Below are 144,179 nucleotides of genomic sequence, written 5' to 3' on the forward strand. Positions count from 1 at the left end.
TGGCCAAATTAATGAAGCTTCAGCTTCAGCTTTAGCATCAGTCCTTCCAATGGATAATCAGGATTGATTTCCTTTAGGATTGACTGGCTTGATCTCCTTGCTGTCCAAGGGACACTAAAGAGTCTTCTTCAACACCACAGTTCAAAAGCATCAATTCCTCACTGCTCAGTCTTCTTTATGGTCCAACTCTTACATCCGTACATGGCTACTGGAAAAACCATAGTTTTGACTACATAGACATTTGTTGACATAGTAATGTTCCTGCTTTTTAATATGCTGTCTAGGTTTGTCATAGCTTTTCTTCCAAGGAACAAGTATCTTCTAATTTCATGGCTGCAGTCACCATCTATAGTGATTTTGGAGCCCAAGAAAATAAAGTCTATCACTGTTTCCATTGTTTCCCCATCTATTTGCAATGAAGTGATGGGACTGGATGTCATGATCTTCATTTTTTAATGTTGAGTTTTAAGCTAGGTTTTTCCACTATCCTCTTTCAGTTTCATCAGAAGCTCTTTAGTTTCTCTTTGCTTTCTCTCATAAGGGTGGTGTCATCTACATATCTGAGGTTATTGATATTTCTTCCAGCAATCTTGATTCCAGCTTGTGCTTCATCCAACCTGGTATTTTGCATGATGTACCCTGCATAGAAGTTAAATAAGCAGACTGACAATATGCAGCCTTGACATACTCCTTCCCAATTTTGAACCAGTCTGTTGTTCCATGTCCAGTTCTAACTACTGCTTCTTGACCTGCATACAGGTTTCTCAGGAGGCAGGTAATGTGGCCTGGTATTCCCATCTCTTGAAGAATTTTCCACAGTTTGTTGTGATCCACACAGTCAAAGGCTTTTGTATAGTCAATGAAGCAGAAATAGATGTTTTTCTGGAATTCTCTTGCTTTTACTATGATCCAGTGGTTACTGGCAATCTGACCAATCTGACCAGAGGTCAGCTTGAGCATCTGGAAGTTCTCAGTTCATGTACTGTTGAAGCCTAGCTTGGAGAATTGTGATCATCGCTTTGCTAGCATGTGGAATGAGTGCAATTGTGTGGTAGTTTTAACATTCTTTGACATTGCCCTTCTTTGGGATTGGAATGAAAACTGACCTTTTCTAGCCCTGTGGCTACTGCTAAGTTCTACTCTCAGCAACTTTCTAAGTTGCTGAGATCTACTCTTGCTGCTGCTGCTACTGCTGCTCAGTTGTGTCCGACTCTGTGCGACCCCATGGACGGCAGCCCACTCTTAGCAGCTTTCAAATATGCAATATAGTATTGTTACCAAGTCATCATGTTGCTTCTTACAGTCTCAGAACTTAATTTATCTTATAACTAAAAAAGTTTGTACTTTTTCATCACTTTCACTTAACACCCCTATCCCTTCCTCTGGTAACCACCAAAAACAGAACAACCTGTTCTGGTTTCTTTCCCTTTTTTTTTTTTTTTTTTTGAGTCTTTTTTCCTTTATAAAATTCCACATATGAGTGAGTTCATAAACTATTTTTCTTTTTCTGACTTATTTTACTTAAGGCATTATGGTAAGTGTCCTGATTCTTAATTTTATATGGCATATGACTCTTTGTTTAAAAACTTATTTGTTTTTAAAGTAAGATTTGAAGGTCCTACCCTCGTAAGTGTAAGAATGATTTTTTAATGGTAACTCCATGTCCTTTATGGAGAAGGAAATGGCAAGCTTTTCTAGTATGCCTGCCTGGAGAATCCCATGGACAGAGGAGTCTGGTGAGCTACAATCCATGGGGTTGCAAACAGTCAGACATGACCTAGTGGTTAAACAACAACAACAACAACAACAACAATAAGGAATTAGTGGCATAGTGACTGAATTAATACTGACCGTGAGGAGGGTCTTGAAGCAACTTGGCTTATAGAAAATCCAGAGAAGGAGAAATTACAGACCCAAGTGACCCCACCTCTGTGAATCTGCTTATTACTTTGTTTTTAGGTGAGGGCCAACTGCAAAGAACCCAGAAAGGCATAACAGATATGTCTCGCTGATCAAAACATGCCAGAAAGTCCAAGCCTAGTGCTTCATACATAGTTGGTGCTTGACTATTCTATGAGGCTTTAGTAAGCACCCATTCTACCTAGCACTTTACTAGGCACGAGGCATAACAGTGAGAGAAACAGTTCTGATTCTTAACTTTATATGACATATCATATATCTGATCCTGATACACTTTTTGATTCAGTGATAGAAAGCAACTCATAAGCGACAAAAGCACAATGAGAAAAACGCTGTCCTAATATAATTTTGCACAAAGAACTATAGGGGCAAATAAAAAAGAGTAACTAATTTCCTAACTGGGAGTGAGGTAAATGATGCTGCTCTAGAAAACGTAAGGTAGCATTTATAACCAGATAATAGTCAGTACAGAATAAATAGGTAAGGGGATTAAAAATGTTTTTTGATGACTAGTGAGGCAGAATTAAAAACACTGTATTTATAAAAGGGGTCTTTCATACTTTCAGAGGAGACAGTCTCATTTTGGAGGAATGCATGCCCCCACTCCTCAGGGGGTGCTGTCTTCAGGCATAGGAGAGATGGCTTCACGGAGGGTTGATCTTAAGAGCACAGTCAGGGCAGATCTATGGCAAGTCCAGGATTTTCAAACCCAGCTCTTGACCTTTCAAGAGATTTTATAGGAAGACTTGCTGCTATGGTGTAGAAATTTCAATGACGCAGGACAGAAATTAGAGGTGACAAGGCCTTGGAAGAAGTATGGTCTTCCCACCTAGATTCTCTGAAGTCTGTAAAGCTAGATGTTACTGTAGAGGAGTTCCTTGAAAGTTACCTACCCCTTCTCAGTACAAGGGAAAGGAAATCACTCCCTTAAGTAAGAAGACAGAATTAAGGGATGAGCAGAGAAGCATTTTTGTTTTAATACAAAATACTTTAGTAGAAAAATGCACAGGACCAGAGTCTTTAACTCTCCCTAGCACCACCCAAGGCAACAATATAGCAAGTATGTCCCAATAGCATGAAACCAGAAAAACTCCCTGAACGCCCTGGGGAAGGATTGTTTCCTTAAAGGAGACCTAGTAGAAGTAGATATAGATATTATTTTCTTTTTTAGTCTTTTTTTCTTTTTTCTTTTTTTTTTTTGTGAAATGAGTGATTAAACAAATCTCTGAACTACTTCTGACTACTGGTGCTGTTGGTTTTGTTCTAATTCTTCTTTATGGTACTATCCAGAAAGTGCCATGGTGTGTGACAGCAAAGAGTATCTTTATGGTTCTCAATCCAAAAAAAGTATGGCTCTTTTTGACCAATTTATTATTCTTCATATTGATTAGAGAGAAACTGACTCCATAAAGAGAACCAGCAGCTGAGAGAATGGACTAGCACAGTCAGATTATAGAGAGGTGAGAGTTGTTCGCAATTTATAGCCCTGGCTAGCACTATGACGGAGAAAGCAATGGCACCCCACTCCAATACTCTTGCCTGGAAAATCCCATGGACAGAGGAGCCTGTTGGGCTGAAGTCCATGGGGTCACTAAGAGTTGGACACGACTGAGCGACTTCACTTTCACTTTTCACTTTCAGGTACTGGAGAAGGAAATGGCAACCTACTCTGGTGTTCTTGCCTGGAGAATCCCAGGGATGGGGGAGCCTGGTGGGCTGCCATCTATGGGGTCGCACAGAGTCGGACACGACTGAAGTGACTTAGCAGCAGCACTCTGAAGATATTGGATGGAAGCAAAGGCTCTAGTATAAACCAAATAATAAAGACTGAAATTCTGAGGACTAAATCGGTGATTTCAAGGCTTATTAATCAAAAAAAAAAAATAACACACATCTCATCTTTCTCAAAGGTTCTGATATACTTTTCTTCCTTACCACCGACTATTCTTATCTTGCTGGGAAGATTTTGTCCAAGTTTTATTTTCTGTAGGTTGTATTATGAAAGTAATAGAGATTAAATTTTTTTCAAACATAAAATACTCACATTAATATGCTTTAAAGAAGTCTGCTGCCCTACCCTGAAAATTTGGATGTGTTTTTTAAAAAATCATGCCCATCTTCCCTGACCTCTTATATACTCAAAAAATTGAAAATACTTGGACCAAAGTTTGAAATGTATGGAGACAAAGTTGACAATTTTTGCAGTGAAGATGTTGAAGCAAGATATGCACAGCTCATTACAGGACAGATTGCACAGGACAGACTTGAGGTTGAATGCATCAAGAACACATACTGTTCTTTATAAAAAGGGTTGATGGATTAAGAAATGTTTCTGCAGATAGCTCTGCACAGGGCATCCTCGGCCTCATTACTCCTCAGGGTGTACACCACAAGGTTCAGTAGGGGCGTGATGACAGTGTAGGTCACTGAGATCAGCTGATCCTCATCCTTGCTGTTCTCTGACTTGGGCTTGAGGTAGGCAATGGAAGCACAGCCATAGTGGACAATGACCACAGTGAGGTGGGAGGCGCAGGTGGCAAAGGCCAACTTCTGGCCTTTGGTTGAGGTGATCTAGAGGATGGTGGAGATGATGAGAATATAGGAGGTGAAGCCCAGGCCCATGATAACCAGGATCACAGACACACTGACAACAAAATCGATGATCTCATTCTCTCTATACAGGAGAATTTTATGACAGGGAGAGTGTCACAGAAGAAATGACCAACCACCCTGTGATGGAAGGGTAAAGTAAATATGGATATTGGACAGCTGCCATGGCCAAGCCAATGCTGTAGTCTCCACTCATCAGTTGGATGCACACCATCCAACTGATCTTGCTCATGATGAGTGTGTATCTCAAAGGGTTGCAGATGGCCACGTAGTGGTCATACCCCTTCCCCATGAGCAGAAAGCAGTTGTTGATGGTTAAGGTAAGAAAGAAGAATATTTGAATGGTACAGCCTGCCAGGGAGATTGGTGGGTTCTGGGCTATGAGGTCAGAGAGCATGCGTGGAATTGTGACCAGTGTGTATATGGCCTTTGAACTGGCCAGCATTCTTAGGAAGAAGTGCCTGAGAGTGTGGAGGTGATGATCAATGTGGATGATGCTCACAATGATGGCATTGCCAGCCAAGGGTATTGTACAGGATGAGAAAAACCATGAAGAGGGTAATCTGCTGTTCATGGAATGTGGAGAATCCTAGGAAAATGAACTCTGTCACTTCTGTGAGGTTTTTTTCTCTGCATTCTTCAGTTTCAGTGTCTGAGAACAATGCAGGGAGTCAACATCGAGAAATTCCCATTGTGGTGTGGACTTTAGAACAGGGATAGAGAGAAGAGTGTAGAGGACAGACAGATACGCACACGTGAGTCGATTTCCTCACTGTATGATCAATAGGTAGGGTGCTGGCACAGCATTATGGCTTCTTTAGCCCCCTCCCTTTTCCCAGTTTTTGCTATCTCCTTTACCTTTTGTTAAGCCTCTAAGGAATGACCAATATGTGAGACTACTGCACACATTCTTTCAAGTTCTTATCCTGAATATGTTGTTTTTGTAGAGAGTGGATGAAACACTGTTTTGTTTTAATGATGTGTAAGTCGCAAAGAGTCAGACACGACTGAGCAACTGATCTGATCTGAAGCCACAGTACCCTTGAGTGTACACATCCTAGCTTTGCCTTTCTCTTCTAGGGAAAGTATGAGAAGTTGGGAAAACAAAATGATGATGAGAGAGTTAGACTTACTGAATTAAAAATCACTGGTGCCACTTAGGAGAAATTTCTGAGAACAGTGTACAGAATTAATCTCAGGAGAGCTGGTCTTTAGGGACACGTTAGCAAGAGTGAAGATGAAGGATTTGGGGCTCAGCCCAGACGGTCTAGGTGAGACAAACCATTGGCAAAGTTGCTTTGTTGTGAAAGTAACAACAGGGATTTGAGGGTTTAGGGGTGGGTAAACTAAGGAGAAGGCAATGGCAACCCACACCAGTACTCTTGCCTGGAAAATCCCATGGGCGCAGGAGCCTGGTAGGCTGCAGTCCGTGGGGTTGCGAAGAATCAGACACGACTGAGTGACTTCACTTTCACTTTTCACTTCCATGCACTGGAGAAGGAAATGGCAACCCACTCCAGTGTTCTTGCCTGGAGAATCCCAGGGACGGGGGAGCGTGATGGGCTGCCGTCTATGGGGTCGCACAGAGTCGGACACAACTGAAGTGACTTAGCAGCAAACTAAGGAGAAAAGGGGAAATTGTTGGAAAAGAGAGGAGGATCAGCAACATGTCAGAAGGCTGGACCTTGAATGAAAGAAATAGCAGTTTCTTTTTGGCAGAGGGACTTAAAAATAAAAACATTGTAATAATCGATTTAAAATTGCTTGCTAACTTATATTTTTGTTGCTCAGTTGCTAAGTTTTGTCTGACTCTGTGACCCCATGGACTGCAGCATGTCAGGCTTCCTGGTCCTCTGCTATCTCCTCGAGTTTGCTCAATTTCATATCCATTGACTTGGTGATGCTACCTAATCATCTCATCTTCTGCCACCCTCCTCTCCTTTTGCTAAACAATGTTGTGTTGTAAAGTTTCCCAAGAGCCCCAAACCTTCGTTTAGAGTTGTCATGTGTACAGTCTTGAGTTAGTGGTATTTGGAAAGTGCAGACAGGTGGGTGATGGCCATGCAGAAAAAGGGTGCCATGTGCAAGAGGTGAAATCCAGAGACAGGAAGAAAAACTTCTTGCTGGTAATGACTGGAAGGAACACAAGGACCTCTCTTGTTCTGTTCTACTTTGCAAGCACACACAGGATTTCCTGGAAATTTGGTGAGGGACTCTGGGATTGGCACCATATTTCAAATGGTAGTTTGAACCACTTTCCACAAGGAACAAGGTCATACGAGCAAGCTGGAGGATTTGGGAAAATCTAGAAAACTTCCACTAGCAATCTAGGAATCTATATTCTTAGTGAATCTTTCCTGGGAATCTAGGGAGCACAATACAGAAAATGTGGATATTCTGGAAAGTACTCCATCACGGAAAATAAGGAGGCAGACATTTAGAGTAGAAATGAGGGGGACTTCCTTGGTGATCCAATGCTTAGGTGATTCAATGCAGAGGACTTGGGTTTGTTCCCTGATCTGGGAACTTAAGATCCCACATGCTGTGCGACAACTAAGTCTGTGAGCTGCAACAAAGAGCCTGTTTGCTGATACCACATGCCACAATGCTGATCCCACGTGCTGCAACTAAGACCCAACACAGTCAAAAATAAATATTAACAAAATAAAGTAGAAATGAGTGTGCCACTAAATAAAGTAACTTGTATTAAAAAGGCTGCTGAGATACCAATTGGATAGATAGAGATGAAAGAGAGTGTCAGTGCAACTCTAAGCTTTTCAGGAAGAATGAGAGTTATACAGCTATGGCTCCTTAAAGGAAAAATTCAGTTCATCAGTCATGGTAGCCACATTTCAAGTACGAAAAAGGAACATGTGACTAGTGGCTACTCTGTTGGGCAGCACGCATATCAAACATTTCCTTCCTTGGTGAAAGTTGTGATGAACACTGCTGCTCTGGTGCATTACCATAGACAGACATGTGGAATGCATGAAAAGCAAAAAAAAAAAAAAGCTATTTAAAGAACAATAACATGGTGTGCTGCCATATGGTTAAAAATGTGTGTGTGTGTCTGTGTGTGTCTGTGTGTGTGTGAATGCATATTTTTATATATGCAAGATGTCTGAAAGAATATATAGCTGATATTATGGGTTAACCATTATGTTCGAGTAGGGATGAGATTATATGAAACTTTTTTAATGGCTGTATTGACAATGAAGATTATGGGCCTTATTTTAAATTATTTTAACTCTGAGTATAAAACTATAGCTCATAGTATGGAGAAGGTAAAGGAGGATAACAGCTGAAAACAGATATTAAATCGAGTAAGAAAGAGGTCACTGGTGATGTACTGGCCAATTTCAGTAGAGTCTTGGATTGGAAAGCCAGGTTACAGGGAGGTAACAGAACTTTTAACATGTCATAGATAACAACATCAGATCTTACGTGCTTTCCTCCTTTCCTGATGAACCTATTGCAATGAGTTACAAAAAATAGCTAAGGAGGTATTGAGCCGGCAAAGCTGCAGGCGTATTTGGAGCCAGAGAAGAAAACAACAATAGTAAGCTGAATTGAGTTGAAAGAGAAAGAGAAGAGAAAAGAAAAAAAAAAATCCCAGGACTCTTTAGGGCCTGAAAAGCACTGCTTTCACCCCAAATCAGCCAGATTTGTTGTTAAGCATGCCTCAGGTAATTATAAAGTTACCTTCTTCAAAGAAGTTATAAAGTTATAAAGAGGATGGCTGATGACCAGGGAATGTGGCCCAGGTATATAAGCCCAGGAGAAAAAAGAGAGGGGAGAAATAAGTTTATTGCCTTTGGTGCACATTTGAATTGGATTGCACAGACAATGAAAGACTATCTTAAGGCAGGATATTCTTAGAATGTGGCAAAAAAATGCAAAAAGAAGGCCAGATCAAGACGTGTGGGAGTATATAATGCAAATGTTCAATGCAAATGTTCAAAGCAGTGTTCTTTCCATGTTGCATTTATTTAGAGGCAAGGTGCACAGTAGGCAGGGAAGAGTGAAGCCCTGTCACTAGAGGGAGCTGTCACTTCTGCTGCCTAGTAACTCAAGTACAGCCCAAGCCTCAACATTCCCTTCAGACAAGATGAACAAATAGTGCTGCAGTAACTGGGATTCACCCTCCATAAAGTGCAGGCTTCTCTGTGACTCAAACAGTAAAGAATGTGGCTGCAGTGAGGGAGACCCGGGTTCAGTCTCTGCGTTGGGAAGATCTCCTGTAGGACGGCATGGCAACCCAACTTCAGTATTCTTGCCTGGAGAATCCCCTTGGACAGAGGAGCCTGGTGGGCTACAGTCCATGGGGTCACAAAGAGTTGGACACAACTGAGCGACTGAGCACAGCAGTGGCTTCCCTGTTGGCTCAGACAGTAAAGAATCTGCCTGCAATGTAGGAGACCTGGGTTCAATCCCTGGGTCGGAAAGATCCCATAGAGAAGGAAATGGCAACCTACTCCAGTATTCTTGCCTGGGGAATTCCATGGACAGAAGCTACAGTCCACGGGATCGTAAAGAGTCAGACATGACTGAGCGACTGAGCACAGTGTACTTTGGTGACTGGCTGTGCTTCCTAGGCTGGGTGTCATATGCTCATCACACTTGGAATGTTTTTCCAAGCGTTCTTCCCAATGATTGTTCTCCATTTCAGGAGTTCTAGGGTGTGGTCACTCCATCTTGTCACATCTTCAGGGGTGTTGTAGCATGAAGGAATGAAATGGAAGATGAAGGGCAGTTGCTTCCTATCTCATTTTTAACCTGTCTTTTTAAAAAGCACAATCCAAAATTGTTACTGTAAAGATAGGTGTTGTTGAAATAACCAGCAGAGGGCTGATAACTGCCTCTGGAGGTGAGGGAGGCCCCAGTGAAGGAGATGGGGAAGTATGGGACGTGGGAGTAAATCACATTGCATTCTTACCTGGAGTCAATTCAGTGAACAATCCCCAGTGTTTGCCTTGGGAGGGGAGAAGTTGCAGAGGGCACCATGGTGCTGAAGTGGTGTGTGGAATGGGGGCATTGATTATACCAGTGGAGAATGGCTGGGTTGCATTCTCAGCAGTTGGAACAGGTGTCAGTGAACTTAAGGATACTTTTAGCACCAGATGATCATCCCCTTTCTTCGTCCTGGTTACTCTTGTGAGCCAGCCCAGCCAGAGTGACTGCAGCTGGGCACTGGAGCAGCAGCCCTTCTACCATCCAAATCTGGGTCCTCTCTGCGCCTGAACCCTAGGGGCATTTCTGTGTAAGTGACACGCTAGCAGACAATCTCAAAAGCACAGTATAGAACATAAAGAAGCTTTCAAAATGATTTAAACACTCCAGAAGGACAAAAACCCTGTGGGGGAGTAAGGATACTGAAATGTGCTCATGCATCAAAATTTTAGTCATGAAGCCGAAATTCTGACTAGAGGAAAAAGAAAAATAAGATAGAGGGGAAAAGCACAATTTGAGGGTGTAAAGGAAATACCATTTGCAAAGGGAAGAAATTATGACAAAACCCATGGATTCTTAAAAATATCTAGATCTTTATAAGCAAAGTCTGTGCCTAGAAACCGAATCTGTGTTTAAAAAAATAAACTATGCAAGGTAGGCTAAGTCTCTATAATTGTATTTTGAGTTAAAAGGAGTCGTGCTGCTAAAAAAAAAAAAAATGATGTTGTCTTTTGCCAGGCTTTCCATCTTGTCCTGTCCTTTCTTTTCCTTTCATTAAAGAAAATAGATGTAAGGTGCCAGGAATGGAGGAGCTGATTTCTTAAGAAACTGATGATTATGTGAACTATTTGAATAAACAAGAGAGTGATGACTTTTCTTTGGGACAGAAGCCTTCCCATACCCAGAAGAATCCGCCCCCTTGCCTTCTTGAGTCTGTAGAATCTGCCTGTGCTCTTTTCTGGTTATAGGACATAGCAGGCAATTATGACTTATTTACAAGAAGTCACTGCAATGCCAAGAAAACTGATTGTCATTTTTTGCTAGAATAAATAATACAACCAGGGTCTCCTGCATTTCTGGCAGATTCTTTACCACCTGAGCTACCAAGGAAGCCCTAGTAGAATCTTAATGTCATACAAAACTCAGCCTTATTAGGGTCTAGGTCAGCCTTACTACATTATTAGATCACTCACAGTAAATTGCACTTTGGCTGAAGCATAAGGTGACACATTCGCACTGAGCAAATCTGACCTTCAAGGAGCAGTCCCTTTAAAGTCTGATTTGACGGGGACTCTCAGGAGGATTCCTGTTGTCTAGCTCTTGTCTCCTGGGTTTATTTGCCAAGAGACTTACTGTGTATCCCATGGGTCTGAATGGAGTCAGAATCCTGAAATAAGTCCAGATATCTCATACAATTGGATCATGCCGGGAACACTGGGCAGGCTCTGGTCTCACATGGCCTGACTTTTTCTTTTTCTCCTGGAGAAAAATTGCTCACCTCAGACAAAGATGTGTTGAATGTCACATGGCACTATCTTCTGTTCTTTTGAATCTACGTTAGTGTGTTGCTCCTGCTTAGTTACTCTCAATGAAAATGTACTTGTATAAAAGTCAGATGTGATGACCCTCAATGTCTATGTGAAGAGCTTTACCCTATTTCTGCTACTAACAGGGGACGTACATGGGTTTGGTTAGGTAAGGGGTAGGTTTGGGAGCAGAGGCTGAAAACAGAGAATGAACTTTTCTGTTTGTAGGAATATACCAAGAAGTTAAGGCAGATGATTTAAAGATTTAGGTAGTAAGTCTCAGTTTCTTTTACGTCATAGGTGACACTTAGCACTTGTTGTTCAGTTGCTATATTGTGTCCGACTCTTTGTGACCCCATGAACTGCAGTGTGCCAGGCTTCCTTGTCTTTCACTATCTCCTGGAGTTTGCTCACATTCATGTCCACTGAGTTGGTGATGCTATCTAACCAATCTCATCCTCTGTTGCCCTCTTCTTTTGCCTTCAATCTTTCCCAGCATCAGGGTCTTTTCCAATGAGTCAGCTCTTTGCATCAGGGGGCCAAAGGATTGGAGTATCACCATCAGCCCTTACAATGTATGTTCAGGAAATCTTTAAGACTGACTGGTTTGATCTCCCTGCTGTCCAAAGGACTCTCTCAAGAGTCTTCTCCAAGCACCACAATTTGAAAGCATCAATTCTTTGGCACTTACCCTTCTTTATGGTCCACCTCTCACGTCCATACATGACTGCTGGAAAAAACCATAGCTTTGACTAGAGGGACTTCTGTTGGCACAGTGATGTCTTTGCTTTTTAATACACTGTCTAGGTTTGTCATAGCTTTCTGCACTTCCATGGTGCTGGAACATGTACTGAGTAGGTGTTGTGTTATCAATTCTGATCCTCACAAGAACACCATGAGGTTACCATGAGAAGTTGGTGTAGCAGCTAGAGCTCTGGATGAAATATTTGCCTTTGCCTCCTTGCTCCAGACACAGTTGGATCAGCCCCTTGTAGACTATGGACCTTAGTGTAACTTACCAGTAACATTAGATGAGTTTTGCTTTGGATCCTGTGGTTGGATGTGCATGATGTGTGTGCTTGACTACTGTCCCAGTGTATGATGGAATCCCTGAGCATCTCCCGTATTGAACTCACAGAAGAATGGTTACAGCGAGAAAAAACCTAGATGGAAAATTCTGGAACACAAATGCAGTCTAGTTTATAAGTTAATCAGCTATTTAGTCATATTCCCAGGTGGTACTAGTGGTAAAGAACTCATATGCAAATGCAGGAGATGTTACGAGCAAGGGCTAGATCCCTGGGTTGGGAAGATCCCCTGGAGGAAGGCATGGGAACCCACTCTAGTATTTTTGCCAGAAGAATCCCATAGACAGAGGAGCCTGGTGAATGACGGTCCATAGGGCTGCAAAGTCGGACAAGACTGAATCGACTTAGCATGACAACATGGTAAGAATTAAAGGTGACTGAGATCATGTTTCAGCTTTCCTTCTCTTCTTTGAGTGTTCTTGGACACCTGTTCTTTCTAAATAAGAAGAAGTACCATGAATGCCTAGAAAGTCTCCATGTTGCTTTTCTAAGGTGACTACATACTGATGCTTTCTAGCGAAGAAAAGAGAAAATCTTTTCTTAAAATCCTCACTCTGAGCTAAGGCATATCCGAAGCCCAAGCAGACCTCATTGCTTTAACCTTAGAGCTCTCCATGAAGTTTCCCATATAAAACATAGAGAAAGTTGCAAACACTCTCATTAAGGAAAACTCCTTTATAGAGTCTTCCGGTTATGACCAGCCCTGGGGCCGTGTTGTTGAAAGCTCCAGCCTACTTTATTGTGTCTGTGCCTGCCTCTTTGTCCATCCTGGGTGAATGGACACCAGTTAGAAGTAATCACTTGGGAAAAAAGAAAAGTGAAAAAAAAGAAGCAATCACTTGGTTATTCTGAAGCTCTACTGGATGCTGTCTTTCTGACTTCCCTTCGCTTCATGCTCTGTTATCTGTGGGCAAAGCCTGCCTTATTTCTCATATGCAGCCAAACTTTCTTTGGAGTCCTTGCTTCTCTGAGAAGGGAATTCATATCTGTTGAGGATATGCCAAACACTCTGCTCCATAGTTTTAATAATAATGAAGATAACTACTAATAATAGCATCTGATAATTATTTTGTAGTGTTGTAATTGGGATGCCTGTTGCTGTGCTAAGAGTTGTATCTTAAAGAGATAAGCTGAGACCAGTTAATGGGGGGTATGTCAAAGGGTTTAAGTTACATCCTGTGTGAAGTGGGGATCCATGGAAGGATTTTCAACTGGGAATTCATGTGAGCAAGATTCTTGATGACTTCAGGACAGTTTTATGGAAATCAGTCATTGTATGGTACCATTGGAATTTTTGAGGGGGGAAAAAAAAAGGCAGGCTTGCCTTTACCCAAAATGATCCAGACTCTTAAACATTTTTAGTTTTCATTTCTGCTGGTTCTAATTTTTTTTCCCCATCTCATTACTTGCTATCAAGTTCTCAACTGTTGCTTGCTTGCTTATCTCATTATAGTTGTCTTCTTGGCAGAAGCTCAGACCTCTTTTTGATTTTGTAGCTGGAAAACCAAATAGAAAGATTTCTGTTGCAACTCCACATGAATTTCAAATTGTTAATGCAATGATTATTAGTAGCATGTAAGTGTTGCTACTGACCATACTCATTGAGTGCTCTGACATATCTTTTTAGTTACTTAAAGATTTCCCTCCTCATAACTTGCAGGCTGATTTTTCTGGTTAATTAAACAATTTTCAAATAAGTAGATATAAGAGAAAATGTTTGGGACTATGACAAGCACTAAACAAATGCAGGTGGCATAATACATTTTTTAATTAGGCATACTTGTAGATGGGAAATTCAAAGAAGAAAGAGCTACAGATCTACAATTTAGCGTCCAGTTGCTTTAAGCAGAACTCTTGGGTATTGGTTGTTTCATTTTCAAGTGCTTTCATTGATTCCAGACCTCAGCCCCACACCATGGGCTTGACAATAACATAGCCTTTGATTTCATATTTCAAAGCCTGCCAGTCCAGGATGGTGGGACTGATGGACGAGGAACCCTGGTACACAAGTAAGATTTCTTCCGGCGACAGGACAGAGTCCCACATGTATAAATCCCCAATCTCTCCCATAAAGGACTGGTTCTTATCAAACCCTCCTCCATAGGAATCCTGCTCTTGTCCCAAGACAATCTTGGGGTGAGCTCCCACAGCATAACCCTGTTTCAGGCCCCTTTTCACCAGTGGCCTCCCGTTGATCCAGAATTCAGCAATGCCTGTGGAAGACTCCCAGCTGGTACAGATGTGCACTGGGCTGGGGAACTTCTCGGTAGCTCTAACAGTAACTTTGGTTTTTCCAATGTATAGACTGTACTCTCCAATTCCGTTTTTAAAAACCAGTAGCTCGTTATCCTTGCTGTGGATGTTGTAGGAGAAGAGGCTGTAGCCCCGGGAGAGATCACTATAGGCTCGGAGACACAAGGTCAAGTTCTTCAGAGGTTTCTCCAGCTTTGTGATCAGGGTCACATGGTCAGTGGAAGATTCTCTAGGAAACACAAATACCTTCCCTCTGAGGTCTGTGGACAGACAGGGAGAAACAGAGTGACCTTTACTATAAATGCAGGAGAAGAAGAACATTCAATCTTTTCTCATCTCATGTTCCTGAATCATACCCTGACCACCCTACCTGTCTGAGCAAAGGCTTCTGGGAGGATGATGAGGACAGAGACCCAAGACATCAGCTTGTTCATGTTCTTGGCCTGGGGCTGGTATAGCAGCAGCAATGACCAGGATGAGGGTACAGAGAGCACGGTGGTTGTTCACCCAGTTTCTGAGCTTCACATTATTAGATCTCAGGCATGTCAGGGTTTATATGCACCTCCAGGTAAGGATGGGGGTGGAGAGCACCAATAATGTGTGAGTGATTTTCCAGGCCTGCCCTGTGATGCCAACAGTCAGACCTATTGGTGGGGAAGGAAGAGCTGGAAAATCAATTGGGAGTTACTTATTAGATATGGGGGATGGCCAGAGCTCCACCCCACTGTGACCCAGATTCTGGTGCTGGGAGAGAGTGGGGTGGAGAGTAGTGTTGTGGAAGAGATGAGAGGCCATGCTAGGCATGTCAGGAGGGCCTGACTTCACTCTTCAGGTGTCCCTCAGTCTGATGGCCCTGTGTCTTCTGTTTGTGGATATTCTGGGGTTCTGATTTCTACTGAAGATCTTGGAATCTCTTCATCTTTGGTTAATTCCATATTTACTGCTAAGGGGAGTGAGAGCATTAGAGTATCTGTATTTTCTGTCTCCCTGAAGATTAGTCCTTTTAGTCTCTGTCACTCAGCTCTGTTTCTTTTTTTGATTATCATGGTGTTTCTTTCTTTTTTTTTAAATTAAGTTTTATTGGAGTATATTTGATTCACAATGTTGTGTGAATTTCTGCTTTACAGCCAAGTGAGTCAGTTATAGATATACGTATATTCACTCTTTTTTAGATTTTATTCCCATATAGGTTATTACAATGTATTGAGTAGAGTTCCCTGTGCTATATGGTAGGTTCTTATTAGTTATCTGTTTTATATATAGTAGTATGTATACTTCTATCCCAATCCCCCAGTTTATCTCCCCAACTCCTTCCCTCTTGGAAACTATAAGTCTGTTTTCCACAACTGTGACTTATATCTGTTCTGCAAATAAGTTCATCTGTACCATTGTTTTAGATTCCACATATAAGTGGAGTGATATTGATTCCACTTATATGATATTTGTTTTTCTCTGACTTGCTTCACTCAGTACGATCGTCTCTAGGTCCATCCGTGTCACTGTAAATGGTATTATTTCCTTATTTTTGATGGCTGACCAATATTCCACTGAGTATGTGTACTGTGTCTTCTTTACCCGTCCCTCTATCAGTGGACACTCAGGTTGCTTCTGGGTCCTGGCTATTGTGTGTAATGCTGCAGTGAACACTGGGGTGCACGTGTCTTTTCAAACTGTGGTTGTCTCCAGATATTTGCCCAGAAGTGGGATTGTTGGATCATATGGCAGTCCTACTTTTAGTTTCAAAAAATGTGTTTACTTATTAAGTGATTTTTTGGACTGTGGTAGGTCTTTGTTGCTGCCCACGGCTTTCTCTAGTTGCAGCTAGTGGGGGCTACTCTGTTTCAGTGTGTGGGTCTCTCACTGCTGTGGATTCTTGCGGCGAGTGAGCTCCGCCCGTGGCAAAGGTCATGAGGAAGGAGGCTTGGCATACGCAAAGGCGGTATCAAGCCTCAGGAGTCTCCCTGGAAATTCTTGAGCATCTACCCCCAAAACCAGAGTCTGCCTACTTTCTGCTTTGTGCTTTCACCTACACCTCAGACTTTACGGGGGGCTGTCCCCCACTACCTCTCTCTGAAACAAGAGTTAGCTTACAGCTCCAGTTAATAATTCCTGGGTGTGACAGTGTTTAACCTACAAACTCCTTTGGAAATCCTCTAGCCTGCCTGAATAGGTTTTTCCGGCCACATGTGATTGCTCAGAGCCTCCCAACTGTGAGAGGCATGAGATGTTCTAAACTGTCTAAATACAGATTCCTTTGAGCAGTTAAAAGATTGATTAGAAATTGTATTGGTGAAGGGTTTTTCACTTGTTGGGCCAATGTTTGCTGCTAAGTCTCCATATCCCTTACCTGCTGTGTCCCTGGCAGTGTATTGATTAATATAATTGGTGTAAATAGTAGCTTTAATGTTTGTAACCTGGGACCCTTGAGTTAATTCTTTTTCTTGTTATAGCCCACCACACCTTTGCTCTGTAGGAATGCAACTTTATCTAATGCTTTTGGAGGGTGGCGCTTGACTTATCACCTTTAGAGAAAAATAAGTTTTCTGAAGAAAGGGTCTTAAAATGTTAACAGGCCTCCGGGCCAGAAGATGATGCAAATCACCTAAACTTTTGCATATGATAAGTTTGCAGGAGGAAAGCCTGGCTTACTGCATGACTGTACCCCTTCCCCCGTTATCCTCTATGCATAACTTAAGGTATAAAAACTACTTTGGAAAATAAAGTGTGGACCTTGTTCACCGAAACTTGGTCTCCCCATGTCGCTCTCTCTCCCAAATTCTGGCTGAGTCTCCATCTGGAGCGCAGAACCCGCCATGCTTACTAGTTATGCCTGGGCTTCTAAGATCTGACCCGGGAGGCCTCAGTGTCTCCTCTCCTTCGGGAGAACGGAAGGACGTCTGCGGCCTACGTAAGTGGTGCAAGCTTCTTGTCTTGAAGTTTTATTGGTCTCCCGCGTAAACCAAGCTACTCAGCCTCTTTTCTGCACTGAATTTTCCTACTGAGCTATCCTCATCCTATTACTCTTTATATCTTTGATAAAATATTTAAATAAATAGGTCGCCGACGCCGTCCCCGCTTCGAATACCCTGGATCAGCCGGGGCTGGTCCCCGGCAGATTCTCTTGTTGCAGAGCACAGGCTCCTGGTGCTCAGCCTTCAGTAGTTGTAGTACGTGGGCTCAGTAGTTGTGGCTTGCAGGCTCTAGAGTGCAGGCTCACAAGCTGTGGCCCACAGCTAAGGCCTGTGGGATCTTCCCGGACCAGGGATCGAGCCAGTGTCCTTTGCATCGCAAGGTGGATTCTTCACCACTGGACCACCAGGGAAAACCTATTTTTAGTTTTTTAAGGAATCTCCACACTTTTCTCCTAGTGGCTGTATCAATTTACATTCCTGCCTACTGTGTAGGAGGGTTCCCTTCTCTCCACCCCTGATCAGCATTTGTTGTTTATAGACTTTTTAATGATAGCCATTCTGACTGGTATGAGGTGAGGCCTCCTTGTGGTTTTGATTTGCATTTCTTTAATGGTTAGTGGTGTCGAGCATCTTTCCATGTGCCTCTTGGCCATTAGTATGTCTTCTTTGGAGAAATGTCTACGTAGATCTTCTGACCAGTTTTTGACTGGGTTGTATGTTGTTTCAACACTGTGCTGCATGAGCTGTTTTTATATTTTGGAGACTAATCCTTCATTGATCGCTTTGTTTGCAAATATTTTTTCCCATTTTGTGGGATGTCTTTTCATTTTGTTTATGGTTTCCTTTGTTGTGTGAAAGCTTTTAAATTTAGTGACAGCTGGGCATGGACCTGAAAGTCTAGTACTGTCCAATTTTAGGGCTAGTTAATTCAGCAGGTGAGCATTTCATACTCCTAGCATATTCCAACTGCCATGGCCATGGTCATGTTTATCATGGTGTTTCTTTATGCCAGAGTTTTCCATTCCTCTTTGTAACTGATTTTTCTTGTAACCTGTTTACTATTTGCAGAGATGTCAGCATCTCATTTGGTTTTCCTCTCTTCCTCTTTGGGTCCCTGGCCATTGAAGGTTCATTTATGTTAATCTTTGGTGATAACCCCAATAATACATTACACTTACATTTAGTATTAATGCCCAGGCACTACACTAGTCCTGGAGGTTGAGTGGTGACCTACCCTGGCACAACCCCAGTGACCTCTATCTTCATCCCCTCTGCTGTTACTTAAACTCTTATGCTACTGGCCACCACTCAAACCTGCTCTGCCTCTAAGATATCAAACTAAAGCTTTCCTTTCTCGCTGCATTATCTTCCTTTTTTCCTGTCCCTAAATTCTATGGAATCTTCGTGTTCATCCTCTTGTGCAGTCTCTTGTTCATTTCCTCTTCTCTCAGCTTATGGCAGACCTCTGGTCAGCCTTTTTAATGACATAAAAATTGCCACCAAAAACGCTCTCTACCATTGTTCAAATTATCCTTCTACTGCTCAGCTATAGACAGTTTCCACTCTCTCCTTTTTTCTAAGCTAAATCCCAGGTGGGAAAACATTATATGGCTTGTGGCACAGTAACGGTTAGTTGGAGTTTGGATTATACACCTTATTGTCTCAATTAAATGCAGATCCTTCAGCTTGAAAGCCAGTGCCTTTCACAGTTTGGCTCCATCCTAGGCTTAATCTCTTAATCAAACACTGTTTTCTGGTCAAATACCTCTAATTGCTGTTTTTTATACATACCTGATTTTCCTGATTTCTTTCTTTCTTTCTTTTTTTTTTGCTTTCATTTTGTCTTGAATTTTCTTTATCTATCTCTGTTTCGTAAAATCCTAACTACTGTTCAAAATCAGCCTCTAAAGTGATTCATTTCATGAAGATATCCTTGATGTCTCAATTAAACATTATTTTGCCTCTTTCCAACTCCCCATGAGGTTAGGACCAAAGACTTTGGAGTAAAATTTGCTAGTGGTTGACTATTGTGAAAGCTACTCAACCTCTCTGAACCTTCCTTTCCTTTTCTGCAAAACAAAGATAAACCTTTCCACCTCACAGTGTAATTGTGAGCATAAATGAGATATTATAATATGCATAAAGTTCATGGAATGGCGTCTGGATGATTATTGTAATTTTGAAGCTTTTATGGATGTCACTGTGTCTTCCCCATATTTATGGATGTTGGTGTATTTATCTCTTGTGCTTAGTCTCTCAGTCATGTCTGACTCAGCAAAACCAGGACTGTAGCCCATTAGGCTCCTTTGTCCACAGAGTGGACATGCCCTTCTCCAGGGGATCGTCCCAACCCAGGGTCTGAACCCAGGTCTCCCGCATTTCAGGCAGGATTCTTTACCATCTGAGCCAACAGGGAAGCCCATATTTATCTCTTATCCTCTCTTAATTGAAGCTGAGTATTACGTCTTATTTCTAGTTCACCTGTTTTACTTAACCATTATTTATGAACATGGAAGGAACCCAATATAAATTAATATTTGTGGAATCGTATGATTCGAGCAGGGAGAGGAATTTTTACATAAAACAGTTTAGTAGCAACCAAAACCACGAATCCACTTGAGTAACATAAGAAGATCTGCTGGAAATAGGAAATGGGATGCAACTTTTACTGGGAATCCAGGTACTAGGCTCTTCCCCTTCCCATATGTTAGTTAATGTATGCCATGAAATTTAGAGAATATAGCGTTTACCAACTGCTTCTAGTTTTCATCAGAAATTATGAAATATCATTCTGTCAACCAAAGATGGTTTGGAGGTCAATGTGGAAGAGTCCCCTCTAATGGGAGATGTGGGTGTGGAGCTGCCCTAGGAATATTGCTACTGGGGTCGAGTGCCAGAGTTTGTAGCTGGGTGTGAAAATAGTATGTTCAATCCCTGTGAAGAGACCAGCAGGGCTAGAAAGTAGGTTTCAGTGTAGAACGGGAAAACAGAAGGAGAGGTGGGGCCTGATTCTGTTCTTTAATTTCCTTCTCTGGAATATGTTTCCTAGGCCTTGGAAGAAAACAGCCTGGGCTTCAGTAGTAGTCAAAGTGGAAACTCTGGGTTCTTTCTGTTGCAGGAAGGAAGGTCCTCATGTCAGAATATAGGACAATTAATTCTGAGTCTTTAGAACCGGGTCGGGTTTTCAAGGTGAACCAATCCCTGTGGTTGCTGAGAGGCTTTTGGGTGCCTTCCTGCCAGTGAAAGTTTAGGTGAGAGATGCTGGTTTCTGTCTGGGTAGCTCTGGAAAGGCTGAGGATAGGGGAGTAAAGATGGAAAGCACTGGAAAGAGGCAGGTCACTGGTGTGCCTCAAGTAGTATTGCCCTGATGCCCTCAGCTGGCACACAATAAAACGTGTCTTCAGAGAGGATGGGAGAATAGAGCACTGGCAGTGCCACAGAAAGGGCATGGCACAAACTCAGATCTGGAAAAAGGCAGAGATGTGGCATGGAACTGAAGGTCATGTGTTGTGTGTTCATTGCTCAGTTTTGTTTGATTCTTTGCAACCCCATGAACTGTAGCCCGCCAGGCTCCTCTGGGTTACCAAGGGATTAAAAAATACTTGAAAGATACCTTCTAAGGCCTGGGGTATTTATAGAAGACATAAAGTCGCAGTAACCCCTGGGAAAGACTGGAAAGGAAGAGACTGATGGGAGAAAAAACACGAGGTTGGAGAAGAGTACAGATTTTGGTGTGAATAAAGAATTATTTACATGTGTTCTGTTGGCTGTAAGGAAACTTAAGGGCATGCATTTGTAGTAGATGAAAACAGACAGTGGAGACATTAAGAGCAACTGATTATCATCCTGAGAAGTGATTGAATAAAATCAAAGGTAAACAATTTCAGACTGGTGGCAGGGTCTTACGGTATAAGTAAAAGGGCAAACCTGAGATTAAAAAAAAAAAAAAAAGATAAATAGAATATGGAACTGAATTAGGTTTTACTCTAAATTTTTGATTGCACATAATTTGGAAAAACAGAGTCCTTTTAATGCAGATAGAACAATTGCAAGGACATTCATTTGGAAGAGGTGCAGGGTAAATGATAAGTTTGGTTCCTAAAATGCTAAATTTGAAATGATAGTATGATATACATATAGAACAGGCCAGTGGAAAATTTGATATATGTGAGTGCCACTTGGGATTAGAAATACAAGCTTCAGAGGAATCAACACATAAGTGATGATGAAACGAAAATAGATGATCTCTTTCAGTGGAAGGGAGAGGAGAGCAAAGGTCAGGGAACCAAGCACTGATGTGGGGGAGCATTTGCTTTTATGGAGTTGGAAGCAAGAGAAGAGTCAGGGAGAGAGACAAAAAAACACTGTTTGACAGAGAGAAGGATGGTGTGTATAGTGTCATGGAAACCAAGCCAGTGCAAGTTTCTAGGAGGCAGTGTCCACTGGTATTAAATGCATCAGATCTAAGTAGAAGGGATGCTGGATTTAGCAATAAAAACATCATCGGTGACCTTTGAAAGAGCAATTTCCTTAAAGTGAATGTGGCAGAAGCCAGGTTGCAGGGGATGATGGACGGAGGAAGGGAGGTCTTCCTTCCCTTAGGAACCTGTGCAGTAATTCTGACAAGGAACAAAAGGAAAGAAGCAAGATTTCTATAGGGGACTTAGGATCCATTGTGTGTTTCCCATGCAGATTATAGAGTGTCTGTTTTTGACAGAGAGGCTATTGTGTTTCTGCTTCTCACCCCATAACATTTCATCCAATGACAGAGAAAAATCGGTGTTCACCTGAGATTATGACTGACCTTTCCACCAAAGAAGCTATTTCAGACTCTAAATGCCAGGCTCCAGGCAGCTGTTGGCTGACTCCTGCCTCCCCTTCCCAATTCTGGCAGCCTCACAAACCCACCTCTTCCTTTCCAGGTCTTGCTGATTTACAGGAGTCTTCCCTTGATCTAAGTTCTCTGTTCCTAGTTTCAGGGTTTGCTGGTAAAATAAGCTGCCTGATAAATTTGTCATCTCCTATCTACTTTTGGGTTCAGCCCTCTGTCTAGATCAGCCTCCCTCAAGGAAATCTCATGTCTGAATTCAGATTTCAACTGTCATGCCCCTCCAGAATGTCACAGTATTCATTTCTCGGCCTTTGTCCTTTACACCCCTGAATTATCACTCATTTATTTGGAATCACTCATCTTCATTCTCATATTTATAAAAATACACCTTGATTGATGAAGTGGATTTTTTGATCCATTAGAATTATTTTCTTTCTATTCCTTATAACCCGTTGGCCATGAGCATCTCCTTGCTGTTTGTTCATCATCCCTTTGTGAGTATAGCATCTTGGGGAGGTGCTATGAAAAGAGGAAAAAAAATAATGGCAGGAACTCAGTGTAACTAAGTCCTAAGTCTGTTGAAGAGAAGACTCTCTCTGTGAGTGAGTGAAGTCGCTCAGTCGTGTCCGACTCTTTGCAACCCTGTGGATGGTAGCCCACCAGGCTCCTCTGTCCATAGGATTCTACAGGCAAGAATACTGGAGTGGGTTGCCATTGCCTTCTCCAGGGGATCTTCCCAACCCAGGGACCAAACCCAGGTCTCCTGCATTGCACGCTTTAACTTCTGAGCCACCTATATAGGAATATATTTCTTAGTCTACAGTTTTACAGAGAACACACACATTGAGAAAACAGGGGCAGATGTCTCAGGTGGGCGCTGAAAGAGGTCTTAGCTAGAGCTGTCTTGTTCTACTCTTGTCATCTTGTTCTGCCCTAAGCCATGTTTCTGCCTAGGACCTAGAGTCCATGTCAGGACAAGAGAATTTGCCCATGTTCAGCCATTTAATTCACATCTGTAAAACGGCAGAATGCAGAGAAAGAGCCTCACAGAAGCTGACAGAGCTCACCTGGCTGGACATCTCCAGCTTTGTGAGTGTTGTTGTGCAGTATCTTCACTTCATCAGGGAACAGCACTGTCCTGGCTCTAACCACATTAGCTATGTCCTTCTGTTTTTGTCTTTGTCAGCGCCACCAGCTGTTGTGTGGTCATGTGAAAATCCCTGAGATGTAGAGTCTGTGAACAAGAGGGTGTGTGCCTTGTTGGTGTGTGTTTTATTTAGTATTGGCCCAGGTGTAGTAGTTATCTAGATATCATCTGGGCTCCATTTATATTTCTGTGATGCTAAAGTATATTAAACTTTCCTTTATTGCCACTCCTATCCATGGCATAAACCATTTATTTCCCACACCTACATTCAGGTGTTCATGGGCTTGCATCAACGCCCTCATCACTTCCACTATGCTTTGGATTGCTTCAGCTCAGGGCTTTGCCTCCTGTGCCTCCCACCTCACCGGGGTCATTGTCTGGTGTGGTTGTGCCTCTGTCACTTAACTCGAGCCTGAACTGGTCAATTCAGTAGAAAACAGACCATCTCAGAGGTCTACACCATTGTCATGTGCTGTTGGACCTTGCTGTTTACAGTGTTGGGTACATGGAGGTCAAGGATACCATGTACAGAGTTGTGGACACAAGCATTTCTCAACAGATTGACTCATTTCATCAGGAGACCTTTAGTCCTGGCCAGTGTTTTTCCCTGCTTACAGACATTTCACAGCTCACGAGTAGACCAAATAGAAAGCTGTGTTGTGAGCTGGTTCACAGACTTAGCCTGCTCTTCTACTTATACTCTATAAAGAAGGCAGGAGCCAGGCTTTCTGATCAGGGTGCACATGACTACAGGGACCGTAATGCTCCAGGAGAACTTTGATGACTTCTTTTTATGGAGGAGCATGTTAATTGAAAATCCTCCTGGCTTCCACTTCACTTGACCATTTGCTGCTTGGCTTTTGTCCATGCATGGCACAGACCTAGTGACAGTAACAGCAGTGACTTCAGTTAAAGAACCCCATGGACCACCTGAGACTTACCCCGCTTCCATGATCTCAGTTATATGATCCTTAATAGGTATTTCAAAAAGACTTTCCTTAACCATCCCTGGTTTGGGAAGATCCCCTGGAGAAAGGAATGGCAACCCACTCTATTATTCTTGCCTGGAGAATCCCATGGACAGAGGAGAGCCTGGTGGACTATAGTCCATGGGGTCACAAAGAGTTGGATACAATTGAGTGACTTTCACTCACTCACTCACTCACTTCCTTAACCATTTGCTGATTGAAAAACAGTTGCAACAAGAGAGATCCTTCTTTCCATGAATTCATCCCAACTTAAAGTGTGTATTTAGGTGGAGTATCCTTTAGTTTTATAGGAGGAAAAGTCCCTTTAAAGTGACATTATTATTATAGCCTTGGGAATGGCACAGGGAGAACAGGGCGGGGGGTGTCTCTTCTCAAGGAATGATGTCTTCATTTAGAACGCTTTTAAAAAAGTTTGTCTTCTTGTTCCTCTAAAGCCTTTGAGAATTGTTAATTCCATAGTGGCTATGTGGTAGCTATTTGGAGTTCAGTTCAGTTCAGTTGCTCAGTCGTGTCCGACTCTTTGTGACTCCATGAATCGCAGTACGCCAGGTCTCCCTGTCCATCACCAACTCCCGGAGTTCACTCAAACTCACGTCCATCGGGTAGGTGATGCCATCCAGCCATCTCATCCTCTGTCGTCCCCTTCTCCTCCTGCCCCCAATCCCTCCCAGCATCAGAGTCTTTTCAGGGACTCTCAAGAGTCTTCTCCAACACCACAGTTCAAAAGCATAAATTCTTCGGCACTCAGCTTTCTTCACAGTCCAACTCTCATATCCATACGTGACCACTGGAAAAACCATAGACTTGACTAGATGGACCTTTGTTGGCAAAGTAGTGTCTCTGTTTTTGAATATGCTATCAAGTTTGGTCATAACTTTTCTTCCAAGGAGTAAGCGTCTTTTAATTTTATGGCTGCAGTCACCATCTGCAGTGATTTTGGAGCCCCCCAAAATAAAGTCTGACACTGTTTCCACTGTTTTCCCATCTATTTCCCATGAAGTGATGGGACCAGATGCCATGATCTTCATTTTCTGAATTTGGAGTAGGTGTGGTTAATTCTGGGCAAGTGACTTTGATTGCTCTTTGCTAGCATTTTCCAATAAATTAAACCCATATCAATACTCATTTTCCCTTCTGCTAGGTAAGTGCAGGCTATAAGTTTATTTCCATCCCATGTCTTTTACCAGTAGAGTTCTTGCTCTGAAGAGCTCTTCTTTATTCATATATTACACTTTTTTTCTTAGATGGGTGGTTATGTGTTTAATTAAGAAACTTTTATATACTTCCACTGTTAGAACTAGAAAATTTGTTGGAAAAAGCTAGTATAGGAACATATATTTTTACATATTCCTATATTTTGGATATAAATGACACATTGCTATTTCAACTTCAAGGTCAATCTTTCCATATTGTATTTTGAGAACTTTTGTCATATTTTTAACCTCAAAATTAGGATTGAGGTACATTTTGGCCATGTGTGATTTTCCTTTCTTCAACAGACTGCTTAAGGTCAAAAGTCTCAGGCATTAGTGGTTGCCTTCTCCTGGAATTTCTCTTTTGTTTCACACAGGAGACTGGGAGGATTAATAGGTGATGCCAGTGTCTTAGGATCAGCACCTGGTGTACCATAAAGGGCAGTTCTGAAGCTGAAGTCCACAGATCCTTAAGGGGCTCTTGAATAGGTTTAAGGGCATTTGTGAACTTTCTGAAATTGTGTGCAAAGTATTGTGAGCTTGGGCACATGTGCATTTTTCATCAGGTTTTCAAAGAAGTCTCTGATCTGCCAAAGATAAAAATCGATTGCTCTAGATTAGGGTTCTGTAAAGTTATTTTTACTCAGACCCATAGTAAGTAGTATATTTTGCGATGCTATATGCGTGCATCCACACACACACACACACACACACACATCTATAAATACACCTTGATCCAAATCATCACAAAACAATTCAAACACTTGAGTCAGGGAAATCCCAGAATGTTTGAGAAATGACAGGAAGTCCTGTGTGGCTAGAGAGGAGTGATAAGCGTGCATAATAGAAAATATATTGATCAGAGCTGCTTTCATCATCATCAATTAGTTCAGCCACTCAGTTGTGTCTGACTATGTGTGACCCCAGGGACTACAGCACGTCAGGCTTCCCTGTCCATCACCAACTCCTGGAGTTTGCTCAAACTCATGTCCATTGAGTCGGTGATGCCATCCAACCATCTCACCCTCTGTCATCCCCTTGTCCTCCTGCCTTCAATCTTTCCCAGCATCAGGGTCTTTTCCAATGAGTCAGTTCTTCGCATCAGGTGGCCCGAGTATAGGAGCTTCAGCTTCAGCATCAGTCCTTCCAATGAATATTCAGGACTGGTCATGATCAGCATCACTAACAGCTATTCTCTCTCTTCCACTCCTGCCCAACCCAGGCAGCACTAGTTGCTCCTTTCTGTCTGCTGATATAGTTGTTTGCACATATTTTAAGTATTTTAGTATTATTTATCATGGTGTATTCTATTAGGGATGTATATGTATCTTTTAGTAGAAAATTTGTCATACTTTCCCTCAAAATCTAAGTGCTGAGTATTTATAATGTGTCAACCACTGTCCTAAGGAGATTCTGTATCCCTAAGGAACTCAGGCTCTCAAGAGAGAGACCACCACATAAAAAAGTAGGCATATTTCTTCATTGCTCTTTGCTTTACTGCACTTTGAAGATACTGTGTTTTCTTTCTTACAAATTGAAGGTTTTCAGCAACCTGTGTTGAGCAAGTCAGTCAGCACCATTTTCCAAACTGGATTACTTTTTAATTAAGCTATATACATTGTTTTTCTAAACATAAAGCTATTGCACACTTAATAGACTATAGTCTAGTGTAAACATAGCATTTATATGTTCTTGAGAAACCAAAAAGTTTGTGTGGATCCCTTTATTGTAATATTCATTTTATTTTGATAATCTGGAACTGGATTCACAGTATCTCTGAGGAGTGTCTGTATGCAGAAGCTGGGATGGGTACACAATTAGGGAGATCAGGGTGGTAGAGGGTGTTGATGGAGAGTTTGTGCACAAAGGAACGAGCACTCAGTTCTACCTGGTGTAATTCAGGAGAGGATGAAGCCACAGAGAAGGATTAGAGTGTTCAACTAAGTGAATTGAAGTTGGGTAGGGTGAGAAGGACACGACTGAAGCAACTTAGCAGCAGCAGCAGCAGGGTGAGAAGGATGATGGTAAGCAAAGGGAATAGCATGCCTAGCTCAGATTTGAAGGAACCTGAAGGACAGGCATGCTGGCATCCATCTCTGTATTCCTGGTACTCTGCATGGGGCTCTTAACACAACTTTGGATGGATGAACTCATAAGCTTCTACAAAGTATAAGGCCTTGTGATTGTAATTTTTTTGTGTCCTGTAGCCAGTAGAAGAATCTGGTCTTGTTTTCTCTGACCACCTTACAGTTTTTCTTTATCTCAAGGTGAAAAGGTGAAAAAAACTTGCTAGGAAAGAAAAATTCCATGGGCTCTTTCTTCCATCAGATCCCTCTAGCTTAGTCCACGTTCTCCTCCTACTCCCCATTTTTCAACCTATAAGAAACCAAGTAAGGGAGAAAACAGCTTCAGCAAACCCAACAGTAAGTCAAACACAGTCTTCGTGAAGGGGACAAATGCCTTTGGAAGAAGAGAGAGCATGGAAGAAGATATGAGCCTTAGCTAAAGAGCCAAAAGACAAGCCCAGCACACAATCCACATTTTCATAAAAGTAGATTTAGAAGATAGCAGTCCACAATGCAGTTTCCTATTGCTGGTGCATGCACGTGTGTGTCTGTGAGTGCAGGGTGCTGGTGGTGGGCAGGTGACACGGGGCAAGGAAACTGTTTGAAGTTCTACAATGTGACAAGCTTTGTAGCAGAAAATCACGTTACTTAATAATACTTCCTTAAAATTATATATGAATTAACTTAAAAAGTTGTATTTTGCATGTGTTTTCTAAATTGAGGTGTGTAATACTTTTGTAAGCATTATTTCCCCATTTTACCTCTACTGCTACTGCTATTATCACTATGGCTAGAGCTAATTTATGAGATAAATACTGCCCTGGGTTATTTATATGTGTTCAGTCTTTTAATCCTCACAGTAACTCTATGAGTTGGGTAACACACACACACACACACCACACACACACCCCACACAGCCTTCCTAGGTCCAAATACCTTTCAGTTCAAGCATTACTGAAGTGTGTGTGTGCATATGGGTATACATAATATGTATATGTGTATATTTTTCTTTTTTTTTGGCTGTGATGTGCAGCATGCAGCATCCTAGTTTGCTGACCAGGGATCAAACCCATGCTCCCTGCAGTGGAAGTATGGTGTGTTAACCACTGGGCTGCCAGGGAATTCCTGAGATATGTCTTATTATATATTGCATTTTAGGCATGGAGTGTGAGTTTTATCCTAGGACTCACATAGGGGAGTGGAATTCTGGGATTGGAACTCAGGCTGTCTGACTCCATAGCCCAAAAGAAGCTCACCAAAATTCATACAGTAAGTGACAGGTTGGGGCTTTGAAAGAATTGGGCCTCAGCCCTACCCATGTGGACTAACTCTAAATTCCATATCCAGACTTATATATTCTCTCTCTCTTTCCACTACCTCATTTATCCATTCTCATATGGTAAAGAATAATATGCATATAAATCTATTTTCAGATAATTGAACATATCCTTTCTAGGTCCAAATACATCTCAGTTCAAACATTATTTTTAAAAATTTTTATTTGAATAGAGTTGCTTGACAATGTTGTGTTAGTTTCTCCTGTACCATTTTTCTAAATTCCACATATATGCATTAATAAGTGATATTTGGTTTTCTCTTTCTTTACTCTCTATGACAGTCTCTAGTGCCATCCACATCTCTGCAAATGGCAGTTTTGTTCCTTTTTATGGCTAAGCAATATTCTTAGCCATTGTATATATGTGGTGCATTGACTTTATCTACTCATCTGTTGATAAATATTTAGGTTGCTTCCATGTCCTGGTTATTGTAAAAAGTGCAGCAATAAACATTGGGGTGCATGTATTTCTTGAAATTATGGTTTTATGCCCAAGAGTGGGGTTGCTGAGTCATATGGCAGATTTCTCAAAGATATCCTGTTCTTTGCCTTTGTAAACAAAGTATACCCACTTAGCAATTTCCTGGAGAGGTTATTATGTCTTGAGCTGTGTTGTATTAGTATCCTCAGGAATTTCTGAGATGCATGAGTGCTGTTGCCTCTATTAAATTATCCACAGATTGCAAGGAATTTTTGTGATTAAAAAAAAAACACACTTTATTGAGATACAATTTACAGTTCCTAGAATTCACTGTTTAAATATAAAATTAACAGACTTAAGTTTTCCTCCAGTCATTATCAGTGCAGTTTTCCCCAATGGTTACTACATCGCAATAAGGAATTTGATATAGGTGTGTTCACTCCTGTGTCATATTACCACGTGTATAGATTTATATAACTATGACTGATATTCCTTTACCCTCCCATTCATATCTTAAATATTACCACGTGTATAGATTTATATAACTATGACTGATATTCCTTTACCCTCCCATTCATATCTTAAATATCTCCTCGTCATACACTGGTAACCGTATCAGATAGGATTATAATTTTTTCTTCAACTATCAAACATAATTCTGAAAACTCAAGGGAAGAAGACAAGTCTATTATATTTTTGCCTACTGTGTTTTTTCTTCCTTGCTAATGTTCCAAGGATATTTCTTTTACTCTATTTCAATTTAGAGAACTTCTTTTAGCCATTCTTTTAGAGTAGGTCTGCCGGTGAAGAATTTTAAGCTTTCCTTTCTCTGAATATGTCTTAATATCTCTTTTATCACTGAAGACTGTTTTCAATAGATATTGAATTCTGGGTTGACAGTTCATTTCTTTCAACACTTGAAAAATATTGTGCAACTTCCTCCCATTCTCCAGTTTCTGATGAGAAATCCACTGTCATTCAGATTGTTTTCATTGTTTCTCTCTGGCTGCTTTCAACTTTTTCTTTTGCCTCTTGCTTTCAGCAGTTTGACTATGATGTGTCTTAGTGTAGGTATTTTTTTGGTTTCTTCTCTTTGGGGTTTGCTCAGATTCTTGAGTCTGTAGGTTTATGTCTTTTGACAAATTTGGGACACTTCAGTCATATGCCTTCCAGTAATTTTTTTAGTTCCAGCCTCTTTTACCTCTTTCCCTGGCACTCTGATGACATGAACTTTAGATCTTTTACTATAGTCTTGTTCCTTATACTCTATCCATTATTTTTCAGTTCATTTTCTTAGTTGTTCAGATTGGATACTTTCTCTTGTTCTATTTTCAAATTCAAATTCTTTCTACTGTTCTTTTCATTCTTCTGTTGAATTTATCCTTAATTTTGATTACTGTATTTTTAGATCCTAGATTTCTATTTGGTTCTTCTTCTATATCTTTTATTTCTTTATTGAGATGTCCCTTCCCTGGTGGCTCAGACTAAAGTATCTGCCTGCAGTGCAAGAGCCCCGGTTTCGATCCCTGGGTCAGGAAGATCCCCTGGAGAAGGAAATGGCAACCCACTCCAGTAATCTTGCCTGGGAAATTACATGGACAGAGGAGCCTGGTGGGTTACAGTCCATGGGGTCACAAAGAGTTGGACATGACTGAGCAACTAACAATTTCACCCTTTCATTTTTTTGTGAGCTTTTTTGTTTATTTGTTTCAAGCATGTTTGTAATTGTTCACTGAAACATTTTTATGTTTTCTTTAAAATCCTTATCAGGTATTTCTAATATATGTGTCATGTTGGTATCGGTATCTGTTGATGGTATTTTTCCATTTCTTTTGAAGCCTTTCTGGGTCTTGGTATGATGAATGATGGTTGATTGAAACTTCAATATTTTGACTATTATGTTACAAGACTCTGGATCTATTTAAAGCTTATGGTTCAGCAGGTCTCCTCTAACTTTGCTCTGAAGGGAAGGAGTGACCACCTCTTTACTTCCATTTGGGTGGAAGTCCAGGTCCTCTGCTCAGACTCTATTGACAACAGGATGATCGAGTCCTTGATACTGCTGGGTTGGGGTGAGAGTTCAGGCTCTTCACTAGATCTGAACTGATAACCTTCTGGCTGTGAGAGGTAGGGCACTGCTTTATGGCCTTCTGTGAGGTCTCAATACACTGTAGGTGGTGGCCTTCTTACTGCTGGATGGTGAACATCCTGATTTTCTATTAGGCCCTCTCTGATACACCCTTGTAGGGAGCTGTAGAAACACCTTTGACTTTTGCATAAGGTCAAAGTCTAGGCTCCCCACCTGGTCTCCACTGAGACCACTGGAGGGGGTTCTTACTGTTTATCAGAGGTGAAATTCCTGGCTACACATTCAGTCTTTTTTGATACCATTCTAGTGTGGAGCTGGGATGTCTCTTTACAGACCAGCAAAAGTGGAAGCTAGGGCTTTCCGCTTGGTTTTTGATGTGAGGGGTACAGCAGGGGAAGTTGTTTTTCTGTGGTGTGTGTTTTTTGAACAGAGTAGTTATTTTTCTAAGATTTTCTGTCTTGTTAGGATATCCTTTTACTGGTCCTTTTGTATAGAGATAGCAGACCTTTCTAGGGGGCCTCTTTTTGTCTGCACCCATTGGTATTTCAGTTTACTGGCTTTTCTAGTTTACAGTCTGGGGTATACGAGGCCAAAAGAAAATGCAGTGGTTTTACCTCAGGTTGTATGGTCTCTAGCTGGTCTTTCTCTTTCTGTTCCTCTTTATCCTTTAGTCTTTTTATTTTTATTTCATATGTAACATCCAGGGTTTTTATTTTTACTTAGAGAATGGAGAAGAATACATCAAATTCCTGGAAGTGAAAGTCTTAGATATTGTTTATGCAATTCCTCTTTTAATAAATATAGATAAGAAAGAGAAGTATGGGGACTTACTTGGTGGTCCAGTGGTTAAGAATTCATGACTTCAAGGCAGAAGGTATGGATGTGATCCCTGATGAGGGAACTAAGACCCAACATACCATGTGGCATGGCCAAAAAATAAAATAAAATAAAAGAGACAGAGAAATATGCAATTATGTCATCTTTTATAGTTTCTATGTAAGTACCTTTATGGAGTTCTTTGTTTTTTTTCCTCCTGTGGGTTTAAATTGTATCAAGTTTCACTCAAACAGGGGCTCTGTATCAACCTAGAAGGGTGGGGTGGGGAGGGAGATGGGAGGAAGGTTCAGAAGGGAGGGCATATACTTATATCTATGGGTGAATCATGTTGAGGTTTGATGGAAAACAACAAAATTCTGTAAAGTGATTATCCTTCAATAAAAAATAATTAAAAAAATTTCATCGTTTCAATTCCTTTCAGCATTTTTCCTAAGACAGGTCTGCAAACAGCAAATTCTGTTTACCTAGAAATGTGTTTATTTTGCTTTCATTTTTGCAAAGTAGCTTTACTGGATATAGGATTCTTGGTTGACAATATTTTCTTTTAGGACTTTGACTCTATCCCTCCACTGCCTTCTGGCTTCAGTTACTTCTGATGAGAAGTCATTTGTTAATCTGATTGGGATTCTCTTGGGTATATGATTCCAGTTGTTTTTTTCTTGCTACTTTCAAGATTTCCTTTTCTATTTTTGGTTTTGACATTTTGGCAGTGATGTATCTGAATGGGTATTTCATTGTATTTACCCTACTTAGAGTTGACTGTGTAGATGAATAATTTCCCTCTAATTTGGGAGATATTCAGCATTACTATTATTATTATTATTTTAGTTTCTTTTCCCCTCCTCTTTGATTCTACCACTATGCATATGATGGTAAGTGCTTTTGGAGCCTTTGATATTCTGCAGTTTAAAAATAAAATACCTAGGTGTAGAATTTTTGATATTTATTTATTTTAATTGGTGTTTTCTGTATTTACTGGATCTGTGGTTTAGTGTCATTAATTTTGAAAACTTTAGTCATTATTTCTTCAAATATTTATCCTTGTGCTTCTGATATTTCTATCATGTGTTACATCTTTTGTGATTGTCCCACAGTTCTTTGACATTCTTCTCTGCTTCTTCTATTTTTAATTCTGAATTTCAGTTTGGGAAGTTTTCATTGACAGATTTTCAAGCTCACTCTTTCTTTCCTTAACCGTAACCTTAACCGAGGATGAAGGACAGTTTGCTGATGAGTCCATTAAAGATATTCTTCATTTCTGTTAAAATATTTTTGATTTTTAACATTTGCCTTTGATTCTTTCTTAGCATTTCTATCTCTTTGATTATAGAATCCATCTGTTCTTGCATGTTATCCACTTTTCTCATTAGAATCCTTAGCATATTAATCATAGTTATTTAAAATTTCCAGTGTGATAATTCTAAAATCTTTGCCTTATCCGTGTCTGGCTCTGATGCTTACTTTCTTTACAGACTCTTTCCTCTGTCTTTTATCATATCTTGTAATTTTTTTATTGTAAGCTAGGCATGATATAGGCAATAGGAACAAGGTAAATTGGTCTTTCATATAAGATTTCAGACATGTTTATCTGGCTAAGAGATAGGTTGTATTTACTGTTTGTTGCAGCTGTAGTTTCTCTAGGTCTTTGTTTTTTCTCCCTGCTTTGGATTTTCCTGCAAGCTGCTTCTTAAATCAGATCAGATCAGTTGCTCAGTCCTGTCCGATTCTTTGCGACCCCATGAATCACAGCACGCCAGGCCTCCCTGTCCATCACCAACTCCAGGAGTTCACTCAGACTCACGTCCATCGAGTCAGCGATGCCATCCAGCCATCTCATTCTCTGTCCTCCCCTTCTCCTCCTGCCCCCAATCCCTCCCAGCATCAGAGTCTTTTCCAATGAGTCAACTCTTCGCATGAGGTGGCCAAAGTACTGGAGTTTCAGCTTTAGCATCATTCCTTCCAAAGAAATCCCAGGGCTGATCTCCTTCAGAATGGACTGGTTGGATCTCCTTGCAGTCCAAGGGACTCTCAAGAGTCTTCTCCAACACCACAGTTCAAAAGCATCAATCCTTTGGTGCTCAGCCTTCTTCACAGTCCAACTCTCACATCCATACATGACCATAGGAAAAACCATAGCCTTGACTAGATGAACCTTTGTTGGCAAAGTAATGTCTCTGCTTTTGAATATGCTATCTAGGTTGGTCATAAGTTTCCTTCCAAGGAGTAAGCGTCTTTTAATTTCATGACTGCAGTCACCATCTGCAGTGATTTTGGAGCCCAGAAAAATAAAGTCTGACACTGTTTCCCCTGTTTCCCCATCTATTTCCCATGAAGTGATAGAACCAGATGCCGTGATCTTCGTTTTCTGAATGTTGAGCTTTAGGCCAACTTTTTCACTCTCCTCTTTCACTTTCATCAAGAAGCTTTTGAGTTCCTCTTCACTTTCTGCCATAAGGGTGGTGTCATCTGCATATCTGAGGTTATTGATATTTCTCCCGGCAATCCTGATTCCAGCTTGTGTTTCTTCCAGTCCAGCATTTCTCATGATGTACTCTGCACATAAGTTAAATAAACAGGGTGACAATATCCAGCCTTGACGTACTCCTTTTCCTATTTGGAACCAGTCTGTTGTTCCATGTCCAGTTCTAACTGTTGCTTCCTGACCTGCATTCAGGTTTCTCAAGAGGCAGGTCAGCTGGTCTGGTATTCCCATCTCTTTCAGAATTTTCCACAGTTTATTGTGATCCACACAGTCAAAGGCTTTGGCATAGTCAATAAAGCAGAAATAGATGTTTTTCTGGAACTCTCTTGCTTTTTCCATGATCCAGCGGATGTTGGCAATTTGATCTCTGGTTCCTCTGCCTTTTCTAAAACCAGCTTGAATATCAGGAAGTTTGCGGTTCACACATTGCTGAAGCCCGGCTTGGAGAATTTTGAGCCTTACTTTACTAGTGTATGACATGAGTGCAATTGTGCGGTAGTTTGAGCATTCTTTGGCATTGCCTTTCTTTGGGATTGGAATGAAAACTGACCTTTTCCAGTCCTGTGGCCCCTGCTGAGTTTTCCAAGTTTGCTGGCACATTGAGTGCAGCACTTTCACAGCATCATCTTTCAGGATTTGGAATAGCTCAACTGGAATTCCATCACATCCTTAAATAGTCTGTCTTATTGCTCTCTCACTCACAATCCACTGTCACTAGACTGGGTGCCTGATACATTTGGTAAGGATTTAGAGAGAAGGGGTAATTAAATCTTTGTTTTGTAGGCTGTGACCTTCAGAAAAATTTTAGTCTTTTCATTTTTTCTCCCCTTATGTGAGCCAGGAAGGCAAAAGGGGACTTAAGCTGTCCGTTACCTTATCTTTTAATCTTTGTATGCTTTCTTTCAGAAGTTGGATAGCATTATCTAAATGGTTGTCAAGCTTTAATTTAGAGGAAAATTTAGTCAATCTTGGGGAAGAACGAGAAAGGCAAACTTCTAGTCTTCTGTGCATCTCCCAACACCACTCAGCCCTAAAATTGCATACTGAATTTAGCAAGTACCCTATACTTAACCATTTCCATATTTCTTAACTGAGTTGTTGTTTTAAGTGTCCACAAGTTTTCTGATATGGTCCACTTCAGGAAGGTGTACTTAATCCCTTTCCCTTGAGCGTGGACTAGACTTAGTGACTTTCTTCTAATGAGTAGAAAAATGTGTATGTGTCAAGGGGTGACTTCAGAGCCTGAGTCATAACACTGCATTTTCCTGCTTACTTTCTTACCTACTGTTGATCATTCATGTCATAAGAACACCCAGGAAATGGTGAGGAACTGAAGCCTTCTGCCAGGATCCAGCAAGGAATTTAGGCTTTGACTAACAGCTGTGTAAGTGAGTCATCTTGAAAGTGGCTTCACCAGTGCCAACCAGACCTTCTGATGGCTGTGGTCCTGGATAACATCTTGTTTGTGACCTTATTAGAGATCATGGATCAGAACCACCAGCTAAGCTGCTCCTGAATTCCTGACCCTCAGAAATTATATGAGACAATAAATGCTTGTGTTTTAAACTACTAACACAGCTATTAGTAGTTTAGAGAATATCTGTTATTACATAAGCATATTCCTTGGCAGTCTTCTCCTCCTACATAATATTTCTCTCTCTCTCTGTCACATACTCTCTCTCTCTCTAATTTCCTTCAACCAAAGTCAAAAATATTTCCTCAAATCTAATTTCTTAAATTTTATAGTTTTGTCTATCTCATCACATTTTAGTGGTGTTTAACTACAATTTACAGTTTGCAATCTGAGAAATTACCTAGGTGATCCATACCTTGACCTGCTTCTGTTTAAGAATAAGAAAGTACAGTTTTGGTTAGTGAGATTTTTTTAGGGCTTTCTTCACTGAGGTTAGATTGACCTTGGGAAATGGTGAATCCAAGAGCCAAAAGGAACCCCTTCAGATCCGGGGGTTGGCTGCAATCTATACTTTCTTCATACTCTGAGAATCTTATCCAGAGTAAACCAAGTACACTGATTAAGAGGATGAAGGACAGTGTGCAGACATAGGTGAGGATGGCATCATTTCCAATGGCTTTGCCCTGGTGACTGGTATGGGAGGCTGGGTGGGGTGTGGTTTCTGATGTGTCAGTATACATTCATTTATTCAACATTTTTTAAGCTTCAAGTATGTCTCAGACTTTGTTCTAGGTGCTAAACACAAAGTGGTAAATTTACATGCCCCTTCTCCTTGGAAAGCTTGTGTTCTGGTGGTTTTGAGGTTCAGCTGAGGACTAGCCACAACTGGCTGGCACTAGTGAAATGGTTACAGCAAAGACTTTTTGCGTATCTCTTTCTCTCTCTAGTCTCTATTCTTTAAAGATAGCTCTGTGAAACGAGAAATATATTAACAAATTACAAATAAATTTTTTTTTGGTAGAGAAACAGCTTCCAAAAATGATTATGAATTTCAGAGACTGAATACCCTGTGATACATCCATGTATCAGGATATTAGTCTTGAAGTCATTGTATATAAGGGAAAGAAAACTAACAAGAGAGGAAATCCAAAACCTGCAGATGCAAAAGAAGTGTCATCTGTTCAGGAAAGAAGTAACATCAGAACCATGGACACTTAGATGCAGATCTTTGCAATTAAAGCTGGGCCTGGAGAATAAATATGTATTCTCTTGGGGAAGTTCAGGTAGCTTAGGAAATTAATTCTTGTTAGTTTCTCCTTGACAGTCCTGGGCAGAAGCTGAGGCCCCACAAAGCTGTCTTTCCACTTCACTACCTGTGGCAGGAACAGGAAACTCATGCATCAGTTAGGGCTCTGTTGCAGAAAGTGAAAACTGTAAACAGAAAGATTTTTAAAAGATCATTAAGTGTTTACAGAACTGTGGAGGACTGCTGGAGAATAGACTCCAGGCTGGGCCTCTAGAAACAAATTTCTGTAACAAGACTGTAGAATGAGTTAGCCTGGGCTGCTTCTGTCTCTGCAAGAGTCAGGAAGGTAATGACTGGAGGTCACTTGATAGTGATCCAGGTTCAGGAAGCCACTGATGCCACTGGCAAAGCCCTCTCAGCAGCAGCACAGTTAGTGACCGGACTCTGGAACACACAGTTTTTTCCCTGCCATGGTTACAACAGCTATCTCTTTTTAAAAATATTTATTTATTTTTGGGTGCCCTGGGTTTTCACTGCCGCAAATAGGTTTTCTCTAGTTTCAGTGAGTGAGGGCTACTCTTTATTAGGTGTGTGAGCTTCTTCCGATGGTGGCTTTTCTTGTTGCCAAGCATGGGCTCGGTAGTTGTGGTGCATGGCTTCGTTGCTCTGCAGCATGTGCAATCTTCCCAGACCAGGGATTGAACCCATATCTCCTGCATTGGCAGGCAGATTCTTAACCACTTGGCCACCAGGGAAGTCTTCACAACTGTCTCCTGAAACCCATGAAACTGTTCACTGGATATTGGAATGCTGCTTCAGGAAAATTCATTGATGTCATAGCCTTGCTTTCCACCAAATACCCACTGTTCCAACATCTTTTTTCATGTAGGTGTCCATGTAACACAGTTATGGCCAATGAGATGTAAAGGGTTTCTGCATGGTGTGGGTGGGATCCAGGGCTTCTAGGAACACTTGCTTTATGAAAAACAGGATAAATATTTCTTTTACTGTTTCCTCTTCCTCCTGCTTGGAGCATGAATGTGAAGGCTAGACCGACAGAAGCCATCTTGTGACCTCTGAGGTTAGAGTCAACTTGTTTTAGAAAGAAACATAAAAAACACACCATGTTGACCTCCTTTTCTGAACTTCTTGGTATTAGAGACAAGAAAAAGTATCATTAGTTTAAGCCACTGTCAATCCAGAAAGAGTTCAGTATTGTAAACTGAAAGCACTGTCAACTTATATAACATCTTTCCCCTACCTCTCCCTTGTTTCCTCCTTTTCCCTCCGGCTCCATCTTCACTCTTCTCCCTCCGAATGCTTTCTTCTATCCGTCTATGTTTGTGGGGTGGGAGAGATGGTACCCAAGAGGCCACGTTGAAGGAAGACATTATTGCAGCATATTCTGTTTCTGTTGGAGGGCATTTATGAAGTGCAGACATAGCTGAATGGGCTCTCTGTAGCTCATAGGACTCATGTAATATATCAGCCGCAGTATATCAGTCAGCATTGACTCCTACCATTGTCTTTTTTTCAGGCACAAATACGGTACTGCTCGAACTGTGACATTGTTTCTCTGGGCATTTGTTAGGTTGAACTGCTTGAAATAGCTGATATTTGATTGTTTTAACTACAAATAGTAATGATTTCATATGGTGCAACCCAGTATTCATAGGCTTGGAGGGTATTGGAAAACTTTCTGAAGCCCGAATGAAATCAGTTTATAACCCAATGAGCTATTACCTTTCTCCAGTCAGTGGTTAAAAGTGATCCAGGCCTGGTTTCTCTTGCCATGTTCACATTGGGCATTTTCCTGGGCCATCCAAAAAGCCCAGTCTCCACTACAAAGGGCACTAACAGTTAGCACTTCCAGGTCACATCTTTCTCTTCTTCTCATGGCAACTCAACCTGAAGCTAAATTTTATTACAGGTGCAAGTTCAGGGATTTATACTGAATTTACCTAAGTAAACTGTGGATAGAGTGGAGTGGGATAGGGTATTATTGCACGTGCTTTTTTATCTTAGAAAAGCAGCGTATTCTGAAGCTAGATTGACTCCTGTGTAGTAAGTAGATCCTTTATGAATGCAGCAGATGACCAAAGAAAAGGACTTCGATACTAATGATTATGGCTCTTACCACTAGTCATTTATCATAGGCCATTAAGTATACAAATCATTTTCTAAAGGTTTTGTCTGACCCTTGGACAACCAGAAGGGTCAGAAGTTATCAGGATCTCTGATGCTGTCTTTCTCCAGTTATGATTCTGGGCCTCTGGGCTGTCCATATCCTTCTATCTTTCTGGTGCATTTTTAATGGCATGAGTGTTTTCCTTGTTGAGTTTTTTTTTTTTTTTCTTTGCCATCTGTAAGTGTATATGACACTTACCGAAAGTACCCAGGAAAGATGTCCAGAAGTTGCACTTCAATTAATAAAAAATTAATAAACCTCAACAACATTCTGTTATTTTTCAGTCATTTAGTCAAGTATGACCCTTTGTGACTCCATGGACTGCAGAACACCAGACTTCCCTGTCCATCATTGTCTCCGGAGTTTGTGCTTAAACTCATGTCCATTGAGTCAGTGCTGCCATCCAACCATCTCAGCCTCTGTTACTCCCTTCTCCTCCTGCCCTCAATCTTTCCCAGCATCAGGGTCTTTCCCAAAGAGTTGGGTCTTAGCATCAGATGGCCAAAGTATTAATACCATTAAGTTTGTTAAAAGAAACTATTTTTACTGTGACTCATAGACATTCCCAGTGAGAATTAACGTTTATGAAAAGGGTTTCTTCAGAGAGATTATGAGAAAAGGTATAGCATTAATTGGAGGTTGGAGAAAGGTTAAAATTCAGAAACCATTGTTTAGTTGTTGTCAGCTGCTAAGTCATGACTGACTCCCCATGAACTGCAGCATGCCAGGTTTCCCTTTCCTTCATGATCTCCCGGAGCCTGCTTAAACTCATGTTCACTGAGTCGCTGATGCTATCTAGCTACCTCATCCTCTGCTGCCCTCTTCTCCTTTTGCCTTCAAACTTTCCTAGCATCAGAATCTTTTCCAATGAATCAGCTTTTTGCATCAGGGTCCAAAGTATTGGAGCTTCAGCTTTGGCATCAATCCTTCCAATGATTATTTGGAGTTGATTTCCTTTAGGATTGACTGGTTTGATCTCCTTGCAGTCCAAGAGACTCTCAAGAGTCTTCTCAGCACCACATTTCAAAACCATCAATTCTTCCACCCTCAGCCTTCATTTCGGCCCAACTCTCACATCTGTACGTGATTACTAGAAAAACCATAGCTTTGATTAGATGGACTTTTTTCTGGCAAAGTAATGTCTGTTCTCTTTAATACACTGCCTAGGTTTGTCAGAGCTTTTCTTCCAAGGAGCAGGCATCTTTTCATTTCATGGCTGGACTCACTGTCCACAGTGATTTTGGAGCCCCAGAAAATAAAACGTGTCACTGCTTCTACCTTTTCCCCTTCTATTTGCCATGAAGTGATGAAAGTACGTTGGTTAATGGTTGACTTGAAAGAATTTGTTCCAGTGGCAACACTCTTTGGGCCGGAATCATTTTTCTCAGCTTTGTACCTCCTGTTCCTAGCATAGCACCTGGCACAGGGTAGATGTGAGATAGTGATTGATTAGGTGAGTGCATGAGCAAATACAGTGGCCATGTGATATCAACATTGTGTGCTCAGCTCTGAGAACTGCTCCATGTTTCAAAGAAGGTGGGTCTGTAAAACGAACACAGCCTTTACCGTTATAAAACTCCTTGTTAACACACATTTTCTTCAGTTCCCAGTAGGCATATCTGTGTAGTGGGGTTGAGTAATTTATTCACACTATAACTCTCTGGTATTCTACATGAGCTAGAACTTAGCAGGGAGTAGGGAGAAAATGTTCCATTTAGCTTAAGACTTGGTCTGACCTGACAATATGCCATCTCCTTGGCTGATAATCTGAAATAATTGAATAATGCCCCCTGTTGTCATCCTCTTCTCTACATTTTCTAGGGATGGTGACCAGAGGTATAAAAGGGAATTTTAGTGAAAGATCTTTGGTTGTTTCTCCCATATGAGTCCCATGGGAGATTTATTGACTTTTAGCCCACCTGCCTCCTGGACATCTTTCAGGGTTTAAGGTGACAGAGGCTCTCTCCTTGACCAGTCTTTAGTCAGGCCCTTCTAAGCCCTCTTCTTTACTTAATGGTGGACTTCTGTGTCTGTTCTTGTCAGGACTGGTTTTAGCAAGAATCCTGTAAAGTCAATTGAGAAACAACCCTTCACACTTGATATCTGATCACCCTTAATATCTAATCAAGTTCCTTATCCCCCACCCTTGATATCTATTCACGCTGGTCTGCCATCAGCAAGAATTTTGTCAAGTCAGTTGAATCATAGTGTTCTTTACCATGATGCATCCTCTTTGGAACATCCTGACCCCCACCGTGCTCCTGGATTATAAATGCCCACTTGCCCTTGCTGTATTTGGAATTGAGCTTAGCTCTATACTCATGTCTCTTCCTTCTAATGTGGTATTTCTGAGTAAGACTGGTTTTTACTGCTTCACCTACTGTCTGGCCCTGGCTTTTCTTTGGAAGTACCTATGCTGTGACTTACATAAGATGCATCGTTGGACCCTTGGACCTCTTACCTAGGCTGCAGCAATCAACACCGTTGATGACTTTGTCTTTGTTTCTGATTGTTGAGGGTCCATTGGTGAGTCCAGATTATGAACAGGTGCCCCAGATGACAGCCTACTGATAGATTTTGGTTCTTAAGATTCTGAGGATACTCTAGAAGCTGGGTTAGAGGCCAAGGCTTCTTTATTTGTGAGGTACCTACTAGGCTGTAGCTTCCTTGGTGGCTCAAATGGTAAAACAATCTGCCTGCAATACAGGAGTTGTTCAGTCCCTCAGTCATGTCCAACTCTGCAACCCCACGGACTGCAGCATGCCAGACTTCCCTGTCCTTCACTATCTCGTGGAGCCTGTTCAAACTCATGCTCATTGAGTTGGTGATCCCATCTAGCTACCTCGTCCTCTGCTGTCCCCTTCTCCTTCTGCTTTCTATCTTTCCAAGCATCAGGGTCTTTTCTAATGAATTGTCTCTTCGCATCGGGGGCCAAAGTATTGGAGCTTCAGCATCAGTTCTTACAATGAATATTCAGGATTGATTTCCTTTAGGATTGACTGGTTTGATCTTCTTGCAGTCCAAGGGACTCTCAAGACGTCTTCTCCAACACCAGTTTAAAAGCATCAGTTCTCCAGTGCTCAGCCTTCTTTATGGTCCAACACTCACATCCATACATGACTACTGGAAAAACCACAGCTTTGACTAGATGGACCTTTGTTGGCAAAGTAATGTCTCTGTTTTTTAATATTCTGTCTAGGTTGGTCATAGCTTTTCTTCCAAGGAGCAAGCATATTTTAATTTCATGGCCACAGTCACCATTTGCAGTGATTTTTGACCCCCCCAAAATAAAGTCTCTTACTGTTTCCATTGTTTCTCCATCTATTTGCCATGACACGATGGGACTGGATGCCATGATCTTCGTTTTTTGAATGTTGAGCTTTAAGCTAGCCTTTTCACTCTCCTGTTTCACTTTTATCGAGATTCTTTAGTTCCTCTTCACTTTCTTCCATAAGGGTGGTGCCAACTGCCTATCTGAGGTTATCGATATTTCTCCCAACAATCTTAATTCCAGCTTGTGCTTCATCTAGCCCAGCATTTCGTATGATGTACTCTGCATATAAGTTAAATAAGCAGGGTGACAATATACAGCCTTGACATACTCCTTTCCCTATTTGGAACCAGTCTGTTGTTCCATGTCCAGTTCTAACTGTTGCTCTTGACCTGTGTACAGGTTTCTCAGGAGGCAGGTAAGGTGATCTGATATTCCCATCTCTTTAAGAATATTCCACAGTTTGCTGTGATCCACACAGTCAATAGCTTTAGCATAGTCAATGAAGCAGAAGTAGATGTTTTTCTGGAATTCTCTTGCTTTTTCTATGATCTAATGGATGTTGGCAGTTTGAGTTCTGGTTCCTCTCCCTTTTCTAAATCCAGCTTGAACATCTGAAAGTTCTTAGTTCATGTACTGTTGAAGCCTGGCTTGGAGAATTTTGAGAATTACTTTTGCTAGCATGAGAAATGAGTGCAATGTGTGGTAATTTTCACATTCTTTGGCATTGCCTTTCTTTGAGATTGGAATGAAAACTGACCTATTCCAGTCCTGTGGCCACTGCTGAGTTTTCCAAATTTGCTGTCATATTGAGTGCAGCACTTTCACAGCATCGTCTTAGGATTTGAAATAGTTCAGCTGCAATTCCATCACCTCCACTAGTTTTGTTCATAATTGTGTTTCCTGAGGCCCACTTGACTTTGAATTCCAGGATGTCTGGCTCTAGGTGAGTCATCACAACATCATGATTATCTGGGTCATTAAAATCTTTTTTTTTTGTTTGTATAGTTCTATGTATTCTTGCCACCTCTTCTTAATAATTCTGCTTCTCTTAGGTCTATGCTCTTTCTGTCCTTTTTGTACAGGAGGCAGTGATCAGAACAATCTGGAAGAAAAAGAAATGTAAAAAGGCAAAATGGTTGTCTGAGGAGGCCTTAAAAATAGCTGAGAAAAGAAGAGAAGCTAAAGGCAAAGGAGAAAAGGAAAGATATGCCCATGCGAATGCAGGGTTCCAAAGAATAGAAAGGAGAGATGAAAAAAAGCTTTCCTGTGTGAACAATGCAAAAAAGTGTAGGGGAACAGTAGGATGAGAAAGACTAGAGATCTCTTCAAGAAAATTAGAGATACTAAGGAAACATTTCACAAAGATATGCACATTAAAGGACAGAAACAGTGTGGAGAGAAGCAATATGGGAGACCCAGGTTTAATCCTGGGTCGGGAAGATCCCTCGGAGAAGGAAATGGCAACCCACTCAAGTATTCTTGCTTGGGAAATCCCATGGACAGAGGAGCCTGGTGGGCTACAGTCCATGGGTTCGCAAAGAGTTGGGCATGACTTTATGACTAATACACATTGGGCTGTAAGGCTTTCTTTCTGGCTCTTTGTTTGGAGTAAGATTCATTCACTCCCTGAGTCCTGGGCTTGGTTCTTTGTTTCAAATGGAAATACACTTTCTGACTTTCTGGGCTAGAAAATTTCTTTCTGGCTTTTTTTGTCAAGTGTGGATTTAGTCCTTGAGTCCTAGGTTGGGAATTTTCCCCCCCTGGCTCTTTTGAGACCTCTGTTTTCTCTTTTTGATTCTGTTTCTCCCAGTGGAGCTTCTCAGTCAGCTGAAACCCTCTTCTTGAACTCATATGACTATATGTTCTGCTAACTTCTGCTTGCTTTCTTGCTGGCATGACTTTACTAATGTTGATAGGAACTTCATTGGGAAACTGAGGATCTGTTCAATCTTGTTCCTCTGAGACTTCTCGCTTCCCACTGCTTCCACTCATCCTTCCTCCTTCACAGCCTTCAATATTTCCTTCCACTCCTTGAATCCTTTTTGCCTCTCTTCAGGCCCCTTCATCCTCTGTTCACCATGCCAGACCTTTTTCTTCTCACTCTAGCCTCTCAGGCACTTGGACTTGTTGCTCTCTGTCCCCTGGGGCTCTCAAGGGATTCAGTCATGTCCAACTCTTTGGGACTCCATGGGCTGTAGCCCACCAGGCTCCTCTGACCATGGGGATTCTCCAGGCAAGAATAATGCAGTGGGTTGCCATGCCCTCCTCCAGGGGATCTTCCCAACCCAGGAATCGAACCCAGGTCTCCCACTTTGCAGGCAGATTCTTACTGTCTGAGCCATCAGGGAAGCCCTTCAAGGGACTCAGGGACCCCCAAAAGCAATTGCATGAGGCTGAAAAGAAAAATAAAGAAGGCCAATTGGAAACAGACTGGATATTTTAACTGGGTCAGACTTTGGAGACAGCTTCACAGCAGCTGCTTCACATTCCCTCAGTCTCTCACCTATAATGTAGTCTAGTGTCTGTAAGACAGGGCAAAAGATCTGCGGATATTGGTAAAAGGATTTAACTCTCATATTGAGTGGTTAGCCTTGACTTGTTCTATTTGTCAGAAACACGATTTAGACAGAGAGTGGAAATAAACCAGTGAGTTTTTGTGCTTCTGTGTTTACCTGGCTCGTGGCTAAAATTTTAGATGGAAAGGTATAAGATCTGTTTGCATCTGTCTGTACATATGTTTATGGATGTATGTACATATGTTATGCATCTGTGATATTTTCCTTCCTCTGAATGGTATTACCAAATTTATAAAGTCCTGTAAAGAGCTCTATTTAAATCAGCTTAGAGGTAAATGAGTGTTTATATAAATTAAATATTACTAAAATCTTCCAGAAATATAGGAACAATCCCAAAAACTGTGAGTTGAGCAAATCTTTGAAGATTATTTTAATACTGTTGACATTAATTTAATACTGTTGACATTAATTTAATACTGTTGAGTAAAAACAGCAATACCTTCTGACTATCAGTACTGACTGTAATACGAGCATACATTTTTATTCTACTTGGGTTTACTGGTCAAATAAGGTAATATGATATCTACTAGATATTTAAGATTATAAAAGTTATCAATTCAATCTAAAAAACAAATGTATAAGTAAAGATGCAGTAAAAACGAATTCTTTGATATCCATTGCCTAATGTAAATCCAGCACAGAAGTAAAACAAACAAAAAACCTTCCAAGCATTTAATTTATTTTTTCAGGGTTCTCCACCCCCAATATGCACTGTGAAAATAGTTAACAGGGAAATAATTGGAGATTATGGGCAGTTTTGTGTCTGCCTAAAATTAGTTTCCAAAATCTTTTTCTTTTTCTTTTTTGTAACCTACAATCTTAGAGTTTTGCTAAGTAATAGATATTCACTAAACATCTCAATCATTTCTAAGTAACCTGAACTGCTAAATAATTCATTACTGAATATACATTTAAGTGTATGTGCTTTCTGCTTTTGAATTTTGTTTGTTATAGAGAATCTAAATATATTTGAGTCTGTCAATATGTTCTTTTTACCACATTGAAAAATATGAGGAAGTATAGACCTATAAAATTGTATATTCAGAAAATTTGTTAGTCTACCACAGAATACTGGTATGTGACAGGCAGTTCATAATTGTCTACTTCCTCCCAGATTTTTTTTCTGTGAAAGACAGGTTACTAATGTCTAAAAAATTATAATAAGTGTATGAAAATAAAACTACCAAAAATAATAAGGGAACAACTTTTTCAGGCAAAGTATACAGAAAAGTAGGATATGTTTCAGTAAGAAAAAGTTTGCGATATGTTGAAGCATGTGTCTTCAGTAAAGAAAAACAGAATAATTTTGTCCTGAAGTGAAATGACTGTTTGTCCCAGAGTGAGAAAGAGAAAAATGTAGGGGAAAAAATTGAATGGATATAGAAAGTTATAGGAGATTTAGAGGAAGAGTAATTTTATGTGTTGTTCAGCTGGCTAAGATTGAATGGATTTATTTATATGGTGTTTTAAAGATAAGCTCAAAAATGTAACAGTGCAAAACTAGAATCTGTTTTTCTTTCTACTAATATAACAAGAGTTTTCTTGGATTGTTGGTTTGTTCTTAATAGATTGCAAACTATTTTTCTTTATCTTTTAAGTCACCCATCTAAGAAACAAAGATTTTTATCAGCCTTATGTTATGTATGCCTTATGTTAGTTAACCTTATCCTTGATTATTTAAGAAAACCAAGTCTTATCACTTTTCAAAGAGCTAAGGGTATTTTTTTTTTTTTTAACACTTTTGACAATTTTGCCTTCTCCAAGTCAGATCCTAAATGAAATTATCTTGACTCCAAACTGACTTATTCCAAAGACTCCATGGAAAGTCTCAAGGGATTTGTTCTCTCACCTTGTGAAAAGAAAGATGTTATACTAATTTGGTTTATTTGATAGGTTGGATTATTGCATGGAAAGGCTTGTCCTCTTCCAAATAAGAAGTGATATTAATTTAGGTTATATTTGTATGGGTAAATATAAATGTAAATATTTCAGAAGTTGTATTAATTTCCTAGAAATTAGGACACCCATGAGATGTCCAATCACCATTCTAGTAATTATTCTATAATGTTGAATGTCATAGAAACAACCAAATATTCTTATTAACTGTTACCAGATCTTAAACACGCCATTTTAAATATTTTATCACCCACAGACAGATTTTGTTTTGCTCTGATTCTTCCCTGGAAGTATTTGCCATTATCTATAGGCCGGAATGCTTTGTCTTCTCAGAGACCCTTGGAAAAGACTATGACAAGAACTCTGGGCTAGAGGATTCTGATGGCTTAGTTTACATAATTTTGAGACCATAGCACTGGACTGAGTTGGTATTTCTAGAACTCTAATAGAGAAACTGACAGGTTCATAAAACTGCTCACCCAAGATCAAGCAGAATAAGAATTAATTATGTGGGATTGAACAAACTGGTAATGGTTGTGGTTTTGGTTTCAGATGTTTTGGATTTTTAATGTTCTGTTTTCTGGATATAAAGAACGCCTTTCTTTTTTCTTAGATTATATATAAGTGTTAGTTGATCAGTCATGTTTGACTGTGACCCCATGGACTATAGCCTGCCAGGCTCCTCTGTCCATGGAATTCTCCAGGCCAGAATACTGGAGTGGGTAGCCATTCCTTTCTGTAGGGGAATTCCTGAATTCAGAGATTGAAGCTGAGTTTCCTGCATTGCAGGCAGATTCTTTACCATCCGAGCCACCAGGGAAGCCCCATATATGTGTCTGTGTATGTACGTGTGTGTGTGTGTGTGTTGTATGTGTGTGTGCTGTGTGCTCAGTCATGTCCAACTCTTTGTGACCCATGGGCCACAGGCCAACTCTTTGTGACCCACCAAGCTCTTCTGTCCATGGAATTTTCCACGCAAGAATACTGGAGCAGGCTGCCATTTCCTTCTCCAGGGGAGCTTCCCAATCCAGAGATTGAACTTGTGTCTCTTGCGTCTCCAGAATTGGCAGGTGGATTCTTTACCACTAGCGCCATATATATATGGGCTTTCCTGGTGACTCAGTAAAGAATCTGCCTGTAATGCTGGAGACCTGGGTTTGATCCCTAGGTTGGGAAGATCCCCTGGAGAAGGGAACAGCTATCCACTCCAGTATTCTGGCCTGGAGAATTACATGGACAGAGGAGCCTGGCAGGCTACAGTCCATGGGATCGCAGAGTTGGACTTGACTGAGCAGCTTTCATATATATTTGTAATGCTTAGAAGATTATACTTTTATATAAAATGAAACATATATCTTTTCTCTCTGCCCAATTCCTTCAGAGTTTGTGTTAATTTAATGTTTGAAGAAAGTTATTCTCATTATATTTAATTAAATAGAACAGGGAGGATCATGTCTTTTATTTGAATACTGTTTCAAGATATAAAATCAAGGGGAGATGTATCATAAACAGAAAACATATAGTTAAGTCAGGAGATAACAAAGAGAAGCTAAATATTTCGTATATCAGTAAAACACCTGCTTTTCTTGGTTTACTTACCTGTTTCCCTACTACTTGGTGGGGAGGCTTATGGGACCTGACTTATAAGAAACCCATTGTAGCCGCTCTTCCTCAGTTTTTAGGAAATCTTTGTAGGCTCAGATGGCAACTCTAACTTGATCATCTCTTTCTGAAATCTTCTGTTTTCATTACACTGTGCTGTGCCTGTGCCTATGCCTTTCATCACTTATTAAGTCTTCTCTTAGGTTGGTTTCAACTTTTGGTGGAAGGGAGAGGATGGTAAGGTGGGTTAAACCCTTGGCTCTTTCTGAATTCTTGTTTTCTGATCTTCATTGACTCCACTCTTTGCAAACTAAGGCCAGTGCCCCTGTGATGTGCTAAACTGGGACTAGTCCCTCTTAAATCCAGCATCTTTTGCTCTTTTCTGTTTGGCAAAGGAGTTGAAAGAATTGAAACCCACTCCTCCTAAGCACCAACTAAGAACAAGACAGTGTGGGATGTGTTTCACACAAAAACAATAATAATAATATAGTAAGCAATATATATCGGAGAAGGCGATGGCACCCCACTCTTGCCTGGAAAATCCCATGGACAGAGGAGCCAGGTAGGCTGCAGTCCATGGGGTCACTAGGAGTCAGACACGACTGAGCAACTTCACTTTCAGTTTTCATTTTCATGCATTCGAGAACAAAATGGCAACCTACTCCAGTGTTCTTGCCTGGAGAATCCCAGGGACAGGGGAGCCTGGTGGGCTGCCATCTCTGGGGTCGCACAGAGTTGGACACGACTGAAGTGACTTAGCAGCAGCAGCAGCAAGCAATATATATAGTATACTAATATTATTAATTATAGTATTTTGTATAACAATAAAATACTAACATATACTAAAATACTACTAAAATATATAACAGCAGTGTATATGATGTTATTAGTATTATTTATTACATTATTATTAATCACAATAATAAAACAAATGATTTTGATTATAATTTTTGTTGCTGTTTAGTCACTAAGTTATGTCTGATTCTTTGCAACCTCACGGATATTGCAGAAGGCTCTCCTGTTCTTCACTATCCTCAGATATTAATTGCAATATCATTGATATATATTACATACCAATCAATAGGCTGAATATTTTATTTGCAGGGCCTTCAGACAAGTAGTTAAATCCTTCAGCAAATATTTAACTTTGCCAAAATATTTAACTTGCCAAAATATTTAACTTCTGCTATAAGTGCCTGGGAATCTTAGAGGGATTTTAAGCAAAGGTGACATGAGAGTTATTCATAATGTATTTTCTTGATGACTTTGGGACACTGTTATGTCAATGATTATTTTATGGCATTTCAGGGGCTATAGGGGGCTTCCCAGGTGGTGCTACTGGTAAAGAACCTGCCTGCCAATGCAGGAGACGTAAGAGATGTGGGTTCAATCCCTGGGTTGGGAAGGTCCCTTAAGGAGGGCATGGCAACACAGTCCATAGTGTCGCAAAGAGCTGGGCAGCACTGAAGCAACTTACCATGCAGGCACTGAAGGGCTACTGGAGGTAAAGATTTGCCGTGGACTATGCGGCCCCAGATTTTGTGAGATCAGCTCTGGGGATGTGCCCCAGAGGAAGGAGGCGCCATAGCTCTTAGTGAGTACAGATTCTCCCAACCTGTTCTACCCTTCTGTTTCTGCTAACTGTGCCCTGGAAACCCCAATTAGCAGGTTCTCAGTGAAGTTCCTGGAGAAGGAAATGGCAGCCCACTCCAGTGTTCTTGCCTGGAGAATCCCAGGGATGGGGGAGCCTGGTGGGCTGCCATCTATGGGGTCACACAGAGTCAGACATAACTGAAGTGACTTAGTAGCAGCAGCAGCAGCAGTGAAGTTCCACAGAGATAGATAGTTGTGAGTAAAATAAGAATAAGCTCCTTTGAGTGGGAAGTCCAAAACCTTTTCTTACTAGTAGAAGTTAAACCCTTTACTTTTTTTCCCCTCTTACAACAGATTTTGTTTTTATTGCACACTGGTTATTCCTTATTTTCTGAATAACAACACAACTCAAAAATATGAACCTTAAATAAAAGATGTTTGGGGCCATAAAAAAAATTGAACAAATGCTAGAAGTCATTGTACTTTTACTGTAAATTAAGCATTTCAATAGATAGGATACTTCAAAGAAAATAGCAATAGCCATAGGGGATCAGTGTAATTGACTTTAGAGCTGGTCTTTCCTGTGGGTAATTTTCCTTCTCGCTATCTTTGTCCTGTTGGAACAGAACTTCAGTTCGACTTCTGATGCCTGGTCAGCACATAATCCTGTATTTCACTGTTCATTGCTCACCACTCCAGGACACTGGGTCAGATGGAGATACCTCCACACACAAGCCAGTCAGTTTTTTCTGGAGATGGACAGATACAAATCCCCAATCCAATCCCTCCTACAAAGGCCTGGCTCTGATCAAACCCACCTCAATAGGAATTCTGCTCCTGCCCCAGGACAATATGGGGTGAGTCCCCACAGAGTAACCCTGTTTGAGTCCCTTTCTCACCCAAATCTGCCTGTTGAGCCAGAGTCTGGCAGTACCGGAGGATGACTCCTCACTTGCACAGGTGTGCACCTGGGCAAGGAAGTCCTTAGAGACCTTGGAGAAAATCTTGTCACCCACAAGATAACACTCTACTCTCCAGTCCTAGGCTTAAAAACAATCATCTCAAGATTCCCTGGTGGTCCAGTGATTAAGAATCTGCCTGCCAATGTGGGGGACACAGGTTTGAGCCCTGGTCTGGGAAGATTCCACATGCTACAGGGCCACTAAGCCTGTGCACCACAGCTACAGAGCCCATGTGCTTCAACTGCCGAAGTCCAAGTGCCTAGAGCCTGTGCTCTGCAACAAGAGAAGCCACCACAATGAGAAGCCCGTGCACTGCAACTAAAGAGTAGCCCCAACTGATGCAACTAGAGAAAGCCTGCCCACAGCAATGAAGATGCAGTGCTTCAAAAAAAAAAAAAAAAAAAAAAAAAGGTCATCTCATTTTTATTGGCCTGTAGCTGTAGGAGGACAGGCTTGAGACATGGGGAGAGGCCAGGATAAGCACAAAGACACAGAGTGAAGTTCTGCAGAGGTTCCTCTGGCTGTGTGATCAAGCTCACATGAGTGTTACTAGACCATTTAGGAAAAAATAAACACCTTCCTACTCATGTCTGTGAGAGAAAGAAGGGGATACAACAATTTTCACCTAAAATGTCAACAGGAGAAATCATAAATTCAGTCATGTATTTAATAATCTCTAGTCTTTCCTTCCCATGATTTCTCCATTCACATTTTCCCTACTTTCCCACCACATAGACTTATGTACCCTGACCTTCTAACCTACCTGAGCAAAGGCTTCTGGGAGAGTGGAAACAGAGACCCATAGCAGCAGCTATGTTCTTGGCCTGGGGCTGTTAGAGAAGCAGGGGTGACCAGCATGAGTGTAGCAGACAACCCAGTGGTTGGTGATCTAGCCAGCTTCTGACTCACCTACATAGAGATTCTCATACTCAGACCTCAGGCTGTTCAGGGTTTATATTCACCTCTGGGTGGGTGGGGGGATGGAGAGCACCAATAATGTGTGAGTGATTTTCCAGGCCTGCCCCCTGGTGCCGATGGTCAGAGCTGCTGGTGGCGAAGGGAGGGCTGGAAAATCAATGCAAGCTACTTATTAGGTACAGAGGACAGCCAGAGCTCCGTTCCACTGTGACCCAGATTCTGTGCTGGGAGAGAGTACTGTGGAGCTGTGGTGTTATGGATGAGATAAGAGGCCACACCGGCCACATCAGAAGGGCCTGATTCCACTCTCCAAGGGCCGCTTTGCCCACGGCCCTGTGCTCTGCTGGGAGTTCTGAGCCATGTGGGTGGGAGGGGAGCCTGCCTGAACTCAGGCCTCTCATGAGCTGTGGATGCAGGGACTTCTTTTCCTCTTACTCTTCTGTGAAGCAGTCTGTTTGTGGGGTATTCTGGGATTCTGGTTTCTGCTGTAGCCACAGAATCCACCTCTCTGTTACTAATTCAGTATGACATCCCAGCACTTTGCTACAGAGATTCAGAGCAATGGGGGATACCACCTCTGGTTTCTAGAGAATTGTCGTGAGACATCTTTCATCTTTCCCTTTTCCTTTCCCTTTTCTCCTTATGACTTGACCTCCCAGACCCTCATTCACCATCTTCAGATGTCAGAATCTTGCAGCTTTGTTCTCTTCTGCCCCAAGCCTGTCAAGGTGACGTTCAGTATCTGTATGTGGTGATACTGCCTTCACATCCATTCAAGCGTACATTTACTAAACACATTTTTAAAAAAAAATGTAAACACAATTTTAATGAACATCTCTTGTGTGCCATGCAGTATTTAAGTTTTGCAGATAAGAGAGTGGCTTTTTTGCTGGGCTATATCCAGTAACCTCGATTTCTTTTGTATTGGAGTTACAACCATCATGTGTTGGATTTAACTCAACCTTGCTCTCCCCACTCCATATTTCAAACTGAAGTTGTTTATGCATAGATATTATTCCATCTATTCCACTTTAAATCCCATTCAACTGTTCTATATCTTATTTTGGTTCTTCTCCTCCTGACCTGTGTACACACACACACACACACACACTCCCCTTTTGTTTTAGTCAGTACTTCATGTCCTTTACTTCATCTTACCTTCCAGCCTCATTGTCCTGATTCAGTAATTGCCTTCCAGAATCTCTTTTTCTTCTCTTCTAATACTGAAAGCTGGCCAGACCCTAACTGTCACTTCCTGGAAGCAGTTTTCTACAATGTCATTCTTCTGATAACCTTAGTTAGGTTCAGTGGTGGAGTTGGGCTTAGGTTAACTTTTGCATCTTGAATGAAACACAGACTCATTTTTCTGGGATCTAGAACCATTTACAGTTCTTTTCCAATCTATTGGTCTTGTCTTACTTCCTTCACAAATTCTATTGTGTACTCAAAGTCTTCTACTTTTGAATATATGCCCTGAGTCTCCCCTTTAAACTCTTTGATTCATTCTCTTCTCTGTAACCTAAGTAGCTTTCAGACATATCTGTTTCTCAAAATCCCAGTTCTTGAAAGTCTATCTTATATGCCATTTACCTCATGAAGTCTTTCCTGATCTCCTGACAGATGGGATATTTCCATCTTCTGAATGCCATAGTGATGAAGGAAAACGATTTTGGAATTGGACAAATATGGACTCCAAGCAGAGCACTCTCATTTTCTAAATTTGGAAACCCAAGCAAACACTGAAACTGTTGGAACATTTAACTCCTCATATGTGTACAGTAATATAAGTTGCCACCCTTTGTGAGGTTTTAGTGGCCGGCAGGTACACAGTGCTTTTTACAGAGTAAGTTCTTGAAAGTCATTATTATGGCATTTTCTGTTATTACAGTATTATCTCACAGTATAGTTATTTGTATATTCCTCTAAACACCCTTACAAAATCTTACAAAATATTCTATTTTATCCTTATCTCTGAGATCCCACCCATCATCTAGCACTTTGCTTCATATATATCTTAGGGACTCACTAGATATTTGTCGAATTATAATGTTAATATAAATTTGTGGAATTACAATAAGTGAAGAGATAAGGGAAAAGATAGAAATTGGAGATATTGCTGTGAACGCATGATTTTCACTGTGTGTGTGTGTGTTTGTGTGTGTGTGTGTGTGTGGTGTGTGTGTGTGTATTTGCATTGCATGTTCCCGAGCTGTTTCTAATGCAAGTGCCTGAAAGCAGATCCCAAACTTCCTTTCTACATGCTGCATATCAGTAAAAAGAACCAGTAATGCTTGGACAAATGGTTAATTCTAGGTCTGAGGCAGGCAAACACAGAGTCTGGACTTTTATTTTTAAAACCAGAAAGGAAGGAAATGATCAAAGAATAATATGAACGTGTCAAAAGGACACCAAAGTCAGCTTGAAGGCGATTCCACTGAGCAAATGGAAAATAACTGAAGAATCAAAATAAATTGTCAAAATAATGATAATATATTGAATAAACAAGGTAAACAATGAATCATAAAATGATATATATAAATAATTGATAAAGAACAGGAAAAGATATTTATCAAACAATTATCAAAACTACCTCCCTGAAAAATATTTTATTAATTTAAAGAGAAAGAGTACTTCAAAGTAGAGAATCTTGACTTATGCCACTTTAAGCAATCCAACTGGGTATCATTAGAAGTGGGATAACTCAGAACCATGTGCCTCTTGATAGCATGCAGTGAAAAAACACAACATCACTTCTGTCCTGCTAAAGGTCCATAACCTGCTTCTAATCATGAGAAGACAGCAGACAAATTAAACTTCAGAGACTTTTAATAAAATACTCGACTTGTAATCTTTGGAAACATCCAAGTTATGAAAGACAAGGGATTGCTGAGAGACCGTTCTAAACTAAAGAAGATTAACAAAGCATGCCAATGAACACAAAGCTTGATTCTGAGCTGGATTTATGTTTGGGACACCTGGCAAAACACTGAATGGGACCTGAGGATTAGAAGATAGTGAGTCAGTGTTACTTTCCTGATTGGGGTGATGGCTTTGTGGTACGTAGGTGAATGTCCTTGTTTGTAGGGACTTCTAAAGTATTTAAAGGTCTCAAAAACTTACTCTAATGGTTCAAGAAAAATTCCTTTGTATTGCCCTTTCAACTTTTCTGTAAATTTGAGGAGGGGGAAGGAATTTAAAGAGAAAGTGGTACTTAGTCTTGCTTGGGAAGATAGTTGAGCAGCAGTAAAAAGGAAAGTAAGAGAAATTATTTGAGACATGGGAAAAATGGGAATGAATCTTTGTAGATTTTCTAGATGGACATGAGCATTGGATGATCATTAACTCAGGAGACTGGCTTCTTTGGGAAATAATGTTCTTGATTAGGTGGAAGGAGAAGAGGTAAGGTTGAGGGGCTCTAATTCTCCTTCTGCCCTTTCTTTTCTAAAATAAGTTATTCTTTCTCAGGCCCTTGGGCAAAAGCATTACTGGGTTAGGAAGAATTGGAAGGGGTACGATATTTTGCGTTTTGGAAGGGGAGCATTGGTATTGTGATATGCAGAACTGAAATCTGGGTCTAATTTCTGTTTCCTGCCAGTAAGTGTTGAGATAAGTGACAGTGGTTCTTGACTCCGTGTCTTTGTAATTTCATTGTGCTGTGTGATAGAATTTCCTTTTTCTTAGAAAACTTTCAAAGGCGTATTTAAGGCTGTAGGGGCATGATGTATCCAACTGACTCTCAACTCCTTTAGAGTTAGATTTAGATGAGGCAGATGGGGCAAAATATAAACAATTGGTGAATCCAGGAAAGAGTATGTAGGAGTTCCCTGTAGTGTACTTGCAACTTTTCTATAAGTTTGAAATCTTGTTAAAAATCTCAAGTGTCGGGGGAATGGGAATCGGTAATGGTATTGCCTTTGTCAGACCTGAGAGACACTTAAGGTAGGAGGGAGCAGAGACCTTGGAGATTGTTGTTGTTTAGTCTCTAAGTCATGTCTGACTCTTTTGTGATCCCAAGGACTGTAGCCCACCAGGCTCCTCTGTCCATGGAATTCTCCAGGCAAGAATATTGCAGTGGGTTGCCATTTCCTCCTCCAGGGGATCTTTCCAAACCAGGGATTGAACACACATCTCCTGCTTGGCAGGTGGATTCTTCACCACTGATCCACCAGGGAAGCCCAATGTCGGAGATAACTGAGGATTAACTAAAGAATTTATGAATGTGCTTCAGATAACTTCTAAAGTCAAGGATTGTGCAAATTATCAAGGTCACTGTAAACTCTGTAAACATTGTAAAAGGAAAGACTGAAACCAGAGGTTACTGGATTTGAAACAATATAGAACAGGATTTAGGGCTATTAAAGAAATCCTTATTCTGACTTCCATTGAAATGCTCTGAAATGCTTTGAGAACATATAACTGGATAGAAACAGATGTCAGAGTTAACATGACTGCTTGATTATGATCCTGGCATTTGAGTGTATTAAATTGGAGGTGTACATATCTAGTCTGATAGAATGACCTTATACCATAAGGTATAAGGAGGAAGTAAAAGTACATTAAAGCCTTTACACCATTTTGTAACTTCCATGTAGGGAAGGGAGGAATAAGCATAGATCAAGTGGAAAAATTAAAACATTATTTGCTGCAGTCTTGGAAGAGTCTTGAAGGATGCTCAGGGGAAAGGGATTTGGATCAGTCCAGAGGAGTGGGCAGTGGGCAAAGATAGGGAGCCATGGATGGCTCAGCAGGTAAAGAATCCACTTGTAATGCAGAAGACAGGAGACCATGGGTTCAGTCCCCTGGAGGAGGAAATGGAAATGCACTCAGTATTCTTGCCTGCAAAATCCCATGGACAGAGGGATCTGGCGGGCTACAGTCCATGGGGACGCAGAGTTGGACACAACTTAGCAAGTAAACAGTAACAACAAAAGGGAACTCTGGATGCCAGGAGCATGACATATTTGTTGGAAAGTCTCCCAGAAGGAGTCTAACTGCTAATACTCAGGCTAAGAAAATCTGTCTTGCTAAAATGGAAATGGAATTTATTAACAAATGAGTGTCCTTGGGAAATACTGTTTATGTACTTAAGTGCCCTCTCTTGGAAGCACTATAGAGGCTAATCTCCCATCTTCTAAAGTCCACGATAGGGGCAGAGACACCATCTGAGAGGATGGCTTCAGGATCACAAATCACCAACCACTTGGAAAAAATGAAGTCTTCTTTTTAATAAGATCCCTTGACACCTGTCTGGAATCTGACTCTACTCATTCCCTTGAGACAATCAGGAAGTTCTGAGGAAAAGAGACCCTGGAGAACTGGGCTAGTCAACATGGCTTTTCCTTGGAGATTCTTCTCATGATGTCTGAGTTTATAGGTTTTCCTTCTCCTCCTCCTACAGATGTAACTTTCAGGGCCAGTGTGCATGTCACGCACCTCTTTTTCTCTAAGCTCCAGTCCAATCTAGAGAGAGAGAAAGTGATTGTAAGATTATAAAGCCCTGAAGAAGCACCAGGGTGTTTTGCTTTTGTAGATGCTTTCAGATTAAGTTTGCAATGTGCCTGGGTTACCTGTATGTGTGTCTTACCTTAAGCAAGATCTAGTCCCTTGTGCTCCTGCATCCTTTATGGGCCAGGATCTGGAGTTCTGCGATGGGAAGCTGCAAAGACATGACAAATGGGCTCATGTCGTAAAAAAAATAAAAGCACAGTCTGGCAGATTCTTTCCCATCCTATGATCAAGTGTTTTTCTTTCTCTGGCTTCTTCAGATAGCTATAATAATCATAGATTTTTAAAGAGTCCCTGGCATCTTGAAATTTGTGTTTCAAGGTCTCTGGAGAGGTCATAGAGTTTTTGTTTTTTTGGAAGAATAATTGACATGTAATATTTTTTGTGAGGTTAGCCAAGTTGCATGTTTTAAGTTCCTTCTCACTTCCTAACAGGTTCACACCAATTTAAATAACATACATGATTTGTTGTAAGTATCAATACATTCCGTAATAGTTTGTTTTCTTGTAAATACAGTTTTCTTTGCATCTTCAAGCTTTTTTCTCTTTTTCTATTTGGAATGTAATCTTCCTGATTAAAACACTTGCTATTCTATCTTTTCATTATATTCTGCTGTTTCAACATTCTTATTTTCCCAAGAGGATAATCTAGAAATAATTTCTCTCTGTCTTTCTCATCTTCCATTGTCTCACACTGTTTTCTTCTTTTTTTTTGTTGACTTTAAAAAAAATACTTGGATGGTTTCTTCCTATCATAGAGCCATACCAAGAAAAAATTTAAATGGTTTGCCCAAGACCACATGCTTTTTGGTTTTCTTTTTTTTGGCCACCCCGTGTAGCATGTGGGATCTTAGTTTCCCAACAAGGGATTGAACCCAGGCCCCCTGAAATGGCAGAGTCTTTACCACTGGGCCATCACTGAAGTCCCCAAGACCACGTGTTATGACATTAACAGATTCCACATCAGGTTCTGACTCCCTAGGGTCTAGCCAATTCCCATGCTTCTTACATCACAGTGAGCCCCTAAAGAGCTGTGGATCTAGCAGTGACAGATTTGCAAGCATAAAATCTTATTTTTGGCCAAATGAGAATCTTTTTAAAAATCAACTTAGATGAGGTATATTACATTCCATCCTATTGTACTATATAATGTTATACAATGTGATAAACACCATGTTTACTGTAAATGATGTAACAAAATGCACCAATATAGGTATACATTTTGGTGAATTTTGATAACTTTATGTGACTGTGTAACTACCATCATAATCACGAACATTCCCTTCATCCCTAAAAGTTCCCATCCCTAAAAGTGTTCTTTTACAGTCAATTCCCTAACAATTCTGGTAACCACCTCTTGCTTTATTGCAAGTGTAGATTAAAATTATATTTTCTAGCGTGCCCTATAAATGGAATCACATTGTATCCACTCTTTTGTGTCTGACTTCTTTGGTTTAATATAATGCTTGATAGCATCAGTCATGTTGTTTGTATTAGTAATCTGTTCCTTTTATTGCTGAGCCATATTTCATTGTATAGATACACCATAAAAGTTTCAGTGGTTTTTAGTTTTTGGCTTTTAGGAATAAGGCTTCTAGGATATTCATGTTCGCTTCTCTATATGGACATCAGTTTTAATTTCTCTTGTGTAAATACTTAGGAAAAATATTGAATCATGGAGTAAGTATGTATTTATTTTTCTAAAAATATGCTAAACTGTTTTACAAAGTGGTTGTACTGTTTTATAAGACTGCCATCAATATTTTAGAGTTCCAATTGTTTTGCTTCCCTGACAACATTAGGGGTTGTCAAGTTGTTAATTTTAGCCATTTGAGTGGGCATGGAGTAGTACCTCATGGTGTTATTTTACATTTCTCTGGTGGCTAATAAGGCTATGATGTTGAGCATTCTTTCATGTACTTACTCACCATTTGTATATCTTCTTATGTAAAATGTCTATTTAAATATTTTTCCAATTTAAAAACATGTCTCTTAGTATTGAGCTCTAAGAATTCTTTATACATTTGAATACAAGTTTAGACGTGTATATTGTGGATATTTTTTCCCAGTCTGTGGCTTTCCTTTTCATTTTTCTAACAATGTCTATTGAAGCATAGAAGCTTTATTTTGATGAAGTTCAGTTTGTGATTTTGTCCTTTTATAGTTTATGCTTTTTTATTTTGTGTCTAGGAAATTTTCTCATTCCAAGGTCATGATTTTCTCACATATTTTCATCTAGAATTTTTGTTTTAACTTTTATGTCTTTGATTTACTTTGATTTTTTTGTATATGGCATGAGGTAAGATTTGAGGTTTATTTTTTCTGTCTAGCTATCCAATTGTTTGTAACAGCAACATTTATTGATAATACTATTATTAAGATATTTAAAAACTTTGTAAAAATTAATTGACCATATATATGTGGATCATTTTTGATCTATGTTTTGTTCCACTGAGCTGTATATCTATCCTTATACCAGTACTATGCTGCCTCGTTACTGTAGTCTTCAATTGCAATAGTGTAAGTTTTTAAATTTTTTTGGGAAATTGCTTTGGCTTTTGTAGTTCTTTGCATTTCCATATATGTTTTAGAATGGGAACAGGTTTTATTTCCTGACTAGAGGATTTGGTACCCTAGTCTTATGAGGGTCATTGTGAATCCAGACATTGGGAGAGACAATAGGGAAGGGAAAGGGAAGTCGCTCACTCGTGTCCGACTCTTCATGACCCCATGGACTGCAGCCTACAAGGCTCCTCCGTCCATGGGATTTTCCAGGCAAGAGTACTGGAGTGGGGTGCCATCGCCTTCTCCGATGAATGAGTCTACCTATTTGTAAAAACGTGACTGATGAAAACAGTACAGTCCCTAGGTTATCACACTGTGCGAGTTCATTTGTCAAGAGGGAGCAACTCAAAGGACTTCACACAATCTATAAACCAGCTGGAAGGAGCCATTCAGACTTTGCCCTGCCGAACCCTCTCTGGGCGATGATTAGACAAGTCCTTATAGATGATACACTGTGTGCAGAAGCGCTGATCAGAATCAGGTTTGGAATGGTACGCGACTGTATTGATGGTTTGAGTCACATCACTGTCTGGCTTGGGCTTTCTAATGAGGATCTGGCCCCCACCAGCAGTGACAAGCTTAATAAGGTTGTCCTTTGAATGGTGTTTGAAGGGTCCCCTCAAATAGAAGTAACATCCATCAAACAGCTTTGGCAACAGCTGTTCTCTGTTGATCCTGCTTTTCTGTGGTCCTTCAGGAATTTCATTCTTTTCTTCCTGTTCACATTCTTTGCTTTGTAGAATGCTTTCACCCATTCAAATTTTAGGATCCAGCATCCACTGAGAATTCCAAGCATACATTTCAGGGTGCTTTGAACTGTATCACCAGGAACAATGACATGAGTTACTGTAATGTCAAACTCAGCACATTTTTTAGCCTTAAGAATCGTTGAAAGGAAGAGACAATAGATATTATTTAAGAAAGAATTTCACTGAATGCAATGATGAGGTACAAGTGACTCCAAAATACTGACCTTGGTTGACTGGAATAATGGTGAGGTCATCAAGAAAGACAGAAGTTAATATAAAGAGTGTTTGTGCTTAGGTGCTCAGTTGTGTCTGACTCTTTGTGACCCCATGGACTGTAGCCTGCCATGCTCCTCTGTCTGGGGGATTCTCCAGGCAAAATACTGGAGTGGCTAGCCATTTCCTTCTCCAGGGGATCTTCCCAACCCAGGGATTGAACTCGGGTCTCCTGAATTTGCAGGCAGATTCCTTACCATCTGAGCTACCAGGGAAGCCCAAGATGTAGAGGGTATGTCCCAAATATAAGAGGATAAATGTTTATTAGTTTTTGAAAAAGTAAAATGTATTATATCAGCAAGACCCATAAGTAGAAGAATCCAGAGGATTCTTTGAGGAAAAGATTGATGATAGAAGTAGGGATCTGAGAGCAATTAACATAGAAATTATAACTGGAAAAACTGAGGAGAGTGTGGAAAGAAAAAAGCAAAGGCCAAAGATTGACCAAAGAACAGCATTTCCGTTATGATATAGGTGGAATGAGCAGCTTCATGGGAGAGAACTAAATTAGTGCTGAGAAAAGAGAAAACTAGTGTGGTGTCATGGAAACTAAGGTCAGAGAATGTTTCCAGGAGGCACGGTTTTCAGAAGTGTAAAATGAATCAGAGGGAAAAGAGAAAGAGGAAAAAGCAAAGTCTGACACTTATAGCAATGGAGACTTCTTTGACATTTGAGAGAACAGTTTTGTAGGAGTGACCATGATGAAACCAACTTTCAGGGAATTATGGCAGGTGGGAGAGAAAGTCTATTTCATAATTCTGAATAAGAAAAGAGGGAGAGCAATGGAATGATCACTGTCCACAAAATCAAATGTATATTCTCCACACAGGTTGTGTACTCTGGCTTTTTGGTAGAGGGAACTAGTGCACTCTATTTCTTATAATTATATAAAATTCTGTGTTCACCAAATTTTTAAAAATTGATAAGCCAATTCAGATCCCAGCAGCCAGCAGACTCCTTTCTCCTCCTCCTCTCAACTCTGATGCTTACATTCCCTGTTCACAGCTTGAATTGTCCTTCCCCTTTCTTACTATAGTAGAAACTAAACCATGTTCTCCCTATTACTTGTCTCTCTTCCTGACTTCATTCTTAAAAAGGACCACTGAGGTCAGCAAAAAAGATTACTCTGGCGGGACTCAGTGAACAATTTCAGTGGAGAGATCACAGCACAAATTGTCCTGCAGTTCTTTGAGGGTGTGATGACATGTTTGGACCACATTCTTTCTCTGAATTGAAGTTTCTAGATTCGAAACTCAACTGAAATACTTTGTAAAAGTTATTGGTGGCCCTGTCACCATCCAGTGATGACTGATCAAAGTTCATCTTTCAGATTACTTCCTTCTGCTATATCATTGCCCCTCAAAACTTTCATCTTTATCATTTTCTTGACCTGCACTTCATTAGTAAGCCTCTTGTTCCTGGAGTTTGTTTTAAGTGGTAGACCTCATTACTGTTCGGGACACAGGGCATCTCTCTTTCCCGGCTCTCTCTTCCCTTTCCCAACATCAGTGCTGTGAGCATTTGTTCAGAAGTCTCCATGCACAGGGCAAGTTTGCACCTCATGATTGTGTTTACATGTATAAACCCCACAGAAGCAACCAGAGTTTTCTCTTTCTATTCAGGGGTCATTACATGAGCTTTCTGGTCACAAAGGGGGAACTGTGCTCACTCAATTCAGCTATCATTGTCCCTTACTATGAAGTCAAGTTGCTGATGGGAATTTTCCCCGTGATGACTGCCTCTCTCTGTTGCCTTAGGACACTGATATAGCAGAATGCAGAGAAAGAACTTCACAGAAGTGGCAGAATTCATCTTCCTGGGATTCTCCATCTTTGGAAATCACCAGATAACCCTCTTTGTGGTTTTCCTCATCACCTACATTTTCACTCTGACTGGGAACATCATCGTTATCACTGTCATCTGCATTGACCGTCACCTCCACACTCCCATGTACTTCTTTCTCAGCATGCTGTCTAGCTCCGAGACTGTGTACACGCTGGTCATCATCCCACGAATGCTTTCTGGTCTCATTTTTTATAACCAGCCTATATCTTTGGGAAGCTGTGCAACTCAGATGTTCTTTTTTGCCATGTTGGCCATTAATAATTGCTTCTTGCTCACAGTAATGGGCTATGACCGTTATGTGGCCATCTGCAAGCCCCTGAGGTACACAGTCCTCATGAACAAAGGCGTGTGTGCTAGGTTAGTCTGTGGGTCCTTTGGCACTGGCCTTGTTATGGCAGTTCTCCACATAACGGCCATGTTCACCTTGCCCTTCTGTGGCACCATGGTGGATCACTTCTTCTGTGACATTTACCCAGTCATGAAACTGTCTTGTATTGATACCACTATCAATGAGATCATCAATTATGGTGTAAGTTCATTTGTGATTATTGTGCCTGTTGTCCTGGTCTTCATTTCCTACATCCTCATTATCTCTTCCATCCTTAAGATACCCTCAGTCGAGGGCCGCAAGAAGACCTTTGCCACATGTGCCTCTCACCTCACTGTGGTTGTTGTCCACTACGGCTGTGCCGCCATTGCCTACCTCAAGCCCAAATCAGAAAATGCAATAGAAAAAGATCTTCTTCTCTCTGTGACCTACACCATCATCACTCCCCTGCTGAACCCTGTTGTTTACAGTCTTAGGAACAAGGAGGTCAAGGATGCCCTGTGTAGAGCTGTGGGCAGAATCAGTTCTTAACAGATTGAATTGTTTTGTCAGGAGACCTTTGGCTCAGTGTAATGTGTCTACTCACAAACATGCCACGATACACAAGTTCATCAAATACAATGTGTGTGGAGAATAATGTCAAAGAGTTGAAATGCTTTTCTTTCTCATGCTGTAGGGGCAAAGCAGAAAGCAAGGTTTTTGCTCTGATGAATTTTGTTACCAGATACAAGAATCATTCCAAGCCAGAGTAAGACTACTTGTTTCTGTGCCTGAGGAGTTCTGTTTGGAGACCTCTTTTGGCCTTCATTTTACCTGGCTCCTCTCAGGCAGTCAGACCCTTGATGTAGTCTGGTAAGAAGATGTGAGAAGAGGCAGCTGGAACAGATGTGGAAGAGGTCTTAGGAAATGAAGCAGCAGAGACAGCCCAAGGACGGCTTTCATTCTCAGAAGCTGAATCACTTGCCCTGTAGCAGTCATTTCAGAAAGGGTTTTCTTAACTCCTGCTGATTGAAAAATGAAGAGCCTCAGAAAAGGGTAGCACTTCTTTTTTTTTTTTTTTTTTTACAAGAGAGAAGTAGGTTTTATTAATCTAAAGGCTTTTTTTTTTGCCAAAATAAAATATAAGCATTTACAAATTTCATAAAAGTACTCTACAGTATTAAAAATGAAGATATAATAACACAGAGAAAGGGCATTAAAAATATAGTAACCAAGAGAGTATTGATAGAAAGACAGAAAAACATTAATGGCACAAACTAGAGTCCAGAAAGAAACCTATACCTATATGGTTAACTGTTTGTTTTTTCTTTTTTTTAAGAAACAAAGGCAATTCAGTGGAGAATGGAAAGTGTTTTATCAATTCATGCTGGAACAACTGGATGTCTATGTGTAAAAACACCAGTTATTATCCACCTCTTGCAGTTTATACAAAATTGACTCAAAAATATGGTAGAATTAAATGTAAAATCTAAAAAACTACTAAACTTTTAAGAGAAAATATTTGTGCCTTTATGTTAGGCAAAGGTTACTTTTTTGTATGAAACCAAATGCATAGTTCATAAAAGATAAAAAAAGATAAATAACCTCATCAAAATTAAGAATTTCTACCCCTCAGAACATACTACTAAGATGAGAAGACAACAACCTAGAAGAAATTTGCATTTCACAAATGTGAAAAGGGATTGGGTCTGGAGTATATACAGAGCACTCAAAAAAAAAAAAAAAAAAAAAAAAGCACTCAAAAGAAAGCAAGCAAACCAAGTTATAAATGGACCACAGATTTGAACAGATATTTCACTGAAGATTAATTAATGGCAAACAAGTACATGAGAACATGTTCAATATTAGCCATTAGGGAAACGCAGATTAAAATCACAATGAGCTACCACCACACATATTAGCATAGGCAAAATTAAAAGTAATGAAGACAAACATTATGATATGGAATAAATTTTGTGAAGGATACTGAAGAATTGATGCTTTTGAACTGTGGTGTTGAAGACTCTTGAGAGTCCCTTGGACTGCAAGGAGATCCAACCAGTCCATCCTAAGGAAATCAGTCCTGAATATTCATTGGAAAGACTGATGCTGAAGCTGAAACTCCAGTACTTTGGCCACCTCACGTGAAGAGTTGACTCATTGGAAAAGACGCTGATGCTGGGAGGGATTGGGGGCAGGAGGAGAAGGGGACAGAGGATGAGATGGCTGGATGGCATCATAAACTTGATAGATGTGAGTTTGAGTGAACTCTGGGGTTGGTGATGGATAGGGAAGCCTGGTGTGCTGCGATTCATGGGGCTGCAAAGAGTTGAACGCAACTGAGTGGCTGAACTGACTGACTGTTTTTAGGCATATCAAGGTATCAGTCAGTTCAGTTCAGTTGCTCAGTGATGTCTGATTCTTTGTGACCTCACAGACTGCAGCATGCCAGGCTTCCCTCTCCATCACCAACTCTTGGAACTTGCTCAAACTCATGTCCATTGAATTGGTGATGCCATCCAACAGTCTCATCCTCTGTCGTTCGTTTCTCCTCCTGCCTTCAAACTTTCCCAGCATCAGGATCTTTTCCAATGAGTCAGTTCTTTGCATCAGGTGGCCAAAGTATTCATCTTCAGCATCAGTCCTTCCAGTGAATATTCAGGACTAATTTCCCTTAGGATTGACTGGTTTGATCTCCTTGCAGTCCAAGGGACTCTCAAGAGTCTTCTTCAACACCACAGCTCAAAAGCATCAGTTCTTTGGCACTCAGCTTTCTTTATGGTCCAACTCTCACATCCATACATGACTAGTGGAAAAACCATAGCTTTGACTAGATGGACCTTTGTTGGCAAAGTAATGTCTTTGCCTTTTAATATGCTGTCTAGGTTGGTCATAGCTTTTCTTCCAAGGAACAAGTGTCTTTTAATTTTATGGCAGCAGTCACAATGTGCAGTGACTTTGGGGCTCCAAAAATGAAGTCTGCTACTGTTTCCACTGTTTCTCCATCTATTTGCCATGAAGTGATGGGACTGGATGCCATGATCTTAGTTTTTTGAATGTTGAGTTTTAAGCCAGCTTTTTCACTCTCCTTTATCACTTTCATCAAGAAGCTATATGTTAATATGAAAATATACTTGGAAGTAATAAGGTCAATGCATTAGAAATATCTTTCACATATAATTATACATAATTATATATTCAATTGACTGATTTTTCTTATAACAACTTAAACATCCTGTTGGTATCATGAAGAATAGTTGTCACAGATAAAGAATAACTGAAACAGTAGTAAATGATTGCTGAATAATGACTTCATTCTCATCTTGTCACTTGTTATTATCCATCCATGTTAGTTCCTTGGCTCTTATGCATGTCTATGTGTCTCTCTTCTTTATTCGAAATCAAAGCAAAAATCTCTGTTGTTCCCTAGAGGCTAAACTGGGAGAGAACATATTGGTGGCTGTTCTCTGTAACTGTACTTTTATCCAGATGCACTTTTTATAAAGAGTCTTCTCTATTCAACCTATGGAAGCCTTTCAGATTTCATACTTCTATTTAGTAGCTGAAGTGGCATTGAAGTAGTTGTCTTAGATATTGGCTGTTCTGATTCCAAAGTCTAAGGCAAATTTCTCAGAAAATAGTGCAGACTTCATCCTTCTCTCAATACTAATGTATAGAAAAATCAGCATATTTGTGCTACATTATTTTATATCCTCAATGATTAAGGTTGTAAGAATATTTTTTTTGTGCATCTTATTACTAGTTTATCTCTGCTCTGAGGCAGAGCTGCGAGATATGAAGAAACATTGATATGGACACGTGTCTTTTTGTACACTCCTGTCATGATTTCATCCCCAGGTCACTTCCTGTCCCTTACCTTGCAGCTTTATTTCTCTGTTCTGAACTATACAAATAATACTATTGCATCTTCCGTATGACTGTAATTTACTCTCTGTTCCATAGGTCTCGGTGTGAGGAGATCAGCAGGGCTGGGGTTCCTTGTCCAGTGTCCTTTGTGGCATGCTCTCATAGTTGGGTGACATCATAGCTGATATCAGAGTCTCGATGGTAACCATCACTGGTGTCCCTCTAGAATAGGTTTCTCAACCTGAGGTTCATAGTGCCTTCAGGAGTAGTGTTTATAAGGGCTTCAGGGGACTTTTGAACTTTACGGAATTATTTAGTAAATTTTGTGCTCAAGTGTGAATCTGTCTTTTCTATCATATTCTCAAAGAATTTTCTCTGATATATTTCTTCCCTCAAATCCTAACAGAGACATACTGCAGAATCCAGCTTCCCTCTTTCATAGACCATTTGCTTCCATAATTTTCTTAAACTCTTTTGGAGAAGCATTCTTTAACCCCGTTTATTTTTGTCTATGTGGGCACTGCTATTTTTCATTAAGCTGGGGAAATGGAACATTAAATGGTGGTTCTCACCTGGGAGACTGAGGGGTAATGGAGGGTAGATAGATAATCTGAAGGCACATGTGGATATATTGAGAGGCTTGCAGTTCAAGATGGTAGAGTAGAAGGACCTGCACTTGTCTCCTCTGAGAGCACCAAAATTGCAAATAGCTGTTGAATAACCACTGACAGGAGGACACTGGAACCCACCAAAAAAAGGTACCCCACCTCCAAAGACAAAGAAGAGTTTGCAGTGAGATGACAGGAGGGGTGCAGTCATGATAAAATAAAATCCCATACCCGCTGGGTGGGTGACTGACAGACTGAAGAATAATGAAACCAAAGAAATTCTCCCACTATTGTGAAGGTTCTGAACCCCACATCAGTCTTCCCAGCCTAGGGACCCAGCAAAGGGACTGGGAATCCTAAGGGAATCTGGCCTTGAGGGCCAGCAGGATTTGATTATATACCTTCCGAAGGACTGGGGGAACAGAAACGCCAGCCTTGGAGGGCACAGACAAAATTTTGCATGAACCAAGACTCAGAGGAGAGAAGCAAAGATCCCATAGGAGACTGAACCAAAACTACCTCCTAGGGTTAGAGGGCCTCCTGTGGAGGCATGGGTTGGCAGGAGCTCATCACAGGGATGCGGGCACTGGAAATTCCCCCTTGGCATAAACCGTTTTAGAGTTTGCCATTAATCCTATTATGGAGCCCATAGACCCCAGGGCTGGGCCACCTCAGGCCAAACTACTACAGGGAGGCAATGCAACCCATCAGCAGATAATTGGACCAAATCTTCACTGAGCAAGGCCCTGCCCACCAAAGCAAGACCTAGTTTGTCCTCTCACCATTCCCTCCTATCAAGAAGCTTTCACAAGCCTCTTATCTTCATCCATCAGAGGGCAGACAGAACAAGCAAGAAGCAGGACAACTTCACAGCAGTTAAAACAAAAACCATATTACAGAAAGTTAATCATGATGAAAAAGCAGAAAGTTATGTCCCAGATGAAGGGACAAGATAAAATCCCAGAAAAACAACTAAATGAAGTGGAGATAGCAACCTTCCACAAAAAGAATTCAGAATAATAATAGTGCATATGATCCAGGATTTTGGGAAAAGAATGGAGGCAAAGATTGAGAAGGTGCAAGAAATGTTTACCAAAGACCTACAAGAACTAAAGAACAAACAGAGATGAATAATACATTAGAAGAAATCCATAGCAGAATAATTGAGGCAGAAGAACATATAAATGACCTGGAGGACAGAATGGTGGAAATCACTGCCACAGAATAGAATATAGAAAAAAGAATGAAAAGAAATAAAGACAGCCTAAGAGACTTCTGAGGCAACATTAAACTCATCAACATTCACATTATAGGGGCCCCAGAAGGAGAAGAGAGAGAAAAAGGACCTGAGAAAAATTTGAAGAGCTAATAATAGCTGAAAACTTCCCTAACATGGGAAAGGAAATAGTCAACCAAGCCCAGGAAGCACAGAGAGTCCCAGGCAGGATAAATCCAAGGAGGAACACACTGAGACACACAGTAATCAAACTGACAAAAATTAAAGACAGAGATAAAATATTAAAAGCAACAAGAGAAAAATGACAAATAACATACAAGGGAACTCTCAACAGGCTATCAGCTGATTTCTCAACAGAAGCTCTACAAGCCAGAAGGGAAGGGTGTGGTATATTTAAAATGATGAAAGGGAAGAAACAGCAACCAAAAATACTCTACCAAGCAAGACTCTCCTTCAGATTTGATAGAGAAACCAAAAACTTTCCAGACAAAGGTTAAGAGAATTCAACACCACCAAACCAGCTTTTCAACAAATTCAAAAGGAACTTCTCTAGGCAGGAAACACAAGAAAAGGAAAAGATCTACAGAAAATATACTCCAAACAAGAAAACTGTAATAGAATCACACATATTGATAATTACCTTAAATGTAAATGGATTAAATGCACCAACCAAAAGACATAGTCTGACTGGGTAAATGAGAACATGTGCATATATGCATTTCCACTTACCACATCACTCTGCTTGACTGCCCCCCCAATTGTATGTAATTATTTTATACTGTTAAGTTAATCATGTTTGCATTATAGCTTGTAATTATAATGATATTTTATTTTTTGGCTATTGACTGTGAAAACCGATAAACATCTTTTACTATTGTGATTATGTAACCTTTACTCAATACCATTGTATCATGATTGGTCAACAGAAAAGTAATAGAGATCTACATCACCAAAACTGCCATTTAATTAAAAATCTGTAATCACTTTTTTAAAATCCAAATGTATATCAGAATTATCTTGAAATTTTTTGAAAAGTAAAAATGACCAGGTATTGCTTTTTTTTTCCCCTCCAGAGCTCCAGATTCATTTCTAATTAGCAGTCATGTTTAAAAACAATTGGACTATATGATGATCTTTTACTTTTATCTGGTTTGTTTCAGTTTTTCTACTTCATATTCAGTTTATGTTCTCTAATTTCTCTATCTCTTCTCTTTTTTTAATGTTCTTTCTCAAGCCTTTATCAAGTATGTAGTAGAAAAGCTTTTTTTTTTAAACACATATGTATATAAATATGTATAATATATAATTTTTAGAAAACTGAAAGTTTACCTAACTAAAAAAATTATGACATTTTGATTCCACTTGTTTGACTTAGTATGAGTAGAATGCTAGATTTATAATTTAAAAATAGATATGCAACAAGCAACAAAGATTTACCGTACAGCATAGGGGACTATAGTCAATATCTTATAATAACCTATGATGGAAAATAGTTTCAATATGCATATTTGTATAACTGAATCACCTTGCTGTGCACCTGAAACACTTAAGTCAACTATACTGCAATAAGGTATATGTATATATATATAAGAAGGCACATGTGGTCTTCTTTTTTTAAAAATGTTTATTTTAAAAAAATTTAATTGGAACATAGTTGCTTTATAGTGTTGTGTTAGTTTCTGCTGTACAGCAAAGTGAATCCGTTATACATATACATATGTCTACTCTTTTTTAGATTTCCTTCCCATTTAGGTCACCACAGATCACTGAGTAGGGTTCCTTGTGCTATAGAATAGGTTCCTATTAGTTATCTATTTTATAATAGTAGTGTATATATTTTGACACACTTTACAAAATTGTAGTAAAATCTTGTCATTTAAAGTTTACATATAACAAAAACTACCTACATATGTGTCCACATATAACTTGGATAAAAGTAGCAAATTTTAAGACCTAAAAAAATGTGGACACACACATAGGTATATACTATGTAGGTATGTATATAGATCAATGTCTATACAGATATGGAGAAATATGTAGATAGTAGAGATATAGGTAGTTTTTGTTATACTTGTGATCTTCTTTATTGACGGTTTTCTGGCTTTCTTCCATCCCATCCCTTCCATTTTCTTAAGTGTTGAAACATCATTCCTGCCCCTCCTCAACACACCTCACAGATGAGTGAATTGCCCATTAGTGCTCATTGTTTACCCACTTTGCATGGACTTAGACTCACTGGAGGAAGCCACTTCTACAGTCTGTGCAGCAAATATATAAGAGAAGGTATGCCTGTGTGGTCCCAGGTCCTTCTAGTAGGATGACTCAGGAACAGTGAATCACGTATGTGTGTGTGCATGTGTGTATCCACATTTTTTTAGGTCTTAAAATTTGCTACTTTTATCCAAGTTATATGTGCACACATATGTAGGTAGTTTTTGTTATATGTAACCTTTAAATGATAAGATTTTACTAAAATTTTATAATCAATTCATAATACTTAGATTGCTGGTAATGTGGGGGCTGTCTTGATTATCTTCTTCTGTTATCATAATTTTCCAACATTTCACTCTACACATGTTTCTTCATCTTGGGTTTCTTGTGCATTGCAAACATCTTGTTTCAGCACTTCTTTTGTTTAGCTTTTCTGCTCATCAGAAAAGTAACCGTAATGTCATATATTTATTCAGTATCTGTGCATTTCTCAAGCACTGTGTACTGAGCAGTTAAGTAGTTCTGGGTCTATAATCCTGGGCAATGCAGGATTCTATTTCTAGTTCTTCACAGTCCAATGGGAAGACAGAGAAAATAAGAAAAATACCAAAACTTGCAATAGGCATACATATAGGATTGTTGTTTGGGGTCAGGAGTGTTGTACAAAAAAAAAAACAACAAAAAAAAAGAGAACTGATCAAAATCTATTTAGAAGGTCAGAAAATAATTCAGAGAGATGATATTTAATTAACTTTCTGTGGTGCTAGGTCAACTGAAGTCTGGGAGGGATTAGGGAGAACAATCAAGGGAAAGAAAAGAGCCTGAGCAGAGACATATAGCCTGAAAAACTAGAAGTACTAGCAGGTGAGTATTATTCATTCCTATATGCCCATTGCCATGCTGATTATTAGCCTGACAAATAATAGTTGCTTAATATACTTTTGGAAATATGCATATATTGAATGTGTGAGCAAATACTTAGTATAAGTTCTTATCCAGGGATTTCCAGTTTTGTTTTGATAGAGATAGCCTATTATATTCCCTCTATCTCCTATAAAGACTTCCCTCACCTACGGTAAACAGGAAAAACAGAGTAGAAGTGACAATCTTGGGAGCATACTTGAAATTACTTCTCCCCGTTGCAGCATTTCCTATAATCAGGTCTCACTTGCTCCATAAACTCGGTTGACATTCATATATTTTTGTTAATTCGTCATTTAAAATTGGACTGGGGGGAAAAATCCTTCTTTTGAAGGAATCTGGGTTAATACTGGGTTGATGTCTTAGCCGTACCAGAAAAATAACAAACTTAAACCTGATAGCTTGATAGCTTGACACGTAAAATCAAGAGTTAAAATATTTTTAATACTTACCTTTGAGGGGGGAAAAAAAAGTGAACCAGACTCTGACAGATCTTAAATGTTCTGAAATAAGATTTTCACAGTGTTGACTTTGTAGCTTCTCTAGGGAAAAACCAGTTTCACTCGATATCCTTTCACACTCCCCACTTGCAGTGCATGATGGATTAGAGAAAATTGTTGCAGTACTACCAACAATAAGTAGAATAAAACACGTTCTTAATAAGTATAAATGTTTCCAAGAGGAGAGAGGGGGGAAGTAGGCAGGAGGGATAAAGTGAAGCCAAATTAAGACAGGTAGTATGTTGCACACAATTTTTAAAAATGCATATTTAAAGCATGCAAGATCCCAGATCAGTTTTGATGCTGCTGCTGAAGTATTTACACATTTGGAATTGTGTGTGCATGTGAGTGACTATGCACATATATTTTTGTGAGGGGAGAGAACATTTGGGAGTTTTAGATGTGATGAATGCCATAGTCAAAGGTAATAATGCTTCATTTGAATTATTTTATAACTATCTCTAATATTTATGTAGCTTTTTACATTCACAAAGGTCTTTCACATTCATGATCTCACTTGATTCCAACACCACACCTGTAAGATAAATATTACTACCTCAGTTTCAGATAAATACACTGGAGGAAGATTAAGGGATGTTCCTAAGGGTGCATACACCATTAGAGATAAAAGTTGGATTAAAAAAGAAGTTAGCCTCAATTATCAATCTATCGATCCTAAATTCTATGTTCTTTCTTTATTCATATGTACACACACACACACACACACACACACACAGAGTTTTATCAGGGAATAAATAAGGTATGATGAATGAGTAAACTTTGTTTTACATGCTAGAGCTTCATTTCAGCCAGTATTGCTGACTCTTCCTGAAATGTTCTGATTTCTTTTCTTGCCTTTGTAAATAAGGTATATTGAACCTCATTAATATATTTCTTTAAATGTTTACCATGAGCATTTAAATTTACCTTGTGTTGTGGTTCACTGATACCTTCAGCTGAAACTAAGCTTATATTAGCATCTTTGTTTCTGAGTTAAATGACCCACATACACATTACCATATGTAAAATAGATAGCCAGTGGGAATCTTCTATGTGACTCAGGGAGATCAAACTAGTACTCTGTGACAACCTAGAGGGGCATGATGGGGTGGGAGGTGGGAAGGAGGTTCAAGAGGGACATATGTATACTTTTGGCTGATTTATGTGGATATATGGCAGAAATCAACACAATACTGTAAAGCAATTATCCTTTAATTAAAAATAAATAAAATTTTAAAAGACTCACATATTCCAGTATTTTGTGAATTTTGTGTTAGCATCATATGATTTATGAACTTCTAAATGATTCTGTTTGTTGCATCAACAAATATGACATGAATATCCACTCTGAGTATCAGTTAGGCATTAGCTGAAGAGACTAGACATAAGCCCTTCTCTTAAGTCTTCCTTCTTCTTAAGCCTTCCTTCTTTTAAGGCTTCTCTGATAGCTCATTTGGTAAAGAATCCACCTGTGATACAGGAGACCCCAGTTCAATTCCTGGGTCAGGAAGATCCACTGGAGAAGGGATAGGTACCCACTCCAGTATTCTTGGGCTTCCCTTGTGGCTCAGCTGGTAAAGAATTCACCTGCAATGTGGGACACCTGGGTTCGATCCCTGGGTTGGGAAGATCCTTTGGAGAAGGGAAAGGCTACTCACTCCAGTATTCTGGCCTGGAGAATTCCATTGACAGTATAGTCCATGGGGTTGCCAGGAGTCAGACATGACTGAGCAACTTTCACTTAACTTGGCTTCTCTTAAGTAACTCACAATATTCTTGCAACCTGTCTTAATACAGTGTGATTAGTGCTATACACAGAGTACCATAGAACCTCAGAGAAGAAAATGGCCTAACTTAGCTGGTGACGTCATCTTCTCATGTATTGTTTGGGCCAAGTCAAGGTGAATGAATTTGGCAAGTCAAAACACTGTGCTATAGGGAGATTTACTGACAGCTGTGCCAACTCAAAGATAGCAAGTTCACCAAGATTAATGAATCCAAGAATTTCTATAATGTATCTTCCATAATGTCCAGCATACAATTAAATGCTCAACATTGAAATAAACAGAAAAACATGACTCCATGATTAAGAGAAAAATAGTCTATAGAAGTCAATTTTAAGATGGCCCAAATTAGTAGTCAGGTGCTTAAAAAAAGGGCAGTATATACATAGATACAAATATTTATAGGAAAATATGCTCTTAATGAACAAACAGATGTGGAATCTCAGTAAAGAAATGAAAACTGTAATAAGAACTTATAGAACAGAAAGTTAAAATATTTGAAGTGAAAAATTTACTAATTTGCTCAACAGCAAACTGGAGTTGGTAAAAGAAAAGATTGGTTAACTTGAAGGTCAGATTCAATAATTTCTACTGATCTAAGAACAGAAAAAAGAAAAATCTCAATGATTTATACACAATATAAGAAGCCTAATTTCCAAGTGATTGGAGTCTCAAATAGAGAACAGAATGTGTCACAAAATATCTGGAGATGCATTGGCCAAATTAATGAGAAATATAGAGACCCAAGAATCTCAGTGAATCTCAAGCAGGATAAATAAAAAGAACACCAAATCTAAGTACATCAGAGGTGAATCTTTAAAACCAAAGATAAATCTTGATAGTCACCAGTAAAAGTGGTATACTACACGTAAGGGAACAATAATAATTTCACTGACTTCTAATCAAAAATGATGGAGACCAGAACAGAGTTAAATGACATTTTTAGTGTTAAGTTAGAATTCTATATCCAGTAAAAAATACCATTCAGAAATTATATGTATGTGAATATATTTTCAGATAATTGAAAACTGAGATAATTATACACTATCAGAAATGCTAAAGGAAGTTCTTAAGGTTGAAGGAATATGGCACCAGATTCAAGCTATAGATTTATAGAAAGTACTGAAGATCACTGGGCATAATAATATGTGGGTAAATAAAGATATACTGTTTTTCTTTCAGTTATTTTAAAGGATATATTAAAGAAAATATGATATAATATCGAGAGGCTAATAATGTATACAGGTGTCATATACATGACAGCTATAGCATATAGAAAGATAAGCATAACTGTACTGTTATGAGATGTCTTTTTTAACAAGAAGTGGTACGATTTTAACTAAGATTGTAATAAGAATGTATATTCATAGAACAATAATGAAAAGAATAATGCACTGAGGCATACCTATGAAAACAATACAGAAATAAAATAGTAAAAATATTTAAGTATTAATATTTAAGAAATATATTAATACTTAAGGAAAAAAAGGAATAGAGGCATAGCTAGCAAATGAGACAAATAGAAAAAAAATAGCAAAATATTAGACTTAAATTCAGTTGTATTAAGAACTACATTCAATCTAGATATATGGTTGACCCTTAAATGACATAGGGATTAAGTGTACTCAAACACTCCCTGCCCCCATCCCGTCCCAGCGGTTGAAAATCCACATCTAACTTTACAACTGGCAGTTTTTAAATAAAATTTTATTTATTAATTTTATTTACTTTTGGTTGTGCTGGGTCCCCATTGCTGCTCACAGAGTTTTAGTTGCACTGAGCAGAGACTACTCTTTTGCGGTGCATGGGCTCCTCATTGCAATGGCTTCTCTGACTGCAGAGCACATGCTTTTGGCACTCAGGGTTCAATAGTTGCCACACGTGTGCTCTGCAGTTTCGACGTGGAGGCTCTAGGGTGCATGGGCTTCATTAGTTGAGGCAAACAAGCTCAGTAGTTGTGGTTCACAGGCCCTAGAGTGTGCGGGCTTCAGTCATTGTGGCACAGAGGCTCAGTCGTTGCAGCTCACAGGCTCTAGAGTGGCGGCTCAGTAGTTGTGGCACATGGGCATAGTTGCTCCATGACTTTTGGAATCTTCCAGGACCAGGGATCAAACTCATGTCCTCTATCTTGGTAGACAGATTCATATGCACTGTGCCAAGGGAAGTCCAACAGTTGGCACTTTGTAGTTCAACATTTGCAAATTCAACCAATCTCAGATTATAAATATAGTAGTATATGTGTTGAAAAATTCCATCTATAAGAGGACCTGCACAGTTCAAACCTATGTTGTTCAAGGGTCTGCAGTACTAAATAGGTCAATGAAAAGGCAGATGTTGTCAGAATGGATATAAACAAACTGAAATAAAAATACACAGATGAATTGAAAGAATGAGTGTATATAACATTTGTTGTTGTTCAGTCACTCAGTCAGGTCTGATTCTTTGTGACCCCATGGACTGCAATCTTCCTTATCCTTCACAATCTCCTGGAGTTTGCTCAAACTTATGTTCATGCAAACTCTATACTAGTTTTACCTTCTACAACTTCTTTAGCAATTTCTAGTGTTGTAGAATTATCCCAGTTTTCACTTATCTAAAAATGCCTTACTTTCACCTTCAGTTTTCATTAATGTCAGACAAAGATTTCAAAACAAGAAATATTACCATAAATAAAATTGGGAGATTTTATTAAAATAAAAAGCTAATTCATCAGTAAGACATGACAATCTTAAATACGCAGCTCCTAGTAATAGAATTCTAAAATAAGTAAAACAAAACTAAGTTAAATAGAGACAGAGAAATAGATAAATTTACAATTCTGATTGGGGATTTCAATACTTGCTTAGCAATTGATTGGATGAGTAGGCAGTAAATAAGCAAATAGAATAGCTCTTCCATGTTTTAGTCAGTTTGACCTTTTGATATTTATAGAACCTTACAACCAACAGCAGACTACACTTTTCAAGTGCCCATGGAAACAAGAAAGAACATATGAATCATAAAATAAGATTCGATAAACATAAATACTAAAATCATACAAAGTATGTTTTCTGACCACAGTGGAGTTCAGTTTTAAATCAAACAAAAAATATCAGGTAAAAACATTCAGAATTTAACACACAGACTAATAATTGATGAATTAAAGAATAGATTATAAGGGAAATTGAAAAATATTTGGAACTGAATAGAAATTAAGATGTAAGACATTAAAACTTGTGTGATTCAGCTAATAGTGCTTAGAAAATAGTTTGATTGCTTAATATAAAAAAGAAGTATATCAGTCATGGTCCATTTGGGAAACCACAGTTTGAATAATGAAAGTTTAATATAAAGGATTAATTGTAACAGGGGATTACTGTTAGTTCAATGGTGTGTGGGGTCACAAATGGCCAGGTGATGGTCTCATCTTCTAATTAAATTTAATTATTTTTGTTACATTTCTTGGTTAGAAATATTTTGCCCATGAGGACTAAGACCCATGGAGCTAAGTATGCTGGGACAGAAAGAAAATCCTGCAAGTGAGTTACTAGGTGAAATGGGAATGAAAGAAACCATTACCACTCTCACCCCTTAACTCCTAGACCCACAAATTCTGGCTGTATGGTTGTCTGATTCAGAACATACATTCTTTGATTTAAAAGAGAGCCCTGTAATTTTAAGATATCTTACAACTGGTGGAGTAACCAAGTCATTAGTAAGCCATTTATCTTTCAAATACATCACCTATTTCTGGATGATGAACTATGTGGTAAGATTAGTTAATTCTGCGGTCATGAGTCCATTGCTGTATTTCCTTTATTGTGAAATGAGGTCCTTTACCAGATGCAATGTTATGGGAATGCCATGATAGTGGTTAAGGCATTCCGAGTGTCCACAGATGGTAGGGCTGGCAGAAAGCATTATGGGAAGGGAAACCAAATCAGTTTTCTGAATTTGTGTCTGTTCCAGCAAAGACAGATTTCTGCCCCTTCCATGGAGAAACAGGTCTATTATAATCAACCTGCCACCAGATTGATTCTTAACAAAGAATGATATCACATTTAGGAGTTACTATTGGTTGCTGCTTTTGGCAGATAAGGTGCTCAGCAATGATATAATTCAGATCAACTTTGTTGAGAGTAAGTCCATATTGTGGAGCCTAGGTGTAGGTTCTACCTCTGCTAACATGGCCATTTTGTTCATGGGAGCTTTTGAACAAACATTAAGGTCACTGGGGAAAGAGACTGACTGACATCCACAGGGCATACCATTTTGTCCACCTGACCCCCATAAGCTATCATTTTGATTGATGAGCCACAGTGACATTTTGGGTCCTAACATGTTAACATAAATTTTGGGCCAGTGTCAAGTAATCCTTGATAGGTCTGGGTATTTCTTATTCCTCAGTGAAGCCACTCTACTCTATGGGCATAGGTCCCTTTGGGGAAAGATTTGGTGGAAAATCTACAATGTGTGTTTGTATTAATTATAAAGGACACTTCCTCAAGGAGACTTGGGCTCCCTTTCAGTCAAGGGGCTCTTGATCTTTGAATTGACATTGGTTTGGGAACTAGTTGATAGACTGTGATGCTCCACTGTGTTGACTCAAGTCAGGTGATAGATGCAGTGTTAGCTCTGATGTGACACAAAGTGATTCACCTGGTGGTTATTTCCTCAGTTCTCTAATGTAAAATTAGAATAGATATGCTTAGTGACTGGTAGAACCCCCCACAGTGGTTCCCTAACATATTGGTCATATGGTAGCAGGTATTAAATAAAAGCCCTTAGAATTTCTTCTCCTTTTCGAGATCAGTTCAGTTCAGTTCAGTTCAGTCGTGTTAGACTCTTTGCGACCCCGTCAACAGCAGCATGCCATTCCTCCCTGTCCATCACCAACTCCCGGAGTCTACCCAAATCCATGTCCATTGAGTCGGTGATGCCATCCAACCATCACATCCTCTGTCATCCCCTTCTCCTTCTGCCCTCAATCCCTCCCAGCATCAGAGTCTTTTCAAATGAGTCAGCTCTTTGCATGAGGTGGCCAAAGTATTGGAGTTTCAGCTTCAACATTAGTCCTACCAATGAACACCCAGGACTGATCTCCTTTAGAATGGACTAGTTGGATCTCCTTGCAGTCCAAGGGACTCTCAAGAGTCTTCTCCAACACCACAGTTCAAAAGCATCAATTCTTCTGTGCTCAGCTTTCTTTATAGTCCAACTGTCACATCCATACATGACCACTGGAAAAACCATAGCCTTGACTAGACAGACCTTTGTTGACAAAGTAATGTCTCTGCTTTTTAATATGCTATCTAGGTTAGTCATAACTTTCCTCCCGAGAAGTAAGAGTTTCTTAATTTCATGACTGCAGTCACCATCTGCAGTGATTTTGGAGTCCCCCAAAATAAAGTCTTTCACTGTTTCCACTGTTTCCCCATCTATTTGCCATGAAGTGATGGGACCAGATACCATGATCTTCGTTTTCTGAATGTTGAGCTTTAAGCCAACTTTTTCACTCTCCTCTTTCACTTTCATCAAGAGGCTCTTTAGTTCTTCATCGCTTTCTGCCATAAAGGTGGTGTCATCTGCAAATCTGAGATTATTGATATTTCTCCCAGCAATCTTGATTCCAGCTGTGCCTCCTCCAGCCCAGCGTTTCTCTGCATATAAATTAAATAAGCAGGGTGACAATATACACCTTGACGTACTCCTTTTCCTATTTGGAACCAGTCTGTTGTTCCATGTCCAGTTCTGGCTGTTGCTTCCTGACCTGCATACAGGTTTCTCGAGAGGCAGGTCAGGTGGTCTGGTATTCCCATCTCTTTCAGAATTTTCCACAGTTTATTGTGATCCACATAGTCAAAGGCTTTGGCATAGTCAATAAAGCAGAAATAGATGTTTTTCTGGAACTCTTTTGCTTTTTCAATGATCCAGCAGATGTTGGCAATGTGATCTCTGGTTCCTCTGCCTTTTCTAAAACCAGCTTGAACATCTGGAAATTCATAGTTCATGAATTGCTGAAGCCTGGCTTGGAGAATTTTGAGCATTACTTTATTAGTGTGTGAGATTAATGCAATTGTGAGGTAGTTTGAGCATTCTTTGGCTTTGCCTTTCTTTGGGATTGGAATGAAAACTGACCTTTTCCAGTCCTGTGGCCACTGCTGAGTTTTCCAAATTTGCTGGCATATTGAGTGCAGCACTTTCACAGCATCATTTTTCAGGATTTGAAAGAGCTCAACTGGAATTCCATCTCATTTACTATTCCTTTTCGAGATAGTAAGTGAGAAACAATGTCGCTTTACTATGGGAATTATAAATAGCACCTAAAAAACCTAAAGAAGTGGGGATGATAATACCCATCACATTGCTATTTAATTCCTTCACTTTGGCTGCAAATAAGTCAGATGTATGTTAGAGAATGATCATGGGCTGTTGTAAACTTAATCTGATTGTGATGCCAATTGCTATTGCTTTCCCATATGTAGTGTCTCTAAGGGAACAAATCCACATAGCACATAACACTTGGTACATAGTTATTGACCTGGATGACTTTTTATCCATACAGTTTTTAAGGACAACCGGAAGCAGTTGCTTTTACTTGGAAGGCCCAGTAGTGTATTTTCAGTCTTACTTCAGGGCTATGACAATTTTACTGCTCCCTATCATACTATAGGGGCTTCCCTGGTAGCTCAGCTGGTAAAGAATCTGCCTGCAATGGGAGACCCTGATTCAATTCCTGGGTTGGGAAGATCCCCTGGAGGAGGGCATGGCAACCCATTCCAGTATTCTTGCCTGGAGAATCCCATGGAAAAAGGAGCCTGGTGGGCCTCAGTACATGGGGGTCACAAAGAGTAAGACAATACTGAGCAACTAAGCACAGCACATCATACTGTAGACCACAGAAATCTTGCTTGTCATGACATTTCATACAACATCATATATACTAGTGTATTGATGATATTTTACAAATTGGACCTGTTGAACAGGAAATAGCAATTATTTTAGATGTCTTAGAATAAGATGGTGAGTTCTAATTCTGTATCAATCATGGCCCAACTAGACAAATGCTGCTTGATGAAGGGAAAGGCTACCCACTCCAGTATTCTGGCCTGGAGAATTCCATGGACTGTAGAGTTTATGGGGTCGCAAAGAGTTGGACATGACTGAGCAACATTCACTTCCACTTTATAATTTGAATAAGGAGTTTAATATAAAGAATTAGTAACTGTTACAATGGAGAAGGGAATGGCAACCCACTCCAGTATTCTTGCCAGGAGAATCCCATGGACAGAAAAGCCTGGCAGCTACAGTCCGTGGGGTCACAAAGAGTCGGACAGGACTGAGCGACTAACACACACACACAACTATTACAAGGAACTGGAGCAATGAGAATATTGGATAGCAACTAAGATAATCCTGAAGAATACAGGAATAGCAAATCCAGCCACTATCCCTAGGGCTAATATAGCGTATTATGGGGAACAGATTTTCTCTACAGTTTTTAGTGATCCTATAAAAATCTCAGTTTCCTGAACCATGGAAATGCATAAGCTGTCAGGGTAGAAGGTTTGCTTTCATTTCCCCTAGGAACATTTTACTTCTTTCAGTGAAGATTAGAACTGAGGCCATCTGTTTCTGTAATGGTGGAGCTAATTATTTCCTTACAATAAGCTTCTCTTATCTTCCCAAGAGTCAGATGATTTTGGGTAAGGCACCTGTTGCTGTTGTTCCGTCACTAAGTCAAGTCTGCTGTTTGCAACCCCATGGATTGCAGCACACAAGGCTTCCCTGTCCTTCACTATCTCCCAGGGTTTGCTCAAACTCAAGTCCTTTGTGTTGATGATGTCATCCAACCATCTCATCCTCAGTCTTCCTTCTCCTCCTTCTGCCTTTAATCTTTCCCAGGATCAGGGTCTTTTCCAGTGAGTCAGCTCTTCACATCAGGTGGCCAAAGTATTGGAGTTTCAGCTTTAACATCAACCTTCCAATGAAAATTCAGGGTTGACTTCCTTTAGGACTGTCTAGTTTGATCTCTTTGCTGTCCAAGAAACTCTAAAGAGTCTTCTCCAGCACCATAGTTCAAAAGCAACAATTCTTCAGTGCTCAGCCTTGTTTATGGTCCAGCTCTCACATCTGTACTTGACTACTGAAAAAACCATAGCTTTGACTATATGGACTTCTGTCAGCAAAGGGATGTCTCTGCTTTTTAATATGCTGTCCAAGTTTGTCATAGCTTCTCTTCTAAGAAGCAAGCATCTTTTAACTTCATGACTGCAGTCAGTGTCTTCAGTGATTCATTATCTCTCTGCTTGTTTACATTTCAAAAGGGGTGGAGCCTGGAACCATGAGGAAATCTCTAGGTTGTTAAAGCCATAGACACTCTATCTTCTTCCTGGAGAGATTTATTTACATAACAAAGGATTAGAGTAAGGATTCTTTGCATTCTGTCTCCAAGGAGATACTCAGAAGGAGAAGGAAGGAAAATAATCTCTTTCCCCTGTATAAAGGGAAGACTTTTATATTTCTCCATCACTTGAATACAGAGTTATGCTTCCATTTGTGTAGGATATATTTCCCATATAGCTCTTATCGCATCACTCTGCAGGGTTGCAAATGTGGAGGGACTAATGATCCAATGCTATTCTGACTGTTGACTGTGTGGTGAGCATAATAAGAAATCTGCTCTGATTTAGAAACTTCATTCAAAAAAATTTGGTAATAATGAATGATAAAAATCAACAACACTCAAGGAAGAGACAACCTTTCCTGCATAAGGGTTATTATCCATACCTTATTGGAGAGGCCACAACATCAACCCACTCACTGTATGATAGAGACAGTGCAGTGTGCTAAGCTGGGAGAATTTAGATGAAATCTACACTTTGGAACATGCTAGATATCTGCCCTCTGTTGTACTGGGGAAAGCTATTCTGAAGGTGCTGTCTTGCTGGAGATGATATACTATGTAGAGAGCCATCCTAAAGTAAATTGTTTATTTCTAGGTGCTGTTGATTGCCATGCACTGCAGAGCTGGAGTATCTGCCCATGTTGCAGGAACTTGGTGCTGGAGAAGCCAAGTCATGCTGAAGAAAACTGCCAAATGAAGCACAGTGGAAATATGAAGGAAGGCCCCTTCCTCCTGCAACGTGTCTAATAGTGTCCTGATTTGACAAAGCTTAGCATTGTACCAGCTGTCAGGAGCCCAGCTCAGTTTCTTCAGAGCAAGCAATGAAGGCAAATTTGAAGTTGAAGGGAAATACATTGATAAATGGCACACAAAGAAAAATGTAAAATCAATTATGTATTGCTTCTTCCACTCAGAAGGGAGTAACTACTGCTCTATTAGGCTTTTCATCATAAAAAAAAATAATAAAGTGGGAAAAACATGCAAATCAATTGTTTTCAGATTTGAGACAATAGGCAGTGAAAGACTGTGATTATGGAGAGACTAGAAACATGAAAGTTAAGCTTCATGATTCCCTGGCCTTTTGTCTAAAGGCTCTTTGCAAAACATGACATAGTAAGGGGAGTCTAAGAAGAAGACATGGTTTTACTGAGCTGAAGAGACAAAAATTGAAATTTAGAGATGGCAGTATGGCTGGTACATGTGGGTCAGAGTAGAAGAGAAGAGGAAGCTCCACAGAATAAAAGCTGCAGAATGATACATAAGTATCTCTTGGTCTGTTCAGTTCAGTTTAGTCACTCAGTTGTATCCGACTCTTTGCGACCCCATGAATTGCAGCACGCCAGGCCTCCCTGTCCATCACCAACTCCCGGAGTTCACTCACACTCACGTCCATCAAGTCAGTGATGCCATCCAGCCATCTCATCCTCTGTCGTCCCCTTCTCCTCTTGCCCCCAATCCCTCCCAGCATCAGAGTCTTTTCCAATGAGTCAACTCTTCACATGAGGTGGCCAAACTACTGGAGTTTCAGCTTTAGCATTATTCCTTCCAAAGAAATCCCGGGGCTGATCTCCTTTAGAACGGACTGGTTGGATCTCCTTGCAGTCCAAGGGACTCTCAAGAGTCTTCTCCAACACCACAGTTCAAAAGCATCAATTCTTCGGCGCTCAGCCTTCTTCACAGTCCAACTGTCACATCCATACATGACCACTGGAAAAACCATAGCCTTGACTAGACGAACCTTTGTTGGCAAAGTAATGTCTCTGCTTTTGAATATGCTATCTAGGTTGGTCATAACTTTCCTTTCAAGGAGTAAGCGTCTTTTAATTTCATGGCTGCAGTTACCATCTGCAGTGATTTTGGAGCCCAGAAAAATAAAATCTGACACTGTTTCCACTGTTTCCCCATCTATTTCCCATGAAGTGGTGGGACCAGATGCCATGATCTTCGTTTTCTGAATGTTGAGCTTTAAGCCAACTTTTTCACTCTCCACTTTCACTTTCATCAAGAGGTTTTTTAGTTCCTCTTCACTTTCTGCCATAAGGCTGGTGTCATCTGCATATCTGAGGTTATTGATATTTCTCCTGGCAATCTTGATTCCAGCTTGTGTTTCTTCCAGTCCAGCGTTTCTCATGATGTACTCTGCATATAAGTTAAATAAGCAGGGTGACAATATACACCTTGACATACTCCTTTTCCTATTTGGAACCAGTCTGTTGTTCCATGTCCAGTTCTAACTGTTGCTTCCTGACCTGCATACAGATTTCTCAAGAGGCAGGTCAGGTGGTCTGGTATTCCCATCTCTTTCATAATTTTCCACAGTTTATTGTGATGCACACAGTCAAAGGCTTTGGCATAGTCAATAAAGCAGAAATAGATGTTTTTCTGGAACTTTCTTGCTTTTTCCATGGTCCAGAGGATGTTGGCAATATGATCTCTGGTTCCTCTGCCTTTTCTAAAACCAGCTTGAACATCAGGAAGTTCACAGTTCACGTACTGCTGAAGCCTGGCTTGGAGAATTTTGAACATTACTTTACTAGCTTGTGAGATGAGTGCAATTGTGTGGTAGTTTGAGCATTCTTTGGCATTGCCTTTCTTTGGGATTGGAATGAAAACTGACCTTTTCCAGTCCTGTGGCCACTGCTGAGTTTTCCAAATTTGCTGGCATATTGAGTGCAGCACTTTCACAGCATCATCTTTCAGGATTAGGAATAGCTCAACTGGAATTCTATCACCTTCACTAGCTTTGTTCGTAGTGATGCTTTCTAAGGCCCTCTTGACTTCACATTCCAGGATATCTGGCTCTAGGTCAGTGATCACACCATCGTGATTATCTGGGTCATGAGGATCTTTTTTGTACAGTTCTTCTGTGTATTCTTGCCATCTCTTCTTAATATCTTCTGCTTCTGTTAGGTCCATACCATTTCTTTCCTTTATCGAGCCCGTCTTTGCATGAAATGTCCCTTGGTATCTCTAATTTTCTTGAAGAGATCTCTAGTCTTTCCCATTCTGTTGTTTTCTTCTATTTCTTTGCATTGATCGCTGAGGAAGGCTTTCTTATATCTTCTTGCTGTTCTTTGGAACTCTGCATTCAGATGTTTATTTTTTTCCTTTCCTCCTTTGCTTTTCGCTTCTCTTCTTTTCACAGCTATTTGTAAGGCCTCTTCAGACAGCCATTTTGCCTTTTTGCATTTCTTTTCCATGGGGATGGTCTTGATCCCTGTCTCCTGTATAATGTCACGAACCTCATTCCGTAGTTCATCAGGCACTCTATCTATCAGATCTAGGCCCTTAAATCTATTTCTCACTTCTGCTGTATAATCATAATGGATTTGATTTAAGTCATACCTGAATGGTTAGTGGTTTTCCTACTTTCTTCAATTTAAGTCTGAATTTGGCAATAAGGAGTTCATGGTCTGAGCCACAGTCAGCTCCTGGTCTTGTTTTTATTGACTGTATAGAGCTTCTCCATCTTTGGCTGCAAAGAATATAAGGTAAACAGAGGTTCTGAAGTTTGCACTTGGCTGTGAGACATTGGTGTTTGACCAACTAGAGAAGAGAAGCTTAACTGAACAAACTGGGTCCTCAGTGGAGACCCTAGTAAGACTATACCTTAGGGATAAAGCCATGCTAACCCTAAAGTAAAGACTAATGAGTCCTGCCCTATCAAACAGAGAACTCAATCAAGTCAAGCTCAATAGGATCCACAATTAACCTATATACGTAACAGAACAAAGTTCATCGCTTTTTTAAAGGTATAAAAGGAAAAAAATACAGCAAGCTACAAATAAAATTCAAAATCTCTAGCATTCACTAAACTACTTGGTATATGAAGAAGCAGAAGAATGCCAATTATAGTGAGAAGAAAATCAGAAGAAAGAGATATAGACATGAAAGAGGAGATGGAATTAGGCAAGGTTGCTAAAACATTTACAAATATTATATATGCTCAAGGATTAAAAGAAAGCATGAAGGTAATGAGGAGAATGAAATGTGTAAAAGAACCAAATGAACCTCCTGTATATAAAAGATTGTATTATGTGCAAAGAACATTTTTAGTTCAGTTCGGTCACTCAGAGGTGTCCAATTCTTTTCGACCCCATGGACTACAGCATGCCAGGCCTCTCTGACTATCACCAACTCCCGGAGTTTACTCAAACTCATGTCTATTGAGTTGGTGATGCCATCCAGCCATCTCATCCTTTGTCATCCTCTTCTCCTTCTGCCTTTAATCTCTCCCAGCATCAGGGTCTTTTCCAATGAGTCAGTTCTTCACATCAGGTGGCCAAAGTATTGAAGTTTCAGCTTCAGCATCAGTCTTTCCAATGAATATTCAGGACTGATTTCCTTTAGGATGGACTGGTTGGATCTCCTTGCAATCCAAGGGACTCTCAAGAGTCTCCTCCAACACCACGGTTCAAAAGCATCAATTCTTCTGTGCTCAGCTTTCTTTATAGTCCAACCCTCACATCCATACATGACTACTGGAAAAACCACAGCCTTCACTAGACAGACCTTTCTTGGTAAAGTAAATATCTCTGCTTTTAAATATGCTGTCTAGGTTGGTCACAACTTTTCTTCCAAGGAGCAAGCGTCTTTCAATTTCATGGCTGCAGTCACCATCTCCAGTGATTTTGTAACCCCCCCCCCCAAAATAAGTCTCTCACTGTTTCCCCATTTATTTGCCATAAAGTGATGGGATCGGATGCCATAATATTAGTTTTCTGAATGTTGAACTTTAAGCCAACTTTTTCACTCTCCTCTTTCACTTTCATCAAGAGGCTCTTTAGTTTTTCTTCACTTTCTGCCATAAGGATGGTGTCATCTGCATATCTGAGGTTACTGAACTTTCTCCCAGCATTCTTGATCCAGCTTGTGCTTCATCCAGTCCAGCATTTCTCATGATGTACTCTGCAAATAAATTAAATAGCAGGGTGACAATACACAGCCTTGATGTACTCCTTTCCCAATTTGTAACCAGTCTGTTGTTCCATGTCCAGTTCTAACTGCTTCTTCCTGACTTGCATTTTGCAGAATATTTTGCAGAATAGATTAATAGTAGGTTAGTAACTGTCTTTGTTTCACTGATTTTTCTCTACTGATTTCTTGTTTTCAATTTCACTGATATCTTTAATAATCATTATTTATTTTCTTCCACTTTAGGTTTAATTTGCCTTTTTTCTCCCTAGTTTCCTTAGTTGGAAACTTAGATTATTGATTTTAGGTCTGTTTTCTTTACTAAGATATGTATTCAATGCTATAATTTTCTCTCTAAGCACTGTTGTTACTGAGTCCCACTTTGATGTTTTATTTTCATTTAGTTCAAAATATTTTCAAATTTATCTGGAGATTTCTTCTTTGACCTATGCCATATAATTATAATTATGACTTTAAAATTTTAATGTCAATATGTTTATTCAAGAAGAAGCAAAATATAGCTGCATTTGGGAAAAACGTTTTCTTAAGAAATTTGTTGAGTATCTGCCATATGCAGATTTGTACTAGATACTAATAAGTCTTTGAAACTGTAAAGGAAAATGTTGGCCACTCAGTCATGTCCAATGTCGTATGAGTCAATGGACTGTAGCCCACTAGGCTTGTCTGTCCGTGGGATTCTCCAGGCAAGAATACTGAGGTGGGTTGCCATTCCCTTCTCCAGGAGATCTTACCAACTCAGGGATTGAACCTGGTCTCCTGAATCGCAGGTAGATTCTTTACCATCTGAGCCACATTAATAGCAAGATCACTAATGGCAGAAAGTGAAGAAGAACTAAAAAGCCTCTTAGTAAGAGTGAAAAAGGAGAGTGAGAAAGCTGGCTTGAAACTCAACATTAAAAAAACTAAGATCATGGCATGCAGTTCCATTACTTCATGACAAATAGAAGGGAAAAAAGTGGAAGCAGTGACATATTTTATTTTCTCGGCTTCCAAAAATACTGCAGACAGTGACTGCAGCCATGAAAGTAAAAGACACTTGCTCCTTTAAAGAAAAGCAATGACAAACTTAAAGAGTGTTTTAAAAAGCAGAGACATCAGTTTGCTGACAAAGATCTGTATAACCAAAACTGTGGTTTTACCAGTTATGTACGGATATAAGAGTTGAACCATAAAGATGGCTGAGCACCAAAGAATTGATGGTTTTGAATTGTGGTGCTGGAGAAGACTCTTGAGAGTCCTTTGGACTGCAAGGAGAACAAACCAGTCAGTCCTAAAGAAAATTAACCCTGACTATTCATTGGAAGGACTGTTGCTGAAGCTGAAGCTCTAATATTTTGGTCACCTGATGTGAAGAGCTGGCTCTTTGGAAAAGACCCTAATTTTGGGAAAGATTGAAGGCAAAAGAAAAAGGGGCCAGCATAGGATGCAGTGGTTAGGTAGCATCACTGACTCAATGGACATGAATCTGAACAAACTCCTAGAGCTAGTGGAGGACAGAGGAGCCTGGTATGCTATAGTTCATGGGATCCAAAGAGTCAGACACGACTTAATGACTGAGTAACAACAACAGGCAAGATTTTACACTTGAACAGAAACATTAAATTATCAAATTTAAACTTGTTACAATTAAGATATGAAAGTTTAATGGTGGCAAACACAGTCTGCAGAATTAGCAACTTAGTGCATTTCCCCCCTTACATGATGCTGACTCCACAGCCTCATGAAATATCAGCAGCTTCCATGTCATCCTCAGACTACATTCTGTGAAGCAGAAATTATCTGTAAGACTGTTCTTAGCTCTGGGTTTTGGGTAGCAGTAAGGGTATATTTTCTCCAGAGAAGACCAGGCCAGAAAGGGAGGGTTAATATATGAGGCTTTAGGTTCCAAATGGAAGGACCATTTAAATCTTCTCTTTAAGAAATTAAGGAAACAATTTCATTCACCATTGCAACGAAAAGAATAAAATACTTAGGAATTTACCTAAAGAAACTAAAGACCTATATATAGAAAACTATAAAACACTGGTGAAAGAAATCAAAGAGGACACTAATAGATGGAGAAATATACCATGTTCGTGGGTCAGAAGAATCAATATAGTGAAAATGAGTATACTACCCAAAGCAATCTATAGATTCAATGCAATCACTATCAAACTACCAATGGTATTTTTCACAGAGCTAGAACAAATAATTTCACAATTTGTATGGAAATACAAAAAGTCTGAAATAGCCAAAGCAATCTTGATAAAGAATGGAACTGGAGGAATCAACCTGCCTGACTTCAGGCTCTACTACAAAGCCACAGTCATCAAGACAGTATGGTGCTGGCACAAAAACAGAAATATAGACCAATGCAACAAAATAGAAAATCCAGAGATAAATCCACACACCTATGGACACCTTATCTTTGACAAAGGAGGCAAGAACATACAATGGAGAAAAGACAATCTCTTTAACAAGTGGTGCTGGGAAAACTGGTCAACCACTTGTGAAAGAATGAAACTAGAACACTTTCTAACACCATACACAAAAATAAACTCAAAATGGATTAAAGATCTAAACATAAGACCAAAAACTATAGAAGAGAACATAGGCAAAACACTCTCCAACATAAATCACAGCAGGATCCTCTACAACCCATCTCCCAGAATATTGGATATAAAAGCAAAAATAGACAAATGGGACCTAATTAAAATTAAAAGCTTCTGCACAACAAAGGAAACTATAAGCAAGGTGAAAAGACAGCCTTCAGAATGGGAGAAAATAATAACAAATGAAGCAACTGACAAAGGACTAATCTCAAAAATATACAAGCAACTCCTGCAGCTCAATTCCAGAAAAATAAACGACCCAATCAAAAAATGGGCCAAAGAACTAAATAGACATTTCTCCAAAGAAGACATACAGATGGCTAACAAACACATGAGAAGATGCTCAACATCACTCATTATCAGAGAAATGCAAATCAAAACCACTATGAGGTACCATTTCATGCCAGTCAGAATGGCTGTGATCCAAAAGTCTACAAGCAGTAAATGCTGGAGAGGGTGTGGAGAAAAAGAAATCCTCTTACATTGTTAGTGGGAATGAAAACTAGTACAGCCACTATGGAGAACAGTGTGGAGATTCCTTAAAAAACTGGAACTAGAACTGCCTTATGATCCAGCAATCCCACTACTGGGCATACACACCGAGGAAACCACAGTTGAAAGAGACACGTGTACCCCAATGTTCATCACAGCACTGTTTATTATAGCCAGGACATGGAAGCAACCTAGATGTCCATCAGCAGACAAATGGATAAGAAAGCTGTGGTACATATACACAATGGAATATTACTCAGCCATTAAAAAGAATACATTTGAATCAGTTCTAATGAGGTGGATGAAACTGGAGCCTACTATACAGAGTGAAGTAAGCCAGAAAGAAAAACACCAATATGGTATACTAACGCATGTATATGGAATTTAGAAAGATGGTAATGATAACCCTGTATGCGAGACAGCAAAAGAGGCACAGATGTATAGAACAGTCTTTTGGACTCTGTGGGAGAGGGAGAGGGTGGGATGATTTGGGAGAATGGCATTGAGACATGTATAATATCATATAAGAAATGAATTGCCCGTCCAGGTTTGCTGCAGGATACAGGATGCTTGGGCTGATGCACTGGGATGACCCAGAGGGATGGTAGGGGAGGGAGGTGGGAGGGGGGGCTCAGGATGGGGAACACATGTATACCCGTGGTGGATTCATGTTGATGTATGGCAAAACCAATACAATATTGTAAAGTAATTAACCTCCAATTAAAATAAATAAATTTATATAAAAATAAAATAAGTTGGCATGAAAAAAAATCTTCTCATTAAATAGGAGGTGATACAATATGCTGGGTGTGAAGATGAAGAATGAGGTTGGGGTACTGAGAACAGGGGAGACTGGGGGATCCCTGATGGATAGTTCAATGGGGCATAGTGTGCAAAGAAGAAATGAACTGAAGGATGACATCCAGCAGACTGAGGACAGGGCTGTCTGAGTCTTTCTTTGGGACCAGTGACATGGGAAGGAGAGACCAATAGAATCCAGTGCATTGAGTCCTCAGCTTCACACTTTAGATGTGGGTAAATCAGAGTTCACAGCCAATGATGTTACAATATATGAGACTGACAACAAGAAAAAAAAAAACTCTAAAAAAGATGTTTTATTTCACTCTTAGGAAGAGGGGACAAGGGCTTCCCTTGTAGCTCAGTAGGCATAGAATCTGCCTGCCGTGCAAGAGACCTGGGTTCAATCCCTGGGTCAGGAAGATCCCCTGGAGAAGGAAATGGCCACCCACTCCAGTATCCTTGCCTGGAAATCCCATGGACAGAGGAGCCTGGTGGTCTACAGTCCATGGGGTCTCAAAGTCAGGCATGACTGAATGATTAACACTTTTCAAGAGAGGGAGAGGTTCTTACGTGTATGTAGAGATGATGATGAAAGGAGATTAAGTGCAATGAAGGGCATGACTGAAACTTTAAAAGGGAATTTATAATTAATCTATACTGGTGGAGGAACTGTAAGCCTCTGGATTTCAGAGAATAGATTTACATTTCTTTGTATTCACCCCAGCACCTAGCAATGCTTAGATACGTAGTGAGTACTCAGAAAGCAGGAGGAAGGGAGGAAGATGGAGGACATTGTTCTAGGGAATGAATGTTCTGAGCAGGATAAGAGAAGCCAACATGCATGCCCTAAGAGTCTGTCCCACAGCCCACAGGCCAGAATTCACAGATGCCTTCCCATGGCTAACGAGGATCTAGCAGTGACAATAGGAAGGTCAAGCAGAGCTGTACTTTGACAGTGAAGCAAGAACCTCCGAACTTGGGCTCCTGAGACCTGAGCTGTTAGCTGTATTCATTTTTTCTTTATTCTGACTCTTACCTGGACTTCTGGATCTTCTTATTCCTGGAATCTGGGCTACAGAGGTTGGGATGTATGCAATAACCAATATTTAAAATAATTAATCACCATTGATTTCTCAGACAAGGGTCATTCCCTTCCTCCCTTATTGAAGCCAGGCACTTGGCACCTGTTTGCAGAAGTGAAAAATCTTTCAAAGATTATTGGTAACTTTGCAACCCCCTCCACCTCCCATTCTATATATGTAAACCTGGAAAGGTCTGAGCTTTGTGACAGGAGCTCCAACTCACAGGTGGGAAACTTAATACCACTTTGTGAGGGGGCTGTGTTGCATGTGCCCACACTGTTGTTGGCCTTTGGCTTTGCTCAGACAAATAGGAGAGGTGGTAGAGTGGGCTGGAGGATGTTCAGGAAAGAGGGAAACAATTGCTCATAAAAGGTTTTCATCCATTCTTTTCCCACCAGACATTTTATTGGGTCAATGTTTTCCTGCTTTTGTCTTTTTTTTTGGATGGATAAGAAGGGAATTTTGTCCCCTAAAGAATCTATTACTTGCTTCCTGAGTTTGGTTCTATAGCTGGGGGAAACTCTGGCAGAAACCTTCTTTGATGTTGAGCCTTCACTGACTTCTCCCTTAACTTCAGGTGCCTTTTCTCTAGTTTTTCCAGCAAGGACAGTGAGTTAGTTCTTATGAGGTCTAGTACTGGAGAATACCACTTGTACCATAGTGTTACAATATTGTCCGTGAAATCATCCAAACCTTAACATTCCAGTGCTCATGAGCGCTAGTGCTGGGAAGTCCCCCTGGCCCATTGATGGGCTCTGGTCAGTGGGAAGGCTTTGGTGAGGAAGGGTCTCTGGCAGGGACACTTTGTGGGGTGCTTACCCCAACACCATCTTGGGACAGGAGCAGGATTCCTATGGGTTCCATAAGGGTCAATCTTTGTGGAAGTGATTAGAGATTTGACTGTCTGGGATTCTACTTTGTGTGTATATGAGATAAATTTCCAGTACTGATATTCTAGGGTAGTAGAAAAGAGTTTATCTTTGAATTCTTGTTGAAATGTTTTGGTTCACCAAACCCCTTCCACAAACTGGGAAATAAATATGACTGACATTTGAATGGCATTATAACATCATCCTTAGATTTCTAATACTTCTTTTGAGTTGCTTATGTTTCAAGTTGCCCATTAAACTCAGTTAATTTCTTAAATGCTCTGCTGAGCTTGTGAAATGTTTTTTCCTAAACAGAAGTCTTTCATGTATAATTATTAAGCTCTTCATGAATCAGTTCTTTATCACCCTGAGCAAAGGAACATTAAGGAGTAAACCAAAACACATTTTGAACATCCAGAATGATGTCACAAAATAAATCTGTGCTTTACAATGTATTTTCATTATTTTCATCTGGTATTAGTTTGCTAAAAGTTTCATCATGACTGGATGCTGAATTTCATAAATGGCTTTTTCTGCATACATTGAGATGGTGACACAGTTTTTATTTCTGTAATTGCGGTGAAATGAATTGATTGTTAAAGTGTCAACCCAATTTTGTATTCCTGGAATATATCCAAAATGATTTTGATGTATTACCAGTTTTGAATATCACTGTTTTCATTGCCAGATTCTAGTTTAAGGTCATTATCTCATAAAATAAGTTGGGGAAGGTGATGTCAGCAAGATGGTCAAATAAGACACCCTTCATTTAAATCTCCCATTCAGCAACAATAATTTGGCATCCATCCTCAGACAAAAGTGCCTTTGTGGGAGCTTGGGGATCCAGTTAGGAGACCGTGAAACCCTAGTGCAGTCCAAGACTGAGGCTGTCTTACTGAGGTGGCTGATTCTCTGATCATGGTCCCAGATGCAGACGTGGAAACAGCTCTGTCCCCTGAAGATGGAGCTGCAGCCCTGTTTGCCTTTGGTTCTGTCACGAGCACCATCTGCCAGGGGACCTCAGAGGGTCATGACCACCTATGCATCGATATGCAAAAAGTCTTGGCTCTGGACCTGGAAGTGTACCATTTACCTATTCTTGCCCCTTTGGGTGTGATCTGGGAGACCCTGGATGTAACACTGAGATGGCAATGAAGGTCATTTCCAACTTTAGTCCCCCTCACAAGAAGACCAACTAGCAACTATCCATAGACAAGACACCACTGTAAAAATCCCAGAGCCTGGGAGTGAGGCTGAAGTGACTTTCTGGAACACAGAGATAGAGAAGGACTGCATTAGAAGGTGAAGAATAGAGGTTTCACTTCTAGGGCATTGCTGCTCCTTGTACCGGCACAGAACCACACCAAGGGATGGCTTCCCAGGACCTACAGTTTCCCCAGTGAGAAAAGAGAGCAAGATAGACATCTTGCTCCCCTCAGCTTTGGATACACATCCTGGGAGGCTCACTTGGATCTTGCATCATGGGGAATCATTGTGGGAATCTGTGGGGCTTGATCACTGGGGATCAGAAAGAAGTGGAGAAAAAGTGCAGTCAGATCTTGGAGAATCACATTCATGTTTGTATCAGTGCCCATGTGGCTCTACCTGCCCATTTGCAGAACCTAGCCAATGGTCTCTATTGGCAGTGAAGTCTTTTCCGTGGCTGTACCCAGGCAGGAAAACAAATTTACAGCCCATCCCAACTATTGAGCATAGCCTCTAGTTCTGTCAGGACAAAGGGCTTGACCAGAGAACGTAGGCAGCCCTGGAGCCCATCTTACTGCCAAGAGTCAAGCCAGCAGCCCTTCTCACCTGTTGAGCATAGCCTCTGATTTTACTCTACTAGGGAGCCTAAACAGTGACCCTGGGCAGCCTGAGCCCAGCTATGGCCCTATATGATTGCTGAACACAGCTTGTGGCCTCCTCAAGATAGGGAACCCAGCTGGTGAATCCACTCAATCATGGAATATAATCTGTGGCTCCACCCAACTGGGTAGCCCAGAAAGTGACCGGCCAACCATGAAGAGTATCCAGCCCCACCCAATTGCAGGATACAACTGGATGTCCTGTCCAACCGGAAAGCCTAGCCAGAGATTTTGCTCAACAGTGGAACCTTGCCAATGGCCTACCTGATTGCAAAGCCCAGACTGAGGCTCTACCCATCTTTGGGGCCCTGGCTGATTGCACAGCTCAGTCTGAGGCTGTCTGACCCTTAAGCCCTGCCTACTGAAGTCCCTCCAGTGTGTGGAGTTCAACCAGTGGCACCATCTGATTACAGAGCACAGTCTGAGGGCCAGAGAACCACTTCTACTGCATCTATTTAAGAACTGTTCTCTGAAAAGCATGTTGGAAGACTGTGTGTGTGTAAACCATATATACATATAAACCCAGGGGTTATGAAAAAAGGAGCAATAGGTGGAACACAGGTGATTTTATTTAGGAAATAAAACTTTTGTGTCATTCTACTGCAGTGGATATATGTTATAAATTGTTCAAAATTTTTTGTACAACTCAAGGAGAGAACCCTAATGTAAACTGTAGACTGGTTAACAATGATGTCTCAGTATTGGTTCATGGGTGTAACAAATGTTGGTTGTGGGGTAGGCTGAATGTGTGTGTGTGTGTTGGGGAGGGGAGGGCATGTGGGAACTTCCTGTACTATCTGTCTAACTTTGCTGTGCACTTTAAACTGCTCTAAAAGCAAGCCCATTACTTTAAAAAGCAAAAAAAAGGTAACTACCTTCTCTTTACTGCTCTCAGAAGAAGAAAAGAATGGTCAGTGTCCCAGAACACACAAAAAGATATTCAGGATGACTGATAGGGAGATGCAAGACAAAAGAGGATTGGGATACCATTTTTATTCCAAATTGCAGAACATTCTAACTCTTTAGCCCTGTCAAAAATATGGAGAAACAGTAACTCCTTCACATTGGCAGTACAGCTGTGAAAGGCTACAGTGTCTTTAACAAAGTTATGACCAACCTAGATAGCATATTGAAAAGCAGAGACATTACCTTGCCAACAAAGGCCCGTCTAATCAAGGCTATGGTTTTTCCTGTGGTCATGTATGGATGTGAGAGTTGGACTGTGAAGAAAGCTGAGCACCGAAGAATTGATGCTTTTGAACTGTGGTGTTGGAGAAGGCTCTTGAGAGTCCCTTGGACTGCAAGGAGATCCAACCGGTCCACTCTAAAGGAGATCAGCCCTGGGTGTTCTTTGGAAGAAATGATGCTAAAGCTAAAACTTCAGTACTTTGGCCACCTCATGCGAAGAGTTGACTCATTGGAAAAGACTCTGATGCTGGGAGGGATTAGGGGCAGGAGGAGAAGGGGACGACAGAGGATGAGATGACTGGATGGCATCACCGACTTGATGGACATGAGTGTGAGTGAACTCCGGGACTTGGTGATGGACAGAAAGGCCTGTCATACTGCGATTCATGGGATCGCAAAAAGTCGGACACGACTGAGCGACTGAACTGAATTGAACTGAGAACATTATTATAAAACTTAAAATTAACCACTGATTCAGGAATCACTGGAGAATAAGGTCTATAAAGTGCTATAGGTACCCATAGGTAAAAATATATCTAAAAAGATAATTATGTTATATTCTTAATCATAAATATTTTAAATCATCAGTAGAATGGTTGAATAAATTATAGCCCATCTATATTATGGAATATTATGCAGCTATACAAAACAATGAGTTAGATTTATTTTTATTAGTATGAAGTGATATATATATATATAATATTTTAAGGGAAAATGCATATTGATGAGTAGCACATGTGGTATAGGACAGATGAAAATAAAGCAAAGGAAAGAACATATTTTTGTCCATGTTTATAGCAAAAGAGGGTAAAAGAATGCAGAACAAATCATTAACATTTATTGCCTTGGGGATGGGGAAGAAAGGGGAAGATTGTTTGTGGTTTTCTTTATACAATAGCAGTTGTTTTGTTGCAACAAGTATGTAGTACTGCTTTGGTAGCTTAAAAGGAAAATTCAATAAATTGTAGTAGAAATAAAACCAACAGAAGAGGAGCCCTGGATGACATGGCCTCAGGGTCAAACATCTATGGACAGTCAGATCTTTTATACTTCCAAGAGTGATTGCCTCTTAGTTTAACTCCTGAGCATTACTAGACTACGAAATTCATTTCTTTTCTGTGTTTTGAAGGATGAAACAAAAAAGAAATTAAACCTTCTGCTCTCTGAACATAGTGCACAGTTTCCTTCAGGATGAGCTGTCTCTTAGTTAAAACGCAGTAAGTGGCTGAAGAGAAAAACCTCTCCCTCCACCACCTCTCCATCCTGTTCCTAAATTAATATACATGCAGCCTAAGGGTATAGGGGAAACTGTGGCATGCCCCTCAAAAGGGAGTAAAGGAATAAACACTGTTTTTGATTTAAAAATATGTAAATCCTGTCTAATTTTGAGCTCAAGCATAAAATATCAGCCATCAAATAATGCATAACAAATTACCCTAAAAGTTATCAGCTTAAAACAACAATAAAGATTATCTCACATAGTTTGCTTGGATAGCAAGGAGATCAAACCAGTCAATCCTAAAGGAAATTCATTGGAAAGACTGATGCTGAAGCTGAAGCTCCAATACTTTGGCCCCCTGATGCAAAGAGCCGACTCACTGTAAAAGACCCTGACGCTGGGAAAGATTGAGGCCAGGAGGAGAAGAGGGCAACAGAGGAAGAGCTGGTTGGATGGCATCACTGACTCAAGGGACATGAGTTTAACTGACCTCTGGGAGATAGTGAAGGACAGGGAAGCCTGGTGTGCTGCAGTCCGTGGGGTCATAAAGAGTTGGGCACAACTGAGTGACTGAACAACAACAACAGGCAGTTTGAGAGTCAGGGCTCTGGGATTGGCTTTGCTCAGGGGTTCTGGCTCAGATACTCGCAGGAGGTCAAGGTGTTGGCCTGGGCCCATCTAATCTGCTTCTGTGTTGGCTGGCTCACATGACTGGTGAGTCAGAGCTGGTGGTTAGAGAAGGCCTCAGTTCCTCCCAGGTGTGCTTCTACATAGGGCTGCTTAGTATCCTCAGGACATGGTAGTTGGACACCTCCAGAGCTGGTGGTCCAAGAAGAACAAGGAGAAGTCCAAAATGTCTTTTACGAACAAATCTCAGAAGTCACATGCCATCACTTTTATACATTCTATTCTGTTAGAAGAAAGTCACTAAATTTGGGCCACCATTCAGGGGAGGGGAATTAATTCCACCTTGAAGGAAGGAGTATCAGAGAATGTGTATACATCTGGTACTCACAGCTGCCCTATTTTCTAGCTTTTAGGAATTTCAAAAAATTTCAAGTCTCCTGAAGGCATTCTTTTTCTCTGAAAGTTTTTGGAGTTTTCTTAATAGCTTTTCTTTAATTTTATGAGATTTTTATGATCTTATGTTCTGTACTCCCTTTTCTTGTACTTATTCCTGTTGATACAAAGCCAAAACTCCACATGCTTTTATGAAATCTCTGTCTCCATCTAGTCCCCCTAAATCACAAATTCATCAATGTCATCATCCCAAAAGCTTCAGTTCAGTTCAATGGCTCAGTTGTGTCCAACTCTTTGCGATCCCATCGACTGCAGCATGCTAGGCCTCCCTGTCCATCACCAACTCCCGGAGTTTACTCAAACTAATGTCCATTGAATCACTGATGCCATACAACCATCTCATCCTCGTCCCCTTCTCCCGCTTTCAATCTTTCCCAGCATCAGGATCTTTTCCAGTGAGTCAGTTCTTCGTATCAGGTGACCAAAGTACTGGGGGTTTCAGCTTCAGCATCAGTCCTTCCAGTGAATATTTAGGACTGATTTCCTTTAGGATGGACTGCTTGGGTCTCCTTGCAGTCCAAGGGACTCTCAAGAGTCTTCTCCAGCATGACAGTTCAAAAGCATCAATTCTTCTATGTTCAGGTTTCTTTATAGTCCAACTCTCAAAACCATACATGACTACTGGAAAAACCATTGCCTTGACGAGACAGACCTTTGCTGGCAAAGTAATTTCTCTGCTTTCTAATATGCTGTCTAGGTTGGTCATAGCTTTTATTCCAAAGAGCAAGTGTCTTTTGATTTTCATGGCTGCAGTCACCATCCACAGTGATTTTGGAGCCCAAGAAAATAAAATTTGGCACTGTTTCCACTATTTGCCCATCTGTCTGCCGTGAAGTGATGGGACCGGATGCCATGATCTTCATTTTCTGAATGTTGAGTTTTAACCCAGCTTTTTCACTCTCCTCTTTCACCTTCGTCAAGAGGCTCTTTAATCCCTCCTCACTTTCTGCCATAAGGGTGGTGTCATCTGCATATCTGAGGTTATTGATATTTCTCCCGGCAATCTTGATTCCAGCTTGTGCTTCTTCCAGCCCAACATTTCTCATGATGTACTCTGCTTATAAATTAAATAAGCAGGGTGACAATATACAGCCTTAACGTACTCCTTTTCCTATTTGGAACCAGTCTGTTGTTCCATGTCCAGTTCTAACTGTTGCTTCCTGACCTGCATACAGGTGTCTCAAGAGGCAAGTCACGTGGTCTGGTATTCCCATCTCTTTCAGAATTTCCCACAGTCTATTGTGATTCACATAGTCAAAGGCTTTGGCATAGTCAATAAAGCAGAAATAGATGTTTTTCTGGAACTCTCTTCATTTTTGATTATCCAGCGGATGTTGGCAATTTGATTTCTGGCTCCTCTGCCTTTTCTAAAACCAGCTTGAACAACTGGAAGTTCGTGGTTCACATAGTGCTGAAGCCTGGCTTGGAGAATTTTGAGCATTACTTTACTAGCGTGTGAGATGAGTGCAATTGTACGGTAGTTTGAGCATTCTTTGGCATTGTCTTTCTTTGGGATTGGAATGAAAAGTGACCTTTTTGGGCCTGTGGCCACTGCTGAGTTTTCCAAATTTGCTGGCATACTGAGTGCAGCAGTTTCACAACATCATCTTTTAGGATTTGAAATGGTTCAACTGGAATTTCATCTCCTCCACTAGCTTTGTTGGTAGTGATGCTTCCTAAGGCCCACTTGACTTCACCTTGTTATTCTTTGGAACTCTGCATTCAAATGGGTATGTCTTTCCTTTTCTCTTTGCTTTTCACTTCTCTTCTTTTCACAGCTATTTGTAAGGCCTCTTCAGATACCCATTTTGCTTGTTTGCATTTCTTTTGCTTGGAAGTGGTCTTGCTTCCTGTCTCTTGTACAATGTCAAGAATCTCCATCCATAGTTCGTCAAGCACTCTGTCTATCAGATCTAGGCCCTTAAATCTATTTCTCACTTCCACTGTATAATCATAAGGGATTTGATTTAGGTCTTACCTGAATGGTCTAGTGGTTTTCCCTACTTTCTTCAATTTAAGTCTCACTTTTACAATAAGAAGTTCATGGGCTGAGCCACAGTCAGCTCCTGGTCTTGTTTTTGTTGACTGTATAGAGCTTCTCCATCTTTGGCTGCAAAGAATATAATCAATCTGATTTCAGTGTTGACCATCTGGTGACGTCCATTTGTAGAGTCTTCTCTTGTGTTGTTGGAAGAGGGTGTTTGCTATGACCAGTGCATTCTCTTGGCAAAACCCTGTTAGCCTTTGCCATGCTTCATTCTGTACTCCTAAGGCCAAATTTGTCTGTTACTTCAGGTGTTTCTTGATTTCCTACTTTTGCATTCCAGTCCCCTATAATGAAAAGGACATCTTTTTGGGTGTTAGTTTTAGAAGGTCTCATAGATCTTCTTAGAACCATTCATCTTCAGCTTCTTTAGCATTACTGGTCAGTGCATAGACTTGGATTACCATGATGTTGAATGGTTTGCCTTGGAAATGAACAGAGGTAATTCTGTCATTTTTGAGATTGCATCCAAGTACTGCATTTGGTACTCTTTTGTTGACTATGATGGCTACTCCATTTCTTCTAAGGGATTCTTGCCCACAGTAGTAGATATAATGGCCATCTGAATTAAATTCACCCATTCCAGTCCATTTTAGTTTGCTGATTCTTAAACCCAAAAGTCTATTGGGGCTAATACCATTGTTTCTTATATCTCTGTGTTCACAGAAATCACCAAAATATTAATAGTATCTGACAATTACAAAGCAATGACTTGAAGCCAGGCACTGTTTAAAAGAGTTTACACATACCCACAGAAGTACACCAAGCCGTCCTTCACGACCCAATCTTTAGTCACAGTCTAACTTGCCCTCCAACCCTCTCAGCTCCCAAACCTTTCCCATGGAGAAACCATGGCCCATCCCTGGCAAAAGTTCTGTATCTTAAACCTCATCTCTTGGATGTTTCCTTTATGTTTTTGCTCACACTGAAACTTGGAACTCCCTTGATGGTGTTGCTTCTTCTCCATCCTTATATAGCAGACATTCTCTTCTGTATCCTTTATTATGATTGAGCATGAGGATGGGATAGCTTTTTGTTCCTCATTGCTGCTCCCAGGTCATTTGCCCTCCTTCTTTCTTGAAGATGTTGATTTTTGTCTTAGCTCCCAGTGACTTTTGTTCTCACACTGCATCCATCAGCTACTTCTGTGGTCATACACATACATTCTATGCAATCTCAAAAACGATAGAATGACCTCTGTTCATTTCCAAGGCAAACCATTCAATACCATGGTAATCCAAGTCTATGCCCCGACCAGTAATGCTGAAGAAGCTGAAGTTGAAAGGTTCTATGAAGATCTACAACACCTTTCAGAACTAACACCCCCAAAAGATGTCATTTTCATTATAGGGGACTGGAATGCAAAAGTAGGAAGTCAAGAAATACCTGGAGTAACACGCAAATTTGGCCTTGGAGTACAGAATAAAGCAGGGTGAAGGCTAACAGGGTTTTGGCAAGAGAATGCAAACACCCTCTTCCAACAACACAAGAGAAGACTCTATACATGGACGTCACCAGATGGTCAACACTGAAATCAGATTGATTATATTCTTTGCAGCCAAAGATGGATAAGCTCTATACAGTCAACAAAAACAAGACCAGGAGCTGACTGTGGCTCAGCCCATGAACTTCTTATTGTAAAAGTGAGACTTAAATTGAAGAAAGTGGGGAAAACCACTAGACCATTCAGGTAAGACCTAAATTAAATCCCTTATGATTATACAGTGGAAGTGAGAAATAGATTTAAGGGACTAGATCTGATAGACAGAGTGCCTGATGAACTTTGGACGGAGGTTTGTGACATTGTACAGGAGACAGGGATCAAGATCATCCCCAAGAAAAAGAAATGCAAAAAAGCAAAATGGATGTCTGAGGAGGCCTTACAAATAGCTGTGAAAAGAAAAGCGAAGTGAAAAGCAAAGGAGAAAAGGAAAGATATACCCATTTGAATACAAAGTTCCAAAGAATAGCAAGGAGAGATAAAAAAGCCTTCCTTAGCGATCAATGCAAAGAAATAGAGGAAAACAACAGAATAGGAAAGACTAGAGATCTCTTCAAGAAAATTAGAGATACCAAGGGAACATTTCATGCAAAGATGAGCTCAATAAAGGACAGAAATGGTATGGACCTTACAGAAGATATTAAGAAGAGGTGGCAAGAATACACAGAAGAACTATCCAAAAAATATCTTCACGACCCAGATAATCATGATGGTGTGATCATTGATCTAGAGCCAGACATCCTGGAATGTGAAGTCAAGTGGGCCTTAGGAAGTGTCACTACGAACAAAGCTAGTGGAGGAGATGAAATTCCAGTTGAGCTATTTCAAATCCTAAAAGATGATGCTGTGAAAGTGCTGCACTCAATATGCCAGCAAATTTGGAAAACTCAGCAGTGGCCACAGGCCCAAAAAGGTCACTTTTCATTCCAATCCTAAAGAAAGACAATGCCAAAGAATGCTCAAACTACTATACAATTGCACTCATCTCACACACTAGTAAAGTAATGCTCAAAATTCTCCAAGCCAGGCTTCAGCAATACGTGAATTGTGAACTTCCAGATGTTCAAGCTGGTTTTAGAAAAGGCAGAGGAACCAGAGATCAAATTGCCAACATCTGCTGGATCATCAAAAAAGCAAGAGAGTTCCAGAAAAACATCTATTTCTGCTTTATTGACTATGCCAAAGCCTTTGACTATGTGAATCACAATAAACTGGAAAATTCTGAAAGAGATGGGAATACCAGACCACGTGACTTGCCTCTTGAGAAACCTGTATGCAGGTCAGGAAACAATAGTTAGAACTGGACATGGAACAACAGACTGGTTCCAAATAGGAAAAGGAGTACGTCAAGGCTGTATATTGTCACCCTGCTTATTTAACTTCTATGCAGAGTACATCATGAGAAACACTGGGCTGGAAGAAGCACAAACTGGAATCAAGATTGCCGGGAGAAATATCAATAATCTCAGATATGCAGATGACACCACCCTTATGGCAGAAAGTGAAGAGGAACTAAAGAGCTTCTTGATGACAGTGAAAGAGGAGAGTGAAAAAGTTGGTTTAAAGCTCAACATTCAGAAAACTAATATATGCCATCCTGCCCCATCACCTCATGGCAAATAGATACGGAACAGTGGAAACAGTGACTGACTTTATTTTGGGGTCTCCAAAATCACTGCAGATGGTGACTGCAGCCATGAAATTAAAAGTTGCTTACTCCTTGGAAAGAAAGTTATGACTAACCTAGACAGCATATTAAAAAGCAAAGTTTACCTGTCAACAAAGGTCTGTCTAGTCAAGGCTATGGTTTTTCCAGTAGTCATGTATGAATGTGAGAGTTGGACTATAAAGAAAGCTGAACATAGAGGAATTGATGCTTTTGAACTGTGGTGTTGGAGAAAACTCTTGAGAGTCCCTTGGACTACAAAAGAAGATCCAAGCAGTCCATCCTAAAGGAAATCAGTCCTGAATATTCACTGGAAGGACTGATGCTGAAGCTGAAACTCCCAATACTTTGGTCACCTGATGCGAAAAACTGACTCACTGGAAAATACCCTGATGCTGGAAAGATTGAGGGCAGGAGGAGAAGGGGATAACAGAGGAGAAGGGGATCACAGGGGATGAGATGGTTGGATGACATCACCAACTCAATGGACATCAGTTTGGGTAAACTCCAGGAGTTGGTGATGGGCAGGGAGGCCTGGTGTGCTGTGGTTCATGGGGTTGCAGAGAGTTGGACATAACTGAGCGAGTGAACTGAACACTACATGTTTCCATTTGCGATTACCGTATCCCCTCTGTAATATCTAAACCTACCACTGCCTCCCTTTCCAACTCTCTAGTACCCAAGGGAACAAATGTTCAGCCCAAATAGTACTTGAACTCTGTGATATTGTAATTTATTATATGAAATATATATTTGGTCTTTGTCTTGTTGCTAGCATGGAGCTCTCCAAAGCCTCAAAATTTCCTGTGATGAGAACTATGAAGGTATCTTGTGTCATGTTAATGAGGTGATTTGGGGAAAGGGTCTAAAAAGGGGAGCTGGTTGCCTGAGAAGACAATCATGTGATGAGAAGGTTACAATTTTCAGTGTTATCCTCCACCTCCAGGGAGGAGAGAGGGATTGGAGATGGTGATCAGCTGCCCATGGCCAATGGTTTAATCTTTTATGCAATGAAGCTTCCATAAACATGTAAAACACTAGTTTCAGTGAGCTTCCAGGTTGGTGGACAAGCCAAGACTTGGGGGAGCATGGCATTCTTGGAGAGGGGCACATGGAAGATCTGTGCCTTTTCACAGTACATTACCCTGTCCATCTCTTCCTTTTGCCTGTTCTAATTATGAAATGTTTCTCTGAGCCCTGTGAGCCACTCTAGCGAATTAATTGAACCTGAGGAATTGATTTTGGGAATCTCTGATCTATAGGTGGTCAGTCTAAAGCGCAGGTGACAACCTGGACTTGCGATTGGCATCTGAAGTAGAGGGCAGTCTTGTGGGACTGAGCCCCTAATCTTGGAATCTGATGCTGTCTCTGGGCAGATAGTGTCAGAATTGAGTTGAATTGTAGGACATCCAGCTGCTGTGCAGAATTGCTTGGTGGTGTGGGGAAAATTCAGAGAAGGCAATGGCATCCCACTCCAGTACTCTTGCCTGGAAAATCCCATGGATGGAGGAGCCTGGTGGGCTGCAGTCCAGGGGGTCGCCAACAGTCGGACACAACTGAGCGACTTCACTTTCACTTCTCACTTTCATGCATTGGAGAAGGAAATGGCAAGCCACTCCAGTGTTCTTTCCTGGAGAATCCCAGGGACGGGGGAGCCTGGTGGGCTGCCGTCTATGTGGTCTCACAGAGTCGGACACGACAGAAGCAACTTAGCAGCAGCAGCTTCAGCAGTGGGGAAAATTATCCCCACATGGGAATTCGGGGCAGAAGTAAAGATTCCTTGATCTTAACACTGTTCCTCACTCCCTTCCAGTCCTAACTTCTCTCCTTAGCCAGTTTTGATTCCTTTTTTCTTCATTACAATTGCTTTCATAGATTAAAAACTCCCTTGTTTCTCTCTTTCTTCATTGCTGTTACCTGGCAAACCTCCAGACCTAGTTAAATCCAACTTTCCAACTACTTCACCTTTAGCCCAGGCAGCAGAATTAGTTGGAGAAAAATATGCAACCACTCTGACTAATGTCACTCTATGGCACTGACCCTCTGTGGGCTAAAGTATTGCTAGGCAACCTTACCTTACCATATTTCTATAGTCCAAATTTTCTTATACATTAGAATCTCTTGTGCAAGCTTTTTAAAAATGCTCATGTCAGGCTACACCCCTAGACCAATTAAATCACAGTCTCAAACAGTGGACCCAGGTATCAATTTGTTTTTTTTTTTTTTTAAACTCCACAGCCAAGTTTGAGGACTACTGCTCTAACCCATTTATTCCTTTACTCTAGAGATGACTGTTTCACCCACACAGTCTTTGCTATTCCTCCAACATGCCAAGCACAGTTCTGCTACATGATTCTCTCTTCTGGGATGCTCTTTCCCAGGAGTTTGCATGGTTGGCTTTTTTATTCCTTCAAGTTTCTGCTGCAAATGTCTGTTAGCAATAGATATTTCTGAACTCTTCCGTATAAAACAAGACTTTCCCATCCCAACCTTAGCACTTCCTGTCCCTTTTGCCTTACTTTGTTTTACTCCTTATCATTTCTGACTACCTAATATATTGGCACTAGTGGTAAAGAACCCACCTGCCAATTCAGGAGACATAAGAGACTTGTGTTCTATTCCTGTGTTGGGAAGATCCCCTGGAGGAGGGGATAGCAACCCACTGCAGTATTTTTGCCTGAAGAATCCCAAGGGCAGAGGAGCCTGGTGGGCTACAATCCACAGAGTTGCAGAGAATCAGACATGACTGAGGTGGCTTAGCACCATATTATGCATTTATTTGCTAATTATTTATTGTATGTTTCCATCTACTAGAAAAATAGATTTTGTGTGTTTTGTTCACTGCCCACAACAAAATGTGCACAGTTAATTTATTAACAGATCAATAGGTGTTCAATAAATGTGTATTTTTTAAAGGGTAGAAAACAGACACTTCTCAGGACTCTATTGTGTTCAAGGTAACTGTTATTTTATGCAAAATAAAATATGCATTTTCTAAACCTGGCTAAAGGGGCTGGTATGGGACTTGGATCAGAAAGGTTGGAATCTTGGATGCTTCAGAGGCAGTTCCTAGATATTGGGAGAGAGGTCAGTTGAGAGGGTGGGGACATACAGTAGCAGCAGCAGCAATGAAAGCAAATAGGAACTGTCATAGTACTGAGTCTGAAGGATTGTAGTCTCAGCAACCAGGAGAATCATGAACAGAACAACTTTTACTTAAACTCAAGGCCCAGAGGGACTCAGCTGGTGATTAGTCAGTGACCAGCACTCACCACCACCACTCACAGAGATGACATGCTGCTAAATGGGCTGTGAAGGAGGAGAGAGTGTGCAGAAGTTGGGGTGGCAGCAATTATAGGGATGAAGGCTCAGCTTACTACCAGTGGGTTTTTTTTGCCCCAAACTTGGTGATTAAGGAAGTATGTATTCCACATGTGCTCTTAGAAGATTTAATACTAACAAGAATTTATAGAACAATAGTAAATCACAGTTTGTAGAGCTATGGGCAGTTTAAGTGGAGTTTAGTTTTTCCTATTTAAGTATTAAGGATAATGAATAAATCATTACATGAGGTCAAAAGATGAGTCTTTAGTCAACATTGTTCAACTTTGCTCTAATTATCCTACATTTTACCCTTCTTAAGCATAGATTCTCCACATATAATAGTAATAGGCTTGAATGAATTCAGAAATCTCTATGGGCAATAAATGTCACATTTATTTATTTTTCTGAATCAAATTTAGTTGTGACCAAATTCTCACTCATCAAAGCCCATGAGTGTTCATTCCCTTCCCTCTACTGGATTGTTCCAGACTCAGGTCTTATGCAGTTCAGAAAATGTGGGCAGGCTGAATTTGGGGCAGTGATGCAGATGTTTCATGCTGACACCTGGGAGTCAATTTGAAGTTGCTCATTTTCTGTGCCAGCTTGGCTATGGGAGGTTGGTGCAAAAGTAATTGTGAGTTTTGTGTTGTTGAAATTTGCCATTTGATATTGGAATATGTTCTCAAGTAAATGGGGCTATGTTATAAATTGTTTTAATGTACATTTCTTGCTTTTTTTTTTTTTTGCTAGTGACATTATTTGCTGTATGTTTTATATTTATTTTAGACTATGGAAATGATGTTAGACAAAAAGAAAATTTGAGTGGTTTCCTTATTCAAGTTCAAAATGAGTCATAAAGCAGTGGAGACAACTCACAATATCAACAGCGCATTTGGCCCAAGAACTGCTAATGAATGTACAGTGGTTCAAGTTTTACAAAGGAGATGAGAGGCTTGCAGATAAGGAGCATAGTGGCTGGCCATCAGAAGTTGACAGTGACCAACTGAGACGATCATGGAAGCTGATCCTGTTACAACTACATGAGAAGTTGACAAAGAACTCAATGTTAACCACCCTACAGTCGTTTGGCATTTGAAGCAAATTAGAAAGGTGAAAAAGCTTGATAAGTGGGTGGCTTGTAGGCTGACTGCAAATTTAAAAAGTCATTGTTTTGAAGTGTCATCTTCTCTTATTCTACTCAACAACCATTTCTCAATCAGATTGTGATGTGTGATGAAAAGTCGATTTTGTATGAGAACTGACGATGATCAGTTCAGTGGTTAGACTGAGAAGAAGCTCCAAAGTACTTCCTAAAGGCAAACTTCCACCAAAAAAGGTCATTGCTTGGTTGTCTGCTGCCTGTCTGACCCACTACAACTTTCAGAATCCCGGTGAAACCACTAAATCTGAGAAGTATGCTCAGCAAACCCATGAGATGCAACAAAAACTGCAAAGCCTGCAGACAGCATTGGTCAATAGAATGGGTCCAGTTTTTCTCCATGACAACACCATGCCACAGGTCACATAACCAATCCTTCAAAAGTTGAAGGCATTGGGCTATGAAATTTTGCTTCATCCACCATATTCTCCCAACCTCTCACCAACCTACTACATTTCTTCAAGCAGCTAGACAACTTTTTGCAGGGAAAATGTTTCCACAACCAGCAGGATTCAGAAAATGCTTTCCAGGAGTTCACTGAATCCCAAGGCATGCATTTTTATGCCATAGGAAAAAATAAACTTATTTCTCAATGCAAAAATGTGTTGATTGTAATGGTTCCCATTTTGATTAATAAAGATGTGTTTGAGGCTAGTTATAATGATTTAAAATTCACAGTCCTAAACTACAGTTATGCTTGCACTAACATTAATTAGTGTTATGGGAAGAAATTGTAATCTTTCATTTAGCCATGGTCAAAAAAAATTTATGATTTACAATGGATAACCCAAAGAAGAAAGATTTCTGTTGTGTTATTTGTTTGTATTTTTTTTTAGTATACAGTTGGTAATTTCTTTTTAAATTAATTTTTATTGGAATATAGCTGTTCACAATGTTGTGTTAGTTTCTTGCTATACAGCAAAGTGAATCAGTCGTATGATATACATATATTCACTCTTTTTTTAGATTTCCTTACCATTTTGGTCACCACAGAATGTTCATTTCTTTTCTTAGTAAGGTAAATGAGAAGAGGTTGAGAACTTTATAATCCAGTGACTCTATAAACACCGAGTATAAAGAGCCCCTGCTTCTGAATGTATAGAGGCTCTGTTCTGTTAAGAAGAAGCAAGAAGCTTTCTGAGATATTCACAAGTTCTTTTGGAGCTATTTGTCACAAATTCCTCCCAGAATATTCTTTCATTAAATACCCAACCTCTATGCAAGTTGTATAAATTCGCCTAAGATATAACCATTACCTGGGGAGCATATAATACATACATTGTTCATTTTGTGTATAAAAATCTTACACATTATACATTATAGAAGACTGAATTTGTCACTAAAATTGCAAATGAACTAATCAGCCATGTGTTAATATGACTCATTACTCTGTAAATCATGTAAGTTATTCTTTTTTTGTGAAGGAGAAAGAAGAGGGGAAGGAAGCTATTCATGTACCATGATCTACTTTTTCTCCTTTCAGCAGCAATAGATAAGGCTGTCCTTAGATATTCTGATTTTGACATAATATGAAACTTTTTTTAATAGAGTTTAGTCTCCATGGTATTCATACAACTGTTTTCCCTCTGAGATCTATTTATGGGGTGCTGTGTATGAGGAGCCTGCAGATTTCCATACATCAAGCCCTTTCAATCTGCCAGATCCTCTCCCGTTTCTAGGGAACTAAACTTCCTTGGAGTTGTGCCACCTACTTCTCCTCTTAAAGCCACAGCTTCCATCATTCCCACATGTGGATAAGCCACTCTAATCACCTTGGTGGGCTCCATTTTTGAAACACAAAGATTTCTAGTCCTTAGACTTAAACAGAGAATGCTATTTACCTCTCTCTCACATCAAGGAGCTTCTAGCCTGAGAAACATCTCACTTTCTTTTTGAAGGTGATGGGAGTGGTAGAGGAGCAAATAATACATACGCGGGTGTTAACGAAAAAGGGAAAAAAAGAGATGTTTTATTTAATCCTGATAAAGCCATAGCAGAAAAAAAAATCCTCAATAATCCTTTACAAAAATTAAAAAAGAAAAAAACAATTTTAGAATAGTACTTTAATAATACTTGGTAGACTGAGTCTTAATAGTCCACCTCCAACACAGGCTCACAAATTGTGAGCTCCTTAAGGTCCAGTGCCCTCTTCCAGTCTCTGTATCTTCCACAGGCACCTCCCACCTGGCACTTCATCGCTGTTAAATAAAGGTAGATGCCCCAAACAAAGCCAAGTGGCTGTTAACCCCTTGCCTTCTCATGTGGACATTGTAGTTTGAATATCCCAGGCTCTCATAATTTATTCTTAACTTCTCATTCTCTAATTTCTTTTCATTCTTTCTATTTGTTTATACGTTTAATCATTGTGTTAGTTCACTGTGGCTGCTATAACAAACTTGGTGACTTAATCAACACAAATGTATTCTTTCACAGTTCTGGAGGCTAGAAGTCTGAAATCCAAGCATCTTCAGGGCTGGTCCATTTCATGCCTCTTTTCTGGCTTTGAGCGCTTGGTGGCTGCTGTCAATCCTTGGTGTTTGGTGGCTTGCGGCTACATCACCATAATCTCTGCCTTTCTCTTTACATTGACTTCTCCTGTATGCCTTCTTCCATGTTCTCCTTCTCTTATAAGGTCACTTGCCAATGGATTTAAGGCCCATCATAATCCGGGATGATCTCATCTCAAGATTCTTAGTTACATCTGCAAAGCCTTTACCAAATAAAGTCACATTTATAGTTACCAGGTGGACATATCTTTAGGAAAACACCAGTCAACCTATTACAATCATCTTGACTTTTTCCATTTCTGTGCTTTCTCCTTCTGAATTTAATACACAAATCTTTCTATATTCATTATCTCTGGATCTAAGTAGATGTCTCTAGCATAGAATAACTCTTCATAATTAATTGACTAGAAGTCTGGGAACTAGACTTTGATTTTGAATTTTGTAACCACTACCTGAAAATGTAATCTTGGATAAATTTAATCATTTTGAATCATATTTTTCATGTTGGTTCCCAATATGGAAATCAGGCCTCGCTTAAGGAAAAGAAAAGTTCATTGTGAGTTATGACAACATCTCATGAAGCTCATGGATAAGAATATAGTCAGACTTTAGGAAGACCATAGACCATGGAAATTGAAGTTTCAACATTCTTTCTCATTTTTTGGTCTCTATTTTTCTCTGCAATCTATGTAATTCTTATCTACTCTTGTGACTTTTTCTGATAAAAGCTCTCTAATGTTACAGCTCCACTTACTTGGACAGCTTCTTCTCATCTTTCCCTACCGTTTCTTGTCTCTTTTTTGCTTGTCCCCACTTCTCTTAAAATTTCTCTCCCCATCTCTATTTCTGTCCCAGTTTCAGATTACTAATTGAGGGAATGAGAATGATTCAGTTGGGTTCTTTCCTGATTCACTCAATTTTGACTGGAGATAGGGTCATATTATACAAAGATGGGTTTTGAGGAGGAAGACATAGAGATTTGGGATTAGGGTAGTTACCCTGAGGAAAGCAGATTTTGACAAATTCACAAAAATAGGTACCACATTTTCCTTCAATAAAATGGAGCTAATAGTTCCTACTTTGCTCACGTCACAAGACTTTTTTAGGATCAGTTTATGTATTATGCACAAGAAAACATTGCAAATTGTATATTGTACACAGGGAGGAATTGTTTTAAAGTTTATGGTGCTATATTTGGGTTCTGGACAAGTAGCGGATTTGATTTTTTTTTTTTTAAACTAGAGAAAGTGAATGAATCATCCAGTGGGGAAGTGGGTAAAGGTTTTCTAAGAGTTCATCACCGTGGCTATTAAAGTTTCCATTGTTTCCACAATGGCAGGAAATCACAATTTCAGAAATAGGGATGAAGTTGTTGTGAGAGAGGAAGAACCTGGAGCTGCAAGTTTTAAGTGGGTGATGTTTGTAAGTAGAGGCCACTCTTCAGAGAAATCCAGACAACAATGGCAAAAGAACTAACTGAACTTAAATTCTGAACTACTTAGAAAATGCCGGACGTGGTATAATATTGCTTTCTCGATTGTTTATCATAAGGATATTTATTTTCTGAAAGGTTATGAAAAGAAGGGTACATCCTTGACAACAGGCATAACTATCAGTCACAAAATAAATGAAGTTATTACATTTCTTGGGGATCTATGATTTGGTTGATGTTAGAGAGATAAGAGTGGATTTATCTTACAAAAGATGGATCAAAGAGGTTAGATATGTTTTGTCCAGAAGATTGTGAGCTGGGATTATTACTGCTTCTTTCTATCTTGTTTCCAACAGGGCTGGAGCAGCAGTACATCTACTTCCCCTGGCTTTGTAGCATCTGTGCACCAGGAAAGGCCAATAGTACTGGACAAAGAGGAAAACACAGAATGAGGTCCTTGGGGCATTTTTCTCTGGGCCTTACAAAGACAGGTTCTTCCTCTTAAAATCATCTTTCTGTCCCTCATTGTACTATTCCATTAAAAAAATATCATCCAGGAAAATTCCTAGAGTAGACCTGGTAGAAAAAAAAAAAACAAAAACCCAAAACATCATTCTAAGGCTTCAAGTTGGACTTTAAGTTAGTTTGGCTGAAGGACATTGCAGGCAGCATATGTGAACCAGCCCAGGTCATCAAAATAAGACACTTGAATGCATTTCCCTAGAGTGTCATCTGTGCCAAATATGCTCTATTAAGAATCTATAAGAATGTGCCCTCTTAAGAATTCTTAATATATCCTATTAAGAATCTATAGCAGGAGACAGCTGGTCGAAGATTTGGGGTCCTGGCTATCTTTCTATTATCACTGCTAAAACCAAGCACATAAGCAGGTGCTTACTAAGTGATGAATTAACGAACACTTTACTGAACATGTCCTTTGCAATGTGGTGCTGAGATTCATCTGTCTTATTTTATGAAACATCGGCAGTTTCTGATTCCCTCTCTGTGAAAATGGCAGTGTTCCCTGGAGGAAGAAATGCATAATTTTTTTCTTGGCGGTTGAGAACACCACTACGTTGCTTGTCTTCAGTTACAAATGAAGAGATTAGTGTTGGCCATCAGAGCAGACTCTTCTTCCCCAGAGAGAGGGTCACAGGCAAAGAAAGGAAAAATAAAGTTGCAGAGAGATATTTGGTTTAAGAGATGATGGAAAGAATACATGTCAAAATATCTCGATAGTCTTGGTGATGCAGAATATCAAATTGTTAGCTAAAAATGGGATGAACAGGGCTAAAGTTGATTGGGAAAATTCAGTGTGGTATATGTGGGAAAAGAAAAAAGCAGACTCATTCTTCCTTCAAATAGTTATTTGCATGCCTTACATATTTGCACTTTATTTGGGTCTCTACTCACATGTATCCTCTCAGATAAGCTTTAAAAGCCTGCCCACTAATAATACATGTGAGCTCAGTTGCTCAGTTGTGTCTGACTCTTTGCAACCCCCTGGAGTATAGCCCACCAAGCTCTGCTGTCCTTGGAATTTTCCAGGCAAGAATACTGGGGTTGGAAGCCATTTCCTACTCCAGGGGGTCTTCCTAATCCAGGGATCTAACCTGTGTCTCCTGCATTGGCAGGTGGATTCTTTACCACCTGGGAAGCCCTACCCAATATTAATAGTATTTCTATTACTCACAAATCCCCTTGTTTTGTATTATTTCCTTAGAAATCACATTTTAACAATATATTTTTATACTTATATATTTATTTATAATCTTTCTCTCTACCAAGAGAGAAGACCCTTTGCTTTGGTTGGCTCTACTGGTAAGTGGAATCTGAGTTGGAAGTAGGAGGACAAAAGATTATTGTAAAGGAAACACCTATGAAAGGAAGAGGGAAGAAACAAGGTTAGGGAGGGTGAGTCATCAGATCATGGTATATATCTGACAGTCTCTGCTAGCCTAGTAGGGAACACTGGCAAAATTACTACCTATTACAGAAATCCCACACTGGTGGAAATGGTTGGGCTATTTTACCTCAGTATTAGCTGGAGGGATTCCCACAAGTGTTGTCACCTTGACTCGGAAGTCCAGGTGAATCTGAAGAAGTTTGAGAACCTCAGCTATCCATACTCCTCACATACAGGTGATGAATCCTTTCTTGAAAGGGGAATCTAAAGAGTCTTTTAGATCCATGTCTGCCACAGTCCATACCTTACATTGCACAGATCCATATCCAAAGTGGATTCAAGAGGTAGCTTATCAACTGTTCCATTCAGTCTCTTTTCTCGAAGGAGAACCTAGAAGATGGAGGAGAGTAAAGAAAATTACAACCTTCATCATTGCAGTTGGTCTCGGAGCCACAACTGATACTAATCATTTCCTTCCTTAATTATCAATTCCAAGTTTCCTTCATCCTCAGCCAGCACCACTAAAGGTTTTGGTGGATCACTTGTGGGGTCACCAAACCTCCACACCTGAGATTTCTGACTTCCTGGTAATCATATCCTTCACAGGCAGAGGTTGCTGTCCCATCCATTTACAATTACCATTGGACGAGGGAGTACAAAGAAGTGTCCGAGTGTATCATCAAGTTCCATATATCTTCCACCCTGTCTCCATTGTGCAAAAAGATTCCTACCTCTTCATGCTGATCAGTGTTGGTTAACCTGACCAGGATAATGTCTCCTTTTCTTACCTGCTAGTCTTTGGAAGGAAAAAGTCCAGGTGGCAGTCATAGGTTGTTATTCCGCATCCAGGCTGTACAGTCACCATGTATTATTTACTTGCACCCACATATTGATCCAACACATTCATAACCCAAGCAGCAGCTCCCCTCACCTCTTTGTAGCTGGCTATACAAAATCCCCACCCCAACAACCATCAGAGTGAGTTGAGAGAGGACATTGCTGATGCAACCATGGTGGCTGACATTGGGATCTAGATTACATGTTTTTGGAGCTTGCTTGTGCCTTCGGGTCCTACTTGTACCAAATCTCACATGTACTGTTGGATCTTATAGTGGATTGTTACTGACTTTCTGACTTTACAGGTCAAATAGGATCCAACTCCTAAAGGACATTTCTAGATGTATGGTCACTTGGTGTCCTATTAGCAAACATTCTGTTTCTACCAGGGCCCAAGCAGGTTTTCCAAATGTGTGTATGTAATTCTCTGCTTTGGATGGTATGACCTTTCTCCAAAACCTCAGAGACCTGTGCTGTGATCCTTTTCCTGGAGTTTGTAATAAATTCTCTACTGCAATTTTTCCTATCATTGACACTTCCAACACAATAAGTTGTGCCACCTTATATAGCCCAAGTGATAGCTGATTGTACCTCAACCTGGATCTGCAACAGAGCCTTTTCATATTGTAGGTCAGGCTCCAAGTTGGAAGCTTCTCATGTAGTATAAGGGCCAGAACATTATACCCACATGGGGACCATATTACCTCTAGAATTCAAAGGGGCATAGCAGGCATTGGTGCTTTCAATTTTGTGGTAAGGAATACCACAAAATGTGGTAAGGTATAGCCATTTGCTGTTGACTTTGTAGGGGATGTCATGCCATAACTCTGGTCAATGGACCTCTAAAATTGAAATGGCAAATTTCTCAATGTTCAGGATTTATTTTTCTCTCTCCATAGTACTGAGGGCTTCCCGGGTGGCATAATGGTAAAGAATCTGCCTGCTGGTGCAGGAGGTGCAGGAGATCCAGGAGACATGCATTTGATCCCTTGGTTGGGAAGATCTCCTGGAGTAGGAAATGGCAATCCACTCCAGTATCTTTGCCTGGAAAATTCCATGGACAAAGGAGCTTGGTGGACTACAGGTCATAAGGTGGCAAAGAGTTAGATACAACTGAGCACACACACACACATCTGTAGTATGCATGTCTTACCAAACCCTTCAGTATGTTATCCATCTTGAACTCACCCCACCTAATTAACATATCATTGATGTGATGGGTGAGTGTGGTGGTCTGTGGAAATGGCTCATGGAACCATTGGGAGAGAGAAACAGAATCTAGCCAAGAGCACTGAGGAATAACTTCTGCATTTACACTGCAGAACTGAGTCATCCAGGAAACACCTGGGTTTTTTTGCTTCTGTTTTCAGAGTTAGGATGAAGATTCTTTTAGAACTAACCCAATTTGTGGCTATCATTGGGAAATCACAATGTTCAAAAGTCTACTTAATTAGAAAGACACTGCCACAATTGCCACTGCCTCCCCATGCTGTATTTGCTCTAATCTGTCCCAGCAATCCCTAGGACTCTGCTAGGATGGATCCTTAGGACTCTACTTCTCCATATTCACAAGCAGAGACTGGACAATGGCATGTCTCTTTAATTCTGTTGCTGAAAACTCAGTTCCTTTGCCCCCCACCAAATGCAGTCTCTGCCTCAATTCCAGCCTTCGGGTCTCACATATGTGTATCTGCTGCTGCTGCTGCTGCTAAGTTGCTTCAGTCGTGTCTGACTCTGTGCGACCCCATAGACGGCAGCCCACCAGGCTCCCGCGTCCCTGGGATTTCTGATTGACTCTAAATCACATTGAGAACCCTAGTTTCCAGGGAGTCTGGGAAATACAGCATTTAGCATTTCACTCTCTGCCCTTCAGAAAGGCAAATGAGAAGGGTGAAATAGATATTGGACACAGGTCTACTGTTTCAATCTCAATAATCATCCTTCATCAGGTGTTTTTTTGAGAGGATTAAATGTGGTAATATATGGAAGTGCTCATTTCAATAGCCACATGTAGTAATATGCAATAATTGCTGGGTTCACTTGCTTAAACCACTTATTCATAATTTAAGAATAAATTTTCCATGTCTAAATGCTATACAATTAATATTGCCAACATGAATTCACTGTCCATTTGTCCATGGATGCAGCTGGAAATGACCTCTACTTGTCTGAGATTATAATTGTGTATAGGATTCACATCTTCAATTAACTGCTGTTCAGAATGGTTGCCACAAGCCACATGTAGCCATTGAGCACATGAAATGTGGTCAGTTTCAATTGAGCTGTGCTGCAAATATAAAATATACATTGAATTTCAAAGACTTTGTGTAAAAAATGTAAAAATACCTCATTAATAATTTTATGCTGATTATTACATGGTAAAAATATTTTAGAAATATTAAGTTAAATAAAATATATTATTTAAATTTACTTCTCTAGTTTTACATTTTTTAAAGTTTTGCTGCTATAAAAATTAAAATTACATATGTGGCCTGCATAATATTTCTTCTGGACAGCACTGTCATAGATAAAGTAAGGGTAAAATTCTCTGAGGGATAAGCTGGAAAGGCGTCTGGTAGGGGAAGGGTGGATAGTCTGATGGGAAGGTTACGGAACTGTTCCCTGAACTCCACCTTCTAATCTTCTGTCTCCCTTTGGGGAGGGTATTCCTATCACAATTTTGAGTTCCCCTGTCTCTCTGGTCTTAATTTTCCATATACTAGTACAGATGAGTCAGTTTTTAAAAACTTCATTAAAAAATATTATGAGAAACCATAAAGAAATATGATTATATCTGGCTTAGAAATTAGCTCTCCCTCCCCCATCCTCACTGTTCTCTAAGTTAGGATTCCCAGGAACATTGTTTTCTCCCTGTACTGACTTGAACACAGAGCTCAGCCCTTCTCCAGGTCTACAAAATAACCCATAAAATCACAAGTGAGCAATAAAGATGGCGTTCTTGAAGTTCCCTTACGGGAAACAGAGGAAGGGGTTTACACTGTACACTCAAAGCAAACAGCCTAACACTCCCTCCAAATCAGACACTTCTGATCTTTTCCTAATTCTCTTCTCTGCCACTCAACCAATAGGGGTTCTCTCTCCCCCTTAAGCCTTTCACCCACTCCTCATATTGTCTTTCTGCCTTACTGGCCCCTGTCTTCCTCTTTAGAATCCTCTCTTGTTAAAATTCCTCATCCTTTTATTAGGCGGAACAATTTAATTGCTGTATTGTGTTACTTAACCATTTCCTTAGGGTCTCATACTCTAAAGAAAGTAATTTCTTTTGAATAAATACAAAGTCTCCCTAAGAGGAATTTTGGGAAATATGATTTTCTTCATTTCATTACACAGAATAAATTGGATAAGTTTGGAAAGTAAAGGTTTTCAATGCTAAAAAATTTGGTAAATGTAATAAGGAGCTTTACCAAGTCTCAAGTCTCCTTATCATAGGAGAGCCACTGTATAAACCACATTTAGACTAAAAAAAACTACTTACAACTTGTACCTTCCTTTCTAAACCTTGATTTCAATAAGACAGGTTCTATTAGTTTTACATTATCAGGAGCAGCCCATCAGTTCAAGGGCAAAGGTCAGTTCAAGTCCATCTCCCCTCCAGTCCTTAATATCTTCCTTTGAGAACAGATATTTTGATTTAAGGTCAACAATAGGTCATAGTTCTTTTGTGGAACTGTGCTAAGTAGCCCCCTGAATTCTGATATGTGACCTAATCTGTGTTGGTTCATATTATCATTTCTTCTCAGCTCTTCCAGTTTTCCGAAATTTATGTTAGTATGTTTTGCCTCTTCTCTAAGATGATGCTATGCTATGCTAAGTCACTTCAGTCGTGTCTGACTCTGTGTGACCCCATAGACGGCAGCCACCAGGCTCCCCCATTCCTGAGATTCTCCAGGCAAGAACACTGGAGTGGGTTGCCATTTCCTTCTCCAATTCATGAAAGTGAAAAGTGAAATCGAAGTCGCTCAGTCGTGTCCGACTCCTAGCAACCCCCTGGACTGCAGCCCACCAGGCTCCTCCATCCATGGGACTCTCCAGGCAAGAGTACTGGAGTGGGGTGCCATTGCCTTCTCCATCTCTAAGATGATAGTTTCATAAAAATATAACTAATGCAATATTCAGTATTATACTACCATAAATTTATTGAAATTAGAACATATTATAAAAATATTAATGAAAGTAGCTTCCATTTGTTAGCAAGGTACAGTTCTAAGTGCTTTATATGCAATTAGCACATTACAATCTTATCCGCAGAAAAGGTGGCCATTATTACGTCCATAGTATAACCAGGGAACCAGGGCGCTGAAAGATTAAGGAATTTTCTGCAAAGCACACAGCACTATAACTCCCACCAATGTGACCTCAATGTCCATAATCCACACACTTTTGCTCTGCCCTGAAGTCTCTGGTGGTCATCTTAGAAACATAGGTTCTTGTCACTGAAAGGACTTAGAGATCATCAAATCCTAGACCTTCACTTTACAGATTTGTTAAGTGATTCAGATGTTTCAATTAGTTGGAGTAATGCTGACTCCAAACAAGAATTGTTTGGTAGTGTATTACACATTCAGTGATATCCTGGAAGTAAAGTTAGTACTGGTAACTTGGCTTACCAAAGGATTAGAAATAACTTATTTCTTAATGGACATTTAAGTAAAGGCAGTGAACTTTCTAGGACAAGGGCCCCCTCACAGACTGGCAATCCATGAATTGACTTGCTATCAGCTCTTTATTTAGCTAATGAAGGTCTTTAGGACTGAGTATCAAGAATAAAAGGAAAAGAGTGTCAGGAGCATGGGTGGCTGTCTTGCTTGTGGACTTTGAACTGGGTGTCTTAAATACACCAGGATTAGTCAGCAGGAGGTCAGCAATTGCATTAATGGAAGAAGGGGATTGCTGTAAGGAGAAAAACAAAGTTGCTGAGCACAAAAGACAAACTGCTTACTTTGAAGTGTTTTCTAGGACTCATCCAGAGCAAACTTCTCTCCTCATGGAAACCTTCCAGATGCTTTTGTCTGGTGGTTACAGATAGATCTGTGATATGGCCCTGCCAATTTAGTTGCAGTGCACCCTACAAATGTGTACTCTGCATTTCATAGACTTTACGGTTTTCCTGAGGGCGGTATGATGTCTATCTTTACTGAATCCAAAATAGATCTGCAGGATTGAACAAAATTTGCTTAATTATACATTGTTCTTTCTTTTGGCCAAAACATTCTTTTGTTATTAGAAAATATAACATAGTGGAAAATACTGAGTTTTGGAATAAAAAAACCCAAGCATTTCCATCATGTATTCACTTATTAAAAATATTTATCAAGAGATTCAGTTCAGTTGCTCAGTTGTGTTAGACTCTTCGTGACTCCATGAACTACAGCACGCCAGGTCTCCCTGTCCATCACCAACTCCCAGGGTCCACCCAAACCCATGTCCATTGAGGCAGTGATGCCTTTCAACCATCTCATCCTCTGTCGTCCCCTTCTCCTCTTGCCCTCAATCTTTCCTAGCATCAGGGTCTTTTCAAATGAGTCAGCTCTTCGCATCAGGTGGCCAAAGTATTGGAGTTTCAACTCCAGCATCAGCCCTACCAATGAACACTCAGGACTGATCTCCTTTAGGGTGGACTGGTTGGATCTCCTTACAGTCCAAGGGACTCTCAAGAGTCTTCTCCAACACCACAGTTCAAAAGCATCAATTCTTCAGCACTCAGCTTTCTTTGTATTCCAACTCTCATATCCATACATGACCACTGGAAAAACCATAGCCTTGACTAGATGGACCTTTGTTGACAAAGTAATGTCTCTGGTTTTTAATATGCTGTCTAGGTTGGTCATAACTTTCCTTCCAAGGAGTAAGCATCTTTTAATTTCATAGCTGCAATCACCATCTGCAGTGATTTTGGAGTCCAGAAAAATAAAATCAGCCACTGTTTCCACTGTTTCCCCATCTATTTCCCATGAAGTGATGGGACCAGATGCCATGATCTTAGTTTTATGAATGTTGAGTTTTAAGCCAACTTTTCACTCTCCTCTGTCACTTTCATCAAGAGGCTCTTTAGTCCTTCTTCACTTTCTGCCATAAGGGTGGTGCCATCTGCATACCTGAGGTTATTGATATTTCTCCTGGCAATCATGATTCCAGCTTGTGCTTCCTCCAGCCCAGCATTTCTCATGATGTACTCTGCATAGAAGTTAAATAAACAGGGTGACAATATACAGCCTTGACGTACTTCTTTTCCTATTTGGAACCAATCTGTTGTTCCATGTCCAGTTCTAACTGTTGCTTCCTGACCTGCATACAGGTTTCTCAAGAGGTAGGTCAGCTGGTCTGGTATTCCCATCTCTTTCAGAATTTTCCACAGTTTATTGTGATCCGCACAGTCAAAGGCTTTGGCATGGTCAATAAAGGAGAAATAGATGTTTTTCTGGAACTCTCTTGCTTTTTTGATAATCCAGCAGATGTTGGCAATTTGATCTCTGATTCCTCTGCTTTTCTAAAACCAGCTTGAACATGTGGAAGTTCATAGTTCACATATTGCTGAAGCCTGGCTTGGAGAATTTTAACCATTACTTTACTAGCATATGAGATGAGTGCAATTGTGCAGTAGTTTGAGCATTCTTTGGCATTGCTATTCTATGTTAATAACTGGCAAATGTTGTAAATAAAATTTAGAATGTCTCATAACTCTCCTGGAGCACATATTCTAAAAGGGGCATTAGATAGTAAACAAATAAAGAAATAAATGAGTAAAGTAAGTGTTGTTATTTAATTGCTAAGTTGTGTCCAACTCTTTTGTGAGCCCATAGGCTATAGCCCACCAGGCTCCTCTGTCCATGGAATTTCCCAGACAAGCATACGGCAGTGAGTTGCCATTTCCTTCTCCAGATCTTCCTGACCCAGGGATTGAATCTGTGTCTCACATTGCAGATGGATCCTTTACCTCTGAGCCACTGTGTGTGCATGTGTGCTGTCACTTTAGTCATGTCTGATTCTTTGAGACCCTATGGACTATAGCCTGCCAGTCTCTGTGCATGAGATTCTCCAAGCAAGAATACTAGAGTGGGTTGCCATGCCATCCCTCAGTGGATCTTCCTGACCCAGGGATTGAACCCATGTCTCCTGTGGCTTCTGCATTGCAGGTAGATTCTTTACAGCTGAGCCACCAGGAAAGCCATAGATGTTATAAGGACCATAATACAAGATGGCATGATTTGTGGCAAGGAGCTATTCTAGAATGGATAGTCAGGGAAGACCTCTCTTTGAACATTTGAGATGGACACCTCTTCTGGGTGACAAGATAGAACCAACCAGACCATAATATAGGACTGGGATTGGCAATCTTTTATTTTATTTTTTCCCTTAAAAAGACCAGATAGTAAATATTTTAGGCTTTGCAGCTCATGTGGTCTCTGTCCTGACTATACAAGTCTGCCACTGTCCTGAAAAAGCATTCACTGATAAAACAGTTGAAAGGATGTGGCTGTGTACCAATCAAATTTTATTTATAGAAACAGACAGGAGTCTGGGAGTTGAATTTGACCTGTAGGCCATGAATTGCCATCCCCAGATATTTGGGAAAGAGCACTGAAGGCAAGGGGAAGAGCAAATTGAAGTACCCAAAGCTGGATTTAGGCTTGGTAGTGTCACTGGAGGGTAGTAAATGAGAATGAGGTTGTGAGGTTAGAGATAAAGGTCAGGTAGGTTTTTGCAGACCTAGAAAAGTCATTGCACTTTATTCTAGGTACAAAGGAAAACCATCAGAATAATTAAAGCAGAGATCACTGCAATCTGACTAACATTTTATAAAGACTCTGGTTGTTGAGTACTGACTGTTTTGAGTGGAGCAGGAATGGAAGCCAGGAGATCTTTTAGGAAGTTGTTAACAATAATATAAGGAAAATATGGTCATGAAGACAGGGAAAACTGAAGTGGTAAGAGTTTAAATCTCTCTCTCCAGGGCCCCTTAACTAGATATGAACTTTGAACTTTATTCCCTTCAACAGCTAAATAGAGATAAAATCTTTGTTAGCATAAAATAAGACTATAAGTCAAATGTCCAACACATGGTTAGTTTTCATCCATGTTGATTCTTCTCTTCTTTCTCCTTCTTTCCCTTCTTACTCCTTTCCTTACATATTTCTTTTCCCCTGTAGATATTTAATGGTGAACTGGGTTGTACAAAGCATGATTCTAGGTGCTTAGTTACACTGGGAGAGACAGAGGTATCTTGTTTTCAAGCTTTCATTGACTTGAGTCATTGCTGCTGCTGCTAAGTTACTTCAGTCGTGTCTGACTCTGTGAGACCCCATAGAAGGCAGCCCACCAGGCTCCCCTGTCCCTGGGATTCTCCAGGCAAGAATACTGGAGTGGGTTGCCATTTCCTTCTCCAATGCATAAAGTGAAAAGTCAAAGTGAAGACGCTCAGTTGTGTCCGACTCTTAGCTACCCCATGGACTGCAGCCTACCAAGCTCCTCCGGCCATGGGATTTTCCAGGCAAGAGTACTGGAGTGGGGTGCCATTGCCTTCTCCGGACTCGAGTCATTGGGTGCCCCCAAAAGCAGAACCTAGTATTTTCCCTCTTGTTTTTTATCTTTCTTCAGTAAGACAAACAGTCATTTAAAAGTTCCAACTATTTATGTAAATAAAGTGGAGGAAAAGTCACTTTGGGGAAGATCTTGTTTGTCTTGGGAAGAAAATACACTGGAAGTTTGATCCTAGGATAAGTGAGAATATGTGCAAGTGTTTTGCAACCTGGCAAAAATGCCTTAACCCATAAACCTTGCAAATATTCAGTACACGATTACTGGGAAGGACAAGTTTCCAGATCTCCATCTTTCCCTTCATGGTGGCTGGGGTGGAGCAGAGGAACCATGAATTAGACTTGTGTCCTAGCTTTTCACTGTCTTATTCATGACTTTGCATTTGTAATTTCAAAAGCTTTTTTTTTTTTTTTAAATTAAAGCCTAAAGTCATCTCACATTTTTCCACTGAATCATTTCCCATTCCAGGGGAAATATATTTTTAGCTAACTTTTAGTTTTCCATATTTTTGATGTAGTATAGTATTTTGAAAAATAAGCCACTTTCAAATCAGCCACGACTAGGAGCTATTGTCGGACAGGTCCCATAAGTTTTTCAGGACTCAGGTACATCATCTGTAAAATGAAGACTGTGCCAGTTTCCATGTCTTTTCTAGTCTGGTGAGGCCACATAAAGGCCAAACTAAAAATCTTCACTATAACTTTGTAGGTAAAGAGGGATAAGAAGACAAGAAAAAAAAAAAAAAAGAATAAAGTATAGAAGGAGAAGAGGTTATGGAGAAAACTCTCTATGGCTCTGTTTTGAAACTATACTTACTCAGATTGCATGTTGTAAAAATCGCTTTAGTTGAAAAATGTTTTCCAAACTGTAGGTCAACGGATTTTTAACCCACAATTGCCGAGGTCCAGCCCCGGCTGATCCAGGGAGTTGGAAGGGGAGATGGCATTGGTGAATACACTGGCTTTAATTAGATATTAATTAGAGATATAAAGAATAATAGAATGAGGATAGCTCAGCAGGAAAATTCAGTGGAGAAAAGAGGCTGAGTAGCTTGGTTTACTCGGGAAACCAATAAAACTTCAAGACAAAAAGTTTGCACCACGTACGTTGGCCGCAGGCGTCCTTCTGTTCTCCTGAAGGAGAGGAGACACTGAGGCCTCCCCGGTCAGATCTTAGAAGCCCAGGCAAAATTAGTAAGCTTGGCGGGCTCTGCGCTCCAGATGGAAACTCAGCCAGAGTTTGAGATAAAGAATGACATGAGGAGACCAGTATTTCGAGGAACTGATCCCAATTCTTTATTTTCCAGGGTCTGTTTTTATACACTGAGATGTTACACAAAAGTCACGCGGGGTCAGTAGTCCTGACTTTTATTAAAGTCAGGTGCTTCATACAGATGTACACAGAGGTCTTAGGGGTGTTACATCATCTTCTGGCCAGGGGGCCTGCTGACAATTTATGACCCTCTCCTTGTGACAGCAGTCAGTCAACACTTCTTTCTCCAGGGGTGGTTATTCTTAAAACAGATGCCACCCAAATAAAGTTACATTCCTATAGGGTGAGGGTGTAGTGGATTTTAATTAAGGAAAGAATTTACTTAGCCTAAGGTCTAACATGATTAATATCAAAGGTTAATACTTATTTCTTCTATATATTCCTTAATGTGTATAAGGGCAGGGGATGTGGAGACTTAGCAGTGAATATTAGCTCAACAAATGAAAAACCCTTCACCAATACAATTTCTAATCAGCCCACTATACTTATACTAATAGTTTTCTAACTTCTCTAAAGAACCTGTTTTTAGAAGGTTTAAATCATCTCATGCCTCTCATGGTTGGGAGGCTGTGAGCAATCACATGTGGCCGGACAAGCCTGTCAGGCAGGCTAGAGAACCTTCAGAGGAGTTTGTAGGTTAAAACACTCCTGTCATGCCCAGGAATTATTATTAACTGGAGCTCTAAGTTAACTCCTTCTCTGAAAGAGGTGGTGGGGGACAGTCCCATGTAAAGTCAGAGGTGTAGGTGAGAGCACAAAGTAGTAAAGTAGGCAGGCTCTGGTTTTGGGGGTAGATGCTCGAGAATTTCCAGGGGGACTCCTGAGTCTCGATCCCGCCTTTGCGTATGTTGAGCCTCCTTCCTCATGACCTTTGCCACAGGTGGAGGTCCTCACGCCGGTTCCCAGCATACAATCATAACCATCTGCCTAGGATTCCACATAACCCAACCCCAGTGTGCACATTGTCATTAGAATCAAGTCCCAGAAGCAAACATCAGGAAAGCCTTAAGATAATTTCTTAAAGCAACAGGTACACTGATCTGTGTATTTGAATATAATTAAGACAGATGCTCTTCTCTCATTATTGTACAGAATATCTGTAAATAACCAAAAGCCAGTGAACTTTATGGCAGATAATGATTGAAAGTAATTTGGTTGATTTTTTTTTAAGGAAAGGAATTAAGAGTTATTAGAAGAGAGATTTGGGGATTAATACACCAAAGGGAAGGATTAACTCTAGGTTTGTATTCATTACTCAGAAAAAAAAAAATCACTGGACCATTTTTGTAAACTGTGGTAATTTCGTATACAGAGGGGACCTGAACATATTAGAACCCAGTGAAACATCACCCTTTTGCATTTAACGGAAATTGATATTCATATTAAATCTGTTTCATTTGAGAATGACTCAAAATGGATTCTTTTAAAAATTAGGGCCCACAATTTCTTACAATTTTTTTTGTACTGAAGAAAAATGAGATTGAAGTTCAAATGCTGAAAAGTAATTAATGACTGAAAACATTAAGCAGCTATACTACGGAACATTTTGAAGCCTTTAAATATTATGCTTATGAGGAATCTGTAATTGTACAGCCAAAAGCTTTTACTATAGTAAGTGAAAAACAAAATGTGACTTTTTATACAAAATATTATCTCAATAATATTTTAAACAGACTACAGACAATGTGCTTACTGTAATGTCCAGTTAGATTTTTGAATTGTTCATATTTACTTCCTTATGTATTTTTATAAAATCTTAATTTTTCCAGAATGGTCATATGTTACTTTATAATTGGAAAACTAAACACTTATTTTGAAAACCTTGTATATAATCCGTGGAATTCCTGGATATGTAGGGAGTCTCTTAGGATTGTTTTGCAAGGAATAGTCATGTGTTGATGCAAATAATCAGAAAATATCTGGTAGCCATATAACTGAAGCAGGGGTGATCTCTTTTTTGAAAGGATAAAGTTGGAAAATGATTTTTACAGTGTATCATATTGTTGGTACTAGTGTAAAATTTCAGTCTTACCTGAATATTTCCTTACTCTTCAAGAGGATAAAGCAAGGCTAGGTCAAGGGATAGTGATGCTACTGAGCATCAGTACTAGAACAAACACAAGAGCAACTGCATGCAAAGCCAAACAAACAAACAAAATACATTAAAACCAAAATTAATTTGATGTCTGCATTCTTTGCCCCTTTTCAATTAGCCCTTTTCTGCTTAAATTAGTATATTTTACCACCTGTTCTTTACAGTCAGCCACTTGAATCCTACTCATTAATTTCAAGGCTCAATCCTTGGTCTTTCATTTTTCCATCTGATTTCTCTCTCACAGTTTAATTTTTTACCTTATATTGATAGCTCCCCATTTTATATTCTCAGAGATTCTCACCTACATTTCCAACTTTCTGCCGAGTATTTCCACTTAAAGTGGAACTGAACTCATTTCTGAATGAATCATCTCATGCTTCTCTGCTGAGAATGAGAAGAGTAATCTTGCATTCCACCTTTTTCCTCATGCTTTGTTCTAATTAAATCTTGGAGTCTTGCTCATGCTTAGTTGCTCAGTCATTTCTGACACTTTCTACCCCATGGGCTATAGCCTGCCAGTCTCCTCTGTCCATGGAATTTCCCAGGCAAGAATAGTGAAGTGAGTTGCCATTTCCTCCTCTGGAGGATCTTCCCAACCCAGAGATTGAACCCACGTCCCCTGCATTGGCAGGTGGGTTCTTTACCACTGAGCCACTGGGGAAGCCTAAAATCTTGGAATAGAGCCTGGTTTATCCTGTTCTCACCACTTTGGTTCAAGTTCCGGTCATTTTATTATTGACATCTGAAAACATGGAAAAATATCCTGAATGTAGTATGAGGGTCTCATTTTGAAGCTAAGTTGTGTTTCCACTGGGACTCAGACATGTCAGGGTCAGGCCCACAGGAATCCATTTATATAAAGTAACTTGTATGTGAAAGAACTTCTGTGAAGGGATCTGTATGGGATAGAGAAGGTGAAGAAAGAGATTGGAGAGGGATGCTGTGTTTTCTGTATTTAGTGTGATGTTGAAAAGGGGGGCTGCTGGTTTTATGAAGGGCATGCATAAGCAAGTCTGTCTCTGCTTTCAGGTAATAAGGAGTAATGCAGGTTGGGGAATCTTCTCCACTCTTAAGAAGACTGCAGAGACACAGTAGAAGCCAATGTAGGGCCTGTTGGTTGCTAACATTTCTAAATAATTGGACTAAATGAAGACAAAATGAAGCAATACACAGAAGATGTTGCATATGTGTGTGTGTGTGTGTGGGGGGGGCTAGATCTTAGAAGAGATATATTACTTATTCCTGTATTAGAATAGTCAATATTATACAAATATGTAGAATTGTTTTTTAGATAGAGGTGTAAAAGTAATTCAGTAAATAATGGATAAACTTAAAAAAATTTTAAAATTGAAATATAGTTGATTTACAATTCAGGTGTACAGCCAAGTGATTCAGTTACACACACACACACACCACACACACACACCACACACACACACAACACACACACAGATCCTTGTTGGTTATCTATCTTACATACAGTAGCATGGATATGTTAATCCCCCCTTTCCTGATCGGTAACCATAAGTTTCTTTTCTATGTCTATGGGTCTATTTCTCTTTTGTAGATTAAATTCATTTGTATTTTTATTTTTTTTTAGATTTCCCATGTTAGTGATAGCATCTGATATTTATCTTTGACTTACTTCACTTAATATGATAATTTCTAGGTTCATCCATGTTGCTTCAAATGGCATTATTTCATTCTTTTTAATGGCCTAGAAACATTCCATTGTACATATATATACTACATATTTATCCATTCGTCAGTCGATGAACATCTAGGTTGCTTCCATGTCTTGGATATTTTAAATAGTGCTGCAGTGAACGTTGGGAGTACATATATCTTTTCAAATTGTGTTGTCTCTGGATACGTGCTCAGGATTGCGACTGCATGATCATATATGATAGCTCTATTTTCAGTTTTTTACAGAACCTCCATACTGTTCTCCATGGAAAGATAAAAATTTTCAACAAAGGATGCTGGAACAATTGGATATCCATATGTAAAAAAGTGACTCTTGACCTAAACCTCATATATTATATAAAAATTGATTCAAGTTATCCTAGAACTATATGTAAAACCTAAAAGTATGAAATTTTTATTAGAAAGTTTTCATGAACTGGAGTTAGGCAACAAGTTTTTATACACAATACCAAAAACAATCATTAAAGACAAAATTATTAAACAGAACTTTATCTGAATTTTAAAAAATGCTTTGTGAAAGTAACTAATGAGAATTAAAAAAAAAAACCAAGCAACACCTGGAATAAAATATTTGCAAATAACTTATCTCACAGTAGACTTGTATCCAGAATATGCTGTTGACCCTGAACACATTGGTTTGAATTGTGAGGTCTGCTTATATGTGGATGTTTTTCAATAAATCTGTACAATGGTACTATATGATCCATGGTTAGTTGAATCCACAGGTGTGGAGACACAGATACAGAGGGCAGCCTGCAATGTTAAACGTGGGTTTTTGACTGGTAGAGGATGGGTGCCCCTAATCCCCCATGTTCAAGGGCCAACTATATAAAGAACTCTCAAAATTTAAGAGTAGGAAGACAACCAATTCAATTAAAAGTGGCAAAGTATTTGAACAGACACTGTGCCAAAAAGATAAAAGGATGGCAAATAGATATACGAAAGTTGTTCAATGTTATTATCCATTACAGAAATACAAAGTAAAAGCACTATAACTTTATACCTATCAGAATCACTAACGTAAAAAATAGTGACTACACCAACAGCTTACAAGAATGGCGAGCAGCTGTAATTCATATTGGGAAAGCAAATTGGCACAGCTACTTTTGAAAACAGTTTGGCAGTTTCTTATAAAATTAAATGTGTACTTACCATATGATCTAGAAACCCTGTTCTTCATTATTTACCCAAATGAGCAACCACTAAAAGAGCTGTTCAAAGAGATACACTCAAAATGATCTAGAAAAATCAAAATGCAATTCCAAAATATGCTAAATTAACTCACAGGATAGCATGAGAAAGAAAAAAAAAAAACAGAGGTAAAATGTAAATCAAAATATAAAATAGTGGACTTAAGCCCTAACATATCAATAATAACATTAAATGTAAATGGTCTAAATATCTTCTAAATATACCATGTTAAAACAAATTATCAGAGTGGATTTAATAGCATGACCTAACTATATACTGTCCAGAAGAAGCTAACTTTAAATATAGAAAATAAAAGGATGGAAGATAACAATCATGCAGAAATCAATCAAAAGAACATAGGAGTGTAAATGTTAGTACCAGATAAAATAGACTTCAGGGAAAAGAAAACTACCAGGGGTTTTAGATTTTGAGAGAAAGGCCAGAGAAAAAGTACCATTCTCATCACATTGTATTTAGGGAACATGCTATCAATATGGCTTACCACCGTTAATGTTAATCTTTACCTGGATGAGGTAGTGTTTTACAGATTTCTGAACTAAGGTGCTCTTTTTATCTCACTGTTTAATTGGACTGTTTGGAAGAAAGATACTATGTACATGAGAGGAAAGTTATGCTCTAGTTTCTTGAGAGTAGAATGTGTGTAAAAATTATTTGGAGTTCTGCCCAGGAGATTTGTCTATTCTCCTTCATTTATTTAGTCAGTAATTTACTTATGTCATATCAGTATTAACATGTGAGTATTTATTTTATCTTTTGGTTTATAATCTAATACTATTTTATATGTTTTAGATTGTCCCAGATTTGGCGCTTTCAGTTGGCTCTTCTTTCCCATTGACATATCCAAGTCATTGAGTTGTGTGAGCACTTTCTTACTTTCAGGTGCTACAAGATGCTCCGGGATCATGGTGCATCTTTACTGCCCTACTTTTAGAATCAGCCATTTATCTAAGGATAAGTCCTCTTCTTAGAGAATTGTGTTAGAAACCAAAATCTAGATGTCTGTGATCCATTACCATGTAGATCATTTTAGCCTTCTCTTGCTTGTCTGTAACTTCACATCTTAACAGAGAAAAATCTGGCTTCTACCATGTGCTGTCCAGTTTTAATTGTTCAATTCCAGTATAAATTTATAGCACTATAAGAATTGTTAGCCTGAATCCCTGTGGGAAATAGTTCTAAACATTAGAAGACAGTGCTTATGCCTTTAGTCCTCTAGACTTCACTCATTTCCCAAAGTTACTTTGGTTAGCACCTTTCCCCTACCCCTTTCTGTGAGGTTGTTTTGTACATTTGTAATACAGTGGGTTATTTTGCATCAGCCTGCATTGCATTCTGGGATCTCAAATGCCTAAAGATTTTTCTTTCATTTTCATACAGTAAGGTTCACTGTATTGTAAAGTTTTATGGGCTTGACAAATATGTAGTGTCATGTATCACCAATGACAGTAGCATACAGAATAGTTTCACTGGCAAAAAAGATTTCCCTATACTCCTATTCAACCTTCCTTCCTTCTTAAACACCTGGCAACCACTGACCTGTTTGTAGTCTCTTCAGTTTTGTCTTTTCAGCAATGTCATATAAATGGGACCATACAGTATATATAGCTATTTCAGACTGGGTTCTTTCATTTAGCAATGAACATTTAAGATATGCCTATGTCTTTCAGTGGTTTGATTGCTCATTAATTTTTAAAATTTTCTTAAAAATATTTCATTGAATAGATGTACACTTGTTCATTCATTCATCTATTGAAGGACATCTTGGTTGCCTTTGGTTTTGGCAATTATGAAGAAACTGGCCATAAACTTTGTGTGCAGGTTTTTGTCTGGTCATAAGTTTTAATTCACTTGGCAGATAACTAGCAATGTGGTTGCTGGATGATATAGTGATAACACATTTACTTTTGTATGAAACTGTCAAACTCTCTTCCAAAGTGGCTATGCCATTTTACATTCCAGCCCTCAAAGAATGAGAATTTCTGTTGCACTGCATCCTCACCAGGAATTGTTGTTATCACTCTTTTGGATTTTAGTTATTCTAATAGGTTTGTAATGATATCTCGTTGCTGCTTTAATTTGCATTTCCCTAATGAAAAATTATGCTGAGCATCTTTTCATATGCTTATTTACCATCTGTAGATCTTCTTTTATGAGCTGTCAGCTCTTTTGCCCGTTTTTAAATTGGATCACTTGTTTTCTTAATGCTGAGTTTTAAGAGTTCTTTGTGTATTTTGGATACAAGCCTTTTATTGGATAAATGTTTTGGAAATATTTCTCCTAGTCTGTGACTTGTTTTTTCATCTCTTAACAGTGTCTTCTACAAGATATTTTCAATTTTAATAAAGTCCAACTTACCATGTTTTTTTCATGGATTGTAATTTTAGGGGTATTTCTAAAAAATCATCACCAAACCCAAGGTTAGAGAGATTTTCTCCTATGTTTTCTTGTAATAGTTTTTTCAGTCTGCATTTGAAGTCTCTGATCCATGTTGAGTTAATTTTTGTGTAATGTGTAACATCTATGACTCGGGTATTTTGTTGCTGTTTTTAATATATGGGTATTTAACCATTCCAGTGCCATTTGTTGAAAAGATTATTCTTTTGCCACTAAATTGCATTTGCAAAAAAACCCACAGTGAGTCATTTCTGAAATTTTTGTTCTGTTCCATTGATCCATGTTTCCTTTTACTAGTACCACTTAGTCTTGAATATTGTAACTTTATAGTAAAGTCTTGAAATAAGTTTTTAGTTCTCTGTGTTTGTTCTTCAGTATTGCTTTGTCTATATTTTTTTACCTTTCCATTCAAACTTTGGAATCTGTTTGTTATTTATAAAATGGTTTACTGATATTTTGATTGGGATTGTGTGAAACAATAGACCAAGTTGGAAAGAACTGACATCTTAATAAGTCTTTTTAAATCCAGGAACATAGTCTGTCTCTGTTTAGACCATTTTGATTTCTCTTAGCAGTGTTAAATAGTCTTCACATAAAGATCATATACATTTTTGTTAGACTTATCATATTTTGTTCTTTGGACACTTTTGTGAATTTTTTTATTTCCAATTTTGATTTTTCATTGGTGATATATAAGAAACAACTAACTTTTGTATATTGACTTTTTATTCTGTGATATTGCCATACTCATTAGTTCTGGAAGAATTTGTAAATTATTTGGGGTTTTCTAACTAAATGATCATGTCAGTTGTGAATAAAAACAGTACTATTTCTTTCTGCCCATCTATATACCTTTCATTTCTTTTTCATGTCTTATTGCACAAGTAGGACTTCTAGTATGATATTGAATATGAGCAACAAAAAGGGACATCCTTGCCTTGTTCTTGACCTAGAAGGGCAGCATCCAGTATCTCATCATTAAATGTGAAGTTAAGCTGTAAGTTATTAAAAATGTTTTTATCAAATTGGGAAAGTTCCTCTCTCAATTCCTATTTTGCTGAGTTTTCCTTTCTAAAAATGGGGAATGGATATTGAATTTTGTAAAATGCTTTTTCTGTACCAATTGATAATATCATATAATTTGTTTCTTAGCTTCCTAATTTGGTGGATTACATTGATTGGTTTTCAGATCTTGAACTGGCCTTGAATATCTTATTAAATCAAAGTTGGACATGATGTATACTTTATCTCATACATTGCTGGATTCAACTTCTTTGTATTTGCTGAACTTTTTTTTATTAATATTGATGACAAGTATTAGTATGCTACTTATGTTTTTTGTTTGTTTTTTGATATCTATCTGGTTTTGGTATTAGGGTAAAACTAGACTCAGAATTACTTAAGAATTGTTCTCTCTGCCTTTACTTTCTATAAGATATTGTGGTGAATTGACATTATTGCTTCTTTAATTAATTATTTAGTAGAATTTATCTGTGAAATCACCTGGGCCTGGCAGTTTAATTTTTGGAAGATTATTAATTATTAATTAATTTCTTTAACCTACATGAGGCTATTTCTTTCTCCTTGCATAGTTGTAGTCCTTTGAGTTTTTCTAGGAATTGACCTATTTCATCCAAGTTATCAAATTTCTGAACATGGCTTTTCATGTTCCTTTATAATCCTTTAAATGTCAGTGGGTCAGAAGTTATGATCCCTCTTTCATTTGATAGTGTTAATATGTGTCTTTTCTGTTTTCTTGGTTGACTTGTCTATTGTTGCTAAGTCACTTCAGTCGTGTCTGACTCTATGTGAACCCATAGACGGCAGCCTACCAGGCTCCCCCGTCCCTGGGATTCTCCAGGCAAGAACACTGGAGTGGGTTGCCATTTCCTTCTCCAATGCATGAAAGTGAAAAGTGAAAAGGAAGTCGCTCACTCGTGTCTGACTCTTCGCGACCCCATGGGCTGCAGCCTACCAGGCTCCTCCGTCCGTGGGATTTTCCAGGCAAGAGTACTGGAGTGGGGTGCCATCGCCTTCTCCAAAGAATGAGTCTATCTATTTGTAAAAACGTGACTGATGAAAACAGTACAGTCACTAGGTTATCACACTGTGAGAGTTCAGTTGTCAAGAGGGAGCAACACAAAGGACATCACACAATCTATAAACCAGCTGGAAGGAGCCATTCAGACTTTGCCCTGCCGAACCCTTTCTGGGGAATGATTAGACAGGTCCTCATAGATGATACACTGTGTGCAGAAGCACTGATCAGAATCAGGTTTGGCATGGTACGTGATTGTATTGATGGTTTGTGTCACGTCACTGTCTGGCTTGGGCTTTCTAATGAGGATCTGGCCCCCACCGGCAGCGACAAGTTTAATAAGGTTGTCCTTTGGATGGTGTTTGAAGGTTCCCCCCAAATAGAAGTAACATCCATCAAACAGCTTTGGCAACAGCTGTTCTCTTGTTGACTTGTCTATAGGTTTATCAATTTTACTGACCTTTCAAATAACCAGCCTTTGACTTTGTTGATTTTTTCCATTACTTTTCTGTTTTCAGTTTTATCGATTTCTGCTCTCACATTCATAATTTCTTCTGCTTGTGTTAGGCTTCATTTACTTTTCTTTCTAGAGCTTACTAAGGCAAGGCTTAGGTTATTGTTGCTCAATTTTTCTTATTTTCTAAAATATGCATTTAATGCTATAATTTCCCTCTAAGCACTACTTTCTCTGCAACACACAAACTTTGATAACTTAATTACTTTCAAAATATATTTGTAAAGTTACAATTTAAACTTTTTTGACTAATGAGCTATTTAGAATTTTTAAATTTTGGGTTATTTTAGAATTTTATATCTATCTTCTTTTATTGATTTCTGGTTTAATTCCATTGTGGTATGAGAATATACTTAGTGTGATTTCTGTCTTTTCAAACTTGTTACATTGTGTTTTATGGCCCAGAATGTGGTCTGTCTTGATGAATGTTACATGCAAAGTTAAAAAGATTTTGTATTTCAGTGTTCTCAGATTGAGGATTCTATAAATGTCAATTCTATAAATGTTAACTATTAAGATAAAATTGGTAGTTCTGTTCAGTTCCTCTGTATCCTTTGTTGTTGTTCAGTAGCTAAGTCCTGTCTGACTCTTTGTGAACCCATGGACTGCAGCACACCAAGCTTCCTTGGTCCTTCACTATCTCCTGGAATTTGCTCAAACTTATATCCATTGAGTCAGTGATGCCATCCAACTGTCTCATCCTCTGTGGCCCCCATCTCCTGCCCACAATCTTTCCCAGCGTCAGGGTCTTTTCCAATGAGTCAGCTCTTTGCATCAGGTGGTCAAAGTATTGGAGTTTCAGATTCAGCATCAGTCCTTCCAATGAATATTCAGTGTTGATTTCCTTTAGGATTGATCTCCTTGCTGTCCAAGGGACTCTCAAGAGTCTTCTCCAGCACCACAGTTCAAAAGCATCAATTCTTTGATGCCCAGCCTTCTTCATGGTCCAACTCTCACATCTGTATATGACTACAGGAAAAACCTTAACTTTGATTATACAGACCTTTGTTGGCATTGTGGTGTCTCTGCTTTTTAATACACTGTCTAGGTTTGTCATAGCTTTCCTTTCAAGGAGTAAATGTCTTTTAATTTCATGGCTCCAGTCACCATCCACAGTGATTTTGGAGACCAAAAAAAAAAAAAAAAAAAAGTCTGTTACTGTTTCCACTTTATTCCCATCTATTTGCCATGAAGTTATGGGACCAGATACCGTGATCTTAGTGTTTTGAATGTTGAGTTTTATGCCAGCTTTTCACTCTCCTCTTTCATCCTCATCACAAGGCTCTTTCCTTCCTCTTCACTTTCTGCCATTAGAGTGGCATCATCTGCATACCTGAGGTTGTTACTGTTTCTCCTGGCAGTCTTGATTCCAGCTTGTGCTCCATTCAGTCTGGCATTCTTCATAATATACTCTGCATAGAAGTTAGATAAGCAGGGCGACAGCATACAGCCTTGACGTGTTCCTTTCCCAAATTAGACCATGTATCCTTTGCACTATTATTTTGCCTGTGTAGTCTGTTGACAGAAAGGTAAAAGTGTTCAACTATAGTAATAAATTTATCTCTGTCTCTTTTCTGTTATTTCTCTATCTCTTATCTGTTAATTTTTCCTCATGTATTTTGATGCCCTTAGGTGCACACATATTTAAGATTCCTATATCTTCTCATAGAATATATCCCTTTATTATTATGTAATACCCTTTATTCTAGACAGTCTTCCTAATTCTGAATTCTACTTTGTCTATTCTGTCTGAAATTAATAGTTACTAAACCTTTCTTTTGATTAGTATTAGCCTGTCATATCTTTTTTCATCTCTTAAAGCTATATATTTATTGACTATGCCAAAGCCTTTGACTGTGTGGCTCACAATAAACTGTGGGAAATTCTGAAAGAGATGGGAATACCAGACCACCTGACCTGCCTCTTGAGAAACCTGTATGCATGTCAGGAAGCAACAGTTAGAACTGGACATGGAACAACAGACTGGTTCCAAATAGGGAAAGGAGTACGTCAAGGCTGTATACTGTCACCTTGCTTATTTAACTTATATGCAGAGTACATCATGAGAAACACTGGGCTGGAAGAAGCACAAACTGGAATCAAGATTGCCGGGAGAAATATCAATAACCTCAGATATGCAGATGACACCACCCTTATGGCAGAAAGTGAAGAGGAACTAAAAAGCCTCTTGATGAAAGTGAAAGAGGAGAGTGAAAAAATTGGCTTAAAGCTCAACATTCAGAAAACAAAGATCATGGCATCTGGTCCCATCACTTCATGGGAAATAGATGGGGAAACAGTGGAAACAGTGGCTGACTTTATTTTTCTGTGCTCCAAAATCACTGCAGATGGTGATTGCAGCCATGAAATTAAAATATGCTTACTCCTTGGAAGGAAAATTATGACCAACCTAGATAGCATATTGAAAAGCAGAGATATTACTTTGCCAACAAAGCTCTGTCTAGTCAAGGCTATGGTTTTTCCAGTGGTCATGTATGGATGTGAGAGTTGGACTGTGAAGAAGGCTAAGCGCCAAAGAATTGATGCTTTTGAACTGTGGTGTTGGAGAAGACTCTTGACTGCAAGGAGATCCAACCAGTCCATTCTGAAGGAGATCAGCCCTGGGATTTCTTTGGAAGAAATGATGCTGAAGCTGAAACTCCAGTACTTTGGCCACCTCATGCAAAGAGTTGACTCATTGGAAAAGACTCTGATGCTGGGAGGGATTGGGGGCGGGAGGAGAAGGGGACGACAGAGGATGAGATGGCTGGATGGCATCACTGACTCGATGGATGTGAGTCTGAGTGAACTCCGGGAGTTGGTGATGGACAGGGAGGCCTGGCGTGCTGCGATTGATGGGGTCGCAAAGAGTCGGACATGATTGAGCGACTGAACTGAACTGAACTGAACTGAAAGCTATATGAGCGGTTTCCTTGTAAATAACCCATAGATTTGTCCTGTTTTTAAATATCTACTCTGATCTATCTTTTATTTAATGTATTTCAAACATTAAAGCAGTGCTCCCTAGCTTTTTGGCAGTAGGTTTTGTGGAAGAAAAAATTCACCAACTAGCAGGTGGGGCTGGTTTGGGATGATTCAAGTGCATTACATTTATTGTGCACTTTATTTCTGTTAGTATTACATTGTGTCTTATAATGAAATAATTATACAACTCACCATAATGCAGAATCAGTGGGAACCCTGCGCTTGTTTTCTTGCAACCAGATGGTTCCATCTTGGGGGTGACAGGAGAGACACTGACACCTCAAGTGTGTTGCTTATGTCCAGTCTAGTCCTAATCTTGCTATGGTTGCTGCCCTGCAGAAAACCCTGCTTCACAAAGATAGGATGTTGGAAATGGAAGCAGGCTTTTTTCAGTGCTTTTGTGACAATCTCATGATATTCTGCCTTGACTTTAAGCCAGAACGTATGGAGCTTTGAAGTTGTCTCAAACATGCTCCTAAGGCCACTGTCATTTGTGATTTCAAGCAGACAACCCTCTACGAGCATGGACAAAGTCGAGTCATCTGGCTTATTAACAAATGGGTCATGGATCTGTCCTTTCCCAGTTCTGAAGTGTTTTGTGGTTGGGAAGTAATGTTCAAACTCCTTGAAAGCTGAGATAGGTGATAATGCACCAACTGGGAGAAAGAATGCCCTAATTCAGTCTCTTTCAAAATCTCTGCTAATGTTTGAAACATGTCAGAAATCCCAGTGTTCACTCATCATCCCCATGATTCCAGTTTGGCTTTGAGTGCAGATGCTTAATCTGCTGACTTGAACACAGTTGTTGTTTTTCCCTGAAGTGACAGATTGAGTTTGATGAGCAGGCTCGATATGTCATACAAGTAAGCAAGTTTTGCAACCCATACTATGAAATGTGCTGCCAGTGGTGACTGCTTGTCTAAAAGAAATTTCTGGAGTGACTCTCATACTCTGGCCAGTGATCTACCTTTAGAAAGCCACCTCACTTCTGTGTATAAGAGAGGGCATGTGTGCTCTGCAGCCATCTCTTCATAGAGCTGTGTGAACACATGTGAGTTAAAGGCACGTACTTTAATGTGGTTGATCATTTTAATCACATCCTGTAAAACATTGTTAAGTTCATGTGTCATTTTTTGGCTAGCTAGCATTTCTCTGAGGATGACACAGTGCATAGACTCACATTCAGAAATGACTTGTTTGACCCAAGTAGTGAAACCAGAAAGCCATCCAGTCATGGCAGCTGCTCTGTCCATGCATATACCAACACAAAATGACCAATTTCAATTTTCCTGATATGTAATCATGCAAAGACTTGAGTAGTTCTATAGTTGCAATGTTGGTTAGCAACAAAAGTGCACATAACATAATCTCATGCACATCCTTCTCAAAAATGTCTTGCACAAAAACAATCATTGTTGCCTTGTTGTCTATCTGGATTGTGTACCACGATGATTCATTAATCCACTCTGAAAATTGTGTCTCAATATCCTCTGCTATTTCAACAATTTGTCTAGTTATGGTGCTAGCTCAAAGAGGCACATGTGCCACCTTTTGAACTGCAGCCTCTCCTAAAAGTTCTCAATAAATGTCCTTAATGGCAGGCAGGATCAGCTCTTCACCGTTAGTAAAGGGCTCTTGCTTCAGCAATGCAGTTAGCCACTAAGAATGATGTTCTCAGTGTAGACACACTTGATGAAATTGTTCTTCTGGAGAAGGCAATGGCAACCCACTCCAGTACTCTTGGCTGGAAAATCCCATGGACGGAGGAGCCTGGTAAGCTGCAGCCCATGGGGTCACAAAGAGTAGGACATGACTGAGTGACTTCACTTTCACTTTTCACTTTCATGCATTGGAGAAGGAAATGGCAACCCACTTCAATGTTCTTGCCTGGAGAATCCCAGGGATGGGGGAGCTTGTCTCTGGGGTCTCACAGAGTTGGACACGACTGAAGCAACTTAGACGCAGCAGCAGAATCTTCTTCTGTCTCATCACTGGGTCTTTCCCCCTTTTCGAAGAAGCTTTCCAGTGATGTTTGTTTTCTGATTCATTTTGGCTATGGTTAGCTCATGGACTTATCAAGACTGTGGCTAAGACCAAGTGCACAGTGTGGGAAAGAGGCATGGACAGTAGTGGTGAATAAAATCATGGGAGGGCCATGTGCAGACTAAGGTAAGTATCAGATTCTGACTTAAAGGCAGTCACTAGTTCAGTTCAGCTCAGTTGCTCAGTCATGTCCAACTCTTTGTAACCCCATCGACTGCAGCACACCAGGCTTCCTTGTCCGTCACCAATTCCTGGAGTTTACTCAAACTCATGTCCATTGAGTCGGTGATGGCATCCCATCATCTCATCCTCTGTCATCCCCTTCTCCTCCCACCTTCAATCTTTCCCAGCATCAGGGTCTTTTCAAATGAGTCAGTTCTTCGCATCAGGTGGCCAAAGTATTGGAGTTTCAGCTTCAGCATCAGTCCTTCCAATGAATATTCAGGACTGATTTCCTTTAGGATGGACTGGTTGGATCTTCTTGCAGTCCAAGGGACTCTCAAGAGTCTTCTCCAACACCACAGTTCAAAAGCATCAATTCTTCAGTGCTCATCTTTCTTTATAGTCCACCTCTGACATCCATACATGACTATTGCCAAAACCGTAGATTTGACTAGATGGACTTTTGTTGGCAAGTACTTTGCTTTTTAATATGCTATCTAGGTTGGTCATAACATTTCTTCCAAGGAGCAAGCGTCTTTCAATTTCATGGCTGTGGTCATCACCTGCAGTGATTTTGGAGCACCCCCAAATAAAGTCTGTCACTGTTTCCATTGTTTTTGCGTCTATTTGTCATGAAGTGATGGGACCAGATGCCATGATCTTAGTTTCCTGAATGTTAAGTTTTAAGCCAACTTTTTCACTCTCCTCTTTCACTGTCATCAAGAGGCTCTTTAGGTCTTCTTCACTTTCTGCCATAAGAGTGGTGTCATCTGCATATCTGAGGTTATTGATATTTCTCCCGGCAATCTTGATTCCAGCTTGTGCTTCACCCAGCCTGCATTTTGCCTGATATACTCTGCATATAAGTTAAATAAGCAGAGTGACAATATAGCCTTGATGTACTCCTTTCCCTATTTGAAACCAGTATATTGTTCCATGTCCAGTTCTAACTTGCTTCTTGACCTGCACAAAGATTTCTCAGGAGGTCAGGTGGTCTGGTAAGAATTTTCTACAGTTTGTTGTGATCCACACAGTCAAAGGCTTTGGTGTAGTCAGTAAAGCAGAAATAGATGTGTTTCTGGAACTCTCTTGCTTTTTCAGTGATCCAACTGATGTTGGCAATTTGATCTCTGGTTCCTCTGCCTTTTCTAAATCCAGCTTGAATATCTGAAGTTCATGGTTCACAAACTGTTGAAGCCTGGCTTAGAGAATTTTGAGCATTATTTTGCTAGTGTGTGAGATGAGTGCAATTGTGCAGAAGTTTGAACATTCTCTGGCATTGTCTTTCTTTGGGATTGGAATGAAAACTGACCTTTTCCAGTCCTGTGGCCACTGCTGAGTTTTCCAAGTTTGCTGGCATACTGAGTGCAGCACTTTCACAGCATCATCTTTTAGGATTTGAAATAGCTCAACTGGAATTTCATCACTTCCACTAGCTTTCTTCAGTTGCCACTAACTGATAGGGTTTTGGTAAGCAGTGTGCAAACACTTGATTTATTATGGTCTCTGTGCAGTCAAACTTCTCTGCTAATGGTAATGTGGATTTGTAGGTACTTCCAGTGCTAGCATTACTTCCTCAGCTCCATCTCAGATCATGAGGCATTAGATTCTTATAAGGAGTACCCAACCTGGATCTCTCATGGAGAGTTCACAGTCAGGTCTGAATTCATATAAGAATATAATACCCCTGATCTGACAACAAGGAGAGGCTGTAAATACAGATGAAGCTTTGCTCACTAGCTTGCCTACCTCTCACCTCCTGTTGTGCAGCCCAGGTCCTAACTGGCCATGGACCAACAGCAGTCCATGGCACAGGGGCTGGGGACCCCTCCTTAGAGTATCTCCAGTTCCTCCCTTCTGTCACTTGTGATATTCCTATCATTCCTTCCACTAGTTGTTACTGTTTTTGCTTTAAATAAGTAGCTATCTTTTAGATCAACTGAGAATAAGAAAATGAAATATTATATTTTATACACTTTTATTTATTCTCCCTGCTCTTCCTTTGTTTATGTTGATCCTTTATTCTGACCTATATCATTTTTCTTCTTCATGAAGAACTTCTTCTAACATTTCTTAATAGGCAGATCTGATGGCAATGAATTCTCAGTTTTTGTTTGTCTGAAAAAGTGTTTATTTCTCTTTCAGTTTTGAAGAATAATTTTGCTCTATTTTGATATTTAAGTGGATGAAATTTTTTCTTTGAACTTTGAATATTTCACACTACTTTTTTCTTGTTTGTGTGATTTCTGACAAGAAATCTGTATTAATGCTTATCCTAGTTCTTCTGTAGGTAAGATGTTTTTTCCTCTGACTTCTTTCAAGATTTTTTTCTTTGTCCTTGGTTTTCTGCAGTTGGAATATAATATCCCTAAGTGTTTTTATTGTTTGTTTGTTTTTATTTGATGAAAGGGATGGTATTTATCCTGCTTGGCATTCTTTGAGATTCCTGGATTTGTTATTTGACACCTATTAGGAAGAGCGCATGGTGACCCACTTCAGTATTCCTGCCTGGAGAATCCCCATGGACAAAAGAGCCTGGTAGGCTACAGTCCATGAGGTCACAAAGAGTCAGACACGACTAAGTGACTAAGCACAGCACACATCAATTTTGGAAAGTTCTCAGGCAACATTACTTCACGAAAATCATCTGTTATATCCTTTCTTCCTTCTCCTTTTGGTATTTCAGTTACACATATGTTTTCTGTTTACATTTCAGTTTGGGAAGTTTCTATTGACAAATTTCCAAGCTCAGTAATTCCTTTCTTGATATTTGTGCAGTCTAATCATGACCAGATGGAAGATATTCTTCATTTCTATTAGTTTTTGATTTACAGAATTTATTTTTATTCTTTCTTAGACCTTCTATTCACATTATCTGTTTTTGCATATGGTCTACTTTTTTCCTTTAGAAAGTTAAAGGGAAAGTGTTAGTCACTGTCATGTCCAACTCTTTGTGATCCCATAAACTGTAGCCCATCAGGCTCCTCTGTTCATGGAATTCTCCAGGTAAGAATACTGGAGTAGGTTTTCATTCCCTTATCCAGGGAATCTTCCCAACCCTGGGATCTAACCCAGGTTTCCCCAGCTGCAGGTGGATTCTTTAGCATCTGAGCCACAGGAAAGTCCATTTTCTCTAGAGTGCTTAATGTATACCTAAAGTTCCCATAGTTATTTAAATTTTCTGATAATTTCAACATGGATATATTTGAATCTTGTTCTGATGCTTGGTTCATCATTTCAGACTGTTTTTCTTTTCTTTCAGCTTGACTTGGTAATTTTTTGTTAAAAGCTAGTCATGTTGTACTGAGTAATAGGAAGCGATATAAATAGGACTTTAATGTTTTATACATTAATATAAAGCGAGGATTTATATTAATTGGACCAGAGGCTTCAAATTCCTCTAGTGTCCTTTTTTGTTTTTCTCTCTCTTTGTAGAGTTTGTGTCTTGTAGCCCTCAGTTGTAATTCACTGTTATTACACTGGCCCCCTGTTTGTGTGGTGGTAAAATGTGGGGAGAAGGTTATTCTAGTATCTTCCTATCAAATTTCAGTCTTTAAGTGGGCAATGTCTCAGGGTCATGACCTTCATTTGTTTTTCTCCAGTAGTGTAGATATTTTCTTCAGGTCT

At 39.8% G+C, this 144,179-nt stretch overlaps 2 protein-coding genes, 1 long non-coding RNA gene and 2 pseudogenes across 3 annotated transcripts; 1 reads left to right on the forward strand and 4 right to left on the reverse strand.

The window, feature by feature from the left end:
* Window positions 1-4,239: 4,239 nt before the first annotated feature.
* Window positions 4,240-9,194, reverse strand: LOC109556681 (putative olfactory receptor 10J6; annotated as a pseudogene).
* A 4,644-nt stretch (window positions 9,195-13,838) lies between these two features.
* LOC109578877 (serum amyloid P-component) lies at window positions 13,839-14,885 on the reverse strand. Its single transcript, XM_019988400.2, has 2 exons — window positions 14,718-14,885; window positions 13,839-14,607 (listed from the first exon to the last, which is right to left on the reverse strand). The coding sequence occupies exons 1-2, from the start codon at window positions 14,779-14,781 to the stop codon at window positions 13,997-13,999; spliced, it is 675 nt and encodes a 224-aa protein (XP_019843959.2). The 5' UTR covers window positions 14,782-14,885; the 3' UTR covers window positions 13,839-13,996.
* A 22,913-nt stretch (window positions 14,886-37,798) lies between these two features.
* LOC139181085 (uncharacterized) lies at window positions 37,799-52,318 on the reverse strand. The gene is made up of 2 exons (XR_011565201.1): window positions 52,165-52,318; window positions 37,799-43,874 (listed from the first exon to the last, which is right to left on the reverse strand). It is a non-coding gene; the product is annotated as an uncharacterized lncRNA (long non-coding RNA).
* An 8,393-nt stretch (window positions 52,319-60,711) lies between these two features.
* LOC109556682 (BRCA1-associated RING domain protein 1 pseudogene) lies at window positions 60,712-61,280 on the reverse strand (annotated as a pseudogene).
* Window positions 61,281-62,596: 1,316 nt separating this feature from the next.
* OR10J5 (olfactory receptor family 10 subfamily J member 5) lies at window positions 62,597-64,114 on the forward strand. Its single transcript, XM_019958326.2, has one exon. It carries the CDS (start codon window positions 63,185-63,187, stop codon window positions 64,112-64,114), a length of 930 nt encoding a protein of 309 aa, XP_019813885.2. The 5' UTR covers window positions 62,597-63,184.
* The last annotated feature ends 80,065 nt before the right edge of the window (window positions 64,115-144,179 follow it).

Source organism: Bos indicus, chromosome 3 (assembly GCF_029378745.1).
Source record: "Bos indicus isolate NIAB-ARS_2022 breed Sahiwal x Tharparkar chromosome 3, NIAB-ARS_B.indTharparkar_mat_pri_1.0, whole genome shotgun sequence".
NCBI classification, from domain to species: domain Eukaryota; kingdom Metazoa; phylum Chordata; class Mammalia; order Artiodactyla; family Bovidae; genus Bos; species Bos indicus.

What these genes read in the sequence shown, in the direction of transcription:
- LOC109578877 (XM_019988400.2), bottom strand. Translation starts at nt 14,781, where the DNA reads ATGAACAAGCTGATGTCTTGGGTCTCTGTCCTCATCATCCTCCCAGAA. An exon ending in AGAAGCCTTTGCTCAGACAG is followed by an intron (nt 14,608 to 14,717) that starts GTAGGGTGGTCA and finishes GTCTGTCCACAG; the next exon opens with ACCTCAGAGGGAAGGTATTT.
- OR10J5 (XM_019958326.2), top strand. Translation starts at nt 63,185, where the DNA reads ATGCAGAGAAAGAACTTCACAGAAGTGGCAGAATTCATCTTCCTGGGA.